Source organism: Oncorhynchus masou, chromosome 31 (assembly GCF_036934945.1).
Source record: "Oncorhynchus masou masou isolate Uvic2021 chromosome 31, UVic_Omas_1.1, whole genome shotgun sequence".
In the NCBI taxonomy this organism is placed as follows: Eukaryota; Metazoa; Chordata; class Actinopteri; order Salmoniformes; family Salmonidae; genus Oncorhynchus; species Oncorhynchus masou.
In genome coordinates this window covers 73962646-74092750 of record NC_088242.1, presented here as the reverse complement: position 1 = coordinate 74092750, position 130105 = coordinate 73962646, and the positions used below count along the sequence as shown (strand labels likewise).

Below are 130105 nucleotides of genomic sequence, written 5' to 3'. Positions count from 1 at the left end.
AATAAGAGAGGGATTTAAAAGTATTTTGGGAGATTCCCGCCTACACACACACCAGTGCACTGTGGAACAACACACACTCTTTTGAAAGTTTAAGTTTTTCTTTATTTGCTCATTAAAATCGCTAAATAGTAGAGGAAGAAAGAAAGAAAAGAGATACATGAGCAGCAGAGATGGGAACCACAATTGAAAACAACATTATCAGTCAGAGGCGGTTTTAATATGTATATGAACAATTGCTATTCCCTGTTTGCGTGTCAATCAATCTATATTCATGAAGGGGACAAAAACATTTCCTGAATAGAGAAAACCAGAGTGATAACCAAAAGAATGGAGGGGTGAAGGAAAAGAACACCAGTGCTATTGTCTTAAGGTCAATGCTTTAAACCTCTATGCATGGTGACAGCTCTCATCTCAGAATGATGATCTATCTGACCCTGTCTTGCCACTAAACGGGAGACTATTCCACGGTGAAAAGACCTGCGGAGGAAATAGACTGAGACATTGTTGCTGAATAAAGACTTTCAATATTTCCAAACCGGTCTGACAGCACTGGATCTGATGGAGGATGGGCCTGTTCAAATGGTACTGGCTGACTGTCTGTTATAGATCATATTAGCTAACCGCTAATTTTAGATTATGTTAGCTGACATTCCATATAAAGTTATGGGTTATTGAGCCTTTGTGACATTTAAATGGTGTCTGTTGCACTAAACATGTTCTCATGAGCCATCCTGGTTGGTGGGTGTTACGCACGAAATAGGATACATTACATTGATGTTTCAGAGGGTTTTTTGTTCTGTATTGAGTGTCATAGTCAGTGTCAGAGCCAGTGTAGTCCCTCTGCTTTATTCTCAATGAGGGTGTACAGTAATAAGCTCCCCAGTGGCCTTGAGAGGAAAACACGCAGTATGTCATGAGGAGATAAGAGGAAGTGTGAGACTGCCAGGTCGTGGATGCATTGATTTACTGGACATATTTCTCAGTAACTGAGGAAATTCACAATTTTCACCACTAGCCAAAGGATCATATTGTGATGCTGTGCCACAAAGCCAGGGCAGCTCAGTCCAGACAGAGTCCTGGACTAAAGCCCACTTATAAGTTGCAGCCAGTAGCCTCTCACTCAATGGAAACTCACATTATTACAGCAAGGTGTGTCCTCATTTCTGAGCTCACTACAGATAAGGCGTTGATCATTGTCATTCTTGGCCTTTGAAACTCGATCTGCATGTCTAAGGATGTTTAAATGTATGTAAATGGTAATGAATGTACGTAAATTGTCAAGTATTTTTGTCTGTAATGTCTTTTTTTAATGTGTCGGACCCCAGGAAGACTGACTAGCTGTCGCCTAAACCAGATCTACCATTACCCTTGACATGACCACTCATAACAACTGTGTTAAGATTTGCATGGTAAATGTGGTTTCATAATTGTAAAGGAATGTTTGTTGGACGCTCTGGTCCTCAAAGAATTTCAGCCTTATCACTGAATCCTCCAGGGCCATATGAAATATGATTAGAGTGTGGATTTCTAATTAATCTGAATTCTTTCACCGAAGCCCTAGTAATTGGCATTAAAGCTGAGTGAGTTGTGCATGCAACAGCTTCATGCAGTGCAGTGGCTGTACAGCAGAAGTAAGACTACCATAATTACTACTATGCTCCTCAGTCCTACTGCACAGACATGGCTCCTCCCTGGGCTCTGGTTCTCCTGACTGAGGATAATACCCAAGCCTTTTGGAAATTCCTTGCTACCAGATTCTCCTACTGTGATTGTAAACACAGATGTGTCAATGAAGCCTATTGAAAACAATTAAACACACAGTAAGGATTAATACCATTTTCAATGCCAATCCATCTTCGACATGCATGCACATTGACAATGAAAATAAAAGAAGGAAATTATACATTGAGGGAATTTGATGCACTTTCTGCACATGGAGCAATACAATTCCTGCACAGACTCTCACTGTGATTTACATAATTTAAACCAAATAGCCTAGAAATCTGGTTCGAGGTGGCAGAGTTCAAATCCCGAACAGCAACAGAAGGTTCAGTCCATTGAAGTTATTTGGATGCATTCGGACTATTAATTAAATATCCCTCTCCGCATGATACCTCGCAGAAGCAGCCGAACACAGACGAATGGATGTATGGGGGCGTTGATCTTGGTGTCACTGCGCCACCAGCATGGCTATATGGGAACTGCAGTCTCTACTTTGGTTTAAAAGCTCCGGCAGCGCGCAGGGTTGTTACAGTGTGGATTGTGGACCTACAGAGAAAAAGTTTGCACGGGATATTCTAGCGCACAGGAGGAAAAGTTGTTGGGAAGATGGCAAACAAACTACAGCAGCCTCCACACCTTCATCTGGCGGAATTGAGCGCCACCCAGTTCATCGACATCTGGAACCATTTCGATACCGACGGTCAGTACCGGAGAGCAAAGTTGTCCAAAATGTTACTTTGAATTTTACGCAGCATTTAAAAAAAAAACTAGGCATTGTTTCAAATGCAGATATAAATGTAAGCTAACATGTCGAATAGAGTAGGTTACATAGGGTATAAATAGTCCATCACATATTTTGGTTTACAAGAAGAAAATATCATAGGCTTATCAAGGATTTTCGTTTTTTTAAAGATGCAGCTTGGATATTGGGATAGCGTTGTCTAAAAAGTGTTGTATATCATAACTTTTGTCCAAGATCGTACGGTCTAATCCGCTGGATGTTTTGAATGTCGATTTTTTTTTTCGTTTTGTGTGGAAAAGAAAATAAGTGCTTGACAGTTAGGAAAGCAGCTAGAAAACTCCTGGTGTTACTGTTGAGATTGTTAAAAAGTATTATTTATAAATAAAGGTAATTAATTGTGGCCACTATATTATATCCTTAGAAAGGTTAGAATAGGTTACTGTTTATGAATTGCTCGTGGAAATGTTTAATTTAAAAAGGTTGATTGTATGGATGCATGGCTTTTATTCTGTTATTACAATGATCTAATCAGATAAATGTAGTACATCAGTATTACAATGTACATCAGTCTGTTTGGTCGATCAATACGCATCTGACGGCTAGTCCATACCTCAGTGCACGGTGCGCTAAAGGATGGATGGTCGTGTGCCACGGTCCGTCGTCCATATAAAACATATGTAGCCTAACCACACAATAAGTTACACTTTTGTATAGGCCTTAGCCTAATCATTTACAACCTAACTGAATACTTAAATAAACTAGCCATATTATCCAACTGTATTGTTTTATAAAGGATTAAACAAAATAAAAAAATGGATGATGGTGTCAGGACCCAGGACAGTTTCCATCGGCATCATCATCATTGGTCATTGATGGTTGGAATCCTGCTTTAGAAAGTTGCGTCGAAAATATAACAAAATGTTTGAAAAGAGGAGGAAGTTGGTCAATCAAATTCCTACTGTATACGTACATTTTCGGCATAAAAAAGTTTGATTCAATAGTATTAAATTAGTGTAATTCACGATACAGATTAAATCCCAACTAAAACGGAGACAGGCTAATGTATACTTCCAGTATTATATGGTATAAAATGAGTTCTCAGCTCATTTCAAGCGCACGAGCCCACGCCCCTCCACACTCATTACCATTCGCATCATCTGGGCATCCTCCCCCATTAATAGTGTTAACAGCCCATTCCGTCCCGACCAGTTGTTGAAGCGGAATGAGAATCCTCAAAACGCGAGGAGTCTCTTGGATCACTATACTTTCCCTCTGGGTGTTTATGTTCTCTGAGCGCAAACAGGGATTGGTGCTGTGGTTCCACCCTATAGGGCATATACTGCACTGTCTCTCTGGCTTGCGCATTTGCTGCAAAGACAACATGACATACGGATAGAGTAGGCCTACGGGGTGCTTTTCGGTGCAAATATGCCTAATGGGCTAGGCCAGATAATTTGGGATACCGATTTCGCCGTTGTCCATGGTGCTGAAATTATTAGGCGCACAAAAATGTTAAATTAATATTTTTGCTATGGAGAACACAGAGTTACTGTATATACCTAACGAATGTGTGTCTGATATTGACATTTCAGGTGTGTATTATGATGCAGTTATAAATGTAAGACTTGACATGATAGTGTAGACCCGTTATAATGTACTCTTTTGTAGATTCTGCATGGCTTCGAAATCAGAATCCACCAGTCTTGTGGGGATTAGGTAATCAGATAGTATTTTTGAACAGTTCATCAAATGTACTGGCACGTGAAACACATAACACCATAATGATTGCCAATGTTTCTCAGCATGTGTTAATGATATTAGCCTAGTAATTGTAAACTAATAGCATATCATTCTATATGTAAAAAAAAGAAGACTCAAAATGGCTGATAGGATAAGATCATAATGAGAGGATAAGACATATGGGTCAAACTACGTCTTATAATGCATACTGATTGCATAACAGTAGAATGCTACTATTAAGTTGTTACATTCTGAGGGATACCTTTACTTTTAAGAATAAATAGGAAGCTAATATCAGGTAATGTTGGACATGTCTGTGGCCACAAAGTGGAACCTAAACCAATACAGTTGGCCACATTCTATTGCCACAATTGTTTAGACAAACATTCAGGATTCATTCATTGTGGATAGAAATTCTCCAATGAAATAGACCCCAAAAGTCAATGAGTAGATAATTGAAAGATCATGGGACATTGCATTACATACTCTGGGCTAGTGTACTGTATATGTCACATTATCATACACAGCATTCTCTGCAATATTTTGTTGAAGTCGGAAGTTTACATACACTTAGGTTGAAGTCATTAAAACTTGTTTGTCAACCACTCCACAAATGTCTTGTTATCAAACTATAGTTTTGGCAAGTCGGTTAGGACATCTACTTGGTGCATGACACAAGTCATTTTTCCAACAATTGTTTACAGACAGATTATTTCACTTATAATTCACTGTATCACAATTTCAGTGAGTCAGGAGTTTACATACAGTAAGTTGACTGTGCCTTTAAACAGCTTGCAAAATTCCAGAAAATTATGTCATGGCTTTAGAAGCTTTTGATAGGCTAATTGACACCATTTTAGTCAATTGGAGGTGTACCTGTGGATGTATTTCAAGGCCTACCTTCAAACTCAGTGCCTCTTTGCCTGACATCCTGGGAAAATCACACGAAATCAGCCAAGACCTCAGATATGTTTTTTAGACCTCCACAAGTATGCTTCATCCTTGGGAGCAATTTCCAAATGCCTGAAGGTACCACGTTCATCTGTACAAACAATAGTACACAAGTATAAACACCATGGGACCACGCAGCCGTCATACCGCTCAGGAAGAAGACGCGTTCTGTGTCCCAGAGATGAACGTACTTTGCTGCGAGAAGTGTAAATCAATCCCAGAACAACAGCAAAGGACCTTGTGAAGAATCTGGAGGAAACAGGTACAAAAGTATCTATATCCACAGTAAAACAAGTCCTATATCGACATAACCTGAAAGGCCGCTCAGCAAGGAAGGAGCCACTGCTCCAAAACCACGATAAAAAAGCCAGACTATGGTTTGCAACTGCACATGGGGACAAAGATTGTACTGTTTGGAGAAATGTCCTGTGGTCTGATGAAACAAAAATAGAACTGTTTGGTCATAATGACCATCGTTATGTTTGGAGGAAAAAGGGGGAATCTTGCAAGCCAAAGAACACCATCCCAAACGTGAAGCACAGGGGTGGCAACATCATGTTGTGAGGGTGCTTTGCTGCAGTAGGGACTGGTGCACTTCACAAAATAGATGGCATCATGAAGGAGGAAATTATGTGGATATATTGAAGCAACATCTCAAGACATCAGTCAGGAAGTTAAAGATTGGTAGCAAATGGGTCTTCCAAATGGACAATGACCCCAAGTATACATCCAAATGTGTGGCAAAAGGGCTTAAGGACAATAGAGTCAAGGTATTGGAGTGGCCATTACAAAGCCCTGACCTCAATCCTATAGAACATTTGTGGGCAGAACTGAAAAAGCATGTGTGAGCAAGGAGGCCTACAACCCTGACTCAGTTACACCAGCTCTGTCAGGAGGAATGGGCCATTGTGGGTAGCTTGTGGGAGGCTACCCGAAACATTTGACGCAAGTTAAACAATTTAAAGGCAATGCTACCAAATAATAATTGAGTGTATGTGAACGTCTGACCCACTGGGAATGTGATGAAAGAAATAAAAGCTGAAATAAATCATTCTCTCTACTATTATTCTGACATTTCACATTTTGATAATAAAGTGGTGATCCTAACTGACCTAAGACAGGGAATTTTCACTAGGATTAAATGTCAGGAATTGTGAAAAACTGAGTTTAAATGTATGTGGCTAAGGTGTATGTAAACTTCCAACTTCAGCTGTACATGCTCAACTCCAGCTTGTTGGTGCTTAAGTGATTTACTAACACATAGCTATACAAAGTTCATATTCATGATGATATTGGTAGGATTAAATCCGCACTATATGGAGTAAATCATGTTTTCTGTGTAATTCCATCGGGAGGAGAAGCACTGAGAAGGTTCAGACAAATTCAGGGCTGTCACAAAATGCAAATGTTCTTTGTTCATAATGACATATACTTGTTCTTCTGGTAAATATCATACTGGCTGCTTCCCCAGAGATGTCGCTACTCAGCCACTTGCAAATGTCACTAGAATCCACAGGCAAATTAATACACAGGCATTTGTAAGACATTTAAATCGTGACACTGATAAGAAATGCATAGTTGGTCTTTGTCAAAAGCCACTATAATAACCATCTCACTAGTGTTGCCTTTTTTAAAGCTATAATTTCCTTAACCATTATTTATAGACATCCAAATAGTCCTGGCAAGGGTGCAACTAGGCACAGATGGGAAATCCTCATTTATTTGAAGTTGAGATTACTGTATTGATTTCTTACACTTTCATGCCAGGCAGAGATTTCCCCATTGTCTTTTCAAATAACTGGACTTAAAAGACTTTGGAAGACGCAATTAGAGGCACAGTGAGAGAGAGAGAGAGAGAGAGACGGAGAGAGACGGAGAGAAAGAGAGAGACGGAGAGAGAGAGAGAGAGAGAGAGAGAGAGAGAGAGAGACGGAGAGAGAGAGAGAGAGAGAAAGAGAGAGAGAGAGACGGAGAGAGACGGAGAGAGAGAGACGGAGAGAGAGAGAGACGGAGAGAGAAAGAGAGAGAGAGAGAGAGAGAGAGAGAGAGAGAGAGTAGTGGTGCATTTCAAGACTGGGAGACCCCTTCAAGGGATTTAATTAAGCAATTTCCATGGTTTGGGTGCAAGCTATCTCGCCAATTACGTCAGCCAGAGCCAACTTCGCAGCATGCTAACCACCTGGACAACAAATTAGCTAGTTATAATGTCAGTCATTGAGCCAGCGATCCAATCAGCCAGTAAGCAAGATAAACTTGAAAAAATTGCTGTAAAATAGGGAAGTATTGGCCTAATTTGCTATAAAATGTAAGAGTATGTACAATCTCACTTCTCACATTTATGCACATTTCACAGTGGTCCTATACTGTATATAGCATGGGGATATTTGATGCTTCACAGTCTACCTATATGTTAGATACAATCTTGGGATGATTGGTCAAATCACAGTTTTTTTCTGTTGCAGGCAATGGCTATATCGAGGGCAAGGAACTGGAGAACTTCTTCAGGGAGTTGGAGATTTCACGGAAAGGGGCCGGAGTGGTAAGGGAATGATCCCTGGACCTTGACTAAAGGCTAAATTCAATCAAACATGTCAATGCAATGTTCATACAGTATTTCTGTTTACATAACTACTGCCATTATGGTATGTCTGAGGCCTATTCTGTCTCTGATGGGTCTATGTGGATTATTTACAGTACTTAATCCAAAACTATTTTTTTTACATAATTTCTCTAGGGCTATTATACAGTATGCTACAGCAGATATACTGTAATGCTGGTTTGATTGAATTGAGTGAAGGAACATGACATGGCTCTGGTCTTTAATTATAACAGAAAGTTAACTATGTTTGGAGTTTTATCAGGTGAAACCAAAGGACCACAACCTCTTGCAAAAACACATTTGACATAGTAATCGGTGTCATGTGAGTTTCCCGTACCAGGATAACAAGCAATAGCACAAAGGAATTCTACCAAAACTTTTACTGACAACAGTGAGGGTAGTGTTTTGATTGTTCTTTAAATCCAACAATCACATGTTGGCATCTCCTCACTAATCAAGGTTGTGGCCTATTCTGGTAGGTGGTTAATTGAGTTCCGTAACAAGCCCTAGAGATATGAACTCATGCCTGCAAGCTGTCCAGTCCGTCTAGGAGAGAGTTTCCCAAACTCGGTCCTCCAGACCCCAAGGGGTGCATGTTTTTGTTTTTGTCCGAGCACCACAAATTATCAAAGCTTGATGATTAGTTGATTATTTGAATCAGCTGTGTAGTGCTAGGGGAAAAACCAAAACGTGCACCCCTTTAGGTCCCGAGGACTGAGTTTGGACCACTAGCAGTAATTAAAATGTGACTGATTTGTCCAATCAAGTGCTAATTAATTATTCAAGCAATATCAAAATAAAGTTCTCCAGAGAGTTCTCACACAGATAGAAAATATAATTTTTCTTGGGTGGAGTCAGCACAATAATGTTTCTGTCACCGCATCTTGTGTGTGTACAACAAAGGAATCAGAGAGCATCAGTAATCATGTTACATAAACTCCATGGAGCTGCATAAAGTCTGTGACTCGAACATGACAAGCCCCTTAGCTGGGGAGGGGAGGGTTGTCTGTTTAAGAGCGACAATCTCTGTCTGCCCAGTGTAACAACCACTAACATCTAAAACTAGCTCTGTCACAACAATGTGAGTGACCACAGCCCTATAACATGAGAGGACAGTTTGCATTAAAAAACAACTGATCTTTACTGATGTTTATGTCATGACAAACTGTATTTGGATGTATTTGTGCATGTTTTACAGGACCCATCAAACTCCAATTTCAAAGAGAAGATGAAGGAGTTCATGCAAAAGTTTGACAAGAATGCAGATGGGAGAATTGAGATGTCTGAGGTGAGCTGACATTTTTCCATTTCCTATTTCAGGTCATTGAGGATTTGAATAAACCAGTGAGGATTATTCCTAATGATCTCAAACAGTTTGCATATCAATGCAGAAACAATCAGACATTATTACGGTAGATGTGTTCTGAAACTGTTGATGACTCGATGCTTTATTCAAGTAATCTTTGTCTATTCTATCTAACACAGTATTTTTCACACTATCAAACACAGAGAAACAAAAGTTTTCAATTTTTTCCCCTTATTAATCTTTCTTTCTTTCTCCAGCTAGCTCAGATTTTGCCCACAGAGGAAAACTTCCTGCTTTGCTTCAGAGAGTTTGTGGGATCCAGTTCTGAATTCATGGCAGTAAGTGGTGAAAATAGATGGTTTGAGTATTAAGAATTTGAAGACGGGTACAGGCTGTTTATGTGTGTTGTTGTGATTGGAAATATAGAGCTACTGTAATAAGGCAGAATGAAAAACAACAATTAGACACAGCAATTAAAACCAATAACAATCCAAATGTAGGATTCCTGGCCTTGCCCAAATCATACATAAATCATATTACTGAATTGCACTGCAATTACATTGCAAAAACAAATCATACTCAAAGATTATTTTTCTCTGTCATACTGTATGTGTCCTCTGCCAAGTGGAAAGCCACAATCACTCACTCATGGAACAGACAATTTCAGAGACACATGACAGCTCTGTCAGATTAGTCCTCATAGTGTGAATGGAGAGAGTTTGATTATCAGTAGTAACAGGAGGGACCACCCAGTCACCCAATGGACACCCATTATGTCAAAGGCAGAAAAATTGAAATGAGAAAGAGAAAATGAATATTTTTTAATCACCAGGTGTGGTAGGGAAGGCTTTTAAAAGGATAGATTGAGGAAGTACAAACTTCTATTTTCAGAGTCATATATTATAGATGTGCTGCTGTAATTCTCCATAGACCTGGAGAGGGGGGGCATCTATCTTTGATAAGAGCACTTTCTGGATTCAGGGACAGCTGCTAGATTAAAACATTAATTAAAATGCATTTCTCTCTCCTTGCCCTCTCACAATGTGTAGGAGAACAGAATTGAAAATCTGAAAATATCATGAGAATCATAGTGTGATTACAGGAAGAAAAAGCTAACAATTACCAGCCACAGAAATTGGATATGGTTTTTTTGTGCTCTTCCTCTTCTTTTAAAAATGTTCTATCCCGCCAGAGTAATTAATGCATGTCCCATGCAATCATATTAATACAATCCAGTTCGATTGCTTTGGTGTCACAGAACATTAGAGTGTGCTTGATTGTGAGTGGAGGAATGAGGTGGCTCATTTAAAAAGTGATTGGTACTACTGTGGGAGAAAGTGATTGGCTATGTCTGTTTTCTTTCTTTCTAATGAGTGTGACTTTGTATTTGCATATATAGGCATGGCGACGATACGATACAGATCGCAGTGGGTACATTGAAGCTAATGAACTGAAGGTATGGTTTCTCACTTGTTAATGTTTCACTGCAGTGGGCTAAATCAGGGTCACACAGAGTGTTTCTTGGTAGTCTTAAACAAATCTAATTTGAAACCAAAGGGGCTTAGAAAAATAAGACACAAGTACCATGTCAGATACAGTTGAAATGTGTTACATTTTGAGTTTGCAACCCAATATTACACTTCATATACATCACAGAAGACAAAACCATTTGACATTGAAAAAACAGATTTTCAGCTGTTCTATTAATTATGAAATTATGAAGAATATGAATAACATTCCACCCATGAGTCATTTGACTGCAGGAAATGACTACCCATCCATAAGAGACATTTACAGTATGTCCTTTTACAAACTATGGTAGAGTTCCAACCATAGTCAATAGTTATCTCTCCTTGTCATTCGATCCAGCTATAAGAGAACAAGGAGATAGATGCATCATTATGCTTTACAATGTAAATTAAGCTTTAGAAACCAACACCCAAATGCTTGCAGGTATAGTTGTTGTGTTGATGCAGTGAGGCAAATGGGGACAATGCATATTCCTCTCTTCTCAGTGGCTGTCAGACGAGGACACTATACAAATCATGACTTGTAATACCACCCATTATGCTATTGTCTGAAACTGTAATTCATTTCTAAAGTATTTTCTGTTGTCTTATCAGCAGGGTCTTACTGTAAAACAAGCTGGTAGTGATCTGAGAAAGTATGTGATACCTCCAACTCTATGTAAGCCAATACTTATATAACTGATGGAAACCAATAACCGGGGCCTCTGGGCTAAAGTATAGACAAGCCAGGCTCGCTAAGGTCATAGGATTGTTTTTGACCTATTAGTCAATTATAGTTTATTCATATTTCTCCACTGCACAGGGATTCCTCTCAGACCTGCTGAAGAAAGCCAACAGACACTATGATGACCAGAAGCTTCACGAGTACACACAGACAATAGTGAGTCTTTTCAGTCTAAATTAAACCCTTCCTGTATTATACCCAAGCCCTTCCTCACAGACTTATTTGAGAAGTAACCAACATCCTGCACCACATGCAACCACAGGATCTACATGCAACCCAAAGGGGTTCTACGTGGAACCAAAAAGAGTTCTGCCTGGAAACAAAAAGGGCTCACCTATGGGGACAGCCGAAGAACCCTTTTGAAACCCTTTTTTCTAAGAGTGTACTGTATGTAACTCTTGTCCCGTCATGCTGGTGGTTGCTATGTGGTTGAGTGGTTGGGAGTGGGACTCACAATGTCCTATGGGTTGTGTGTTCCTACAGCAGATGTGCAAACACCTGTTTCAACCTCAAGGCCTAAAGCTTGACCTGAATTACTCTGTGGAGAGAACCAATCTTTACCAATCTTAGAGTTGACTAGCAACTTGTATGTACAACAGACTGCCAACAGAGGTTAATCAAAATAATAATGTGTGAAGAGCCAAACTTGCCGTCACAACTGCGGAAGGCCCATTGCTTTAATGTCTGCCTCTCTCCCCCTCTCTCTCTCTCTCTCTCTCTCTCTCACTCTCTCTGCAGCTCAAGATGTTTGATCTAAACGGAGATGGGAAGCTGGGCCTGTCTGAAATGGCGAGGTGACTGGCAGCAACTAAGAAGAAATTTTTATATTTCATGTGTGCCTTCAGCATCCAACACTCCTAACAAGTTTTTTCATGGAAATTATTCTCTGTTCTTCTCTTTTAAGGCTTCTCCCAGTTCAGGAAAATTTCTTACTGAAATTCCAGGTGAGGAGTGTGCAAGATGAACTGATAATCCCTTCAAACAAATGTAGTTTTCACAGTAATTTTGGCTAATAAACATACCAGCAACATGATAATTAGATATTTCCTAACACAATCATTAATTTGCTATTTAACTCAGTAAAATGATGGTGCTCTGTTATTTCCGAATGTGTTGTACAGGATATCAAGCTGACCTCTGAGCAGTTCAGTGCTATCTTCACATTCTACGACAAGGTACATTTAGATATGTGATTGGATATTCTAAAAGGATACAGTTTGCTATAGAGGTATTTAAGTTGAACAAATATTTGCGTGCCGATGTCTGGACTAGAGGCTTGCTGAGAGGACTGGGGTAGACACTCAATTAGAAATGAAACACCGCAGTGTATACATGATATGCGTCAAACATTTACGTGCATAATTATTTCAGTGTTTGTTTCAACCTCCCCCTGCAGCTGAATCACTGGCAGCCGCTGTCACTGTTATGGGATTATGGGTAAAAAGACTGGAGATAGTAAGAAGCACACCAGGTCAACTGAAAACTAACATGGCTACAGTGCCAAAATGTAAATGCACAGAGCTTTGAGAAATAAAACTTTTTTGACAGCCCGCAACCAAGACAGCCTGTTTTCCCCGCATTCCCAAAGAAACACAACACCACTGTATCTTCAGTGCCATGGCCCTTCCTCTCCATAATATCTCCTTATGCATTTAAAGTTATTGCTCTTGAGCAGCCATATACAAGACATATTTTGGATTCATGAGTGAAATGTCAAGGGGCGTTGTAAAGGTTTTCGTCCTCCTCTTCTGAGGAGGAGTAGGAAGTATCGGACCAATGCACAGCGTGGTAAGTGTCCATAATATCATTTTAATGAAATATAACTGGCTCCAGGTCATCTATAAGTCTATGCTCGGTAAAGCTCCGCCTTATCTCAGTTCACTGGTCACGATAACAACACCCACCCGTAGCACACGTTCCAGCAGGTATATCTCACTGATCATCCCCAAAGCCAACACCTCATTCGGCCGCCTTTCCTTCCAGTTCTTTGCTGCCAGTGACTGGAACGAATTGCAAAAATCGCTGAAGTTCGATACTTTTATTTCCCTCACTAACTTTAAACATCAACTATCTGAGCAGCTAACCGATCGCTGCAGCTGTACATAGTCCATCTGTAAATAGCCCACCCAATCTACCTACCTCATCCCCATACTGTTTTTATTTTATTTACTTTTCTGCTCTTTTGCACACCAGTATCTCTACTTGCACATCATCATCTGCTCATTTATCACTCCAGTGTTAGTCTTCTAAATTGTCATTATTTGCTCCTATGCCCTATTTATTGAATACCTCCTCATTCCTTTTGCACACACTGTGTATAGACTTTCTTTTTTCTACTGTGTCATTGACTTGTTTGTGTTATTGGCTTGTTTATTGTTTACTCCATGTGTAACTCTGTGTTGTTGTCTGTGTCACACTGCTTTGCTTTATCTTGGCCAGGTCGCAGATGCAAATGAGAACTTGTTCTCAACTAGCTTACCTGGTTAAATAAAGGTGAAATAAATAAATAAAATGAAATGATACGTTTCCCCTCTTCCTTCCAGGATGGAAACGGCTACATTGATGAGCAGGAGCTCGATGCTCTGTTGCGTGACCTCTATGAAAAAAACAAAAAGGTGAGATAATATTGAAGGTTTGGAGTTTAACTCTCAATTCACCCATAATGCTGAATCTCTCATTCTAATGCATCATTACAGAAGCACCTGTATGGATAAGGGTGTCTTGTCTTCTCTCAGGAGGTGGACACCAAAAACCTGACTGGCTACAAGAAGAGCATCATGGCCCTGTCGGACGGGGGCAAGCTGTACCGCTCCGAGCTGGAGATTGTGCTCTGCAGGGAGCCCATGCTGTGAACCCTGACAACCATTGCTGTCTGTTTTTTGACCTTCATGACCCTATCTGCCCATCCCCAGATCACACCCACCTCCAGCTGCCTGACGACTGTAACCAGGTGCATGTGCCGGGCATTACCTTTATGAGTTTTGAATGAATGTGCACTGAGAAGCACAAACCAGCTCTCCCTCATGACCCCTGTTGACACTCTTCCCTACAGACTGACGTTGCCTTCGGCTCAATCCCTAAACTCTACATTTAACAAAATGAATAAAGATAATAAAAGGTACTTCTGCTAATTATGATTGCAATGTGAACAGGAGCGGAATGAAAATGAATATAAGATGATTTATTCTCAATGCTTGGTTTGACTTTCCTCTTCTCTTTTTCTCCCAAATCAACCTTTTTTAATGGGGCTTGCGACAGCAAACGTCCCACTCTAAATCTTTGTCATACTTCTGACTTTTTATTAATGGGACTTGCATAATGGGACTTGCGACAGCAATAATTATTTCTAACTTCTAGTTATTTTTAGAACGCTACACCTCTTACACAGTTTAAGCTAGAAACTTTAAAACGCTTAGACAGGCCTGGAATAGTGTGCTATTATACAACTTTTTGATAACATTTATACTTGTTTAAACTATTAAGCTTTTTGTTTTTCTTATCCTCCTCCATCAACTTTCAAGGGATTTCCTCAACATTCTAAATGGGCCCATTGTAACATAATGACACCAGTAGTCTATAGGTCATTATCAATAAAACGTCACAATACGGCGCAGAGCATTCGATTTGGCTGCTGGGGGCCAGGGAGCCCTCAACTCCGCTAAAACCATTGACAACTGCGTGTCGTTTTCAAGGGGTAAATGCTATAAGTATTTGGTTTTAATATAATATCCTCTTGAAGAGCATAGTCAGAACTACACATTTCCGATTATCCCACGTTAAGCTGTATCATCAGAGTTATATAGAAAGTAACTGCATGTTTTTCATGATCAGTAAACATCAATCGATCATGTATGTTCAGATACATGAGGGTAGCCTATCCATTTGGCAAGTCGCTAGCTGGCTAGCTAGCTAAGAAAACAACGTGTCATTTAGCCTTGCTTCATCAGAAATTAGGCTTTTGGAACGAGCTTTAGATCGGTAAATCCTCGTCGTGGTAAAGTTGTCAGTTGGACTACTGTCATCACCCCTATAGATGGCAAGAAAATCAAACAATATTTGGATATAGCCATCTCGTTTATCCCCTGAAAGTTAGCTCGTTAACTAGCCATATTGACGTGATGTGTTATTAGCTAGCTAACCAATTTGACGTTGTCCACCAGTCAATGTAGCCTATCATGTCTGTCAGCAGCAATCGTGATTTAACATTCTTAAAAACAATGTTGAAAAGGGAATAGCGTTAGCTAACTTCGCTAGGTAGGACTATGTTGGTTGGAGAAAAAAACTTCATTAGGTCCACTTACACACTATCTTTAGACAACTGTACAACATTTATATCAGTACGATAGCTTGCAAATTAAACATCAGCTAACACTGATCATGAAAAGGATGCAGTTACTTGCTGTATAACTCTGATGATAGAGATGTGCGTAATTGTTTTGCATGGAATCATCGGAAATGAGTAGTTCTGACTATGCTCTTCAAGAGGTGATGACATTACAGCCAAATAGTTAACATTTATTTAACAATTCCGGAACCGGGGTCTCCTTGCCCCCCCCAGCAGGAAAATTGAACGCTCTGCACCTTATTGTGACGTTTTATTGATATTCGGCGTAAACAATGTCGCTTTTGACACAATCAGCTACTCAGGCCACTTTCCCAACACATTTAAAAAAAAACATAGCACATGAAATATCTAAGTCTGCTTTTCTGATATTCAAAACTGAAATTAGAACATAATTATATTCTACCAATCAAACGTACATGTGTTTCGGTAACCAAGGTTCCAACAAATTAGACAAAAACGCAGAGTATATGAAAACTTCCTCTAATTCTCTGTTTTTCAAATCTGAAATCAGAAAAGGAATAGCTTCTACCAATCATGAGGTAAAGCTGTTTAAGTAATTGTATCAACTGCTTTCATTAAGGAAAATTCCACTCAAAAACGACTGTATATTTTTGTATCTGTTTATTTAGTCCACTGTTGATACAGTTCCAAAGTGTTTTGCATATCAGCAATCAAGTTTTCAAGATATAGAACTTTTAAAATGCATAAAGTGTCATGTGTTTTATATCATACTGTGACACTTTCTGTATTTTGAAAGTTTTATATCTTGAAAACTTGATTGCTGACATGCAAAACAAATTAGACTATCAACAGTGGACTAATGAAACAAATAACAAAATATATTTTTGAGTTGCATTTTCCTTTCATCTAACTTCCCACTGTCATGTAACTTTGTTATTGAAAGCTCCCTGGTTACCACAGCAACATATGATCTCACTGAGCATTAATACCCCTGCTTACTTAGTCTGTTTGAAGTGCCAAAATTATACTTTTCTACAGGTAAGAAGTAATAAACACATTAAAACCAGTACGCACACACACCTTCCATTGTCATAGTTTAAAGGCACTGAACCGATCATCGTCTGTGGCAACTTCAACAAGGATCTGCTATCCAGGTCAAGCAAGTCCATCTTGACATTGTTTCATGATAGAGGGTACGCACGGTTGATACAAGCTGCTACCAGAGAAAAGAATACCAGGCTGAATCCAGTGTTAATTTCTCATCCACAACATTGCCTCCATTCAGGTGTGCTGCAGACGTACTACAGCTATCACAACCATGTGTACTGCATTTTCACTTCAGACATCTCTCAGGTATGAATCTTGACCAAAACATTGGTATCACATTTCACTGCTTTATTAGTTCTTCCTTCATGTTGGTGTAAAAAAGCAAAAGTCAAAATACGTTGTGAAAGCAAAATACATTTTTAACTGTCGACATGCTCATGGTAAAAATAAAACTAAACTACAATTGCATTTCAAATAATGATTATCAGATGTATGCTATGCTCAGTTAACTTGTGTCCCCCCATGGGAGCAGAGGGGCTCTGAAGGAAGGGGTTCCCCCTTTCTGGCCGGTGGGTCCCTCTTCCCATTTATCCTCCTCCAGCCCAGAGAGGATTTAATGAACATCCTGCTGTCGTCCAAATATGTTGTGAAAAAAATACAGTTATGTTTTATTTAAAACTTCAAGAATGCCTCATTATCTTCTGTAATCTGTTATTACAGTTGTCATATACTGTGATATTCAAGTAGGAGAGTGTATAAAAGTTTAGTCTGGATGTAGTTATTTCTGATGAAATGTGTGATCTAACTGCCCCACAATCCAAGGTAATAAGGTTGATAAAGTAGTATATCAAAGTAAGCAGAACAATTATTTTACTACATTTAGCTTTGACTATATTTAACTGATTAGCTTAATTAAAATGTTTTAAACTTCTTCCACTACCACAAAAATACTTTTAAAGAGTTAAAGCAAGTCCCACAAGTTTTCTTCATGGATAATTACCATCTAGTTCATCTATGCATATATCTGGCATTTCATCCTTATATTATTAACCTGTTACATTTAGATTTTTTATGTTGCGTTTTCTGGCTGATACTGTTATAATGAGGATGTGATAGAAATCATTAAAAAATATATATTACGATTAAGATTATCTCAGTTTTTTTTGGTCTACATCTTACTCTCTCTCTACACCTCCTTGTGCTTGGAATTTAGAAAAAGAATATCTGGCATAGTACTCCGGTTGTTAAAAATGTTGTTGATAATCCGTTAAATTGAATATTGATTTTGAAAACAAGTACATCAATTAGTATTAATAAAGATTAAGTTGGTGTATGAGTAGCAAATAAAGAGAGCCCAGTCATTACCAGATATCAGGGAGGTACTGCAACCACACACAGAAACACTCACACATTTTTTATAATTATAAGAGAATACCTAGCCTGGTTGCAGTCTCTGTTCAGTATTTACGTTCCACCCCTTGCCACTCCGGTTTTTGGCAAATGACAGGAGTGGCATGGAGTGGAATGTTAGCTTAAAAGACGTAACCAGACAAGAGAATACTAGTATAAATTCCTAAATTTCCTCTATCAGTATTTCTGAAGCACGACTTCATATTTCTAGTAAAAATCCCCTCTAATTGTGTGCAGATGCTTTTAAAACAAGTTCAATAATTCAGCAGTAAAACTTCCCTCTCTCACAGCGGAGCTTGTAGAAATTCCTATCAATTAATAATCACTATTTAAATATTTAATTGAAAGCCATGTTTTGCAGGAAAAGACTGGCTTTTTTATCCAATGTGCAATGCACAGATATGAGCATTTGCGTTATGTTGTAGTAATTTCTATGAGATGCTTATTAACAGACCATATTAGTATACTGTATATTTTTTAGTCAGAGTGCTACCTCAATTTACTATCTGCATGGGCACCTCCCATCAAGGTCTCCTTTGGAAAGAGGCATTCCAAATTCATGATGACCATGTTTAACTCCATACAGGTTTCACATGTAAGGATGTCAATGAAAAGAGTGAACAAAAGTAACAATCTATCATTGAGATTCACATAGACGTGTTTTAGCTTTGTTGAATGTGCAATCACCATCCTGATCTTAACTAATAACTGATATTATGACTAGATATCAGACACATGGAGAGGAGAACAGTTTCATACATGACGATACCTTTCATTATTTAAACATATATTGTATGAAAGGAAACTTGGTGTTTTATTGATGTACTGTTTAAATATAGCTCCTGTGAATTAAATAACTAATCGAATGGATGTCTCTGCCTAGATTCCCTACAGTATATCCACTGAGTACCACACACACAAACACCGATACACACTCTGGTGACTAAGACATAAATACTGAACCTGTTTACAAATTAGCCTTTTTACTGTGCAATATACTACAAAATAATTAATATCTGCATAGGAGGCTGCTGAGTGGAGAACAGCTCATAGTAATGGCTGGAATGGAGTTAATGGAATGGTATAAACTTGATGTGTTCGATATCATTCCATTTATGCCATTCCAGCCATTAATATAGGCCCGTCCTCGCCTTAATAAGGTGCCACCGGCCGGCCGCCTGTGATCTACACATGGATGGTCCTGTGAGTAAAACATACAAGTTTGAAAAGCTTAATCTCAAGATGGTTTAAATAATGAAATACGTACATATGTACAGGGAAGGGGCAAGCTGATAGACAGATGCAGGCAATGCCCAATTAAAACAAAACCATATTGGGAACATTTTGAGGCCTGGCCCAATTCCAGTGATAATCACTGAACCGGCACAGGGCAACTAACAAACTGTAAATTAAGTCAATAATGTTATCTAACTCTGACAACATGCCATCAGCACATGACAGAGGCATTTCTAAGCATCCCACTGCATCGTTGGTAATTGCACACAGGCAAACCAGTCTTTATCCTAAGGGACTATCCTCCCACAAACCCATAATGCAATGTAATACATTTGCTATGGACTTAGGCCATCCCAACATATAGCTTCTTGTGTGGTGAGATACAAGATCCAAAATAATAATGGTGCCGTACAAAGGCAACAAGGAAATCCAATAATATAACAGGAGAAGTCTATATTCTCTCAACTTCAATTATGTTTACACATTCATTGATTGTTGTATCAGAGCATTTCACTGCTATACTTACTAAAATCTATTCCATTTTCCACACAGATTGTAGTTGACAATATTAAAATGGCCTTTTCATCAGACTTGCTGTTTCAATCAGAGAGGAAAGGCAGACTAATATAGAAGCAGACAGGAGAGGAAGTCATGTGGGTGATGGTAAGCTAGAAATACAAGATGGGGGAAGAAAGGGAGAGGCTTCTCGGAGATAGAAGTACACTTACTCTTGCTTCACTAACCCTAACTCACACCTCACTTTTGCTATACACAGCGGAATGCACTTAGTCCTTCCTGCATGAAAATGTTGTCTGCAATTTCATCACTCAGTCATAGAAAAAGCCCACCGAACATCTCTCCCTTGAATTGAGAGAATCTCTACATTTATTGCATTTACAAACATTCCCACACATCTATTTCACAGTTATAAACGATGGACTAATATTGTATATAATATTCTATATCATAAGGATACATTTTTTTGTTGTAAAATGGAGTGATAAAGCACTGAAAGACACTGCAATGACTGGACATGGTAAGCTACAGTAACCATTTGCATGCATTGGTAGAAACCTTATTTTTCAATGGTAACACTTTCAGTGAATGCAACCAACAAATAAAGCATTCCAGGTAAGGCTGCATGCTTGATTGCCGTTGGGACTGTGGTCTGTACAACCTAACCAATCTTTGAATGTGACATATTTAATGACAATAAAGAGCTGATTATCAACTTATTTAAGATGTCAACATTTACAGTAAGTACACTGGGTGGGCTAATAAATACAATAGCATTTACAAACCCGTATATGGGCTGTGGAATCTTCTGCATGGAGACCTTGTATTTGATAAACTACTATGGGGCTGTATTGCTACCAAGTGGCCAATAATATGTATCACATGCTACTCCCAAACCTACAGTGCACTCATAAAGACTGAACTCTTCTTCGTGGCGCTGTTGAGCACGTGGGGGTGTGCTGCAATTGACAGCAGAGCTAAGTAGTACAGTGTGTGGGAACTCAGGAGACGGTTTTCCGTGCGTGTTGTGTTGAGTACCAGCAATGGCCCTGTTGAAATCTAGCAAGATCATCTCTACCGTCGGGGTACACCCTCCGTTGGGTGCGCTCTCCATTCGTGCCAGGTAAAATGTGCTCCGAGAGTACTGCTTTATTGAATAGCTACCACGTTAGCTGACAGCCATAGACAACTAGTCAGTGCAGAGCTAGCTAGCAGACGAACGACCCTTTGTCTTTTCCCTCAAAGGGAGCAGGTTGGTTGCTAGCTAGCTATCTCAAGACAAATGGACAACTAGCATGTTAGCTAGTTGGTTTTCGCAGCCATTTTCGGGTAATTAGCAAAGTAGCCAATGATATAACGTTAGGTAACTGATTTCATAGGCTTTGTGTGGCTGGTTGGCTATTTGCAACCTCGCCACCAAGGTTGTTCAGTAGCTAGCTGCCAAGCTAACCTAACGCTACTTAACTAGGATCCAACGATGTGTTTTGGCAGCTAACTGGTAACCAGATAGCCACAGCTATAGTAGCTACATGCAGTTGGAGGAGTTGAAACAGCTTTAGCACTGTTAGAAATATTTGACTTTAATGTGTAGCAAACTAACAAAGGTCACAAAACACTAACGAGCTTAGCTGGGCATGTAGTGCTTTTCCCCTTCCACATGACTGGTCAAGCATGTTTCATTACTGTACTGCTGGTGACTGGCTGACCACTGAAAGAAAGGTAGGCCCATCAAATGAAGCCATTTATGCAATAAATTATGATGTAAGTGTATGACAGAATGTCATCCTTGCAACATTAGTGGTTGGTTGTTGCTGCCACATCCAACATTCCTGTGTGTGAAAGCAGACTAGCCTAATCAACTTCAGACTGTTAGGGGATTATCACCTAATTTGGATCAAATCCTACTTAGTGCAAAGGCATCAGACTACTTAATCGGGTGTAAATTGAGTTGATGCAAGTCTGTAATTTACCCTTTCTATCTTCTACGGGATGGTTCAATCTCCTTCCCCAACTGTCTCAGCTCATGGTGGTCCGAGGTGCAGATGGGTCCCCCTGACCCCATCCTGGGGGTGTCAGAGGCCTACAAGCGTGACACCAACCCTAAGAAGATGAATCTGGGTGTAGGAGCATACCGTGATGACCAGGGCAAACCATATGTCCTCAGCTGTGTTCGCAAGGTGTGTAATCACTGCTTGATGATTATGATGATGACTCATTATAAACCTCATAACATGAGAAACAACCAAATTTTACGAGAGACTTTAAGTTAAAAAGACATCAGCTGCTTACAATCACTTGGACACAGAGAACAACAGACTTTGGCTGGACATTTACCCTCTGTATTCTTAGGCTGAAGCTCAGATTGCTGCAAAGAAGCTGGACAAAGAATACCTGGCTATTGGTGGTCTAGGGGACTTTACCAAGGCATGCGCCAAGCTGGCTTTGGGAGACAACAATGAGGTTATCAAGAGTGGCAGGGTAAGTCGAGCCTTTCCTGGAACCTCAGACATCCTGATTCCACATTCTATAGCACAGCTTTAGAAGCCTTATTTTGACCGTTTGTTGTTTATTCCTTGTTCCCAGAACATCACTGTCCAAACAATTTCTGGAACTGGGTCCTTGAGAATCGGAGCCAACTTCCTGGTAAGAGCCCTGATCCTTTTTTTTTAAATTTTTTTTTAAATTTTATTTTTTACAAATCTAACCTTCATGAATGCTAATGAATGAAAGTCTCTTCTTTTTCCCACTGTCTTTGTTCCTGCTCCCCTCCCTCAGTCCCGTTTCCATACAGAGGCCCGGGATGTGTACCTGCCCAAGCCCTCCTGGGGGAACCATACACCCATCTTCAGAGACGCTGGGATGCAACTGAAGGCCTACACCTACTATGACCCAAAGACCTGTGGCTTTGACTTCCAGGGAGCTCTGAATGACATCTCTGTAAGACATGGCACAGAAGCCTAATCTTCCCCTACCAATGTGTACACATTGTACTCTTCCTATCAATGTGTACTTAAAGTAACTGCTGGATTATAGATTAACGAATGTGTTATTGTTTCCTCTTATTCAGAAAATACCTGAGAAAAGTATCATCATGCTTCATGCCTGTGCCCACAACCCCACAGGAGTGGACCCTCGGCCAGAGCAGTGGAAGGAGATTGCTAACCTGGTGAAGGTAAATGCAACTGAATATAGAGTGATGTAGTAGGGTCGTTCCATGAAATGAGTGCCTTTTGCGTCCCTTTGAAATTTTAGGTAGAAATTGTGCACAAATATTGAATTTGAGAAGCTAGTTATATTAAATGAAGTGCACTTTTTAATTTAGACAACATGAAAACAAACAATCCTGTCCCTGATTTTTAAGGTCAACCCTGTTAAATGAACTGAACTCTCCTTTTAATATGGTAAAACTATTGTTTTAAAAGAAACTTGAACATCTGATAGTCAAATCATAGTGTAAAAGCAGGTGAGCTGATTCTACTCTTTTTGGCCATTTTCAGTATGTGGAGGGAAACTGAATTGGTCGAGAATAACACATCAACCCTGTTACCCATAGATTAACAGGCTAGAAATGTTTTTTAACAATTTTTGGGTGATGACGCTTGCATTCAATTGCCCCTCTCTGTTGCACACAACAAGCTTCTATTCGCCTTGTCACAAGGGGATTTATGGCTGATATTTAAGATTAAACGTCAACCCTGTTACAGTTTTAGGGGTGGGCATGGCAATGGGTGCGGCTGGCCCATTGACGCTGCTGAATTTTAGAACACATTTTAGAGGCCCCTATCTTGGCTGTGTAGAATATTTAGCATTTTAAAATCCATTTCCTGCAATTCGACACATTTCTCCATAGAGCGGCAATACTTCATTTTGCAGTTTTAAAGCTAATTTCCTGCAATTTTATTAATTTTTCCATGGCTATTGCTGTTCTTTTGCTTAAACATAAAACAAAATCAATACGGCTATGGAGAATTTTCCATTCTCCCTGACTGTCTAGATTTTAATTTGGTGATTGTTAGTTCTCAAAGATTATATTATTAAAAAGATTATAGGTCATAATCTTTTCTACATACTTTATATCTGGTTTTAGTCGTTGTAAGTAAGTTTACACTGAAAAACAAATGTTTTCTACACAAAAAAAATGTATTCAATTGGTGGAACGACCCAGTAGCCAGATGAAACCTAATTATCCACCAACCAGGCCAAAATACAGTGCCTTCAGATAGTATTCATACCCCTTGACTGAATCCAAATTTTGTTGTTAAACTGAATTTAAAATGGATTCAATATTTTACAAAATCTCACCCATCTACATTCAATACCCCTTAACGACAAAGTTAAAATATGTTTTTAGACATTTTTACAAATTTATTGAAAATGAAATACAAATATCTAACTTACATAATTATTCACACCTTGAGTCAATATATGTTAGAGTCACCTTTGGCAGTGATCAGTGCTTTTTGAGGTCAGTTCGATTATTTAAAAAAATTATCACAGATTTAGATTATTTAGGTTGAATGCTGTCACAACACAATTAATAAAACTCCCATGATGATACTGCTTAACATATTTCAGTTGTGTGTATTACATTTGGTTATTTATTTCATTCCAAGTCATCATCTCATCTCTAGAGCTGCTGCATATGCTGTCTGACAAAGTCGCTATTTTGTAGTTCTTCAAACTAAATAAAGCATACTTTTATGACTGCTGAATAACAGCTATCAATCACTTCGATCATGTATTTTCAGGTAGAGCAGGGTTCGCGCAAGTTGCTTGAGGTGCTTAAATGCCGGGCAAATGTAGATTCAACCCTGCCTGCAGGATATAGATTTTTATGAATGGTTTTGCCAGACCCATCCAGGGATGTAGTAGAGGATAAATTCTGCTTACGCACCTTTTTATTTGTGAAATAGCATTTACTCGCATTTCTTTATTTAATTTTCATTTACTCCCTTCTTATTGCATTCCCAGCGTTGAGCAACGCTCAGAAGGATTCTTGATCTGAGTTCTAATCGTGCTTACCTTTGTGAACGAGTGGAATCATAAATGATTCATGTATGCTCGTTATGTTTCCTGCTCCCCCGGATTTGCCTTTTCAGCAGTGCATTCACTCACCACTCTGTCCGATGGGAAACTGACCACATCGTTTCACTTCTCGGCCTACCTCCGCTCAGACCTACTATGGCAAGTGGTAGGGAGACGCCACAAACAGTGGTTTTTGTAGTAAAAAAAAAAAAAAAAAACTTCCCTCACCTCCTGCCGTGTCAACAGACATCCCACAAAACAAAAAAACCCTCACTCTCTGAGAATGAGTGTACAACTGGTAAATAGTCGATGATATTTCATTCCGATGTCTAGCTGGCTAGGTAGGTTAAGGGCTCTGGCTGTTAGCAAGTTAGCTAGCTATAACTAGCTGGCTAGAAGGATGAAGTTAGAAGCTAACGTTGAACGGAGCCTGACCTCAGCAGGAGCAGTTGACTGAAATTAAGCTAGCTATAATCAAAAGATTGGCTAGTATAAATTCTCATAACAAAATACCTTTTCTTTACAGTGAGTAGTGAGACAGACAGTGGTGAGTCAGGCTGAAGGAGGCAAAGCAGATACACAGAGAGAGGAAACATTGAAGCAAGCAGGCAGAGAGGTTAGTAGTATGATGGTTCCCCAACTCGGGGTCTGGTCCCCATCTGTTGTCCCCTTAAATTGAAATAGTGTCCCCTGAGAGAATCTTTAATTTTATCAAACACAATAACATTTTTCTCTTCAAATGGGTATTGAATACAACATTCTATAGTTAATTAAAGTTCATTTACACTGTCAGAATTCACTTTCATGTCATGATGGGACAGCCTGGGGGACCTAAAATGTAGTGAAATATTAAGATTATTTAAATATAAAGAAATGTAATATCTACACTGAACAAAAATATAAACACAACAATTTCAAAATCAGTCAACATCATCAGTACTGACTTACCATTCATGTATGTAGTGAAACATATTGAATAGAACTTGTAATGTAGTGATGAATAATAGTAAGTTAGTGGGTTTTTTTCACGGGGTTGTGGCGATATATTAATTACCACGTTTTATACACTAAACCATAGAATAATGCCGTGTTGGAAACAACTCCCTACTGCATCGCACAGTTCAGGCTGGATCTGATATATCTCCGGAGAAACTGCAATGTGTGCATTGAGCTCACAGGAAAAAAAACAGAACGAAATGGAATTCAAATCATTTTACCGACATTTGGTCAATTAGTTGTTTAAAAACTGAAAAAATTACAGAAATTTAAGTTAATTGCTCAGCACTAGCAGTTTACAGCTGTGAGTCTAAGAGCTTTACACACCTGGATTGTACAATATTTGCACATTATTCTTTTAAAATTTCTGTCATGTTGGTGGTTGACCATTGTTAGGCGGCCATTTTCAAGTCTTGTCATAGATTTGCAAGTAGATTTAAGTCAAAACTGTAACTATGGCACTCAGGAACGTTCAATGTCATCTTGACGAGCAACTCTATTGTATATTATGGCCTTTATGTTTTGGGTTATTGTCCTGCTGAAAAGTGAATTTGTCTCCCAGTGTCTGTTGGAAAGCAGACTGAGACAGGTTTCCCTCTAGGATTTTGGCTGTGCTTAGCCCTATTCTGTTTCTTTTTATTTAAAAAAAATCCCTAGTTCTTGACAAGCATATCCATAACACGATGCAGCCACCACCATGCTTGAATATATGAGTGGTAATCAGTGATGTGCTGTGTTTGGATTTGCCCCAAACATAACGCTTTGTATTCAGGACATAAAGTTAATTTGTTTGCCACATTTTTGCAGTTTTATTTTAGTCCCTAATTGCAAACAGTATGCATGTTTTGGAATGTTTTTATTTTGTATAGGCATCCTTCTTTTCACTGTCATTTAGATTAGTATTTAGATTAGTATAATAGTAAAAAAGAAAAATATCTGTTCTGCCCCTGAACAAGGCAGTTAACCCACTGTTCCTAGACCGTCATTGAAAATAAGAATTTGTTCTTAACGGACCTGCCTAGTTAAATAAAGGTAAAATAAAAAAATGTGGAGTAACTACAATGTTGTTGATCCATCCTTAGTTTTCTCCTGTCACAGCCATTAAACTCTAACTGTTCTAATGGCCTCTTGGTGAAATCCCTGAGTGGTGTCCTTCCTCTCCTTAGGAAGGACGCCTCTATCTTTGTAGTGACTGAGTGTATTGATACACCATATAAAGTGTAATTAATAACTGCTCAAAGGGATATTCAAAGTTGTTTGTTTTATTTTTAAAGTCCAGGGTTTGTGAATACTTTCTGAAGGTACTGTACATAACAAGTTATCATGTTTTTCTCTTCCAGAAAAGGAACCTCCTAGTGTTCTTTGACATGGCCTACCAGGGCTTTGCTAGTGGTGATATTGACCGTGATGCCTGGGCTGTCCGTTATTTCATTGAGCAAGGCCACAACATTGTGCTCTCTCAGTCCTTTGCTAAGAACATGGGTCTCTATGGTGAGTTATGATAATTGCATTGGTCAAATTTGAGGATAATGTTTTGGGGGAAACAAAATACCATATTTATTATTTAAGCTAAGCAACATGCCTTGTGTGGTGGTGTGTGATGTCTTCAGGTGAGCGTGTTGGGGGCTTCACTGTCGTGTGTAAGGATGCTGAGGAGGCCAAGCGTGTGGAGTCCCAGCTGAAGATCCTCATTCGGCCCATCTACTCCAACCCTCCCACGAACGGGGCGCGCATCGCTGCCACCATCCTCAATACACCAGACCTGTACAAAGAGTGGTGAGTAAGTCATCCACGAAATGTCGTATTTCAATTTTCAATTGTCGCATAGCCAACATGATACGGGCCCAGTTGAGTGACGGCTCTTCTCTCCCTAGGCTGGGGGAGGTGCATGGCATGGCTAACCGCATCATCACAATGAGGGAGCTGTTAGTGGCCAACCTGAAGAAGGAGGGCTCCACTCAGAACTGGCAGCACGTCATTGATCAGATTGGCATGTTCTGCTTCACAGGGCTGAAGCCTGAGCAGGTAGAGTAACTGTTGCTGAGACTACATTGTCTCATAATATAATATAGTATATGATTTCCATTGGGTTACTTACTGGTAAGGAATCATTGGATGAAACATCGAACGTGGCTATACTTATAAGTATCTGTCTAGATATTAAATAGCTTAATATGCAGTTGATGAGTCGTAATGAGTAACTATTCCAACTTGTGTAGGTGGCGCGCCTCACAAAGGAGTTCTCTGTCTACATGACAAAGGATGGGCGTATCTCCATGGCTGGCGTCACCTCTGGCAATGTGGTTTACCTTGCACAAGGTATCCATGCAGTGACCAAGTGAGATGGCTAACCAAGAGTCACACCGTAGTCACCACCAGAGGAAGGAGGGGCGGTAGCGTCAGACAGGAAAAACAAAACAACTTATGTAAATTAACCCTCTCCTCTGCTTTCCTTTAGGGAAAGAATCAAATGTAATAAGATACCATAGGGTTATTTTATTTTGAATTTTCTGTTGGCATTGTCTATTGTATGTTGGACTATCTGTGACTCGGTTTTTAATGTGCGGTTCCCTGAAAAAATAACCATGGAATTCTTGAATCTTTTTTTTACCCTCCCTCAGACATGCATGCTGTGGTCATGAGCTCAAAATATCTTGTGTAAGTCATACTTGACAATGAAAACTAACAAGCACAATATCACTGTTTGGAATCATGTCTTATATTGCAGCATGTCCTCTCACTTGGCCTGAGCACACCCTGTCTCTAAGAACTGTGCTCAAATATTGGCTGTGATATGGAACACCAAAGTAATAATGGTTAAGACATTTTTCTAGAAAATTCTTTACTAAAAATACTGTCTCTTTAAGGTAATTGTATTGAAATGTGCGTCTAATTTATTAAGGATTAATTTACAAAACCTTTTTCAAAAAATATGTCAGGTGCTGCAAACTTTTGTTTCAACTTTAAAGACAGTGGAACCTTTCTAGGTGATGGTACTGGAGTCATGGCACTTGTTTTATGTGGGATGATATGTGCTGCATGGAGTCCCTGGTTGTGATGATCCGCCAGCCACAATGTGTGTTAAGGATGTTATTTTGCTGTTGTAACGGAAGAGCACTGTCTAACAATCAACAACTGCCACATCTCCCATGGATACTGTACCATTTAATTAATCAGATTATTTATATACACTACCGTTCAAAAGTTTTTTTTGTCCACTAAAATAACATCAAATTGATCAGACATACAATGTAGACATTGTTAGGGTTGTAAATAACTATTGTAGCTGGAAACGGCTGATTTTTAATGGGATATCTACATAGGTGTACAGAGGCCCATTATCAGCAACCATTACTCCTGTGCTCCAATGGCACGTTGTTAGCTAATCCAAGTTTATCATTTTAAAAGGCTAGTTGATCATTAGAAAACCCTTTTGCAATTATGTTAGCACAGCTGAAAACTGTTCTGATTTTAAAGAAGTATTAAAACTGGCCTTTAGACTAGTTGAATATCTGGAGCATCAGCATTTCAAGCTCAAAATGGCCGGAAACAAAGACTTTCTTCTGAAACTCATCAGCCTATTCTTGTTCTGAGAAATGAAGGCTGTTCCATGTGAGAAATTGCCAAGAAACTGAAGATCTGGAACAACGCAGTGTACTACTCCCTTCACAGAACAGCGCAAACTGGCTCAAACCAGAATAGAAACAGGAATGGGAGGCCCCGGTGCACAACTGAGCAAGAGGACAGGTACATTAGTGTCTAGTTTGAGAAACAGATGCCTCACAAGTCCTCAACTGGCAGCTCCATTAAATAGTACCCACAAAACACCAGTCTCAACGTGAAGAGGTGACTCCGGGATGCTGGCCGTCTGTCCAGTTCCTCTGTCCAGTGTCTGTGTTCTTTTGCCCATCTTATACTTTTATTTTTATTGGCCAGTCTGAGATATGGCTTTTTCTTTTCAACTCTGCCTAGAAGGCCAGGATCCCGGAGTCGTCTCAATGTCAACAATGAAGAGGCGTGTTTTGCGGGTATTATTTAATGAAGCTGCCAGTTGAGGACTTGTGAGGCATCTGTTTCTCAAACTAGACGCTAACGTACTTGTCCTCTTGCTCAGTTGTGCACCGGGGCCTCCCATTCCTGTTTCTATTCTGGTTAGAGACTTTTTGTGCTGTTAAGTGAAGGGAGTAGTACACAGCGTTTTACGAGATCTTCAGTTTCTTGGCAATTTCTCGCATGGAATAGCCTTCATTTCTCAGAACAAGAATAGACTGACGAGTTTCAGAAGAAAGTCTTTGTTTCTGGCCATTTTGAGCCTGTAATCAAACCCACAAATGCTGATGCTCCAGATACTCAACTAGTCTAACGAAGGCTAATTTTATTGCTTCTTTAATGAGAACAACAGTTTTCAGCTGTGCGCACATAATTGCAAAAGGTTTTTCTAATGATCAATTAGCTAATCCAAGTTTATAATTTTAAAAGGCTAACACAACATGCCATTGGAACACAGGAGTGATGGTTGCTGATAATGGGCCTCTTTAAGCATATGTAGATATTCCATAAATCTGCCGTTTCCAGCTACAAAAGTCATTTACAACATTAACCATGTCTACACTGTATTTCTGATCATTTTGATGTTATTTTAATGGACAAAAAAAACATGTTATTGAAAGAAAACACAGGGACATTTCTAAATGAGCCCAAACTTTTGAACGGTAGTGTGTCTGTGTAATATATGCTGTATACTGTCTTTTGACTCTCAATTTCAGGAGCATGAAAGGTGTTTTGTTGCTTGCACATTGCCGTTTACTCCCCTGCCCCCTGATTTTCTTGAACATCATTGAAAGTCAAATGTAATCCTTAAGATGCCCTCTGACTTTCAGTGGTGTACTGTACATCACAGGCTGCTGGTGGCACCTTAATTGGTGAGGACGGGCTCATAGTCATCACTAGAACAGAATAAATGAAATGGTATCGAATGCAGCAAACACATGTTTTCTATGTTTGATACCATTTCATTCACTCCATTCCAGCCATTATTATGAGCCGTCCTCCCCTCTGCAGCCTCCTGTGGTGTATGTTTCTGAGGGGCCATGGAAAGCACAGTTCAGGCGCCCTTTAACACACTTTCCCTCAAAGCCAAGCACTGGTTTTTACTTTGTGTTGTGTAAGAACAAGATTAATGGTGGACTCCACCTTGTACATTATGGAATGCAGGGTCACAAATGTTCTAAAGCATGTCAGTAGAAGCTTTGAATGGGTTTTCAATCACCTGCTCTGAGGTTCCAGGACTCTGACACCATGTGGTCTCAGGAGTTACAATTATTTTATTTTGCACATTAGGTGGAAGCATCTGTTTCTGTTCTGAATAGACACAGATTTTTAACTACTGTAACCCTGATCTTTTTCTGGCCAACCTCACTATCCACATCTGTTTCATAGATTCATTAAACCGAAGTTAATTTGAATGGTACAAATCTGATCATCGTGATTGTGCACTGTAATCTTCTGAGTTTCTCAGATTTCGGTAATGTCAGACCAGTGTAAGTTCTCTAAAATAAAAATGGTTGCACAGTTTGTGTAAATGTCAGATTCTTCCTTTTCAGCAATGATTCAAGCACAAAGTGAACTGTATTAGTGAGAAGGTAAACTTGTCTTACCATAGTCGGGTAGGCAAAAGGATAAGGTGCTTTAGGCCTGATACTTTTTTTGAACTAAATGACCACACATTAGGCAACATTTATTTTCCATGATGTGCTATGTAGGCCTACTGTTGATGTGGTTATTGCGCCCTCTGCCTTTAATTAGGTGACTAGGCTAAACCCCTGAAGTAAATCTTTGTGTACTGTAGAGTCAGTAGTCACTACAGAGCATATTAAGAAATAGGCCAAAATATCTAATGGCTTTTCATAATAACCATGAGTTATGCTTAATTTTTGGAGACTAACGTTAAAGGTGACAGGACCCAGGCGAGGCCTCGGGCTGCAAATAGTGGAATTCTGGTGATGTGAGCTCTGCTCCGGGTAAGATTATTGCCAGAAACCTAGCACAAAGGCCGGAAGATGGCGAATGCATGCAGCTGATTATACACATTTCTACACTTCCCGTGGACCAGTTCATACATGACACATTCTCCAATCAGGCTGCAAAGGTGTTGATTTCCTCCTTAACTCGATTTAATGGCAAGAAGGTGGAGAAAAAAACAGGAGAAATATGAGGACGACGAGCACGCAGATGTGCTTCCCTGAGGGGGTTTCTGACAGTTTGTGCAGAAATTCTTTGGTTGTGCAAACCCATCAGCTGTCAGGGTGGCTGATCGCAGATGATCCCACAAGTGAAGAAGCCGGATGTGGAGGTCCTGGACTGGCGTGGTTACACATGTTCTACAGTTCTGTGGCTGGTTGAAGGTACTGCCAAATTCTCTAAAACAACCTTGGAGGCGGCTTATGGTAGAGAAATCAACATTCAGCTCTGGTGGACATGCCTGCATGCCAATTGCACGCTCCCTCAACTTGTGACATCTGTGGCATTGTGTTGTGTGACAAAACTGCACATTTTAGAGTGGCCTTTTATTGTCCCCCGCACAAGGTGCACCTGTGTAATAATCATGATGTTTAATCAGCTTCTTGATATGCCACTGTCAGGTGGATGGATTATCTTGGCAAAGGAGAAATGCTCACTAACAGGAATGAAGACAAATTTGTGCACGAAATAAGCTTTTTTGCATATGGAACATTTCTGGGATATTTTAATTCAGCTCATGAAACATGGGACCAACACTTTACATGCTGTGTTTTGTTCATTATATATGACATAAGCTTAATTTGCTGTAACACTGATACTGTATGCCTAACCTATGTTATTAAAAATAGAAAAGTAAATTGTACTGTAGGCCTATGTGCAACAGGTTGAAGTGGCAAGTAATAAAATAGTTGACATTGTTTTTTTTTGAGAAAGCTGTTCCTATTTGTATTTGTATTTATTACACAGTAAGGCACTTACATATAAAACAAAATATAAAGCTTTGGATAAGTAACTTCCCATGTGACTTATTTGTAAACCACAAATTCTAAGAGGATATTCAATTATAAGATTTTATTTCTGAGCAGTGAATGATCCAGTTCTTTATGTCATTATACGGGGCGGCAGTGTAGCCTAGTGGTTAGAGCGTTGGACTAGTAACCGAGTTCAAACCCCCGAGCTGACAAGGTACAAATCTGTCGTTCTGCCCCTGAACAGGCAGTTAACCCACTGTTCCCAGGCCGTCATTGAAAATAAGAATTTGTTTTTAACTGACTTGCCTGGTTAAATAAAGGTAAAAAAAATATATATATAGAAATATCCCACTGTTATGTCTGAAAGGGTGATGCATTTCATGGCTCTCTTTTCCAATGAAAAGCATTTTGCTGTTATTACATAATATAGTAATGGAGAGTATTTATTTGTACTACGTGTCTTTAGAACATTTTGTAAGAATCCTGCAAAATAACATTTATCCCATGTGTTATCCCCTATGACGAATAGTAGGAATTTTTCTGATGTTAGGTCAATCTGAAATACAAGTTGTGCACAAAAGTGTTTAGAAAATGAGGAACAAGGAAGTGGATATGATTAAAAAAACTTTTTCATCCGTATGTTAAGAATGCTTTAGTTTGCTCTTTAGTTATCCAAACACTGTTAGGTAAATGCTGAAATAATTTAAGCCTGTTTTATTTTATTTGCACTATCTTATCATTCTTCTGGCAGCTATTTGGGTACTGCATGTGATAAACCTTATCTAACAGTGGCTTTGCAAATAGTGCTGGTGGAACAATGAGCCAGAGAGTAATGTGAAACCGTCTATCTACAAATGTCAAGGCTGCTTGTGGAGAAAGTACAATAAGACGAGGCAGTCTGGAAACTTCCTTAGAAACTAATCAGACCTGTTAAACCAGGTGGTGGATAGGCAGGTACTGATAGGATCAGTAAGTCATTTTGCCAGAGGATTAATGTATGGTAATGGAAACACAGGTGACAGTGAATGGAGAGGGACAGACGGATGATGTCATATGGTATTAAGTCTTATTTTCTTACTTCACACATATCACATTGTGTTTAGTCTTTTGCCATAACTGTAGTTCTATCAGATGATGTTTGCCAGTGTGTCACTGTATATTTGTATCTGCCAATTGTAAATGAATGGACAGAATAGAGTGATTAAGGATATAGGGTGACTTTATTGATATGTACAGTGCTTGTACATTGTGTAATACTGTGACATGTTATTGGGGAGCCAGATGACATGATAGATATCTTTAGTTTACTTATCTGATATAATCTCCTTGTTATGACTGTTATGACAGAGTTGTTATACAGCAACACTAACGAAAAAATGTATCTCTAAAATGTAAATGTGCATTAATAATATGAACCTATGATGGGTCGAACATGAAAATGTTCAAGTAACATTCCATAGAGGAGACTGTGGTCTAAAGTTTGTTACTGGATCTCATGAATGTTGTTTAACCATTGAGTATTGCACCAATTTTGCATATACTGTAGGACACCAGGGTCAATATATGATTTGAATAGAACATTACAAGTGCTGAAATTATATGGCATCCTGCTCTGCAGGGTTTTAGATGGCAGAGAGACATGCGTGTCCTTCCCACTGTAGACCTCTCTATCGGGGACCTACGCATGCCCTTCAATGAAGAGGTCAAGTACTGTATTCTGGGAATCTCTGTAACCCTCTTCCTGATTGCTATGGGCATTCTGGTGTGGCAGTTATACCGCTACTGCTCACAGGCTCCAAAGGAACCTGGTAAGTTAACTAAATAAGTTATCAGTTGGTTGTTGGTTAAACCATATATGGGTCAAGCACCAACATACAGTAGAACTGGATGGAATAATAATTAAAGTACTGAACATTCTTTATTGCAAATTCCTATATTTTTTTGGATGCTGCTTTAATTCTCTATTCAATGCAGTGGAAGACTTACTTTCATCTGATGGCAAGCCAGCAAAGACAGAAGACCTCTACATGGAAACCCAGAGGCCTAATTTTAAGGTTAGAGCACTCTATTACTTGTAACTATTAATTCCTTTGGTTACGCACAAGGAACGCTCTCCCATCTTGTCTTATGTCTACACTGAAATATGGAGCAACAAGCTTCTACTATGATGAATTGCTAACATTCTGTGTGTATCTTTGCAGTCGTGCTGTTCTTGAATGGACGTAAATCAAACAGAGGGCTTATCTCAGTGAGTTGTGGTTTAGAGAACGCACTGAAATAGACAGTATGACCATATCTGTTCCCCAGGTGGAGAAGCTCCATGAAGAGGCACAGAGGTTGAGCCGTTGCCTGTACATGGGCAGCCATGTGGAGCTGCCCGGCCTGGGGAACCAGCTGAAGGGCTCCCTGCGCTTCTCCCTCTACTATGACCAGTTGCAGTCCAGACTGGTGGTCACCGTCCTGGAGGCCCGGGGCCTGCCGGTCAGGGACTTCAGCCGCAGTGTGGACCCCTTTGTGAGGGTTCGGCTGCTATGGGCCAAGCATGATAATGAGGAGGAGAAGGAGGAGCAGTCCTCTCCTTCATTGCAGTGTGTGCTCCATGAGTGGCAGTCCCGTATGGTGAAGGACAGCAGCAGCCCTACGTTTGGGGACCAGTTCTCCTGCTCTATGGAGGAGGAGGATGTCCCTCACACCACCGTCAGGTTTGAGGTACATAACGTAGTGTTACATTGATTAGCTAATTAAATCAGATAACCAAAATAGTTTCCTCTTTTCTGCAGGTCAGAGACTTTGATAAGTTCTCCAGGCATGGGTTCTTGGGAGAGGTCAGAGTTTCTCTGTGTGATATGAAAATCTCATACCCTCTTGAAGTACTGGAGGATCTACAGACACCACGAAAGGTGGATGATACACTATCTGGACCTACACTCCGCTACGTATTTATTTGGACAGTGAAGCTGAAACATTGATTTTGTCTTTATACTCCAGCATTTTGGATTTGAGATCAAATGTTTATGAGGCGACAGCTCAGAATGTCATCTTCTATTTGAAGGTATTTTCATACATACGTTTTACCGTTTAGAAATGAAAGCACTTTATGTGTCAAGTCCCCCAACTTGAAGTATTTGGACAAATTCACTTATAGTGTGTTATATATATTTGTTATTTTTTGAACACATCCACTCTTCAGGAGGACACATCTTGTTTGTTGTTGTTTTTTACAGCTTTCCTGCTACATACACAGTACCATTCAAAGGTTTGGATCCACCTACACATTCAAGGGTTTTTCTTAATTTGTTTTACTATTTTCTACATTGTAGAATAATAGTGAAGACATCAAAACTATGAAATAACACATATGGAATCATGTAGTAACTAGAGAAGTGTTAAACAAATCAAAATGTATTTTTGTTTAACACTTTAGGTTACTACATGATTCCATGTGTTATTTCATAGTTTTGATGTCTTCACTATTATTCTATAATGCAGAAAATAGTAAAAATAAAGAAAAACCCTTGAATGAGTAGGTGTGTCCAAACCTTTGACTGGTAAGAGTGTGCAAGCTGTCATCAAGGCAATGGGTGGCTACTTTGAAGAATCTATTTGTTTAACACTTTTTTGGTTACCACATGATTCCATATGTGTTATTTCATAGTTATTCTACAATGTTCTAAAACTTTTGACCGGTGGTGTATTATATTCTTATTTACAATAAATGATTTAGCATTCATTTATATTGGGCAAAACATAATCCGAAACACAAACAACAACAAAAAACTGCAAATGCATCTAACAAGTTTGTAGAGTCACACGTGTGATGTAGTCATTGTGTGCTAGGAATTTGGGACCAAATACTAAACTTTGACTAAATTGAATACACTGCAAGTCAATTGTTCAAAATACTTATGACACCTTCAGATGGGGGGACTAGATACATAAAGTGCTTTCACTTCTAAACAGTAAAACTGATACGTATACAGAAACCCTCAAATTAAAGGTGGCATTCTGTACTGTCATGACTTTCCTAGTTAAATAAAGTTATTTAAATAAAAAATATAAAACGTTTGATCTCAAATCCAAAATGCTTGAGTATAGAGCCAAATTCTAACTTTTAACTTCACTGTCCAAATAAATACACAGGGGAGTGAGTGTTGAAATGATATCAAACCTGTCGGTGTACTGCCATGACTTTAGTAATACAGTATGACCATTTCCAGGACATGGTTGGAGAGGTGCTTCTCTCTCTAAAGTACCTCCACACCCTCCAGAGACTGGAGGTAGGTCTGCTGAAGATCAGGGCACTGTCTCAGCAATGTGAAAAAGACAAAGGTAAATGCCACTTTTCTTGTGTGATAAACTCATTATTGAGCAGACGTTGCATACTGTTGCGTTGTAGATACAGGTAGGATTGATTGGTGATTGTTTAAAAAAAAGTTAGTTTCATTTTTCTAGTTCGGTTGTATGCCCGGATCAGTGTCCTCTGCAACCAGTTCAAGCTGCGGCACCAGAAGTCCACTGCTAAGACCCTGTGTGAAGTGACCGTCTTCAACGAAGTCATGATGTTCACCCTGCCAGACCCACAGATCAGGGCGTGCTGCATTGTGGTCTCTGTGTACGAGATCCATGCAGCCAGGAAGTCATCCAAACGCCTGGTTGGCCAGGTCACCTTTGGAAAGGGAAAGAGGTCAGAGGAGGAACACTGGTGTTTGATGATGCAATCAATTTGTCAGCCAATAGCAAAGTGGCATCCGTTGTTGATCTGAGGTCAGCCAGGCCCCCTACTTTGACTATGTTCTTGTAATGTACAGATGGTTTTCACAAAATCTAAGATGAAACCTCATACTCTTCCATGTATAGTGACTATGCAGGACAAGCAAATAGAAAGTGGCAACTTACAAGAATTTGGTATCTTGATAGATGAGTGTCTCACCTTTAAACCCCAAGTCGAAGGTCTTGTGAAAAAGCTTAGGCTCAAGTTAAGTTTTTATTTTCATAATAAGTCATGTTTTTCTTTTGAAGTGCGATAGAGGCTTGTTTCCGATACTTTTGTCCCTGTAATTGATTATGGTGATATCTTGTACATGTATGCCCCTGTGGAGTCATTATGTATGCTGGACACCGTGTACAATGGAGCGCTGAGGTTTATTACTGACTCTGAAGCGCTCACACATCACTGTATCCTCTATATGAGAGTGGGCTGGCCTTCATTAGCTCTTCGGAGATTACATCATTGGTATTTATAAGGCCATATTGAAACAGCTCCCATTTTTGTCCGACAGACAAATGAAAACAATCGCCTGCGCTCACTTGACTGTGTTTTGGTGATTGTGTCTAAGGCCGTACGGAGAAAGGGAGAAAAACATTCCAGTTCCAAATGAAAGGAGCTTGTCCCTTTATATTAGTTAAAAGCTAGATTAACACTATAAGGGGAAATTATGGAAAGTTATGGAAAATGAAGTGGGGGGGCTGTCAATATTTTGACTCCTAGTTGCAACACACTTTCCCAAATCATCTTGCTGTTAAGTGTGTAATTGGTGTTTTTGAAACTGTAGTTCTTTGTGTTTTACATTGTAAACGTGTCTGCAACTCTGTGTGCTGCTATTTTGGCCATGTCTCTCTTGTAAAAGAGTTTAAATCATCTCAATGAGACCGAACTGGTCAAATAAAGGTCAAATAAAAAATGGAAATGTGTGGAGGACCAGGATTACTAACATTTAGTTTTTCAAGCTATTTCTCAAAATTGATATCACCTCTGTGAAATAGACTATGCTTTACTATTATACTATACTGAAATGTGGATAAATCATAAGTTCCAGCTACTCACCTGATATGAGCAGTGCCTGATCACCTGTGAATATTAAACACTATATGCAGTAGGACACACAAGCTCACAGAACGGGACCACCGAGTGCTGATGCGCTTAGTGAGTAAAAATTGTCTCTCCTCGGTTGCAACACTCACTACCGAGTTCCAAACGGCCTCTGGAAGCAACTTCAGCACAATAACTGTTCGTCGGGAGCTTCATGAAATGGGTTTCCATGCCCGAGCAGCCGCAGACAAGCCTAAGATAACCATGTGCTATGCCAAGAGTCGGCTGGAGGGATGTAAAGCTCGTCGCCTTCAGAGTCAGGAGAATTGGAACCATGTTCTCGAGTGATTAATCACACTTCACCATCTGGCAGTCTGACGGACGTATTTAGGTTTGGCGGTTGCCAGGAGCACGCTACCTACCCCAATGCATAGTGCCAACTGTAAAGTTTGGTGGAGGAGGAATAATGGTCTGGGGCTGTTTTTCATCGTTTGGGCTAGGCCCCTTAGTTCCATTGAAGGGAAACATTAACACTACAGCATGCAATGACATTCTACACGATTCTGTCCTTCCAACTTTGTGGCAACAGTTTGGGGAAGGCCCTTTCTTGTTTCAGCATGACAATGCCCCTGTGCACAAAGCGAGGTCCATACAGAACTTGTTTGTAGAGATCAGTGTGGAAGAACTTGACTGGCCTGCACAGATCCCTGACCTCAACCCCATCAAACACCTTTGGGATGAATTGGAACGCTGACTGCGATCCAGGTCTAATCGCCCAACATCAATGCCCGACCTCACTAATGCTCGTGGCTGAATAGAATTAGCAATGTTCCAGCATCTGGTGGAAAACCTTCCCAGAAGAGTGGAGGCTGTTATTGCAGCAAAGGGGGGACCAACTCCATTTTAATGAAGTGCACAAATATTCTTAATTTATGGTAATTGTTGCATGTCAGCATCACTAGAACCTTGAAGAAATCCATGTTTAGTAAAAACATTCAAATATTTATACAGTCTCAGCTCTGAAGTTAGACTCCCACAAGCAGTTTATGTATGTTCATCCTGGTCTAGCGTGTACCTTTGTTGACCACATGAGGGTGCTCTGCTGTAACTTATTAGTAGTGATGAGCTTCGGCTATTTTCGGTGTGCCAAAAAGTCTCGGAATGCCCGTCGACCAGATTGACGCGCTGTCCCCACTATTTAATCATTTTGTAATTTATCTGCAGAAAAACGTTGTTTTAAGCTCTACATGCAGGGGTAGCAGTATGCCATTTAGGGAGCCAAATGAACAGCTCTTTCACCATTCAAAGAGCCATTTGTTCGACCCATTACTACTTATTGGTAATGCTGCTTTCAAGACAACTTGGAACTCGGGAAAAAACGAAGTCAAATTTTGACATCAGTGATTTTCAGATCAGCAAGTCAGAGCTCTAGAATTAAAAAAAATGTATATTTATTTTTATTTAACTAGGCAAGTCAGTTAAGAACAAATTCGTATTTACAATGACGGCCTACCGAAAGGCAAAAGATCTCCTACGGGGATTAAAAAATAAAATATAGGACAAAACACACATCATGACAAGAGAGACAACACTACATAAAGAGACCGAAGACAACATAGCAAGGCAGCAACACATGATAGCAGCACAAAACATGGTAAAAACATTGGGCACAGACAACAGCACAAAGGGCAAGAAGGTAGAGAATGCATCACGACTTGGAATTCCGAATTGGGTGATTTCCGAGTTCCCAGTTGTTTTGGATGTGGCATAAAGGCCACATATGCGTCATGTGTCACACGACTAAGGGTTGTTCTTTTGCACGACGCAACGCAGAGTGCCTGGATATAGTCATTAGCCGTGGTATATTGGCCATATACCACAAACTCCAGAGGTGCCTTCTTGCTATTATGAACTGGATACCAACGTAATTAAAGCAGTAAAGAGAATGTTTGTCATACATGTAGTATATGGTCTGATATACCACAGCTTTCAGCCAATCGGCATTCAAACCACCCAGTTTATAATCATTCATATATATATACACACACTGTAGCTCAGTGGTTCTATTACTGTACTTTCCCCAGTTTACCAGCTAAATAAATAAATAAATAAAGGTGAAATAAATTATACATTATTTATTATCTAGTCAGTTCTGTCCACACATGTGTCTATAATGCTAAGACATAACTGTCAACAAGACTCCCATGCCAGACTATACAGCTATGACGGTAGTCTGAGGATATGCAATATTCATAGACATGTCTGGCTTGCGAGATCAGTCATCACATATTCTATCATGCAGTGTTTGTCCTTGATGTGGCTGTGCTGCAACAATCATGAGGAAAAACTGAAATGTGGCAGCTGAGTCAAACCCCAACCTTCCTCAAGACTAGAGAATGAAGAGCAAAGAACAATCAGAACAGAAGAGAGTTCTTTGAGTTCAGACTGCAACCCCAATACATGTGCATCCCCAATCACAAAATGAAACACCACAAAACTCCTCTCAACACTGTGAGCTGCTGATGTGAGATTAGTAGCCAGCTTGCATCTCACCCTTTCAAGGCCATTCCCAGGCAGTGCCCACCCCTTCTCCAGGGCAATGTGCTGTTAGCTGGCTGATACCCCCCTGCCCACTATCTCCTCATTTGTCTGTCCGTGAACAGAGGCATGAGAAAATAAACCCAGAGACCTTGCAATGGAAGGGGCTTACTGCCATTGCCTTTAGAGGGGCGGCAGTCTGCCTGCAATTACTGTCCACACTCTTCATGTTGTACAGCTGTTAGAGAGGGGAGATTGTGTCCAGTCTACTGAGGGGTTTACACAGTGGAATGCACAGTATGAACAGACATAATGCTCTTTAAGTGGTCATGCAGCTTTCAATCTCATAGTTCCCTTCTGTTTGAACAATGAAAAGTTGCTCTCGTCACATTTGATTCAGACTGTAGTAAGGCGCAGTTAGAAAAAGTGCAGTTACGTCAGTCATTAGCTGCCCTGCCATTTCTTTTATTGCTCAGTGTGAAATTAGATGTAAACATTTAGCCACTGTTGTTTACCGCTCTACTAAACCTCCTGGGATCTCCCACAGTGAATACAGCTGAGAACTTCACCTGTGGCGTTCTCTCATTTATAGAAACGTAAATTGTGTGTAGAAAAACAAAAACGAGGTGTATTTTACAGCTTGACTTTGAAATGCAAGTATGGGATGTCCTAGTTATAAACAGAACAGTTATTTGCTGCAAGCCACAGCAGAACTTGATACTGTATACAGGACTTTCAGTATATACTGTAGGTCAGGTATCACTAATGGGTGAGCAGTCAGCACACTTTACGCTAGACCATTACGTAAGTGACATGCAGCCAATCATCTGCCTAAGAGAAAAATGTAAATTCCATGTGGTGTACGCTTGCTATACATATTCCGAAGGTGTATCACATCCGGTCGCGATTCGGAGTCCCATAGGGTGGCGCACAACTGGCCGTCATTATAAATACGTTTTTTTCATAATTGACTTGCCTAGTTAAATAGAAAGATATATTCCCACTGTCAAATGGCTCTGATGAAGTCAATAGAGTGGAATGTTGGGTTACATAGGAAAAGGTTGTGTGTAAGTTTATTTTCCTGAGTTTCAGAGCTAAGCTGTTTGAATTTACCATGTAGGATCATCCATTCTTAGTTTTTATTTAATTTCTGAAAACTAACAAACATGACTCCCAACAGGTGGGATATGAGTAATTCTTCTTTGTCAGAAGAAAAGACAATTACTCAAATAGTGACATCGAGTGTGGCACCATCGAAGTTGTGTGAAGTTCGTGTTGCAGCCATCTGACCTCAGCACAGGAAATCCTAACAAAGCAGAGAGGTCTCTTACCCGTCAGCCCCTCCCCCTGACAAATTCCACATTCCATGCGCCATCTCCAGACTTCTAAATTCTAGAAGTTTCCAAGCCCCTGACAGACCTCAGGTTCCTGTGAGGACTACACATCAGTTGTCATTCTCACTGTTGTCCTGTCTGCTCTTATTTTTCCTCCCAGTTGAAATACAATTGACACACATTTGCATCTTTGAGTCAGCGTTAGAGACAAGCCAAAGACCCACCTCCCCCACAATAAAAGCTGTCTTTGGCTCACTACCATGTCTCCCACTCCCCCTGCAGTTGACACAACCTGGCTCTTAGATGGTGACAAGAGAGGGTGTCCACATAGGCTGTTAGGAGTAACAAATATTAAGTAACTAAAGTATAAAACTATAAAGGAAAAATAACTAAAAAGTAAGTGTGAAAGTAGGCATGTGAGGGGTGTGATGGAGATGCATGGATGAAGGTAAAATGTGTGTCAGTGTTAAAGGGTGCATCTAATCAAAAACATACTCAACCAGATCACAAGAAAAGTGCTTGTGGAGAGAGCCAGGACTGGGCACCAGGAACTTGTCTCCTAGTTGATCCCAAACTCAGGTGCAACTTGTCACCCCAACAGCTCCACCTGTCCCCAATCTGCAAATGAAAGCACAAACAGAAGAGGCAGGGAGAGTGAGCGGGCATAACATCCCCCTCCAATAAAAATCAGGGACTATGGACTAGATGACAAAACCCACACAAATACAACTGATCAATAACCATAACTAATAAAAGTTCAGACAAAATTCTATACAAACCATAAAAGGTAAGAGGCCCACCGGATGCCCATGACACCAACCCAACTAGATCGACTGACCCCATCCAACCACGGTACCTGGAAGCAACAATTTAAGAGAAAGAAATGGAGAACGAGAGACAGTAGAGCAGAAGCCAGAGCAACAGGAAGGACAAGACCAAAACCTGTACAGACCACAAACCGAAAACCACATGCACAACAAAGGCATCCGAAGATCTATTAAATCGGTGCATGGGAAAGCACATCCACAACTTTCACACGTCGTACATCCAAATGGAACGCCTGCAGGAACAAACCAGCGCATAATCCTGCGATTTGGGAAAAGCATGGTGTGCAGCAAAAAGGGTGTGGTCAGTGTAAACCACAATAGGGACCACACCTGACCCCACATCACTCCCAAATGTCACTATAAACAACCACATCTAAACAGCACAGCCTTCAAGGCCAGCAATTACCCTATTCATAAGACGCTGAAACATAGCAGGAGCATTGTGTAGGCCAAACCTCATGACAGTATAGGAGAAAAGACATGGAGAAATAAAAGCAAATATTTCACAAGCTCTTGATGACAAAGCTCCTGCCAGTAACCATTCAGTAAATCAAACTTGCTGACAAACCGGGCAGCACCAACCTGATCAACACAATCTTCCAGCCATGGGACTGAGTAGCAGTCAGGTTGTCACACTATTAATCTTCCGGTAGTCAGTGCAAAATCAAAGAGAACCATCTGGCTTGTTCACCAAGAAACACAGGGAGGCCCACCTGGAGAATGGTACAGCGATTTCATTAACAAGCATGTACTTCATCTGAGTCCAGGTGACATAGGGTCTCCAATGATGCACGATAAAAACGTTTAATGGGGAATGCATCCCCAAAATCAATATCATGCACTGCCAAACGTATATGAGAAGGTGTCAGCAAACAGACTGAAAATCAGGTTGGCAGGGTAGCCTAGTGGTTAGAGCTTTGGACTAGTAACCAGAAGGTTGCAAGGTCAAACCCCCTTACGTATTACGTAAGTTCTCCCAAATCCTATTGTTAAACCTAATTGTCGTGGCATTGGTCCGGGTATTGTTGCACTAGCGGGCACAAAGGAGCTCACTGGTAACCCCAAACCACAGATGTGCTCCCGAGACAACTGCTCTGGCCACGATCACCACACAAAAACAACAAATGACGCACAACGTTCTCCCAGTGGGGAAACACCACTATACCTAACCGGGGGAAAGATTAGTTGGCCATGATGGAATGAGGGACAGATTGGGAATTTAACCAGGACACCAGGGTTAACACCATGATAAGTTCCATGGGAAAAGTGCCATAAGTGCCATCGGTAAACCCTAGACACTGTCGTGCATGAAAAGCCCAGGAGGACATCCATTTCTGAGATACTGGAACCGGCGCCCCTGGCACCAATGATCATAGTCGCTTAGGTCACTCGTTTGCCCATTCTTCAATCGTACAGTAACTCGTACAGTAACTGAATGCCTCGATGCCTGTCTGCCTGCTTTATATCGCAAGCCCTTGTGACTCACTAACTGTAGGATCTAACGATTTTCGGGAACAGGGTGGTGTACCTAATAAACTGGCCACTGAGTGCATGTCACCATTTGAACGTGATCCATTAACCTGCCCCCAGAAAGTGTATGGTAACACTTTAATCTGTCCACGGTTCTGTAAATGTCCCGCAAAATCGCTCCCGTGTCACGCATTTGGGCTTTTTAGATGTGGTCACCCTGGTGGAATTTCACCGGTGGAAACATTGCTACTGCGACATCTTTTCACATGTGAGGAGAAAAACATATTTTAACCCCAAATGTGAATCTGCAATTTCACATATGAAAGTGAGATTTTCACATATGGCATTTTCTTCCATGTGAATCTGCAAATTAGATTTTCACGTGATTGATTTTCATGTGAACTTGCAATTCCACATGTACAACATTTGATTTTCACGTGAAACTGCAATTTACATGTTCGGTGAAAACATGTTTTTATCCTCACATGTGAATAGTTGGTGTTAACATGTGAACTCAAAGTAATACATGTGAAAATATAGTTTCAAATGTGAAATTTCACATGAACATGTGAAAACTGCTTGAAAATGTGATTTTCATATGTGAAACGGCAAATTTGATATGTAAGAGCAGTCAAACAGACTAATATTATTTCTCGAATCAGGTGTGTGCACTGAAATAATTTACTGCTTCATGTTTTCAATAATATGTTGTAAAATATTTTCATTGAATCCAGTGAGACACTCACAAATGCAAGACTACACATTTTCTCTTTGCTGTAGTATTTATACAATGCAGTAGAAGGTACAGTAAATGTATGCACTTGCAATAGTGGTACATTTACAAAGCACTTAACCCGTACTATTTTATACAGTACATCGTTTCTTCTTTTATAGTATTTGCATACCTGTATAGCTAAGCAAGGCTAAATGTTTGCACAAAATAGAGTAGTTGGGTTCCTTTCACAGCATAAACAAATGTGGACACTCAATTCAACTATCCATAAGTACACAATATACATTATCAACAATATTCAGTGTAATGTAGAGGAGCTCCTTCTTACCATGTTTGATAATCAATTACATGTACATTTTATTTGATCACTGTATTGGATGGCAAAACATGAAATACACCAAGGATGTACTCAGAAATTTGAATGTGACACTGTCAATTACATTTGAAAACAGTTGGATAAATTTTTATTTTGTCTCAAACTAATAATATAGCATGAAAGAGAGGTGTAAGGTATATACAAATATATACGTATACATGAGAATGGAATGTAGTTGATCACACAATTGTGTAGGAGGTGTGGAGAAAACAGGAGTGAGACATATTTCATAGGAAAGAGACAACTTTCTTATTATGAAAAATACTTATTTCATTTGAGGAAAAAATAGAAAAAGTTTATCTTAAAAAATAAACTGGGTCAGGAAAGTGCCACTAACCTCGTCCCTAGGCTAATTGCATCCAAGCATTGGGAAGAAGTGTCTGATGAACAAAAAGAAGTGACACTGACATTATACATAACGATGACATTCCAAAGTGAAGGCTCATAACGGTCTCAATAACATTGTAACAAGATGAAATACACATTTTTACATAAAACAAATATGATGAAATACAGAATACAAATTCATATATAAAACATCAATAATTCTCACAGTTCGGTTATGAATTGGAAAAAAAGTCAAGTCAATATTTCCAGTTCCCAAACATATTCTAAAGATATCATTATAAACATTCAAAACCTCTACATGAGGATTTTTGTAACACCTTGCTAACAGTTCTTCTCACAACTTCATCTACAACTGCTTAACCCAGCTGAATAGCAAGCTTTGCTGCTTGCTATTTCCTTACCAATGTATTATCCAATGTGTTCTTGATGAATATATCTGTTTAAATATCATTACTGGTTCAATGACATATTCAGAGCTGAAACAATTTCTGGGGACTGTGTAAAGTAAGGGTAAGTACAGAGTAGAGTTGTGAGGTTACCTTCACTAGTGTATTTCAGGTCACATTTTGCACATTATATTCACAGTACTGCAGGTGGAAAAAAATGCTGTTGGCCAGAGATGCTCCCATCTCATTGGCGGTTCTAGATATTTCCATATACAAGTCATTTTAGAGGAATTTCAGTTGATAAAGAATGGAGGAAAACTGAGCATGGATGCAAAGAACCAAACATAATCAATTGAAGTTGAGACACTGAGTCAACATGGCCATTTGGCTTATCACAGTTAGGTCACAGACTACTGGCTTTTCAATTAGCAAGGGTCATTGAGACTTCCTTTCTTTTCCACTATCCCAGTACATTTCCAAACAGTAATAGACTTCCCAGAGATGTAACTCAGACCTCCTTTCAGAATGAAGATTTTTATCCCGTCTTAATCTTTCTGATATTTTGTTGAAAATACAAGCCAAGAACCAACTGTGCCCTGTGAGTATGTGTAATATTAGGAGCTTAATATTGTGTAAATACTGAGCAGCAATGCATAGGGCATAATTTAACACCAAACCAGATATTCATGGTTTCACTTTGGTCCATGCAATAACAACTGTAGTGAGCATTTCATTCCCAAAGCAGGGGGTCCCCATTAAGCATGGTTCTACACCCTGTCTGCATTCATTTCAGGTAAAGCGCTATTAATCCATTTATCTTCCACCTCCTTGTTACTATATGTGGTCCCTCACTTAGACACCCAGGCTCCGCTTCTGCTCAAAGTATGCATCAAACCTGGCCATGGCATACTCCTGTGGACAGACAGAGGAAAGAAAAATATTGGAACATTTGCACAGAATGGATTTCAGACAATAGATAAAGAGAAAGAAAAGGTATGTATACTGTGTATAGTTCGGCATAGAAAGGAACTATAACAGAAATAATCATTCTCAGACACATTCCCAGTGGTTATCAGGTTGCCCTGACCATGGAAAATACTTGTGTATAGTTTCAGAGTAATCTGTGAGACAAAACATGGCAAGGAACACACTGGTCTTAGAATCTTAATTTGACCAGTATTGTCATAGCAAAATAAGCCTGCAGCAACAGGATAAGAAGGTTTAGTCCATAATGTGGCATGATTGGTGGTTAGGCTATTAGCTGGACAATAGTAGGATATATGAAAAGTCAATACTGTTAATATAACCGTATATAAAGCTCATCTAAATATCCTGTCTTAAATATGTAGGATCTTAATTTGAAACAGTTTGCTACAGCAGGAAAATAATTCTGGAGCAAGAGGAAATTATTATGTGGATTCTAATCATTGGACATTTTTTGTAGGGGTTGATACATTTATTATTAGGACAAATCAAGTCAGACATTCCTTTTAAACCTCAAATACACAACACATTTGCATTTCCTGCTGTGCTGGGAAATTGTCAGCAACAAAAGAGTGATCAAATTAAGATTCTACATCTGTATATAACATACACCACTGGGAAAAACTGGTTGAATCGATGTTGTTTCCATGTCAACAAAAAAATTCAATGTGATAATGTTGAATCACCGTGGAAAACTGATTGGGTTTGAAAAAAAGTAATCAACGTAAGGGAACTTAGGGAGAATGGCTGTTTTGTTTATATCACAAATACAAATGCTTAAAACAAAAGCATGACAACCAGATAATGGACACCTACCATGTACCCAAACTCAATGGTGGAGATTCTCGCCTGAATCATTGACCACAGACCCCAGAAGAAGTGCGAAGCCAGAGCAAACCTGTGTAATTACCAACAGGCAAATGTTTCAATAAAACCGTGGACAAGCACATTGACAGTATGGTCCATTAAACATACAGCTGGGTGAACTGAGCAAACCTTTGGTCCACAGCAACAGCCACATGGAAATATGCTATTTCATCACTACTGGACTGATTCCAGGGTTTTATTTCCCAGGGAGCATTTTATAGTAACCAAGAGGCCCAGTCTTAAGGGTTCATTATTGTTATGATTTACTGCTGCTCTCTCAACAGGAGGCCATTATAAGTACTAAACCACAAGTATCCTCAGATTTGAAAAAAAAACAACAACAAAAAAACAGCAAGTCAACTTGTCCTCATATGTCCTGTGTGGTTCAGTTGGTAGAGCACAGTGCTTGTAATGCTTGGGTTGTGGGTTTGATTCCCATGTGAGACCAGTACAAAAAATGTATGCACTCATAAGACACCGTGGATAAGAGCATCCACTAAAATAAAAAATAAAAATAATGACTCATGAGGTGTAAATACTGTGTGTCTGAGACACAGTGCCCCACATTCAAGAGGAATGCCTTGGGGCCCTTACCGGTTGACTTCCACAAACAGCTCCTCTTTGAGTTTAATCTGATCTTCAGTGCTCAGATTCTGAAATCCCTGGTCAGTCTCTGACAGGTAGCTTCCAATGAAATGCAGCTGCAAAGAGAAACATCAAGGTTATTAGATGGCTTTTGCCTAAAAAGCCACTCATTCAGATTCAGAGGACAAAAAGCCTTCATTTTGTCATCCTTACTCACCTGTTGGGCTTTAGTGGGATAATTCTTTGAGTTGACATGGAAAAATGGGAACTTGTCATTTGTGTAGTCATACATCCATTCACAGAAGTGGTTTCCTATGTCGAATCCCCTGAAAGCACAAAATATGGAGAGAAGAAAACAACATTAACAATGACATCACATTGGTCACGTCAGCAGTCCTGTCTGTAACACCAGATATTTTATAAGCTTCTTTTCACAACAAAGGCTGGTGCTGAAAGCCCACAGGGTCGGAGTAACAAATCATGGGCCCAGGGGCTTTGGTTTTTTATTAATCAATTTCACAACCAAGGCAGTGCCCCCCAGTTACCCACGTGGGCCCCCTAAATCCTCTCCTCCACCATCTGATGATTAGTATAGCGGAAGAAGACTATATACACTCATTGATAATGGGTTCCTGTGGTTGGAGGTTGCAGTAAAAAAAAAAAAAAATCTCTGCATCAAGGGCCCCCATAGGTATTGGGCCCCAGCTCCTGTATTATTCAGGCCCTGACAGCCCAGTACATCACTGGTACTCCCTGTATATACAGTGCCTACAGAAAGTATTCAGACCCATTTACTTTTTCCAAATTTTGTTACGTTACAGCGTTATTCTAAAATCGATTCAATAAAACAATTTCCACAATCTACACACAATACCCAATAATGACAAAGCAAAAACTGGTTTAGAAAATGTTTAGTTAAAAACGAAAAACAGTAATACCTTATTTACACAAGTATTCAAACCCTTTGCTATGAGACTCGAAATTGAGCTCAGTTTCCATTGATCATCCTTGAGATGTGTCTACAACTTGGGGTCCACCGGTGGTAAATTCAATTGATTGGACATAATTTGGAAAGGCACATGTCAATATAAGGTCCCAAAGTTGACAGTGCACGTCAGAGCAAAAACCAAGCCATGAGGTTGAAGGAACTGTCCGTAGAGCTCCGAGACAGGACTGTGTCGAGGAACAGATCTGGGGAAAGGTAACAAAACATTTCTGCAGCATTGAAGGTCCCCAAGAACACAGTGGTCTCCATCATTCTAAAATGTAAGAAGTTTCCTAGAGCTGGCTGACCCAGCAAAACTGTGCAATCGTGGAAGAAGGGCCTTGGTCAGAGATTCCGATGGTCACTCTGACAGAGCTCTAGAGTTCCTCTGTGGAGACTGGAGAAGGACAACCATCTCTGCAGCACTTCACCAATTAGGCCATTATGGCAGAGTGGCCAGACAGAAGCCACTCCTCAGTAAAAGGCACATGACAGCCCGCTTAGAGTTTGCCAAAAGACACCTAAAGAATCTCAGACCATGAGAAACAAGATTCTCTTGTCTGATGAAACCAATATTGAACGATTTTGTCTGAATGCCAAGGGTCACGTCTGCAGGAAACCTGGCACCATCCCTACGGTGAAGCATGGTGGTGGCAGCATCATGCTGTGGGATGTTTTTCAGCGGCAGGGACTGGACATCTTGTCAGGATCGAAGAAAAGATGAACGGAGCAAAGTAGAGAGAGAGATCCTTGATGAAAACCTGCTCCAGAGCACTCAGGACTTCAGACTGAGGTGAAGGTTCACCTTCCAACAGGACAACGACCCAAAGCAAACAGCCAAGACAACGCAGGAATGGCTTCGGGACAAGTCACTAAATGTCCTTGAGTGGCCCAGCTAGAGCCCGGGACATGAACTCGATCGAACATGTGAAAATAGCTAAGCAGTGACGCTCCCCATCCAACCTGACAGAGCTTGAGAGGATCTGCAGAAATTGATGGGAGAAACTCTTCCAAATACAGGTGTGCCAAGCTTGTAGCGTCATTCCAAAGATTTGAGGCTGTAATTGCAGCCGAAGGTGCTTCAATAAAGGACTGAGAAAAGGGTCTGAATACTTACGTAAATGTGATACATCAGGTTTTTTTATTTATATAAATTAGCAAAAAAATCTTTAAACTATTTTTTTATGTTATATTATTTTTTATTTAACCTTTATTTAACTAGGGACGGGCTGGGATTATTTTATTTTATTTAAGACAAACCACACATCACAACAAGAGAGACATGAAAACTACAAAAAAAGACACCACAGATTGCAAGATGGCGCCGACAGAGATCGCCTCGCTTCAAGTCCTTAGGAAACTATCCAGGCATTTGTGTTTTCATGTATTATTTCTTACATTGTTAGGCAAGAAAATCTTAAGTGTTATTACACACAGCTGGGAAGAACTATTGGATATACAGTTGAAGAAGGGAAGTTTATATACACCTTTACCAAATACATTTAAACTTAGTTTTTCACAATTCCTGACATTTAATCCTCGTCAAAATTACCTGTCTTAGGTTTGTTAGGATCACCACTTTATTTTAAGAATGTGAAATGTCAGAATAGTAGAGAGAACTATTTATTTCAGTTTTTATTTCTTTCACCACATTCCTAGTGGGTCAGAATTTTACATACACTCAATTCGTATTTGTTTAGCATTGCCATTAAATTGTTTAACTTGGGTCAAACGTTTTGGGTAGCCTTCCACAAGCTTCCCACAATAAGTTGGGTGAAGTTTGTCCCATTCCTCCTGACAGAGCTGGTGTAGCTGAGTCAGGAGGAATGGACCAAAATTCAGAGTCAGGTTTGTTGGCCTCCTTGCTCACACATGCTTTTTCAGTTCTGCCCACAAACGTTATATAGGATTGAGGTCAGGGCTTTGTGATGGCCACTCCAATACCTTGACTTTGTTGTCCTTAAGCCATTTTTCCACAACTTTGGAAGTATGCTTGGGGTCATTGTCCATTTGGAAGACCCATTTACAACCAAGTTTTAAAATCCTGACTGATGTCTTGAGATGTTGCTTCAATATATCCACATAATATTCCACCCTCATGATGACATCTATTTTGTGAAGTACAACAGTCCCTCCTGCAGCAAAGCAACCCACAACATGATGCTGCCCCCCCCCCCCTTCACGGTTGTGATGGTGTTCTTCGACTTGCAAGCCTCCCCGAACATAACGATGGTCATTATGGCCAAACAGTTCTACTCTTTTTTCATTAGACCAGAGGACATTTCTCCAAAAAGTACATTCTTTGTCCCCATCCGCAGTTGCAAACCATAGCCTGGCTTTTTTTATGGCGGTTTTGGAGCAGTGGCTTCTTCCTTTGCTGAGCGGCCTTTCAGGTTGTGTCAATATAGGACTTGTTTTACTGTGGATAAAGATACTTCTGTACTTGTTTCCTCCGGCATCTTCACAAGGTATTTTGCTGTTGATCTGGGATTGATTTGCACCAAAGTACGTTCATCTCTGGGAGACAGAATGCGTCTCTTTCCTGAGTGGTATGACGGCTGCGTGGTCCCATGGTGTTTATACTTGCATAGTATTTTTTGTACTGATGAACGTGGTACCTTCAAGTGTTTGGAAATTGCTCCCAAGGATGAACCAGAGTTGTGGAGGTCTACAATATTTTTCTGAGGTCTTGGCTGATTTCTTTTGATTTTGCCATGATGTCAAGCAAAGAGGCACTGAGTTTGAAGGTAGGCCTTGTAATACATCCACAGGCACAGTCAACGTAGTGTATGTAAACTTCTGACCCACTGGAATTGTGATACAGTGAATTATAAGTGAAATAATCGGTCTGTAAACAATTTTTGTAATGGCTTGTGTCATGCACAAAGTGGATGTCCTAACCGACTTGCCAAAACTATAGTATGTTAACAAGAAATTTGTGGAGTGGTTGAAAAACAAGTTTTAATGAGTCCAACCTAAGTGTATGTAAACTTCCGACTTCAACTGTAAGAGCAACGTCAACTTACCAACATTACGACCAGGAATATGACTTTTCTGAAGCGGCTCCTTTGTTCAGACCGCCACCCTGGACATTGGATCTAATCCCAGAGGCCGACCAAAAACAATGTCGTCGCCGCAGGAGAGGCAGCCTCCTGGTCAGACTTAGAAGGCGAGCACACCACCCTCCGCTTCCAAGCATTTTAGTCACCAATGTCCAGGCTCTAGACAGCTTTGTGGGCGAAATTAGGGCACAAATTGCCTTCCAGAGAGACAGAGATTGTAACATTCTCTGTTTCACGGAAACATGTCTCACTCGGAATATATGTTGTCAGAGTCGGTACAGCCACCGGGTTTCTTCAAGTGTCACACCGACAGAAACAAACATCTCTCTGGTAAGAAGAAGGGCGGGGATGTATGCCTTATGATTAACTACTAATGGTGTAACAATAATAACATACAGGAACTCAAATCCATTTGTTCGTCTGACATAGAATTCCTTACAATCAAATGCATTATCTCCCAAGAGAATTCTCTTCAATTATAGTCACAGCCGTGTATATCCCCCCCAAGCAAATACCTCAATGGCCCTGAAAGAATTTCTCCGGACTCTATGTAAACTAGTAACCATATATCCTGAAGCTGCATTTATTGTAGCTGGGGATTTTAACAAAGCTAATTTGAGAAGAAGGCTACCTAAAATCTACCAGCACATTGACTGGACCACTGCTGCTGTAACTTCCGCGATGCATACAAGGCCCTCCCCTGCCCTCCCTTCGGCAAATCCGACCACAATTCCATCTTGCTCGTACCATCCTATAGGTAGAAAATCAAACAGGATGAACCCGTGACTAGAACCATTCAACGCTGGTCTAACCAAATGGAATCCACACTTCAAGATTGTTTTGATCACGTGGACTGGAAAAAGTTCTGGGAAGCCTCAGACATCATCGATTTATATGCTGACTTGGTGAGTGAGTTTATTAGGAAGTGCATTGGTGCAGTGCACTGCAGTGCACTGTTGTACACAGTGACTATTAAAACCTACCCCAACCAGAAACCGTGGATTTGATGACGGCATTCTGGCAAAACTGAAAGCGCGAACCACCGCATTCAACCATGGAAAGTGGTCGGGAATATATCCAAATATAAACAGTGTAGTTATTCCCTCCGGGAGGCAATCAAACAAGCAAAGTCGCAATTCCACGGCCCAGACACGAGACGTATGTGGCAGGGTCTACAGGCAATTACGGACTAAAACCAACCATGTCATGGACACCGACGTCTTGCTTCCAGACAAGCTAAACACCTTCTTCGCCCGCTTTGAGGATAATACAGTGGCACCAGCGCGTCCCACTACCAAGGACTGGGGCCCCCCCCGCTCCTTCTCATTGGCCGTTGTCAGTACGACATTTAAATGTGTTAACCTTTGCAGGGCTGGTGGCCCAGACGGCATCCCTAGCCGCGTCCTCAGAGCATGCGCAGCTGGCTGGCTGGTGTTTACGGACATTTTCAATCGCTCCCTATCCCAGTCTGCTGTCCCCACATGCTTCAAGATGGCCACCATTGTTCCTGTACCCAAAAAAGCAAAGATAACTGAACTAAATGACTACTGCCAGAGCACTCACTTCTGTCATCATGAAGAGCTTTGAGAGACTAGTCAAGGATCAAATCACCTCCCCCTTACCTGCCACCCTAGACCCACTTCAGTTTGCATACCGCCCCAACAGGTCCACAGACAATGCAATTGCCATCACACTGCCCTATCCCATCTGGACAAGAGGAATACTTATGTAAGAATGCTGTTCATTGACGACAGCTCAGCATTCAACACCATAGTACCCTCCAAGCTTATCATTAAGGCCCTGGGTCTCAACCCCGTCCTGTGCAATTGGGTTCTGGACATTCTGACATTCCCCAGGTGGTGAAGGTAGTAAACAACATCTCCACTTCGCTGATCCTCAACACTGGGGTCCCACAAGGGTGCATGCTCAGTCCCTTCCTGTACTCCCTGTTCACCCATGACTGCGTGGCCATGCATGCCTCCAACACAATCATCGTATTTGCAGACGACACAACAGTAGTGGGCTTGATTACCAACAACGACGAGACAGGCTACAGGGAGGAGGTGAGGGCACTCGGAGTGTGGTGTCAGGAAAATAACCTCTCACTCAACATCAACAAAACATAGGAGATGATCGTGAACTTCAGGAAACAGCAGAGGGAGCACCGCCCTATCCACATCGACGGGACAGTAGTGGAGAAGGTGGAAAGTTTTCAGTTCCTCAGCGTACACATCACAGACAAACTGAAATGGTCCACCCATGCAGACAGTGTGCTGTTGCGCCTCTTCAGGAGGCTGAAGACATTTGGCTTGTCACCTAAAACGCTCAAACTTTCACAGATGCACAATCGAAAGCATCATGTCAGATTGTATCACCGGTACGGCAACTGCACACCCTCAACCGCAAGGCTCTCCAGAGGGTAGTGAGGTCTGCACAACGCATCACCGTGGGAAAACTACCTTCCCTCCAGGACACCGACAGCACCCGATGTCACAGGAAGGCCAAAAAGATCATCAAGGACAACAACCACCCGAGCCACTGCCTGTTCACCCCGCTATCATCCAGAAGGCGAGGTCAGTGCTGGTGCAAAAAAACAGCTTCTGTCTCAATGCCATCAAACTGTGAAACAGCCATCACTAACATAGAGGCTCACTTTAAATAATGCCACTTTAATAATGTTTACATATCCTACATTACTCATCTCATATGTATATACTGTATTTCATACCATCTATTGCATTTTGCCTAGCCCACACGGCCATCGCTCATCCATATATTATATATTTATATGTTATATCTTATTCCATCCCTTTACACTTGTGTGTGTGTAAGGTAGTTGTTGTGAATTTGTTAGATTACTTGTTAGATATTACTGCACTGTCGGAACTAGAACCACAAGCATTTCGCTACACTCGCAATAACATCTGCTAACCATGTGGATGTGACAAATAAAATTTGATTTGACATAGCATGGCAGCAACACAACATGATAACATGATAGCAACACAGATTGATGAGGGAAAAAAACTATTTAATAAACTGTAGATTAAGGCTGAAGCCTAACAAAATGTGGAAAAAGTCAAGGGGTCTGAATACTTTCTGAAGGCACTGTAGCTTCATTCTTATGTTTTATTTCTATTGTGTTTTTATTTTCTTCTTCTGCACTGTCGGGAAAGGCATGTAAAGTAAGCATTTCATTGAATGGTCTACACTTGTTGTATTCAGCCCGTGTGACAAACAAGATTTAATTTGACTGACATTGTATTGCCACATGTATTCAGGATTATGATTCCTTGGGCTCTTTCCTTGCTTGGCCAAATGAAAACTAGACCTACAGTAAAATGTTCCCATAGCAAAGGAAGAGATGTTCTCACAAAGGGAGTGAAAATAGGTAGCTCTTTGCGAAGGGAATCACAGTTGCTGTGGAAACCAGACAAAAGGAACAGCTTGGAGGCTAAACTCCATTCCAACCTTTCTCTACCCGTGGCTGCGGCAATATGGGTCAATGTTGAAAACCTGTACAGTTCAAGCCCTTTCAAGCGAGCCACACTAGCTGCCAATGAACCCGACTTGGAAGAAAAACAGTGGGAAAACAAACAAAATGTGAGTCTAATATGGGCCTCCTTGGACTTTTGTCATAGCGTACAGATGTCCATTAGACTTAATACTGTTTTATTATGAGCACCCAGCTTCCTAAACATGATCTATGTTTTAGCCTCGACCCCCATACAATCAAAGCTTTGGGGAGGACACAGGAGATCCCAGTGAAACCTGATCCGGCTTGAGAATGAGGAGCACGTGTGGTGACGTACAATGACCATGAGAGAGCCTGAGGGTCAGGACGGCAGGGGTGGGCTGTTTTGACGGTACTAACTTAGCTGTGAGCCAAGGCCAACAACAGTGAAAGTCCTTTCCGAGAAATGGGGCACTCATGAATTCCAAACTTTACAAAACAAACTCAATACTAAGTGGTACAGGAAAAACTACAGTAAGAGACTGGATGGATTGTTTGGTCTGGCTGGCTTGTTTACATGATGAAATAAGACCCAGAAACCCAGATGTTTTGGATCACAACTATGTGCGGCTACAACATGACAAATACAAACTACCTGGGTAAATTCCTTCCATCCCTCTCTGTGTTAAATACGATTTACATTCTGCAGAGAAAGTGTCACCTTGGACAGACAGTGTTTACTGCTGGATCTAGCTCCTTTTCTGAGGAATGTGCCTCAGCTCTCAGAAACCCGAGGAAATGCTGTACATTCAATATACATGTTTTGTCTATGACTCGGAAGTAAAGGCGATGATTACAGTAATAAAGGGGATGATTACAGTATGCACTAGGGCCTGAGTTACAGACCTGTAGTTATAACTGCTGTATTCAAAGTCAATCAGCATGAGCTTCTGTCCGTCAGAGCCCTCACGACCACTGAGGAGCAGGACATTTCCTAAAGGATGACAGGAATAATTATTACACCACACAGTACGATACCTTGTATTTAAAATACTATCTTCACTAGCTTTACAGAAAGCAATACTATGCCTAAGATCCTTACCCTCTTGACAGTCATTGTGGCAGAAAACAACAGGGGAGTGAGTGGAGTCCAGCAAAGATCTACAAAGAAAAACAAGCCATACTTCAGCAGGTAAGAAGCAGAAGTTAGAATGCATTCGGAAAGTATTCAGACCCCATGACTTTTTCCACCTTTTGTTACGTTACAGCCTTATTCTAACATGAATTAAATAGTTTTTCCCCTAATCAATTTACACACAATACCCCATAATGTCAAAGAGAAAACTGTTTTTTAGGTATGAAATGTCACCTTTACGTAAGTATTCAGACGCTTTACTAAGTACTTTGTTGAAATATCTTTGGCAGCAATTACAGCCTTGAGTCTTCTTGGGTATGACGCTACAAGCTTGGCACACCTGTATTTGGGGAGTTTCTCCCATTCTTCTCTGCAGATCCTCTCAAGCTCTGTCAGGTTGGATGGGAAGCGTCGCTGCATAGCTATTTTGAGGTGTCTCCAGAGATTGGGTTCAAATCCGAGCTCTGGCTGGGCCAATCAAGGACATTCAGAGACTTGTCCGAAGCCAATCCTGCTGTGTCTTGCCTGTGTGCTTAGGGTTGTTGTCCTGTTGGAAGGTGAACCTTCGCCCCAGTTTGAGATCCTGAGCACTCTGGAGCAGTTTTTTTTTCCAAGGATCTCTCTGTACTTTGCTCCTTTCATCTTTCCCTAGATCCTGACTAGTCTCCCAGTTTATGCCACAGAAAAACCTCCCCACAGCATGATGCTGGCAACACCATGCTTCAACGTAGGGATGGTGGCAGGTTTCCTCTAGATGTGGCGCTTGGCATTCAGGCAAAATAGTTCAATCTTGGCAGTCCAGAAAATCTTGTTTCTCATTGTCTGAGAGTCCTTTAGGTACCTTTTTGGCAAACTCCAAGCGGGCTGTCGTGTGCCTTTTACAAAGGAGTGGCCACTCTACCATAAAGGCCTGATTGGTGGAGTGCTGCAGAGATGGGAGAACTTTCCAGAAGGACAACCATCTCCACAGAGGAACTCTGGAGCTCTGTCAGCGTGACCATCGGATTCTTAGTCACCTCCCTGACCAAGGCCCTTCTCCCCCAATTGCTCAGTTTGGCCGGGCGGCCAGCTCTAGGAAGAGTCTTGGTGGTTCCAAACTTCGTACATTTAATAATGATGGAGGCTACTGTGTTCTTGGGGACCTTCAATGCTGCAGAACATTTTTGGTACCCTTCCCCAGATCTGTGCCTCGAAACAATCCTGTCTCTGAGCTCTACGGACAATTGCTTCGACCTCATGGCTTGGATTTTTGCTCTGACATGTACTGTCAAGGTGTGTGCCTTTCCAAATCATGTCCAATCAATAAAAATTTACTACAGGTGGACTCCAATGAAATCGTAGAAACATCTCAAGGATGATCAATGGAAACAGGATACACCTGAGCTCAATTTCGAGTCTCATAGCAAAGGGTCTGAATACTTATGTAAATAAGGTATTTCTGTTGTTTATATTTTTAATACATTTGCTAACATTTCTAAAAACCTGTTTTCGCTTTGTCATTATGGGGTATTTTGTATAGATTGATGAGGGGGGAAAATTATGTAATCCATTTCCGAATAACGCTGTAACGTAACAAAATGTGGAAAAAGTCAAGGGGTCTGAATACTTTCCGAATGCACTGTATATGTCCACTAATTCACTGTTTACCCCCCAAAAAACAGAATTCCAAATTCCAACACATATTTCAACCACTCAGACAACAGAGTCTTTGTATGGAATTATTGGCTTATTATTGTTGACTGGATTCCACACCAATTTATTGGAAAACACCACGTGACTATTACATATCTGAATTACTGCATATACATGTAATCATGTCTGTTCCTGTGTGCTTAGTATAAAAGGTGTTATGTACGTGATTAAGGAACCAGGGTGGCCTTACTTGAGACTCTCCATCTCCTGGGGCAGATTATAGCTCCTCAGACGGGCAAACCTGCGAATGTGTGACTCCCTGGTGAAGGTTAGTCTCATCACCTGGTTCAGGTACCTGTGGATAGGGGAAACATTAGGACAGCCAGGGTACGTATGGGATACAAGAGGTTGTAGAGTTTAAAGATAAGAGAGATATCACTATTTTATCACAGCGATGATGATAATGCACTTCTTGTCTATACTCGTACAAATGACGCATTATCTGTGAGGACAAGCAACTTTTTCTCTGTGATTTCCTTGAAACTATCCTTAGGCCACGAAGCAGGTCAACAAGTCAATATTTCACTCCGATAAGCTAATCCATTAAACAACTTATATGCCCTGTTTTAACTGTAAGTAAATACTGTAAGTCAATTCACTAAGCCATTCATAAAACACATAATCAAAAGGAAGGCAAAGAACATTCACTAAATCTGTTATTGGCATGTTTTATTCTTCAAATACTTCGGGAAACATACTGTTTCAATTTTAACATGTAATCAAATCAATTTTAACCCACGGAATTTGGTGTACCGTTTGTCACTCCTTTGCATTCCACACGTTAATGCTCTAACCGCTGCTTTCTCCACAAGCTCTATTTGTTTCTACTTGAGGGCTATTGCATGAAATTATATTAGATCATTAGAGAGAGAAAAAAACAATTCAATTACCTCTAGAATAAGGATGCAACGCAACAAAACGTGGAAAAAAACAAATCAATTCTAAAAGCTTTAACAAGAACAAGGTATTGTGTTTCATTTGAAAACAGCATCACATTTTGTAAAAGCAGAATATTTCAGGTCATCCTAACCCTAACCTCTCTGTTATTCTCAAACCAGGTGACTTGAGGATTGACCAACAAAAGCAAACTAGCAACCATTTTGTAAGAGGAAATATGTGTGATAGCTAATGTTTGTTTGGAGCTTTCAGTGAGGTCAGGTTAGGCAAAGAGGGTTTACAGTTTCTATTGGAAATTGCATTATAAGAGACCAACTCACTTGTCGATAGTTCCAAACAGCCATTTGGGCTCCTTGTTGAAAGGCATCCTCATACCATGGAACTTGGCCATCTTCTCAGCTATTTCAGCAGATATGCTTGGCATGCTCAGCTCATCTGTGTCCAATTTGCGACTCTATTAACACAAAGGACATCAGGTCTTCAAGTCTTAGCTGAATACAGCTTGTCTTAAATCCCATCAAGCTGACAACTTTTTATGCAACAATAAACAGAGACAACATTATCAACTGCTGACAGGGTTGTTCAAAAGAATGGAGGATATAACCAGCTTCAATGCATTCTTCCCTCCACTCTGGCCACTGTCAACACTAACAGTTTAAGATCTTATCACAGCAGAAGCTGCTTAAAGGCCATTTGCTTGACCTCTGTGGTTTCTTGGTCTCTGAGGACTATAAGTGGATAACTAAAACATCTTTACTGCTGTTCTATAAAATGTATTAAGATGTACCAGTCAAAAATGTCCCTACCCTACTCATTCAAGAGTTTTTTTTCTTTCTTTTTTACTATTTTCTACATTGCCAGCAGCATACCACCCTGCATACCACTGCTGGCTTTTTTCTGAAGCTTAGCAGGGTTGGTCCCTGGATGGGAGACCAGATGCTGCTGGAAGTGGTGTTGGAGGGCCAGTAGGAGGCACCCTTTCCGCTGGTCTAAAATAAAAAATATCCCAATGCCCCAGGGCAGTGATTTGGGACATTACCCTATATAGGGTGCAGATGGGTTGTTAAATGGGTGTCCTGACTCTCAGTGGTCACTAAAGATCCCATTGCACTTATTGTAAGAGTAAGGGTTTTAACCCTGGTGTCCTTGCTAAATTCCCAATCTGGCCCTCATATGGTCACCTCTTCATCCCCAGCTTACAATTGGCTCATTCTTTCCCCTGTAACTATTCCCCAGGTTGTTGCTGTAAATGAGAATGTGTTCTCAGTCAACTTACCTGGTAAAATAAGGGATAAATAATGAAGACATCATTCTGTCAACCAGCTTCACGAGGTAACCACCTGAGACACTTTTCTTGGTTACAACATGATTCCATATGTGTTATTTAATAGTTTTGATGTCTTCACTGTTATTCTACAATGTAAAATAAAGAAAAACCTTGTAATGAGTAGGTGTTTCTAAACTTTGGATTGGTACTGTACATCATACAAGCAAAACTGGTGATTTAGATAGAACATGACTATACTCTTGGTCTGTACCTATTTCAATTGATTAAATTGTCTAGCCTGAGGTGTGGGTTGAATTTTGCAAGATAACTCTTGTTAGGACAATCCCTGGGCAACATGGGCATGGATTCAATTTACTTATCACTTCAAGCTATTTTTTGCCACTTTACAAAGGGAAGATATTTAGTATGGTTAGGGCAGCAGGTAGCCGAGTAGTTAAGAGCGTTGGTCTAGTAACCGAAAGGTCGCTGGCTCAAATCCGGCTAAGTGAAAAATCTGTCAATTTGCCCTTGAGCAAGGCACTCAAACTTAATTGCCCCTGTAAGTTGCTCTGGATAAGAGTGTCTGCTAAATTACTAAAATGTCAAATGTATTCTCTTTGTACATACTGTAAATTAAACACACATCACTGAACAGAACATGCACAGATCCTACATGTTTCCTATCTTAATTTGAACAATTTCTCACAGCAGGAAAATAATCCTACAGGAATTGTGGATAATAATTCATGTATAAAAAAATCAAGTATAATCAATACACTCTATGGATTATAATTAATGGACCTTTTTGTAGAGGTTGATACATTTTTTTGTTAGGGGAAATCAAGTCTGACATTTAAAGTGGAAATTACAAACTTTAGAAGACTTTTTAAACCTTGAATACACTACAAGTTTGCATTTACTGCGGCGCAGGATCATTTTCTGTGACAGCAGAGTGATTAAATTAAGATAGTACACCTGTACACACATACACGTACTCAGGCACGCACACACAGGCACACAGTCGTGAATATTTGTTTTCTCTATCAATGATTATCACTCCACAGAGTCACTTACAGGGACAAACTGCTCCAGTCTGCCCTGGGGGAAGATGCCATAGAGTTTGGGCCCAAGCTCCCGCTCTGCCAGAATGGCAAACATCACACTCTCCAGCACCATGGCCTCAGCACCCTGCAGACACATAGAACAGAAAGTTGTTAACTTCTATTGAACTTCAGGATTGTCAGTCACTGTTGCCTTGCACAACCAACCTTAGAAATTAGGAGGGGAAATTACTTAGTCATTGGTTGATGTATTCATGGTAACTCGAAGAGAAGACAATTAATAGGATAGGCTAAAAACGACTGCAGCCAACCTGTGGTCCAATGTTAGCTGTGATTTTTCATCAAGTGGGGGTTAGTAGGACAGAAACTCATTCAATTCTATAGGATTAAATGAGAACAGCTTAGACAGCGGAAGCTGATGATGAGGCACATGACCGTACATCACATGAAACAAGCTTAGGCTGTCTGGAAGAGACATGACCATTTTTCCAGGGATCAAGCATTCACAATGTATAAATCAATGATACACAGGTTCAGATATTTGAGTCATGGGAACTGTAAAATGGCTACCTCAAACAAATTATATTCACAACTCTGTCAGTGATTTGGCAGGTATTTCATTCATCATGGTGGTAAGTTTAAAAGCAGATTTGGACCAGAAAGGGAATAAGTGAGTTGCGTTCCACACGAGGAGAATAATAAAACAAGGGGCCAATTGTACTGAGAGAGGCAGAGCCTGCCAACAGCATCAATTAGTAATTGTGGCTGCTTAACCAAAGAAGATACCAGGGCTTTCAACTGTGGAGTAAAATGGTGGCAGGAGCAATTATCTGAGCCCAGAGCTCTAAAATAGCTAGAATTCAAAAGATAGGCCTATACAGTCTGACACAATTTATTAGAAAAGTCTGTTAACTTACAGAATTACACAGACTTAAAAATAAAGGGTTCTTATTATTGCATATTTATGTAGCGAAGTACATTAAAAATAATTGCCATTATTACACTTTATATACAGTACTATACAGTAGTAACCCATATAGCCTTGAGTACAATCCAAGTACGTTGTAGCCGACAGGTGCATGGCCGCGGGAAAACCTTAGTGCTGCTTTGATACCATCGATCGCCACATTCTTTTGGAGAGATTGGAAACACAAATTGGTCTACACGGACAAGTTCTGGCCTGGTTTAGATCTTATCTGTCGGAAAGATATCAGTTTGTCTCTGTGAATGGTTTGTCCTCTGACAATTCAACTGTGAATTCCGGTGTTCCTCAAGGTTCCGTTTTAGGACCACTATTGTTTTCACAATATATTTTACCTCTTGGGGATGTCATTCGAAAACATAATGTTAACTTTCACTGCCATGCGGATGACACACAGCTGTACATTTCAATGAAACATGGTGAAGCCCCAAAATTGCCCTCGCTAGAAGTCTGTGATTCAAACATAAGGAAGTGGATGGCTGCAAACTTTCTACTTTTAAACTCGGACAAAACAGAGATGATTGTTCTAGGTCCCAACAAACAAAGAGATCTTCTGTTGAATCTGACAATTACTCTGAATGGTTGTACAGTCGTCTCAAATACAACTGTGAAGGACCTCGGCGTCTCTCTTTTGACGAACATATCAAGACTGTTTCAAGGACAGCTTTTTTCCATCTTCGTAACATTGCAAAAATCAGAAACTTTCTGTCCAAAAATTATGCAGAAAAATGAATCCATGCTTTTGTTACTTCTAAGTTAGACTATTGCAATGCTCTACTTTCCGGCTACCCGGATAAAGCACTAAATAAACTTCAGTTAGTGCTAAATACGGCTGCTAGAATCCTGACTAGAACCAACAAATTTGATGATATTACTCCAGTGCTAGCCTCCCTACACTGGCTTCCTGTCAAGGCAAGGACTGATTTCAAGGTTTTACTGCTAACCTACAAAGCATTACATGGGCTTGCTCCTACCTATCTCTCTGATTTGGTCCTGCCGTACATACCTACACGTACGCTACGATCACAAGACGCAGGCCTCCTAATTGTCCCTAGAATTTCTAAGCAAACAGCTGGAGGCAGGGCTTTCTCCTATAGAGCTCCATTTTTATGGAATGCTCTGCCTACCCATGTGAGAGACGCAGACTCGGTCTCAACCTTTAAGTCTTTATTGAAGACTCATCTCTTCAGTAGGTCCTATGATTGAGTGTAGTCTGGCCCAGGAGTGTAAAGGTGAACGGAAAGGCACTGGAGCAACAAACCGCCCTTGCTGTCTTTGCCTGGCCGGTTCCCCTCTTTCCACTGGGATTCTCTGCCTCTAACCCTATTACAGGGGCTGAGTCACTGGCTTACTGGTGCTCTTTCATGCCGTCCCTAGGAGGGGTGCGTCACTTGAGTGGGTTGAGTCACTGATGTCACTGATTCCTGTCTGGGTTGCGCCCCCCCTTGGATTGTGCCATGGCGGAGATCTTTGTGGGCTATACTCTGCCTTGTCTGAGGACGGTAAGTTGGTGGTTGAAGATATCCCTCTAGTGGTGTGGGGGCTGTGCTTTGGGAAAGTGGGTGGGGTTATATCCTTCCTGTTAGGCCCTGTCTGGGGGTATCATTGGATGGGGCCACAGTGTCTCTTGACCCCTCCTGTCTCAGCCTCCAGTATTTATGCTGCAGTAGTTTGTGTGTCGGGGGGCTAGGGTCAGTTTGTTAAATCTGGAATACTTCTCCTGTCTTATCCGTTGTCATGTGTGAATTTAAGTATGCTCTCTCTAATTCTTGCTTTCTTTCTCTCTCTCAGAGGACCTGAGCCGTAGACCATGCCTCAGGACTACCTGGCATGATGACTCCGTGCTATCCCCAGTCCATCTGGCCATACTGCTGCTCCAGTTTCAACTGTTCTGCCTGCGGCTATGGAATCCTGACCTGTTCACCGGCGTGCTACCTGTCCCAGACCTATTATTTGACCATGCTGGTCATTTATGAACATTTGAACATCTTGGCCATGTTCTGTTATAATCTCCACCCGGCACAGCCAGAAGAGGACTGGCCACCCCTCATAGCCTGGTTCCTCTCGGTTTCTTCCTAGGTTTTCGCCTTTCTATGGGGTTTTTCCTAACCAACGTGCTTCAACACCTGCATTGCTTGCTGTTTGGGCTTTTAGGCTGGGTTTCTGTACAGCACTTTGAGATATCAGCTGATGTACGAAGGGCTATATAAATAAATTTGATTTGAAAATGTTTTGGGGTGGAGGTGCTGTCAAGGGGTATTTTTCTCTGCTCATACAGGAGTAATAGGCCTAGTGCACTTATTTGGTGGGAAAAAGTTTATTTTATATATATATTATTTTTTCTTTAAATATATTTTGGGGGGATTTTTTTTTCAGCTCCCCTACTTCCTGCAGCTATGAACAGGTGCCCTTATCGACTGTAAAGGCTATGAGCTGGCAGTGAACTGTGGACTCTGACTATTGGGCAAGAAATTTGCTAAGCGTGCACTTCAAAGTGACTCAGCTCTTTCTGTCAGAAGCCAAATAGGAGGAAAATAAACCATAGTAGTGCTTTGCTAATGGCGTGTTGAATGCACATTGGACTGACCTCATATGACTATAGACATAGGAAAAACATTATTAGTAAACAGGGTTGGGTAGGTTACTTTCTAAATGTAAGTTACTCGTTACATGTCCAAAATTGTAATCGGTAACGTAACTTTTGGATTACCCAAACTCAGCAACGTACTCCGATTACATTCAGTTACTTTTATTGCAGGATAAATCAATGTTAAAGTTTACATAGCTGGCCTTTACTTTATGGTTTGGTTATGTAGGCTTCTTCTAATTCATCAATATCTACTACATATAATAATGATTAAATTATATCTTTACATTAACAACCAAAGTCTATCAGAATTCCAGTCATTCTAATAAATGTTGTACCCCTTCCGTCTCAAGGAGAAAAACAAGCTTTTGGGTGTAACAGTTGAACTAAACTCATGAGGCATTTCTAAGTTATATCCTTCAAGAATCAATGTATATATATATATAATTTATGAATCCAAGAATGGATGCATCATCTACAGATTGCACCATTAAGTCTATCAAAAGTGTGCGAGTTTGAGCACATGTCCATTAGGCCTATGGACTTTAAAATAAATCAGCATTGATTAGATTGAGCAAAAAAAAGCCGCACTTTTCTTCTATAGGCTTGGATCCACACTATGCAGTTGTTGCAAGAGCACATTTTTCACTGGCTGTCCACTGGTTTCAAAAACAATTATTGATAGGCAGCTTAAACTTCTTGAATTCAACCATTATTTGGTTCAAATACATATTTGTGAACAGCCATCCACAACAACCACAATCCGTAATACCGTGACTACACAGCTCACGTCGCGTCTGCGAGCGTTGCAAAATAAATTTAGAAATCTATGTTATTCAATTATTGCACCCACACTGCTCGCGTGTCAATGAGCGTCTGCGTTGCCAAGGGCTAAAATAGAAGTCCTTTCTGTTTATGACACAGATCGTGCTGCCAGTCCTGCCTCTCCCATCTCCTCATTGGTTATACACACGTGGGTGATTGAAAGACAAACTGTGTTGCCGGTCGTCGTGGTAATAGTATGAATATTTAGATGCCAATCACCATATAAGTTCAAAGATGAAAAATCCTGGAAGGAGGAGAGATGACTAGAAACGATTCGGTTGACCATTTTATGTGTGGATTAATTGTCGGAGTAGAGGACCTTGTGCATTTCAGGTAAAATAACAACTCAATGTTTATATTCCAGGACAAATTAGCTAGCTACAGCAAGCTAGCTAAAAATGACAAATTAGCTAGCAAGTGCAAGCTAACTAGCTAAATTGCCATAAATGTTTAATGCTTTTCGACCTGTCCCCAAATTAATGTAATTGGTTCAGAGTTTGTTTTGATATTTTAATATCGTGTCGTGATCGCGTTTGGTGTAGGGGGACAAAATAAATGTATGCACGATGGCGCACGCGCGCAGCCGGTTTGAGTTCCGTGTAAGGCGCAAATAGCTAAATGAGAGAGCAGAAGTGGGATTCACATCAATGCGCTATGTATATATCAATAATAAGTATCGCCGTAGACTACACCAGTGCTGTCATCCTTACCTCTAAGCGTTTATTCAAGTTGGATAATCTTTGGATGCTGACCTGGATGCTGACCTCTCACCTTTGGAAGACAGCTTTAACTGTAGCCTACAAAAGCCTATTCCTGATAATTTCCCTTGATCCATCAAACACATCTGGTGTGTCATCATAGTGGTCTCTGACTTGTGGTCAGACTCGCTCAGGTGGAACAAATTTAAATTTGCGCCTTATTTCAATGCTGATTTCAATGTCATTGAGAAAACAGAGAGGTGTCAACGATTTTTTTCCCACAAACATACTTTCTGAATTTAAAAGTAATCCTCAAAGTAATCATCTAGTTTTTCAAAAGTATCTGTAATCTGATTACAATATCTTTGCTGGTAATGTAACGGATTATAGTTACCATTACATGTAATCCATTACATGTAATCTGTTACTCCTCAACACTAAGTAAATAATCACTGACAACATGGGGAACTTCTACAGTACTCATTTTTGAATGGCTTTCCCACGATTCAAAAGAGAGATATCATCTTTAGGTCTATCCACTGTGTGGATTTCATGCCATAAAATGGGTGAGACCATAGATTTGTAAATATGAAGCCATAATGATCCTTAGTGTGGCAGACCTTTTAAAAACAACTAAGCCAATTTTAAACTCAGCAAGTATTCATATTCGACACATTCACAGATGGGTTCTGCTCCGATGATATGGTGGTGCTGTGCTCTGTGGTGCTGATGGATGCCAAATGGAAATCTGCTCAACCTGTTATCATAATCATCCTGACGAACATTGTGGCCTTGCAGCCTGTATGTAGGTCTACATGTACAATGCATTTCCATGTCCATAACATCACTCTAAAAGTGGGTCAGCAGTCCAACAACATTTATTTTACAACCTATCACAACAGGTTGTTGAGCAAGGCTTTTCAAATTCAATTGGCTAAGTAGCCTAATTTTCAGGTTAATAATCAACAATGCTATCTATCATCCACCTCCTGGTCTGTTGATGATCACTTTGTCGTGCAACTGTTAGGCACTCCATTCATCCAACCTTCCTCAGTATTGAAAAAAAGAAAAAGTGTTTTTTTAATGGCTACCATTTCCTCTGTTGAAACTCAATATGCAGTATGATTTGTCAATTTACATACATGATTACAACTAATCTGTGGAACAGAAAGTGATGTCCCTTTTATCAGGATACTGAGGTCCACTGTGGGCTGTCCAGGTGTGAACACTACTATTCTGACTGCTAAATCACAATTCCTCAAAAACACTACTGTGGTCCACATTTCCTAATTAGGTGTGCTTGCTGAAAGTAAAGCACAACTTTAGAAACTGTTCATGCTTATTATAATAATAATAAATAATAATAATTTAGCTGGGACCTCTAGCGCCAAAACCGTAAAAGCTACAAACACCAAAACAGCTTTAAAACGTCCAGACTACCATTGGTTAGTGTGCTTGAAAAAAACATTTTGCTACTACTTATACTTTTCACACTGCAACCACATTTGCATAAATCCCAATGCTTTTCAATGGTCATAGACTTGAATAGGGAAAATGTCCACCGTAACTAGTGCAGACCGGTCTGAAATACTGTCTTTGGAAAATTACTTCCCTGTTGTCACAACTTCTATCGAAGTCGAAGCCTCGCCTTGTTCGGGCGGTGCTCGGCGGTCGACTTCACAGGTCTTCTAGCCATCATTGGTCCATTTTTCATTGGTTTTGTCGTGTCTTCTTACACACCTGGTTTCAATCCCATTCATTACCTGTTGTGTATTTGACCCTCTGTTTCCCCTCATGTCTTTGTCAGAGATTGTTTTTATTTCAGTGTTGTGTTGTTTTTGTATTGGTGCGCGATATGTCCTCGTACCCACTTTGTTTATTGTTACAGTTAGTGTTTGGAGTATGTTTTGTTTATTGTTATTAAATAACTCCATTACACTCCGTTTGATTCTCCTGTGCCTGACTTCCCTGCCAACTATACACACGACTCTGACAGAATCTCTGACCAAAAAATGAAGTCAGCAGGAGAAGGTACCCGGCCATGGAGGTCGAGGAGCGCGTCATGGAACACACGGAGATGATTGACAATCTGAGCGCCGCCATGGATCGCGTTGTCCAGAATATGGACCGCTGGGAGAGTTTTTCCAGTGCCTTCACCAGCACAACCAGGGTCTCCCCTGAGCACCCTTTCCCCGCCTGAACCCAGCAGGATCCATTTGCCCCTGCCTAAGGGGTACGACGGAGATACTGCCGGATGCCAGGGTTTTCTCCTCAAACTAAGCTTGTATCTGGCCATGGTCCACCCAGCTCCATCGGACTGTGAGAAGAGTTACGCCCTCATCTCGTGCCTCACTGGGAAAGCCCTGGAGTGGGTCAGCGCTGTGTGTAGAGGAGGTTGCGGCGTTGGACCATTTTGAGGAGTTCATCCGCCATTTCAGGACAGAATTCGACCACCCACCCAAAGGCAGAGCGTCTGGTGAGCGCCTCTACCATTTGAGGCAGGAGCCGAGGGGCGCACAGGAGTTTGCTCTGTAGTTTAGGACCGACAGGGCCCTGATCGACCATTACCGTTGTAGTCTACGCGAGGACGTCCGTCGGGAGCTGGCCTGTAGAGACACCACCCTCACCTTCGACCAGCTGGTGGACATGTCCATCAGGCTGGACAACATGCTGGCTACTCGTGGACGTCTAGATCGGGGTCTGGTTGTTCCATCCTCCCGCACCCTCTCTCCTGTACCCATGGAGTTGGGAGGGATGGGCGCAGGAAGACCGGAGGGGGTTCCCGCTCGAGCACCATATGTGGTCGCAGAGGTCACACTGCTGGTCAGTGCCGGGTTGGTTCCTCTGGGAATCAAGGCAGCAGGCAGTGCACTCTGACGTCACCCCAGGTGAGTAGGCACCATTCTCATCCAGAGCCCTCTCTTGTAGATATGTTTGTCTCTGTCACTTTTCCTGAATTTTCCCCGCGTTCCCAGTATAAGGCGCTAGTAGATTCATGTGCGGCTGGGAATTTCATTAATAAAAGATTAGCTCATAGTTGAGGGATCCCCATTGTAGCTGTGGATATGCCTTTCCCCGTTCATGCCTTAGATAGTCAACCATTAGGGTCAGGGGTTATCAGGGAGGCCACCGCTCCTTGTGTATGGTAACGCAGGGGGGTCACAAGGAAAAGATTAGTCTTTTCCTTATTGATTCTCCTGCGTATTCTGTGGTGCTAGGCCTACCCTGGTTAGCTTGTCATAACCCCACTGTTTCTTGGCCACTGAGGGCTCTCACGGGGTTTCCGTTGGTGCTACCATGGTGGAAAGTCCAGACCAGGTCTCCACCGTGCGCATTCCCCCAGAATATGACGATTTGGCGACTCAATTACCACCCCATCGACGGGGGGATTGTGCGATAGATCTCCTGGTAGAAGCTGCATTTCCCAGGAGTCACGTATATCCCCTGTCGCATGCAGAGATGGTGGCTATGGAGACATATGTCTCTGAATCCCTGCGTCAGGGGTACATTCAGCCCTCCATTTCACCCGTCTCCTCGAGTTTCTTTCTTTTTTTGTGAAGAAGGATGGCGGTTTGTGCCCATGCATTGATTATCGAGGTCTCAATAAAATCATGGTGAGGTATAGTTACCTGCTACCTTTTAACACCACGGCGATTGAGTCAATGCACGGGGCGCGCTTCTTCACTAAACTGGATCTCAGGATGGTGTACAATCTGGTGCGTATTCGTAAGGGAGACGAGTGGAAGACGGCATTTAGCACCAACTCAGGTCATTATGAGTACCTCGTCATGCCATATGGGTTGACGAATGCCCCATCAGTATTCCAATCATTTGTAGACGAGATTTTCAGAGACCTGCACGGGCAGGGTGTAGTGGTGTATATCAATGTTATCCTAATATACTCCGCTACACGCGCCGAGCATGTCCCTGGTGCGCAAAGTACTTGGTCGCCTGTTGGAGCATGATCTATACGTTAAGGCTGAGAAATGCTTGTTCTTCCAACAATCTGTCTCTTTCCTAGGGCATTGGATTTCCATGTCAGGAGTGGAGATGGAGAGCGACCGCATTGCAGCCGTGCGTAATTGGCCGACTCCCACCACAGTAAAGGAGGTGCAGCGATTCTTAGGGTTTGCCAACTACTACCAGAGGTTTATCCATGGTTTTGATCAGGTTGCTGCTCCCATTACCTCACTGCTAAAGGGGGCCCCAGTGCGCTTTGCAGTGGTCGGCTGAGGCGAACAGGGCTTTTAGGCACCTGAAGGCTCTGTTTACCTCGGTTCCTGTGTTGGCTCATCCGGACTCCTCTTTGCCATTCATAGTGGAGGTGGAAGCATCCGAAGCTGGGATAGGAGCAGTGCTCTCTCAGCGCTCGGGTACGCCCTTCCTGCCGGAAGTCAGCTCCTCTCCTTGTTCGGGTGGAGTTCGGCGGTTGAAGTCACCGGCTTTCTAGCCATAGCCGCTCCATTTTTCATTTATCCATTAGTTTTGTCTTGTTCCCTGCACACCTGGTTTTCATTACCCAATCACACTACATGTATTTATTCCTCTGTTCCCCCTCATGTCTTTGTGTGTGATTGTTTTGTGTTATGTGTCATTTTTGACACGCTATTTCTGGTGTGTGTTTATTCAGTGTTTTATATTCACAAGGTATGTTCATTTGTTTGTACTTTATTGTTGTGACTGTTTGAGCGTTTTTGCACTTTGTCATATTGGATGGAAGTTTCGACGCAGTGGCGTCCGTCTGTTGGTTTCTCCTGCCTAAATAAAGTGTGCACCTGTTCACAACTCTCTGCTCTGCTGCACCTGACTCCGCTCCCAGTACGCACACCATTGACAGCACCTCTATACAATGTATTAACACTGTTCAGTGCCACAGTACCATCCGATGGGTACCACTTGCCATCCCTCTACCCCCTTTGTGCCAGGGCTACGGTCACATGACCATGGCACAGCAGGTGTGGAGATTTTCCACTTGAAGCTACAGTTAAGACGCCATTGCTGTAATTAGTCATGTGAGTCTATATTAAAGTATGCCATGTTGCCACTGTATTTAAATAACCTTACGGGCAATATTGTTGTCCATGTGAACCTAAATCACACTGGAATGAGAAAATGGCTACAAACATGCACACAGTTAAGAAGCAGTGAGGTCTATGAGGGGACAGACTGGCTAGCCAAGGTAGGATTAGCCTCCAGGATAAATCTGTGAATCGCATGCAAAATATACTAATGGCATAGCAATGACAGATGAGTGACATGAACACATTGGTCGGATTACCCTCTCTTTATCTTGCTGTCATCAACTAACACGGGTTACCTCCATCCAAAGTGGTGACTCAACATGGCTATTTCTGAACACCCTTTTATACCATCCCGTTTGGGGAATGGTCTGGCATTTTTCAAAGTGATCACTACGTCCATTGGCAATTACTAAAACCTTTCATGATAAACTATTAAGACTTATTTGATCAGACTCCAGAAAATGAATACAAAAACAGTCTTCAGGACAGAAAAATTAAAGATTGTGGGGATTTTCACAATCAGATGGCAAATCTAACCAATAGTATGGGTAAATGACCTTTGCCATTAGTTACTTACTTGAAAGAGATTTTCTTTGTTTGACTGTCTGGGCTCCCCCTTATTACAGGACATCTATCAATGAAAGAAAAAGCAAGAAACTAACCATGAGTACATGTACATTTTCAAAAGACTCATCATGCTACAGCATCCTCACAAAGAGACAATGACAGAGTACAGTATAGTCCCCAAGTTAACGGCCAAAAAGGCAATAGGAAAGCGCTCAGTGCCTTTTAAAGACCGACTTGAGATATTAAAGTCGTGGAAACAGAGAGATGAGCTCTATGAAAGGGATCTGTTATCTCCTGATCAAGGCAGGTGGCATGAAGGTTAAGGTTTGGCTTCAACACCAGCTAGATCACTTACAGTATGCTCTGGCATAAAAGGCAGATATTGGCATGGTTGCCCTATCTATAAACTAGCACTTTAAATATTTTCTCCTCTTTGGAAACCCAGTTACTCATGAAATGAATTTCAGAGATATTAATCACATTCGGTAGTTGATAAGACATTTCTAATTCCTCTGTAGATATGGTCGAAACATTTGAGAAAAATGTATTGTGTAATTTTCTGTAAAAATGGGCACGTTACTTTGGTGAAGAACATAGTGTTGCTCTAGCAACAGGTGTGCTAATATTGCACTGAGAACACTGGCATTAAAGGGTAGCCACTGCCATTATCAATCAGAAAAAATCTCCTAAACTGCATGAGACCATAATAAATAGATATTAATATTCAATTTTATTCGATTCTTACAATAATCTTTGTTGCTTTACATCTTGTGGCTAATTCTACATGTTTAATTCATGGGTCTTTGTCCTCAGGTTCCAAATTGTGTATGACTTCTTATTAGATATGTGGCATGTCTCATTGTATTTTCTAATCTATAGTGTTACTTCAATTGTTTTACGCTAAAATGGTTTAGATCCGAGTTGTTGCTTTTGTCATTCCCATTCAACAAAAGGAGAATGTCAGCTTGACGGACTTTTGACCTGGATTCTCTGGTCATCTGATTTTAGCCAGGAGGTTATCTTGGAGTTGTCCTAACTAGCCTTCCATCATGTGATCTATGAGCAATGTAATGTGGACCTAATGACACGTCATCAGCAATGATATCCCCCTGTGTCATTTGGCAGTAGCTCATGACGCAAAAACTAAACTAGATTACCAAATTTTGTTATTACTAGTTGTTATAATTACTGCGCAACACCTCACATTTGAATTGCTGTCAGGTGAGCTCCAATTGATTTATTTATTTGCAATGTGAGTTTTCTCATTTGTCTTATTTTGTATTACTATGTTATTTGACAACTTTTTTCCAATATGAAAAGGATAGGAAAGGTTAACACACAACCCCCCACCCTCCATATCTTCACAAGTGCATCAATTCACAAGCTGCCTTCCATAACAATGTGGATGAACTTTGTTGTGGACAATACTGAGACTTCAGGGATCTCATACTCTACCGTGTATGGTATGGTGGAATCACCTGGAAACAAGTGTGCTCAAGGCACGCTCCTTTTGGAAGGCCTACGGCAAAGAACATATGCATGTACAGCCATGGGGGTACATCACACCACAACAGCAGAAACACACACACACACACACACGCACACAAACACACACAAGCAAGCGTACACACACACCAACACACATGTACACACGACTTGAGCCACCCATCATGTGGGTATTTGGCCGAGAGGGCATTTCAACAACAAGATGTTTGAGGAAGAAAATATCTCCTTCCCCTTCTGTCAAACCCCAAATTCCAGCAGCAAAGCCTAGACCACTGCGCAGCTTTCTTAGAACCTATCAGGGAATATATGTAGGCTGTGTTTTTACTAAACTTTTATATTATCACATTCTATTCTATAACATGACCAGAAAATCAGGTTAATTCAAATTGAACTTTTCAAGGGTCCAAGATTGTGCCTTTTGGTAGGCTACGTATTTAGCCTAAAGAACATTGATGGAATTTTTCAGTTAAACTGAATAGAAAATTCAAAGGACACACAACACATACAGTGGGGTCCGAAATGATTGACACCCTTAATAAAGATGATCAAAAATGACCCAATAAAATCTTTATAAAGGGTGTTCTTCAATCTTATAAAGGGAGTCAATAATTTCGAATTCCACTGTATGTGGGTGCATTTCATTGAGACATGATAATGATCACCAGCTTAGTCAATGAAATTCAAACAAATAATATATTAAATGTATGTTTTATACACTGGACATTGTGTGACAAAAACATGTGTTTGGTAAGATATGACTGACTCACTCAACATTTCATTGTCTGTTTATAGATGTTATACACACCTGTAGAATAGCTCCATACAGGCGCAGGAGGACGTTACGGGGTTCATCAACTACACTGGTTTGGGTGTCAGGCAGGGCGCAGAGGAAGAGCTTGTTGCTGAGGCCACCTCTGTCACAACATTACAAAAAAAACAAATCAAGTTCATAGAAGAGTCACATTGCCCCAGGTCAATGAATGTGGTGGGCTAAATAACATTTTTGTTCTAGGATAGAAAGCCCATAAATAATAAGTGATGCTTTAAAGGCCAAATACAGACGTTTTTATATCTATATCAAATAATTTCCGGGTAACAATTAAGTACCGTACTGCAATAGATTTCCATTCAAATGGGCAAATGTAGCTTTATAGCTAAAACTGTTTCTCAAGCAAGATTTCTGCTAGGACTGTCTGGGTGAGGAGGGAAAAACTGAAAATTAGCTGTTATTTGCAGAGAGGTTTGGAACTCTCTTTGTTATTGGTCTATTAACCAATTTACCACATGGTTATGTCACCATGGAAAACCAAAACTCACACCAGCAACTATCAGGAAATAACACTTTTCTCACTCTTTAATAGTGTTAGTTTCAACAGCTGTTGTACAATATGATATAAAACAGGAATAACATAATTTTGACTGCACTGGGCCTTTAAATTCAAAAACACATAATACAATCCCATATAGACAAAGGAATCGTTTTAATTTGAAATTACATTACTTAGGTTTATCACAGTATCATATTCTCTGTTTATTAAACCCTATCATACCACTGGACACCATGATATGGAGGACCAAGCATGCCATAATAATAAATAAATACCTAAATAAATGCACACATAAATAAATAAATGAATAAATAAATGAACACACACATAACTAGATAAATAAATGGATGAATGAATGCACACGTATAGATAAAAAAAATATTTAAATGAGTCACACTTCCATTCATTCATTTTATAAATTTATATTATATTTTCATATATTTATTTCGGTATTTCTTCCTCCAATATGATGATGATGGGGGTCAAGCAAATGCATGAATCTAGCAAACCATTGGTTAATCAATATCACTGTCATGCCCTGACCTTAGAGAGCCTGTTTATTTCTCTATTTGGTTAGGTCAGGGTGTGATTTGGGTGCGCATTCTAGTTTTCTATTTCTTTTTTGGCCGGGTATGGTTCCCAACCAGAGGCAGCTGTCTATCATTGTCTCTGATTGGGAATCATACTTAGGCAGCCTGTTTTCCACCTGAGTTTGTGGGATGTTGTTTTTGCACGTACGTAACAGTCACAGAGCGTTGCTCGATTTCATTTGCCTGGGGTGAATTCAGTACAACAGAACAGTTTTCAACATTTAATTAAACAGAAACGATACTGTACTGAATGACCAGTTGAAAAACGGTGTGATTATGGTGGACCAGAGGGTGATTGTATATGGTGTGTTGCACCAGGACTCTCTGTTATAACCTGAACTCTGGTGAATTTGTCGGGAAACTTCCTCCAAAGAACTAATGGGTCCACCTCTGTGCCCATTGTAACAGCTAGCTGACCCAAGTTTTCGATGCATGCCTCTATAACCAGGGTCAGTGTGCTAGCTTAGCATATAGCGCTGCCTCCTTGAACATTCCACTGACTGGGCTTGAACGAGGGTCCTATACCTCACCAACACATGTGACTGCCAGCTTGACAACGTGTGAACCGAATGAGCTATACAATAGGTACCAATTGGATAGCTCCATCTGTGACATTTCAAGCTAGCTGTGGAGTGAGGTTATGGTACGTTCTTACCTTCATTTAGCCCTTGATCATGACTCTCAGTTCCATTACATTACACATAAGTGTCATTGGACGAAGGCGTCTTCTGTATGGGGGAGCATTGTTAAGATTCGTCTGAACATTAACATGTATTGCTTGCGGTACGGGTTTGGAAGCATAAGGACCTTATCTTTCATTTTACCAAGAAATATTTTTTTAAACACAAAAGATTAAATTGACGGACCTTAATAGGGTTAGTGTTCCCACATGGTTATATCTCCATGTTACAGCACTTGTTTACTGAAAACAGATGGAAGACAAGAGGTTTACCACCTGTGATTATTAGATATCTAGCACTCTCCAAACAACAGCGTGTAAGTGTAACTCGGGAAGTGTAGTTTCCTCAGATGGAGGCACCCATAGCTGTATGGATCTGTGCAAAACTGCTACAGTAAGTGTATCTTTTTTATTTGAATGATTATTTCTCGCTGATGAAAGATAAGGGCCATATGCTTCCAAAGCCGTACTGCAAGCAATGATTATTGATGTTTTTAAATGTTAAAACACAGTGTCCGGATTGTAGTTCACATGAGGCAGATGTGGGCGTAGCTAATGGCTGAGAACTGTAAGGAGTTCACAAGAGCTAACCTCCGTTACACCTCCACACAGAAAAGCAGGTAATCTGGAGAGGTGTTGTTTTCAGCAGCGTTAGCCAGCACTGCCAAGTCTCTGGCTACTGCTCGCCTGATTGCAGCCATCCTACTTGTCAGAAGAAGTGGGCTACTGTAGTTATCTACCGGTTGTAAATCTCTCAAATGCGTGTAGTTTGATTGTTTACATTTCGGACCATCGGCCAGAAAAAAGCAACACACAATGAAATTGATCAACCAATGGTGTGTTAGATACCACCCACAGATGTTTGATTGACACCCCCTCATTATCATATTGGAGGGAGAAATACCTAAATTAATAAATATATAAATTAATACAATGAATGTGTGAATAATTATATAATAGATTAATAAATATTTGAATACATACAGATATGTAGAGAAAAATGAATGCATTTTGGTCAGTATTTATGTATTTCATTGCTCATTTATTTATGTGGAATTATTTATCTATTCATGTGAGCATTTATTTATTTATAATTATGGTAGGTTTGGTCTTCCACACCATCATGACTAGGGAGAGAAAAAGCTATGCTATGCATTTGCAAACGCAGCAAATAACGGTTTCTCTGTGTAATGTATGAAAATTAAATATTGATAAGTAATGGTTGGGCTCAAAGATTATATTTACCTTATTAAGCTGATTTGAAAGTCCTCTTCTGTCACCGTTTTCCACGCACCGTGGAGAAATTCTTTGCACCATAAATATGCCTTGCGCTTCGTGTCCAGGTCGGGCTCATCCGGCCGGATGATGTCCTTGCATTCATCCTCAGTATCTGGCTGCACCTCAAGTGCGTTTTCAGTGATCAACAAACCCAACGACATAGAAGGGGAGGATGACACCCCGTTGATGAATTTCGTCTTCATGTTGTCTTAAAATTAATACTAAATAACCTACAGTTTGAATTAATTAGATAAAAGGAAATGTAGAATCAGGCTTGCTTCGACAAAAATACTCAAATTTGATTTCAAGCAATGTGTTTTTAATCAATCTAGAAAATATGCGTCTCGGGTTTATTCAAACAGCAGAGTAGACAAGACCGTTAAATGTCAAGGAGTGAATCGACTGAAGAAACACTACTGGTTACACCAGTCAATAGGCTGAAATCGACGGGGGTTGCACGGATTGCACGTAGGGTTTGCATCTAGACGTCATACTACCACACCCATTCTCTTACCTCATTGGTTGGCACAGGCACGTCCTTTTAGGAGCAAAATAGAGACAGCCCAGCACCATTTCCCATGCATGGTAAAGGCCTTCTTGTAGCTGATCACAAATATTATTTTGTGGTGCTATGATAAACCTGACCAAAATATTGTTTACATTAGGCTATGCTATGTATTATGCTATTGTTACCCAAGATTGACTAATTATCTTTCTCTAAAACAACTTCTACTTCAATGAGAGATGGGATTTTATATTTTCACAATGCATTTCCTACAAATGTGTTGACTATGCAATGTTTGTGCTGATCAGTGTGCACAAAATGGCAATTTAATATGGGAAAAGCTGAGCTGCTGAGGTGAAGTCTGTGTACCCAAGTAGACTTCAAATGCTATTTTGTCCCATTGTCCCACTCTCAAGTATCGGTAGCGAGTATTCCATCCAATTGGCGACAGATTGGATATGATACATTTGATTTCCTACCAGAGTGGCATTTCCATCAAACTTACTTTTTAGCTGATAAAATGCTGTGTGTGATGACATAGTGCAATAAAATCTCTTTTGCGCTAACTTTTTTATGTACAGAATTGAAAAAAATAAAGTGATAAAGTGGACAGAGTAGGTTAAGCCTTGCCTATATGTCAAAATATGGATAAAAACAAGACAATTGTCCCCCACAATGAAATCGGGGAGGGAACTATGGATCTGTTTTCATCCGTTAGTGTGTTCTTCACACGAAATATCTCAGACAGCACTGGCCCGATTTTGACAAAACTTCGGTGAACGATGCGTCTTGCCAAAGAGATTCGGCATCTACAAAATTACATTGATTGCCCCATGGGGGGCGCTGCATCATTCGTGGGGGACGAAAGGTTTACTGTTGCATTGTTTTCTTTCTATAATTGGCAGCCAAGCACCGATCATCGTGTCACCAGAATCATTCAAATGATCGCCTACCCTCAATATTTATTGGAAATTAGCATGAAGCTCATCACTGTGCACTTAACCACTATAAGTTGAAGTTATTTAATAATTTAAATTCATAATAATTTATTGCACATGCCTATGAACTCTTCATACTTTTCCATGTCGTAGTAGGCTAAAACATCATTGCGTTTACTGCGACATTATGGTTTTTCTATCAATATTTGCAAATAAAAGTGTTTCCACCTAAATGTTCGCATAATTTATTTCCCTGGGAAAAATAGTCGAGCATTTTGTTTTGTCGACGTTGGGAAATTTTACGGACAAATTTGATGTTTCCATAAGGCCTGTTGTACACTTTTTTATGAGTCAGGACATTCATCATCTTTAAAATGGTTGGATGGAAACATGGTTAATGTCTTTAATGTCTAACTAAAAAGGCTACATATTATTTCAAGACACCTCATACAGTTTTCAAAGAATGCAGGCGCAGCCATAAACTAGGTGTTCATCCAATTGGCAACATTTTTCGTGTGAATATTCTAGAATACGCATGAAGAAAATATACACATTTTCCTACCAGTGGTGTTTCCACGAAATTGACTTGTTGCAGATAAAAATCAGTGCGTGATGACGTTTTTCATGATCAATACTTAAAAATATGTATTATGAACCACTAACCTTGTACTTTTTGTCCTCTGTAGTTGTGTGCCTCTGTTTGCTGAAATCCATGCTTTTTCAATGAACATAATCAAATACAAACATCAACTATTTCCTTGTTAAGATTCAATTGGCACATGTGCATTTGCACGGAGTTGCCATCTTAGAACAACTGCAATGAGCAATCTGTGATTGTATTTGATTAACATTTATTGTAAAAGTGTGGATTTCACCAATGGACAAACATAGGTACAAGGTTAGCGTATTGACCTTGGACGAATCAATGTGGTCAGAGCTGAATTCCACAAAGCCTGGCCTCTGCTATGCTCCATTGGTGGAGTTCACCAGAAGCTTCATTCACAATGGAGTGGAGTTTAGTCAGCTCAGCTAGTCATTCATCTGCATAAAATGTTTGGATTGAAACCTATAATAAGTGAATTAATAGGATATTTATGGGGGGCAGCTATTATGAATGTAATATTGTACCATCTAAACAACCATGAAATATATTATGCAGAAATCACTCCGTCATTGTCTGGTTGCAAAAACTCTAATAGTTCGCCTAATTTCAGTTGTGACAAAACAAGCAAGTATAGTGTAGAGAATCAACGTACCATCTAAACCACTGTGTAATATATTTTCCATAACCAAAAAATGTTTGACGCTGGTATACGAAAATGAAAGTAAGACGCAAAAACGAAACTTAAGAACGGGACGCACAGAAATAGAGCACATATTGCAGCTTTAACTCCGCATTGTTAGGATGGGCTAGTAAGCAAGCATTTCACGGTTAAGTCTACACCTGTTGCATTCGGTGCATGCGATTAATACAAGTTGATTTTAGAAAGTTACAGAATGTTCGTCCTTAGTTAAATACCACAAAAGAGAACGTCCCGAATAAACAGCAGCTTAGCACAGCAGGTCATGAAGACAAAACACTTGGAAGAAACTTTTAATTTGAGGACTTAAAACTGTAAAATAAAAACAAGCATTTGTGATTTGCATTATATAAACTACATTCACCAGAAATAAGGACACGTTTAGTACAGTTTTTTTCTGAGGTAGAAAAACAATTAAACATGGAGATAAATGTTAAGAATTACATACATTAAGTTATAGAATGCACAGCCATATATATGAAATTCAACTGTAATTCTCAACATTATACAAGCAACTCAAAAGGGTACACTAAATGACCAAAAGTATGTGGACACCCCTTCAAAATAGCGGATTTGGCTATTTCAGCCACACCCATTGCTGACTGGTGAATAAAATTGAGCATAGCCATGCAATCTCCATAGACAAACATTGACAGTAGAATGGCCTGTACTGAAGAGCTCAGTGACCTTCAACATGGCACCGTCATAGGGTGCCACCTTTTTCAACGAATCATTTAATCAAATTTCTGCCCTGCTAGAGCTTCCCCGGGCAACTGTAAGTGCTGTTATTGTGAAGTGGAAATGTCTAGGAGCAACAATTGCAAAGTGGTAGGCCATACAAGCTCACAGAATGGGACCGCTGAGTGCTGAAGCGCATAAAAATAGTTTTGCAACCGAGGAGATACTGACTACTGAGTTCCAAACTGCCTTTGCAAGCAACGGAAGCACAATAACGGTTTGTCAGGAGCATCATGAAATGGGTTTCCATTGCCGAGCAGCCGCACACATGCTTAAGATCACCAGGTGCAACGCCAAGCGTCGGCTGGAGTGGTGTAAAACTTGCTGCAGTTGGACTCTGGAGCAGCAAAAACATGTTCTCTGGAGTGATAAATCACGCTTTACCAACTGGCAGTCCAACGGACGAACGTGGGTTTGGCGGATGCCAGGAGAACGCTACCTGCCCGAATGCATAGTGCCTACTGTAAAGTTTGGTGGAGGAGAAATAATGATCTGGGGCTGTTTTTCCATGATTCAGGCTAGGCCCCTTAGTTCCAGTGAATGGAAATCTTAACGCTACAGCATACAATGACATTCTTGACGATTCTGTGCTTCCATCTTCGTGGAAACAGTTTGAGGAAGGTATTTTCCTGTTTCAACATGATAATGCCCCCATACACAAAGCAAGGTCCATACAGAAATGGTTTGTCGAGATTGGTGTGTAAAAATTTGACTGGCCTACACAGAGCCCTGACCTCAACCCCTTCGAACACCTTTGGGATGAATTGGAACGCCGAAAGAAAGTCCCCGCAGTAATGTTCCAACATCTAGTGGAAAGCCTTCCCAGAAGAGTGGAGGCTGTTATAGCAGCAAAGGAGGGACCAACTCCATATTAATGCCCATGATTTTGGAATGAGATGTTCGACAAACTTTTCGCCATGTAGTGTAGCTTAATCAAGACCACAGACAGTAGCCTACGAATGACAGCATACAGTGACAGGTCCACCAAAGTTGTACAACCGACTTTAAAATCAACCTAGTATTAAAAAAAAAATAGAGCAATTTATGAAGTTGAGACATGCACATCATTCACGCACAGCAGACAGAAAGTCATTCAGATGAACACATGGTGAACAAAATAGCAAAGAAAAAAATCTGATTTTCAAAGTGTTTATCTACACTACCAATGCCAGTTTGTGATTGTTAAAACGGAGACTGAGAAGTGATACAGTTTGAGAATTGAGTGACTTTGTGAAATGAATAGAATAAAAAGAAAATCTCTCTTCACAAACTGAAAAGTTAACATAAAACATAATCACCAAGACATTTTGATTAATGAAGGAATTATTAAAAATGGGTCAAAAATGTCACAGACCAGCTTCCAGGAATCACTGGAAGTCAAACACATTTTCACAGACTTCCAGCAAGAAACAATTCTGTTCCTTTCAAACTCTCAAAACAATATATAAAACACATTATTTTATATGCATGTATACACTGCCATGCGGACAAATGCACATCAAGTGTGTTCCCAAAAGGTTCCATTCTTGTGAATGTCAGTGAAGCAAAATTTAGCATGTTTACCCCACAAACAACAAAAGGCTTTAAATATAATTAACAATTGTACAAAATAAAGCTGAAGATATAAAAATAAAGGCCTACACATATGCTATGTAAAATATACACATTCTACTATATGAATAACAAATCAAGTTCCATCATGTACAAAAATAGTTAACATTTTACAACAGCATGGGATTTTTTTGTTTTGTTGACTTAAATCAACTAGTCAAATAAAGATCCATAAAGCTCATGCATTGACTGTGCGTGACTGATTTTCACGTCTCCTTGATGCAATATCAATATCTATAGAGTCTTTACCAACAATGAGGCGGAGGCGTTTTGTTGGTGGAAGTGGAATGAAATCGTCAAACTCTTCATGGTCAGAGTCAGAGACGTCGTCTTCATCCTCTTCTTCAGAGGAGGACGAGTCTTCCTCTGTGTCATCATGCATCCCAAATGTTGCTACAGTCGGCCCAAAGACCTCCCCTGCTTCCCTCTCTACTATACCCGTGAAGGGCCCAGTACCATGGTGATACTGGCTGAGCCTCCTGCTGTCCTGCTCACGCTGCAGCTGAATATGCAGTTTGGAGGAGCAGATGTGGTCCACAGGACTGAGGCCATGTTTGGAAGAGCGGATGTGGTCCACAGGACTGAGGCCATGTTTGGAAGAGCGGATGTGGTCCACAGGACTGAGGCCATGTTTGGAGGAGCAAATGTGGTCCACAGGACTGAGGTCATGTTTGGAGGAGCGGATGTGATCCACAGGACTGAAGCCATGTTTGGAGGAGTGGATGTGTTCCACAGGACCGAGGCCATGTTTGGAGGAGCGGATGTGGTCCACAGGGCCGAGGCCATGTTTGGAGGAGCGGATGTGGTCCACAGGGCCGAGGCCATGTTTGGAGGAGCGGATGTGGTCCACAGGGCCGAGGCCATGTTTGGAGGAGCGGATGTGGTCCACAGGGCCGAGGCCATGTTTGGAGGAGCGGATGTGGTCCACAGGGCCGAGGCCATGTTTGGAGGAGCGGATGTGGCCCACAGGGCCGAGGCCATGTTTGGAGGAGCGGATGTGTTCCACAGGACCGAGGCCATGTTTGGAGGAGCGGATGTGGTCCACAGGACCGAGGCCATGTTTGGAGGAGCGGATGTGGTCCACAGGGCCGAGGCCATGTTTGGAAGAGCGGATGTGGTCCACAGGACTGAGGCCATGTTTGGAAGAGCGGATGTGGTCCACAGGACTGAGGCCATGTTTGGAGGAGCGGATGTGGTCCACAGGACTGAAAGTCCCATTACTCAGTCTGGCTGCATAATAACTCCTCTTGGTCTTTGCATGATGGTCCTTAACAAATTTCATGCTGGTCTTTGTGGAGCTGGAGGACTTGACAGGGTCTGCATCACCAGGCTCAATCCTACTGCTGCTGTCCCTTCGTCTCCGCAGGGTCAACTTGGGGACACCTGAGTTGTTGTTGGCTAGGATCAGCTGGGAATCATAGCGCGTAATCTGCTGTTTCTTCTTCCCCTTTCCAAGGTGGAGAAGCTTGTCTCCCTTAGACAGGTTGTAGGGCTCATGACCATCAGGCAGGCCTTGCAGCTCTTTCCTGCCATCAGCTATGTCTGTGGTGCAGGCTGTATGGTGCAGGTCTGAAACCTCCTCCTTGAGAAGGGATGCTGGTCGGAAAGAGTGCTCTTCCTGCTTTATCATTTGCTTATATCTGTGACAGTTCTCAGTCTTTGGACAGCTGATATCCAGGCTTGAGCTGTTCATGCAGTGACTGTCTGTGACACAATCTCCAAGGTCCATAGGCTTGGTCTTACTAACCACACTGCAGTGGATGGGTGGCAAGTTTGGTTCAAGTTTAATGTTGTCAGACTCCTGTGTGCCAACTGATGTTCTGGTTGAACTGCGAGTTCTGTGAGTGCATGCTAAACCATCAGGGCACCTATTAACATCTTTCACTGATTTCTGATGGTTTTCCTTCGCAGTATAGTGCTCAAGACCATCCCTTGTTCCCACCACTTGCACGGGCCCTTTCTTATCCATCTCTCTCTTTTGTGAGACCCTGTTATTGACAGATTCTGTGGGGTCTTTAAGGCACAAACCCATAGCTTCCACCTCAATGGGGCACTTGTGGGCAGTTACCTGACACCTTCTTCCTAACTTGAGCAAAGGCTTTATGGACTTTGATTTTAGCCTCTTTGGCACGGAGTTCTTTGAGTGTCTTTGATTGAACGATGAGGTAGGGATAGGCATTTTGGACAGAGTTTGCCTGCTTAGAGCTTGTGAGTCACTGAGCCTTGTCACACTAGAGCGGGCAGTCCTCCCTACTGCTAAGATGTGAACAGAAAAGAAGAAATAACATCAGAACAGTCATTCAAATGTTTGAGAAACAGGACAACCTACATACAATCATTGTAAAATTTCAATGTATTATAATATTAGTATGTACCATAAAATGTTACAGTTCTTAATACAAGTACAGCATGTCACGTAAGTGTTATAATTGACCAATAGTAGCCCAGGAGTATTTTTTAGTTGCCAGAAGATCTGCATTGACCCTTCTATTTTATTTTTGCACTGACTCTATGCATCCTCAAACTGACACACCAACACACTTCATTTTCTCACACACGCGCACTCAAACACAATCATCATACAGTACATATTGCTACTCTGCTTATCATATATCCTGATGCCTAGTCACCTTACCCCTATACATATCTAACCCTACCACTCCAGTATCCCTACGCATTGTAAATTACCTGACCCTGGAACTAAGACTGTATATAGCTTACTTACTTTCTCAGGTTCTTCTTATTTCTATTTTGTTTTTGTCATACTTGACTTCAATGTTGGGAAAGACTAAGCAAGACAGGTATTTCACTGTACTTATGCACATGACAAAAACTTGATCTCGAAAATGTAATCTTGGCCTCCCAGGTGGCGCAGTGGTTAAGCTGTGCCATCAGAGACTGGGTTCGCGCCCAGGCTCTGTCGTGACCGGGAGGTCCGTGGGGCGACGCACAATTGGCCTAGCTTCGTCCGGGTTAGGGAGGGCTTGGCCGGTAGGGATGTCCTTGTCTCATCGCGCACCAGCGACTCCTGTGACGGGCCGGGTGCAGTGTGCGCTAACCAAGGTAGCCAGGTGCACAGTGTTTCCTCCGACACATTGGTGCGGCTGGCTTCCGGGTTGGATGCGGCTGGCTTCCGGGTTGGATGCGCGCTGTGTTAAGAAGCAGTGCGGCTTGGTTGGGTTGTGTATCGGAGGACGCATGACTTTCAACCTTCCACCTTCGTCTCTCCCGAGCGGGAGTTGTAGCGATGAGACAAGATAGCTACTAAAACAATTGGATACCACGAAATTGGGGAGAAAAGGGGAAAAAATTTCAACAACAAAAAATTAAATAAATAAATGTAATATATCTTTTTACATGCAGAAATGCCTTTCTCCTACACACAGGGGAGGAATCAGAAAAATCACTAATCAAATTATTTGTATGTTGGTTATCACAGAAAATGTACTGAATTTCCTGCCCAGCACAACTTGCCCAGCTGCCATAAATGCCTAAATTGTCTGTCGTTCACTTAAACAATGGGGAGGAACCGATAAGTTTCAGGCTTCTGGAATTCTTTGTTATTTGGTTGTTGCCCAATGGGGCAACCACAGAGCAGGCTCAACTTGTGTGACTGCTCAATTCACTTGGCCTAGTCTAGGAAATAGGGCAACCATTAATGTCAATCCCTGCTCAACCTCAAAGGTGCACTTACATGGATGTGTGTCATGATTTTCCTGAGAGTCTGGATCCATATTAGAGCCTTCCAACTGACTGCCAGAGCATTTGCTGTCTTCTAGTTTCTTCAGCCGATTGAGACGTTTGTCTGTCTCTCTCAGGCCATACATGCTGTTGATAATTGGAGTGGGTGTAGGCTGTCCAGTCTTCGATTTGAAGGCACCAGCACCTCGTCTGAAGGGAGTAAAAATTATAAAGATGTGAAATCTCAAAATCCTAGTCAATGTATGACTCATTATTCTACATATAAAGTAACAACAAGTTTGATATTTAAGCAATAAATTAATGATACCTTTCACATGTGTAACATTCACATAGTTCATTATTTTCCCCAAAGAACCCATCTCCATAATAACAGGAGATCTCTTCTCCGGGTTCAATATCCCCAAGAACCTTGACACAAGCTGTATCTCGCCCAGTGGAAACAAACTGTAACAACATATACAGAAAAAGGTGTTATTTATTTCCACAATTCACTTCCTTTTTACATATTACCTTGGATTTGCAGGCATAATTATTACTTACCTTGCAATTTGGCCTGCAATCTGAAAAACAAGAAAACATTTGTTTAGTCTCTTAATACTGGTATTTTAATTATAGTATACGTGTGTTGAATGAGGCAGATACAGTTGGTGTCAAGTGCATAGGTATGCATACCATGGTTGATGAAGGCTGCAGGTCCCAGCCACAGTTGAGCACAGTTTTTGCGGGTGGAGTACATCACACTGAAGTCATTTTCTCCATGTCGCAGTAACACACTTTCCTCATTCTGCGATAGCTCAGCGATGCAGCCCACCAGGTATTCTATCTTATCATTGGTTTTCCTTGGGATAATGTGAATAAGGAATATTTGAGTTTGTAAAAATGACTCTATACTTAGTGCAACATTTTGTTATAACTAAATGCAGACTACTACAATTTAATTTGGATACTTACCAGTCTTTTGTTGCTACAATTTTGGCTCCATTCTGCTCAGAGGAATAACGATTGCAAGGAAGTATTTCAAACCCACTGTTCGTTGCAAACATTCGTAGGTAAACAAAAACCTGCCAAAACACAAAAAAAAATTGTGTTAACATTTTCGTTTTGATGGTTCATGCTTTTTGCTCAACAATGGATATTTCTAGATAACTTACATGCTCTTTGAAGAGTTTGCCCTGTGCCTTCGTCTTGTGCGGAAAGTGGTGTCTTGACCAGTCCCCTGCAGTCAAGGCATGGAAGGCCTTCTCAAGGTTGTCATGTTTTTTAAAGCACTCTAGCACCTCCTTCAACTGTCTATGTCGGTCCTTGACAGGTCGAAACCTAAAAGTACACCATAGACAGTCAATTTCGTAACTTTGGCTGCTTACTTATGCCCAAGTCATTATATGACAAATGTGTACAATTGTGAGCCAGAAAGAAACAAACCTCCGATTCATCTTATGGGTCTGGAAGCCGAGGTAGGGGTCCAGAATAAGGCTTGTAGTCAAGTCATCATTCTCACAGAGCTCTTTTGCAGTCATACCAGATGATGGGGTATGACGTCTCTCTGCCTCTAGGGCAGAACTGCTGACACCTGAGGTGAGAGAGGGAGGAGATGAGGAGAGACAAAAAACTTGAACAATTAAACCATTTAAAAAACAGGAAAAACTGCAGTGTAATTTATTTATGAAGCTGAAAGGGGTCATTTATGGTTCTGTAATTGTGTGGTGAGCATTGCCAAAGGAAAGCACTTACGTGGACTACATCTCCTGCTTCTAAAGGAGCCCTTGCTCTGTCGCAGCGACCTGGCCGAGGTTATGGATAGATCACTGGAGAATCTGCTGCCATGCCGCCTGCCATTCAACACCATGTTCTTTGATTCCCCCATCTACTTCATTACGCCAGAGTCAGGCGCATATACTCTAATCTGTGCTTGAAGATCTACAGAGTGAAGATGAGGGGAGGCTTGCGTGGTTTAATCTTCTGTTGATATAGACAAGAATTTAGCACTATGCATTCTGGACCTAAACAAAGAAACAAACAGATTTGAGAGTAAAGACTTGTAGGCAATGCACTTGTTGGCACTGTAAGCAAATAAATTAAGCAGAAAGTGGGGCACCACAAAACTAACAGAGATCCTGAACGGATTGTAGCTAGCTAATTCATGGCTTATCAAATGATGCCATCTTGTGGTTGCTTGTCAACTTTGAGTTTCCATAGCATTGCATTTCATCGTGGTTATTAATTTAGTCTTTCTCGAAAGGCAAAACAAGCAATGCACCTGCAGAAATAGGGTCGTGCTAGCCAGTGTAATGTGGCACAATAATCAATTAACTAATGCCTGAAAAATTATAAATGGGTAACTAACGTTAGGCTAGCATGCCAACACCCCCATGACTCATGAGGTCTGATTTAGAGGCTATGCGTTTTCTGGTTACCTAGCAGAGGCTTCACATCTAATTAAATAGCCAGAAGTTAGGACTATACATGCCATTAGTACTAACGTTACTTGCTCTGCTTTTGAAAGTGTGTTTATCTCACTTAGCTAGCTAAATAATAACAAGCGATTGCTACAGCAAAACATCACAACAACAATTGCTAGCTAGCTTGCTAACGTTAGTAAGCTAACATTGTTCCACAAAAAAAGTCCATGAAATATCAGTAAAAGAAAGTGTCGCTGATAAGACAAACTGTCTAAAATACTCACTTTGTTATTCAAGCGTTTGTACTATTACGTGATTCATCCTGCAATCCGAGATCGGAACAAATATAAATACCATTAGTTTAAACGTCAGAGAAAACAAACATTTAAAATTGAAGATGGCGACCAGGCGAAGATGGGGGGGGGCTTGTCTGGACATAAACACATATACATTGTTTGATTTTACGGCAGTTTGTTAGATAAACCAAGGACTGCATGTAGTTTAATAACTGTTGTATTAGCTAACTTCATTGTTGTAGACAAAAAACATCACAGTACCTGGCGCTTTATAAATGCCATATAAATGTAAATAACATTAGCCTGCGCATTGCTTACTCAAACTTGAAACCCATGAACATTTAAGAACCTTGCGCGCGATTTGATGACGACATTTTCAACAACAACTCAGCTGTTAACCTTGTAAGCTAGCTGGCTAGCCAATACTTTCTTTACATAAATTGTTCTTATAGACATTTATTCTCCGTAACCTATGTAATTAAACATAATTATAGACAAGAAAAAACGACCACGGTTGCTAGCAAATAGCTACTTCTCTTCCTTTTGTTGCATACAATCATCACAAGGTACGTGAAATGTATAACTAACTATAACGCTAGCTAGCACAACACACCAGTTGGTATTTAACTTTAGATTTAGAGCAGATTGAAAAACGAAACATATTTGTTCCATTATTTCGTTGCCACATCGATGACAAGCTCAACATTTACGATGTTGGTGTCATTTGTCTGTCTGTCTACAAGCTCTCTTGCTACGGGTTAGCAACCTAGCCAGCAAATATTTAGCAAACGCTCTGTATCGTTACACATTCTGTGGAATATGCGTGTTATGCAATTAACATAATATAACATATGATACCAGTAACCAGACATGTATGCATTGGTTAAATTGTTTGGTTAAGAATATAATTTATATAGTATACTATAACGTTAGATGATTACTGACAAACACTTGATTATCTTTCTCAGACTTGGGAAGAACTGGACCAGAATGTATATGGCATAATTAAATCAGACTTATCCTGGTGGGGATTTTGTCCTCCACCAATGAACACCATGTCCCCAAGGAAGAAGCTTCTTGTCCCTGTCAGTAGAAGAAGAATGGCAAAAGCAGGGGATGACTTATTTCCTTTCAATCTTCTGCCCGTGGAATGCCAGCTCCATGTGCTTTCCTTCCTGAGTGAGGTTGACAAGTGCAATTCTGCACTTGTATGCTCCAGTTGGAGTTGCCTTGTGCGATCAGGGAAGCTTTGGAGAGTGGCAGACTTTTCTCGCCGTGGGGTGATCCACCTTGGACAGGAAGGACTGCTGGTGTCCAACCGAGAGTTTGAGCGTTGGAAAGCATGGGTTCAGCACTACACCCACCACCTTATATCCCGTGGGGCAAGCCTGCTCACCCTAAAAGCCAGCTTTGACCTGGGGGACCAGTGCAACAAATGGGGGGAGCTTCTCTCCGACCTCCTGGAAAATGTCCACTGCAGGGATCTCAGTCATCTGGACCTGAACTGGACATTCACACTACTGGAACCACTGGACCTGCGGGTTGGTTCCAATTCCCACCACGACAGCATTACCAAGATCAAGATGGACCAGGTCACTAACTTTCAGGTGTTACTGGGAAAACTTTCCCACAGCTGCCCTCGGATCACCAAGATGCGCCTGCACTTTGACTGGTCTGAGACATCAGTGTCACTCCTTACTCATTTCCAGCACCTCCGTGTCCTTGAACTCAAGTACTTTTGGGTCTTCAAAGGAGTAAGCCCAAGCACTTTGCAGACCCTGACCAAGTCACTGCCCAACCTTAAGTCCTTGACATTGCATATCCTGGTGCCACTCCGAAACCTTGGTATATCTTACACGCTGGAGTCCATGTCTCTAGAGTTCCTGGATGTGTCGCCTAGTCGTGGTCTGGTCTTCTCCAGTCTTAATCTGCCAGCATTACGGGAGCTAAGGGCCAAAAAGATTGTCCGCGGCATTACTTTAGACCGTCGAACCAGGCTTAGGATACAGAGCAGATGGCCCTGTCTGTACCAGGTTCTAAAAGAGGGGACCCCCAGGCTACAGGCCCTTAACAATGAGCGACTGCTTCCTGGTTGGAGAGAGCAGAGTTACAGAGAGCTGTCATCTATCCTCCAGCAGTCCTGTTATTGTCTCCAACACCTGGACAGTTGGCTCTGGTAAACAAAATGCTATTACAAGACGGAATCATAAGCTGTTGGAATTCAGTACAGCTTATCAGGAATGCAGCGTAGTTAGGCTAATCAGGGTCCATTCCAATGGTGGCTGGAACGTTTTAGCTTATTCCTTCACCATTCAATTGCACAAAAGGATTGTGTATTTGATTTTACCATCCAGTAGACATTTTTAAATGTTTTTCTTAACTTATTTCTTAGTTTACCGAAGAAGCTGAATCAATCATAATGTTTAATTGGTCCAATATTTCTCTAAAAACAATACACATACTGTATATACAGATTTCATATTTCATATGCTGTTCTTGAGTGAAGGAATATAATGAGCCTTTAGATCTTCCACGATAAACATTTGCATTGATTCCTTGTGTGATATTGAACCAATAGTTCTCTGTCAAAATAATTGTAACAAATATACATTGAATGTTCAGAATTTCAACTTATTCCACTCAATGGAAAATTGCCTTTGTGTGAAATAACAGGTTTACTTGACATGTTGTCAAGTATTTTTGGGGGGTCACTTGTTTGTAGGGTAAACAAACGCATATGTATTACTTCAAGAATAGAATTAGTGATGCTGCAGTGCCTCGCTTAACCATGAGGTCCTTATCCTTAATGTTTTTGTTTGACCATGAAGATTTCTCTCAATAGGTGTAATTTGCAACTGAACTGGTAAAACATAATCTGTGCTCTCATTAATTAGTTTGTAACCAGTAATGTAGTTAGGCCTATTTATGGAGGGTATTAGATAATGACATTCCAACAAATCATTGAATTGTATCCTGACATTTCCTTTTTTGTCATTGTTTTGTTGATATAAAACTAATTTGCTGTGATTTTACAATACAACGATCCATTAAAGGACCCATGTAAAGTTTTTGCTGCTCTATTTATGTTAGTTGGTGTTGGGGGGAAAATCACTTGTCGCAGATCCAATATCCTAGAATGTTCCTTTACTTCCATTGTCATTATTTTTCTTTTTGAGGTAAAGAATGTGTGGTGAAGGGGGGCATTCCAAATAATTCTGTCCTAAATTCCCTCCCCTAGAACACACCCTCCTCACACAAACACATGCTCCTAATTTCCCCTGAATGCATAATAATCCAGTGCTGGTGGGACACAGACCTGTCAGTGCACTCAGAGGTTGTATTGGAAACGGGTAAAGAACTCTTGAGGACTCAGAGGGCTGCAGCGCCTGCTGCTGTCCCACACAGCTGGTTCTATCATTACTGAGAACCGCGAGGATCAACATAGACACCAGAGGGCCAACATGCTTTTTCTCTTGCTTTTAAAGGACATTTTTTATTTTGAGAGGAGCTCACGCGATATAAAGTATGTATCACTTTTTGTGCCCTACACTTATTGAGAGGCGTGTGATGTTTGGGTTTCAAAGCATTCCCGTTTGAGGTTCACCTAACCCAGGGTTGATGGTATGAGAGGATAACCAATGCCAGATGTGTGGGAGAACAATCTGACTGATTTAATTTGAATGAATATCGACCTCTGCAAGCAAAGAGTATTACTGAAAAAGGCAAGTTCATGCTAAATCTCTGAGCAATAACTGGTTAGCTAATCCCCATAGCGGTCTGCATGTTTATGGGAGGTCGGATAGAGACATAGAGCCAATTAAAGGCAGCTCAGTTCAGCTTCAAGTTCAGTTCCGAGTTCCAAGCTTTACCAACACAACAGGAGGCTCTTCCAGAAGGACTGGACATGGCCACAGGGGTGTATATCTCAAAGTTCCTGGCCATAGCCATAGTGGTGTTGACTGTCTCATGTATTGGTGGAATAATTACAATGATTATTGTGTATGAGAATGAAAGAATCAAGACACAACCTACAGCACCACCAACACCTAATTCCACTACTTCGTATCCAACTGGACCACCACCCAACATGAGACTCCCTGGAAACCTGATTCCAGAGAGCTATGACATCGTACTACAGCCTCACCTCTACATCGTGATGAACAACACTACCAATCAATCTCTCGTCTTCACTGGAAACTCCACTGTGTATTTTAGGTGTGTGGAGAACACCAAAACTATCGTCCTTCACAGTAAAGAACAGAATGTGACTGCTGTAAAGGTGACAGATCTTGACAAGGGAAAGATCATCAAAGTTGATAACACCATACTGTATAGTAATGAAAGCAACTTCTTAGAGATTGGACTAGACAGTGTTTTAGTCAAAGATGGGAACTACAGTCTCTTTACTGCATTTGAGGGGGAACTCCTTGATGATCTGGCTGGTTTTTACATGAGTTCATACAAAAAAGGGCCAAGCACAGAGGATGACACTGAAAGGTAAGGTTTTCTTTGATAACTGCTGAGACACTAAAAATATCAAAGATTTGTTGTCAAAATTATATGAAAGGAATGCTGTGAGATGGAAATGAGATTTGACTTGTATGAAAACCCATTTGCAGGTGGTTTGGGAATGAAACGATCATCGTCGAACTTGATGAAAAGTAAGACTTGTACAAGTCTGATGTTTGCATCATCAATTGCATTACATAACTGGATTGATCACAAACCACCACCCTAAACAGTGCTCTGGTTGGATAGAGCTTTCTCTGTCTGATAAAGGCCTAATTACGTTGCCAATTTACAAGTGATAGTGTAGTGACCTTTTGATAATAAGGTAAGCACACCCCTTAACCTTAAAGTTGAAACTTCTTGACAGGGAGGATATGTACTTCCCCTGTATCATCATGAGGCACAACACTCTGTATGCCTCAACTAAAACAGAGGCACATCCAACGAAGGCCTGACATACTATGGGATAATTTGCCCCTCTGCCACCAATGTAGTAATTGAGGGGGACAGCCAGAGCAGGGCTTGAACCAGAGACCTTGCAATTACAAGGCAGACACATTGCTCTACCTACTGTGTCATTAGGTCAGACCTCTTGTTAGAGGCTGTTATATGGTTACATTTAGGAGTCTGGCAGGAAAGATAATGACTCTGTTTCATAAGTCCTCACAGGTTAGGTCAGGCAGTATCTTATTCCTTTAATATGCAGTGCTTCCTTGAAATGAATTAGTAGTAGTAGTAGTAGTAGTGAAAACAACCTGAAACCACCTCGTCATTACACCTTGACACATATTAATATGTGATCGTTTCCATGCTATAAATCAGTGGCCTGCTAGTTTACAGACCACTGCTTGAACAGAGATCAAAGTTCCTCATGGTTTGTATTCTATTGCACTCTTTCCCTACAAAAAACATGATTTGCTTACAGATGGAATTCCACTTTCTTAAAAAAAGACCCCAAAGTGGCTTCTTCAGCGGACATGTGTACAGATGTATACAACATGTCCCTACAAATGGGACTATATTTCTTTATTTCTTGTCATATCAAATCACCCAGCAGTTGTTCAGTCCTGGCTCATATTTATATGTTCAACTTTAAAAGTGTTTATTATTTAAAAAAAACCTGGGAGAATGTTGCATATTTTTCCTCTGTTCACTTCAGCAACAGCTTTGCTTCTCATTCCTTGAAAAGATTAGGACACTCATTTGAGACACATTGTTACTTCCTCGGTGGCTTTACAATTACAGTCCTGTATTGCAATACATATCCATCACAGTTCATACTGCAGCTGCATAGACATTGGAAGCATGGATCATTTGAAATACTGAAAGAAGCTAATTGAATCAAAATTAACTAACAAGTAACTATTGTCTGTGTTTTATTGCTGTTGATTCACTGTTATTCAATTCCAGTTGTAATATTTATCCTATTTTTCAACAAATACTTTCCACACAGATTCATCGCTACTAGCCAAATGCAACCAACTGACGCCAGGAAAGTATTTCCTTGTTTCGATGAGCCAGCCATGAAGGCTACATTTAGAGTCTCTCTCATCCATAGGCCTGGCACAACAGCACTAGCAAATGGGAAAATTATAGGTGAGAAGCACATTTCATACTATTGTCATACTAGGGAATGTTAAGCCACCTTCTAAAAGGCGCCTCACATTCTTATGTACCCTTACAAAAAGGTTATAAAGGAATCCTGCAGGGAAAATCCTGCATAATACAGTATATATCCTGCAGGAATAAGAAGTCCTGCAGGATATCCCATAGGATTTTCGGGGCCACTTTACTGTTGGAAAATTCCTGCAGGTACAGTGACCTCCAGAAGTATTGGGACAGTGCCAATTTTGTTATTTTGGCTCTGTAATGATACAATGACATGATAAAATTACTATGAGGTTAAAGTGCAGTTTGTCAGCTTTCATTTGAGGGTATTTTCTGAAATTACAGCACTTTTTATACGTAGTCCCCACATTTTAGGCTACCAAAAGTAATGGGACGAATTCACTTATGTGTATTAAAGTAGTAAAAAGTGAAGTATTTGGTCCCATTTTCATAGCACGCAATTACTGGTAAATAATGTATTGTGTCATTTTGGAGTAACTTTTATTGTAAATAAGAATATAATATCTTTCTAACCACTTTTACATTAATGTGGATGCTACCATTTTTACGGATAATCCTGAGTGAATCGTGAATAATAATGAGTGAGATCGTTACAGACGCACGAATATCATGCCCCCCCAAAAATGCTAGAGGTTATCATGTCTTGGGGGTATGATATTTGTGCATCTAACTTTCTCACTCATCATTATTCACAATTAATTCAGGTAGCATCCACATGAATGTAGAAGTGTTTAGAAATATATTATTTTGTACAATAAAAGTGTAAATGACACTCAAATGTAAATGACACTTCTAAATTACACAATACATTATTTACCATTCATTTCTATTGGGCACGAAGTAATCTGAAACACAACCATAACAAACAGCAAATGTATCCATCACATTTGTAGAGTCTCAAGCTTGGTGTAGTCATTGCGTGCTATGAATATAGGACTAAATACTGAACTTTGACTGCTTTAATACACAAGTGAATTTGTGTACTTTTGGTCCCCTAAAAAGGGGAGGACAATGTACAAAATGTGCTGTAATTTCAAAACGGTTCACCTGATGGAAGAAAATGCTCTCAAATTAAAGCTGACAGTCTGCACTTTAATCTCATAGTCATTGTATCACTTCAAATCCAAAGTGCTGGAGTACAGAGCCAAAACAACAACAAAAAATTCACTTTCCCAATACTTCTGAAATTAGTCCGTCAGGAAAACAATATGCAAAACTGTATATTAAAAAATGTAGACATACGTTTATGACTTCTCATTAAATTCATAATTTTAAATGCATTACTTTTTGTAAACAATAATTCACAGATTATGAGGCTAATGCATGCATATACTGTGCCTTTTCTTTTGCTTATATTGAGTATTTACTGTAGATACTATTGTATGATGAGTGTCAAAAACAAAACTCTTTCCTTTCATACTATCAAAGTCTTCAAGTAATCAGTGAGTTTTTTTTATTCATTTTAGGTACAACCCTTGAGGATATCAATGGAGAGACCTGGGAAGTCACTCGCTTTCAAACGACTAAGAAAATGTCAACTTACCTCTTAGCTTTCACAGTGTCTGATTTCGATTCCATAGGATCTACACATGAAAGAGTTGACATTAAGGTATGTAGCGATAGTTGTTGAATCATAACTGCAGTAGTGCATTATATCAACAAAATTACTTGTGAAAAGGTTTGTATTTCACTAGCAATATCAAAGAAAGTTAATACTGTTGTAAATGACAAATTCTCTCTAGATTCCATCCAAACCGCTATACTATTTAAATATATTCAGTTTAGACTACACTGCTAATTTTCATGGTAGAGATGTTTTTATTCACCAAATCATATTCATATGATAGTAAAACTCACATTTTTATTTTCTGTTCGGTTTGTTGAAGACATATGCTCGACCGGAGGCCATAAAAGCTGGACAGGCAAAGTATGCTGCAAGTATCACTGGAAATATACTGGCGTTCTATGAGAGTCCTGGAGTATTCAAAATGAATTATCCTTTGAGCAAGCTAGGTATGTATGGCATGATTGCATCATAACAATGTAAAATAAGCATGGGTAAATCATAGCATTGCAAGTGTTCAACAAAGCTGAATTGTCATAAAATCCATCTAATCAATTTAATTCTTTACTCCATACATAACCTGTCTAAAACAATGTAAGAAGAATACTGATTATGTTGTGAAATTCAATTAAAATAACCTATTTTCAGTGGTGTAAATTACTTAAGTAAAAATACTTTAAAGTACTACTTTTACATTTTGAGTGCTTAGCCGGACAGGAAAATTGTCCAGTTCACTCACTTATCAAGAGAACGTCCCTGGTCAACCCTATTGCCTCTGATCTGGCACACATGCTTTGTTTGTAAATTATATCTGAGTGTTGAAATGTTCCCTTGTCTATCTGTAAATAAATACAAAAAATCAAATGGTGCTGTCTGATTTGCTTAATAAAAGGGATTTTTTAAACTTTTGATATTAAGTATATTTTTAATGACATTTTTGATATTTAAGTATATTTAAAATCAAATACTTTTAGACATTTAATCAGGTAGAATTTTACTGGGTGACTTTCAACCTCTACTTGAGTCATGTTCTATTAAGTTATCTTAACTTTTATTCAAGTATGACGATAGGGTACTTTTTCCATCGCTGCCTATTTTATGTCTACTTTAGATCAAATTGCTCTACCAGACTTCAGTGCAGGTGCCATGGAGAATTGGGGCTTGGTAACATATCGTGAGACAGCTCTGCTATATGAGGAAGGGGTGTCCTCCACATCAAACAAAGAGTGGATTGCCACAGTTATTGCACATGAGCTTGCCCATCAGGTATGAAAACTCAAAATACTATTTCTAAATGTAATATACGCTACCGGTCAAAAGTTTTAGAACACCTACTCATTCAAGGGTTTTTCTTTATTTTTACTATTTTCGACATTGTGTAATAATAGTGAATACATCAACACTGAAATAACACATGAAATCATGTCGTAACTAAAAAAGTGTTAAACAAATCTAAATATATTTTATATTTGAGATTCTTCAAAGTAGCCACCCTTTGCCTTGACGACAGCTTTGCACACTTTTGGCATTCTTTCAACCAGCTTCATGAGGTAATCACCTGCAATGCATTTCAATTAACAGGTGTGCCTTCTAAAAAGTGAATTTGTGGAATTTCTTTCCTTCTTCATGCGTTTGAGCCAATCAGTTGTGTTGTGACAAGGAAGGGAGGGTATACAGAAGATAGCCCTATTTGGTAAAATACCAAGTCCATATAATGGCAAGAACAGCTCAAATAAGCAAAGAGAAACGACAGTCCATCATTACTTTAAGACATGAAGGTCAGTCAATACGGAAATGTCTTCAAGTGCAGTCTCAAAAACCATCAAGTGCTATAATGAAACTAGCTCTCATGAGGACCGCCACAGGAATGGAAGACCCAGAGTTACCTCTGCTGCACAGGATAAGTTCATTAGAGTTACCAGCCTCAGAAATTGCAGCCTAAATAAATGCTTCAGAGTTCAAGTAAAAGACACATCTCAACATCAACTGTTCAGAGGAGACTGTGAATCAGGCTTTCATAGTCAAATTGCTGCAAAGAAACCACTACTAAAGGACACCACTAAGAAGAAGAAACTTGCTTGGGCCATGAAACACAAGCAATGGACATTAGACCAGTGGAAGTCTGTCATTTGATCTGATGAGTCCAAATTTGAGAATTTTGCTTCCAACCGCCGTGTCATTGTGAGACGTGATGTGGGTGAATGGATGATCTCTGCATGTATATTTCCCACCGTAAAGCATGGAGGAGGAGGTGTTATGGTGTGGGATTGCTTTGCTGGTGATGCTGTCTGAGATTTATTTAGAATTCAAGCCACACTTAACCAGCATGGCTACCACAGAATTCTGCAGCGATACACCATCCCATCTGATTTGGGATTAGTATCATTTGTTTTTCAACAGGACCATGACCCAACACACCTCCAGGCTGTGTAAGTGCTATTTTACCAAGAAGGAGAGTGATGGAGTGCTGCATCAATCAATCAATCAATCAATAGTATTTATAAAGCCCTTTATTAAATCAGCCAATGTCACAAAGTGCTATACAGAAACCCATCCTAAAACCCCACACAGCAAGCAATGCAGGTGTAGAAGCACGATCAGATGACTTGGCCTCCACAATACCTCGACCTCAACCAAATTGAGATGGTTTGGTATGAGTCGGACTGCAGAGTGAAGGAAAAGCTCAGCATATGTGGGTACTCCTTCAAGACTGTTGGAAAAGAATTCCAGGAAAAGCTGGTTGAGAGAATGCCAAGCTTGTGCAAAGCTGTCATCAAGGCAAAGTGTGGCTTCTTTGAAGAATGTAAAATCTAAAATACTACATAATTCCATAGTTTTGATGTCTTCACTATTATTCTACAATGTAGAAAATAGTCAAAATATAGAAAAACACTTGAATGAGTAGATGTTCTAAAACTTTTGACCGGTTAGTGTATGTATTAATGTAAAGTGAACTACAATTAATTAAAAATATGATCTTGCATTGTTGTGGCATTCACTGTAACAGCACCTAAATGTGTTGTTTTCAGTGGTTTGGAAACCTGGTGACAATGAAATGGTGGAATGACCTGTGGCTGAATGAGGGATTTGCAACATATATATCCTATATGGGAGTGGATCATATTGAGCCAACATGGAACATAGTATGTCCCTAATAACTTATTAATAACTGTATTTTTTTTCTGCATCTGTTGCATCAGATCGGAAATTGTAATACTTATAATAGGCTTCTTTTCATTTGGTCTCTGATTGTTTTTTTTTCCAGAAAGATCTGATTGTTCTAAATGACATCCAGACTGTATTTCAAGTGGATTCATTGGCCTCCTCCCATCCTCTAAGCTCTAAAGAGGATGATGTTCAAACATCTAGTGACATCACTCAGCTTTTTGATTCCATCACCTACAGCAAGGTCTGGTTGTCACAGAGCCCCATGGGGGAAGAGAGATGATATCAAAAATGTTTATTTTTAACATTGTACAGGAATTTCCTATATAGTGATAGAATGAGTTGATGTAATGCATGAATATTAACATATCTTCACTCTTCAGGGGGCAGCTGTGCTGAGAATGCTGGCAGATTATCTGGACGAGAGGGTCTTTCTGAATGGCCTGAGAGTACGCACACACACGGCTTTGTCCATTAATGTGTTGGATGGCTTATTGTCAGTGTGTGGAACATCTATGTTGTATATTTGCAATTTTCCACATGGATGTATCAAAACGAATGGGAACTTTTTGTGTAAGTGTGTGTAAATTCTATTATTTCAAAATGTTTCAGAAATATCTTCAGGCTTTCCAGTACAGCAATACTGTACACAAAGACCTGTGGGAGTATTTACAAGAGGTAAAAGCTGAGTTTTGCAAAGGCATATCAACACAAAACTAGTATATGTAATTATGTTCTTTCAAGCATGTAAAACTTATAGAATGCTTTAGGGGCATGAATACACTGTATAAAATGCTAATGACAAAAACGTTTTAGGCGGTGGACGAGGACAGCAGCCACATTAAAGTTGCTGAAGTCATGGACACTTGGACAAAGCAAATGGGTTACCCAGTCATCACCATCAACACCACCAATGGGGCAGTTTCTCAACAACATTTCCTCCAAAATCAAACATCTGACTACGAGTAAGTCCTGCACTTTTGTTTAACATCACAGAGTGAGAAAACAAATATAACCGGTTTCCTGAACCACTGATTGTCCCCTCCATGTTGAATTAGATGCCCATATGGCTGACTTTGGATTGTTGCTATAGTAATGGATTGTTGTTATAGTACTCTGACAGACATTTCCACTCAACAGTTTTAGAGTAACACTTTAATTGAAATATAAACCATAACAGCATCATACTATTATCATGAATATGACATAATGAATGTCATAGGATGTCATTTTTCATACATCAGAAACGGTGATGACATATGTTGACATAACCGCTTATGTTGCTTACTCACCTAAACATTGTTGCTAAAATTGTTAGTTGTAACATATGTCATAACCATTTCCAATACATACAAAACGGCACTGCCTTGACATTCAGTTATGACATGTTTATGACAATAACAGTTATCATTTCAAATTAAGTGTTGCTATACTATATTATTCCAGTTTTAATTGGATTACATTAATGAATTAGGCCAACAATTAAGTATTTTATTAGCATATGTGAATATAGCTGTAGATCATAATATTATGCCCATATATATATCTTTTAAACTTGTTCTCTTTCATTAGTTTTGAATGGCATGTTCCAATCAGAGTGATGAAGGAAGGTGAACCAATAAAAATAGCTACACTGGATAAAAAAGGTCAAGGTAAAGAGTATTTAATTGAATATACATGTACAATTGTTAATATTTGTCTTAGTATCACCTTGAGTAACCTCGTCCCCAGGCTAATTGAGAGAGATGATCTGATGAGCTATATTATGTACAGTAATTCTCCATTATAGATAGACTGAACATGGCAAATATACTGTATAATCTATGACAATAGCAAACCCAACCAATTAAATGGTGCTAGTCATTAGTTCTGTCAATAAAAACCTAATTAAGGCACATTGTAATTCTCATGTTCTGAATTTGCTGAACAGTGCTGATGCCAGATTTCCTGTCTGAAGATGGCAAGTGGGTGCTTGCCAACATAAACTGTATGGGATATTTCAGAGTCAACTATGATCCAGTGAATTGGGATAGACTGCTCTCTCAGCTGGAAATTAATATTCACGTAAGTCTTCCTCATTTGTGTGGAACAGTGTTGTCCGTACAGTCCAAGTCAGACACGAAACAGAGCACATTATATATGGCAAGTGCCTAGAAAACTGTGCCTGTGCTTTATCATAGCAGCCTGTTGATCCAAAATAAACAATCTAGCATATTCTAAGAAGACTAGGTAATGTTTTGTTATGGTAAGAAATATTTGGAGAGAATGTGCTGGTCAAGGTTTTTGTGAGTACATTCTTCAAATCAAATGTACTTGTCATGTTAAGTTTACAGCAGGTTTAAAAGGTGCAGGAAAATGCCTTGTGTGCTAGCTCCCTCAAAATGGCAGTACAGCCCCCCTCAGTTGGGGTATCAATTTACTGTTGAATAGTAGATTGTGCAACAGCAATTTTTCTCTTGCTATGTCGGTTGCTGACAATCACTGAATTAGCCATGTCGGCTAACAATCTTTTAGTTGGTAAATTAGTCTAACCAGCTATCTGAACTAGAAGTAATCATGGCCGAATATTGACCGGTCACGCAGGGCACGTGCCCAGGGGCCCTTACCTCCAGGGGGCCTCCATTGATTTTGTTAGTCACTCTCACTCAGATATCATTAACATGGCATAATCATGGCAAAATGTGTAGAATTGCAGGAAATTAGCTTTAAAGTAGCTGCCCAGTGTTTCCAGATATCTATGAAATATGACCTATAATTAATTACAATATGAGTGAAATTGTTTTCCTTCCAAGAAATCATTATTAACTATGTTAAACTGCAGATTTTCTGTGTTGGAATGGTGTGGGCGTACCCCAACAACAGAATGGTGCGGGCAATATCAGTCATAAAAAATATTAATGCAAGTAGACCACTGATTAGCCAGCTCATCCTCCTCAGGAGGGTGACATCATCCTCTATGAGGAAATGGTAAGCATTTTTTTTAGTTTTCACTGGACAATTACTTAACCCCATGGCTTTAAAACTGCAACATTTTATCTCAGCCTCATGACAAAATGTGTAGAGTAGCATTATAAAACTGCCGATTGTTCTATCTGCCCCATGGCAAAATGTGTTGAAATTCTGGACGCTTTCAAGAAAAAAATCAGTAATCAGTAATTTGAGGTTGTGGGGCCTTCCACTTATATTGTTTTCAAAATACCCCTCCTTATACCCCTCAAAATACCCCTTGAGAGGCACAGTAAGTCATGTCAAACTGTGTAGAATTGCAGGAAATGCATTTTAAAATGTCAACAACAACAACATTCTGGGGAGGACTACCCTTGGAACCCCCTGTTTATTGTTCACCCCCTTCCCCCCCACCCAATATCTACACTGCAATTATATTTACAGATATAAAGTGGGTTGTGTCTTGGTCACGCAGTTGAATAAATAGTATATAATAGAACAGCGGCATTGACTGCATGTTGCTAGTGTTTGTCTGTTTATGGATGGTTGTGTGTGTGTGTGTGTGTGTGTGTGTGTGTGTGTGTGTGTGTGTGTGTGTGTGTGTGTGTGTGTGTGTGTGTGTGTGTGTGTGGAGAGTCTGTGCAAATGGCCACTAAGGCTCAGGTCTGTGCAGGAGACAGCTAGGGTTAGCTGTTCAGCAGTCTGATGGCCTGGTGGTAGAAGCTGTCTCAAAGCCTGTTGGTCCGAGACCCAATGCTCCGATATTGCTTGCCAGATGGTAACAGAGTGAGCAGTCCCTGGCTCGGGTGACTGGAGTCCATGACAATTTCCCGGGCCTTCCTCAAACACAACCTTGTGTAGATGTCCTAGAGGGCAGGGAGTTTGCCCTCAGTGATGTATTGGCCTGTCCGCACCACCCTCTGTAGAGCCTTGTGGTTGAGGGCTGTGCAGTTGCCATACCAGGCGGTGATGCAGTCGGTCAAGATTCTCTTGATGGTGCAGTTGTAGAACTTATTGACGATCTGAGGGCCCATGCTGAATTTCTTCAGTCGCCTGAGGTTGAAGAGGCACTGTTGCGACTTTTTCACCTCTGTGTTGGACCATGTCAGGTCCTCTGTGATGTGCACACCAATGAAATTGAAGCTTTTGACCTTCTACACTGCAGTCCCGTCAATGTCAATAGGGATGTGGTCCCTCTCCTCATTCCTGTAATCCACAATCAGCTCCTTCGATTTGCTGATGTTGAGGGAAAGTCTGTTTTCCTGGCATCACTTTGACAGGGCCCGAACCTTCTCCCTGTAGGCTCATCGCCGCCGGCGATCAGGCCCACCACTGTCGTGTCGTCTGCAAACTTAATGATGGTGTTGGAGTCAAGCGCGGCCACGCAGTCATGGGTATACAGGGAGTACAGGAGAGGGCTGAGCAACCCCCGGGGGACTCTTGTGTTAAGAGTCAGTGTGGCGGAGGTGTTGTTGCCTCCCCTCAACACCTGGCGGCGGCCTGTCAGGAAGTCCAGCATTCAGTTGCAGAGGGAGGTGTTCATACCCGGCGCCTTGAGCTAAGTGACGAGTTTGGAGGGGAATATGTTGTTGAAAGCTGAGCTGTAGTCAATGAACAGCATTCTCACATAGGTAATCCTCTTGTCCTGGTGGGATAGGGCAGTGTGCAGAGCAATGGCGATTGCGTCATCCCTGTATCTGTTGGGTCGGTATGCAAAGTGTTATGGGTCTAGGGTGTCAGGTAAGGTCAAGCTGATGTGGTCCCTGACCAGCCTCTCAAAGCACTTCATGAAGGCAGAAGTGAGTGCTACATGGCGATAGTTATTTACCTCTGTTTGCTTGGGTAGGAGGGACAGTGGTGAGTACAATAAAGAATGCTAGACACCTGTCATGCATCAGATAATTCGAACCCCTCACCACAGATCACAGACCATGGAGAATGACACTTAAAAAGTCAAATAAGACAATATGCTAGCTCACTTGTGCAGTTTGCTTTAAAGACGCTCTCCAGCTTTGAACTTTTCCGGATGAAATACAATATAACAAGTATATATACAGTAATATACAGTACACGCACGACAAAATATATGTTTTGAGTGAAGTAATATTTTTTAAACACAACTGTAAACTTCAAGGAGTAGGACATGATGGTCTGATGTGACGTCATCAGCCTCCCTCTTCCTTACGGGAACAATAGAGGAGTACTAGAGGGGGGGAAAGGAAAGGCCCCTCTTCCTTACGGGAACAATAGAGGAGTACTAGAGGGGGGAAAGGAAAGGACCCTCTTCCTTACGGGAACAATAGAGGAGTACTAGAGGGGGGAAAGGAAAGGCCCCTCTTCCTTACGGGAACAATAGAGGAGTACTAGAGGGGGGAAAGGAAAGGACCCTCTTCTTTACGGGAACAATAGAGGAGTACTAGAGGGGGGAAAGGAAAGGACCCTCTTCTTTACGGGAACAATAGAGGAGTACTAGAGGGGGGAAAGGAAAGGACCGTCTTCCTTACCGGAACAATAGAGGAGTACTAGAGGGGGGAAAGGAAAGGACCCTCTTCCTTACGGGAACAATAGAGGAGTACTAGAGGGGGGAAAGGAAAGGCCCCTCTTCCTTACGGGAACAATAGAGGAGTACTAGAGGGGGGAAAGGAAAGGCCCCTCTTCCTTACAGGAACAATAGAGGAGTACTAGAGGGGGGAAGGGAAGGCCCCTCTTCCTTACGGGAACAATAGAGGAGTACTAGAGGGGGAAAGGAAAGGCCCCTCTTCCTTACGGGAACAATAGAGGAGTACTAGAGGGGGGAAAGGAAAGGCCCCTCTTCCTTACGGGAACAATAGAGGAGTACTAGAGGGGGGAAAGGAAAATAGGGAGTACTCTTCCTTACGGGAACAATAGAGGAGTACTAGAGGGGGAAAGGAAAGGCCCCTCTTCCTTACGGGAACAATAGAGGAGTACTAGAGGGGGGAAAGGAAAGGCCCCTCTTCCTTACGGGCACAATAGAGGAGTACTAGAGGGGGGAAAGGAAAGGCCCCTCTTCCTTACGGGCACAATAGAGGAGTACTAGAGGGGGGAAAGGAAAGGCCCCTCTTCCTTACGGGAACAATAGAGGAGTACTAGAGGGGGGAAAGGAAAGGCCCCTCTTCCTTACGGGAACAATAGAGGAGTACTAGAGGGGGGAAAAGGAAAGGCCTCTCTTCCTTACGGGAACAATAGAGGAGTACTAGAGGGGGGAAAGGAAAGGCCCCTCTTCCTTACGGGAACAATAGAGGAGTACTAGAGGGGGGAAAGGAAAGGCCCCTCTTCCTTACGGGAACAATAGAGGAGTACTAGAGGGGGAAAAGGAAAGGCCCCTCTTCCTTACGGGAACAATAGAGGAGTACTAGAGGGGGGAAAAGGAAAGGCCCCTCTTCCTTACGGGAACAATAGAGGAGTACTAGAGGGGGGAAAAGGAAAGGCCCCTCTTCCTTACGGGAACAATAGAGGAGTATGAGAGGGGGGAAAGGAAAGGCCCCTCTTTTGCCATGTCATACCTGGACCACCTATTGAGATGTGCCTTTTGTTAAGTAAATCAGGTGTTCAATGAGGTGAAAAAGAGACTGGAGTAGGACTTTAATAATTAGAACTCATTTGATTTATTCTCAGGAAATTCCAATCATCAACCGGGGACAGCTTATTGATGATGCATTCAAATTGGCAAGGTAATCTCATCTAAGACTGATACATTCATGGACTTCCTTCAAAATGTATACTCTGATAAAAAAAATTTACACATCACAATGATTGAATTTTCATGGCTTGAGACCTTACGGAAATCATACTTTCTTGGTGTCATTAATATCCTCTTTGGACGGCTACGGTCTTCTTATATTATGTATTTTATTTATTTATCAAGGGCCAAACATATCAATGTGACACTGGCTTTGAGAACTACCAAGTACCTCTGGAATGACACAGAGTACATACCATGGGAATCAGCACTGAGAAACCTGGACTATTTCATTCTCATGTTTGATCGCTCCGAGGTCTATGGTCCAATGCAGGTCAGTCATCAAATCAAGATACCGTACATTAAAGTGCCATTTTATCATAGCAAACTCTATTCCTATAAATGTAAATGACAAATATGAGTGTAATATAGTATTTTTTCCTATGTTATTTCCAGGCATACTTAAGAAAGCAAGTTGGTGGCCTTTATCAACATTTTGAAAATTTCACCATATTTTCTACAGTTCCAGAGAAGCATTCTGCACAGTGAGAAACATTTTCTTTGGATATTGCAACCCTCTGAACACATCCTCACTTTAAGCATATTATTAACATGTCATTATTCGTTCCCAGGTACAACCAGATTAATGCCATTTCAGTCGCATGCAGCAATGACATTCCAGAGTGCCAAGAAATGGCAAAAATGCTCTTTCACAACTGGATGACAAACAAAACCAGCAATCGGTATGGAATTAGGTTTCATCAAGCCAACACGGCCTAGATGCATGCTAGTTCCTGCTGTACTTATTACTGCATTTCACAGTTGAATGGGGTGGTCATATCATTCATAACACATAACCTGAAATATGCATGAGATTAATTCAATAACCTAATACCAAAATGTTAAATGCAATTTTGAATATATTGAGTGTATCGATCCTTTTAACTGTAATGACCAGATTCTGTTTCTCTCTTTGATTGTCCTCACTGCCACAGTATACACCCTAACCTGAAGGCCACCATCTACTGCCAAGCTATAGCTGCTGGGGGAGAGAAGGAATGGGAATTTGCTTGGGGCAAGTTTGAGAATGCCACCACAGCCACAGAGAAAGACGAACTAAGATATGCCCTCTCATGCACAAGGAAGATCTGGCTCCTGAACAGGTTAGATTGATTTCCGTCCATACCACCCTTTTCGGGATATAAAATTGAGTTGCTGTGCAAAGACCATTTATTTGGCATTTCCTTCTCATCTTGCAGATACCTTGAGTACACTTTGAACCCTGACAAGATAAGAAAAATGGATGCCGTTTCTACCATCAGCTACATAGCCAGGAATGTGGCAGGACAAGCAATAGCCTGGAATTTTGTACGCGCAAACTGGAACTACATCAGCTTGGAGTATGTTTTTCTGTTGTTAAGTACTGTATATAGCAAGGCCTAATGTTAAGACAAACAAGCCAGAGGACTAAGTTCCTTTCCAACTGAAATAATGGAACCATAACTTGGTGTTTCATAAAGTGTAAAAATCACCTAAATAAACCTCAAGCAATATACCAATAAGAAAGGTGTAGACCCGTCAAACAAGTCAGGTACAAAGGTCTCCTTGGCCAATCAGAGGAAATCACCTCTAATTTATTTGTTTGGAGTTGCCAGTAAGTGGGCAGGACCCCATTTCCGCTTTCTGTAGTTTGAGGCAGCTTAATGTACACCCCCAGGACAGGATGCTAGTCTATCGTAGAGTGCCAAGCAGAGACGCATCAGGTCCCATTTTTACAGTCTTTGGTATGACTCTGGCAGGGATTGAACTCAACCTTCCAATCTCAGGGCAGACACTAACCACAAGGCCACTGAGTTGCCAGGCAGTCATCTAAATTGACTTCTATCAAACTGCTTGCTGAGCAAACATGCTCATTTCACCCCTCTCCTCCACTCTCCTCCTCAGGTACGAAGAAGGGATCATGTCACTTGGCAACCTGATTGATGGAGTGACGCAGAGATTTTCCACTGACTTTGAGCTTGAAGAGGTGAGCGTCTCCCTATTGGTAACAGGCAAGGCCCACAACGCTATCTGAGTCACAAACCTCTCCTCTGCCTTGAATGCAGTGATTGATTTTTAATGTCTGGGGATGAGAGACTAGGTTCAGCTGGTGGGAGTTGAGTTTTGAGTAATTACTGGTTTCCGCCCTAATTCAAACTTTTCCCTGATTGTTATTGTGCAGCTGTGGCAGTTCCTGACCGACCATGATGTAGAAGAACTGCATTTGGCAATCAGGGCCCTAGAGCAAGCCACTGAGAGAACTGAGGCCAACATTAAATGGGTGAAGGAAAACAAGCAGACTGTTTTGGAGTGGTTTAAAAATGAGTCAAGGCGAGAGCAGCTGAACTGAGCTGATAGGATGAGAAACAGATGGACCAGAGTGCCATGATTTTGAACACACCCTGTATTTGACTTGAGTCTTGGGGTGTATTAATTAGTCAGATTTTCAACGGAAACATTTTACTGTTTACTCTAAGAAGCAAACGTAATCAAACGTGGAGGGACCTACCTGAATTTGTCCTTTAGAAACAGCAATGGTTTCCGTTGCATAATGTTTTGCAACAGAATCCAACTAATAAATACCTCCTTGATTTCATTCCAGTTAGATCTGAAAACAGGTTTTATACAATCAACATGCAATATAATCCTAAAATAAATGTATATTTCAATGTTTTTGTCACTTGTAATTCAATAAGAGGAGAAATTCTAATCAATTTTATTTAAACAAGTAACATTCCACCATTTCTTGTTTGAGACAATTTTGTTTACACTGACAGTCACACCCAAAGAAAGCGCTTTCTCAGGTAGACAACTACAATTATTTCGTTAAACGACTATCAAACTACACAAAACTATAGCAATAAAATGTCTAACTGTATGTATTTGTAAAAATATGTATTGTGTCCAAGCATATTTTTTATTTACATTAGTCATTTAGCAGACACTCTTATCCAGAGCAACTTACAGTAGTAGTGAGTGCATACATTTATTTAAACAAATATATATTTTAAAAAATGTAACTAATTGATTGAAGTTAGTTTGGTAGAAGGACTAGATTGAGAAGGGCTATTGTGTTTTTGATCTATTTTGGAGTATGCATGATTTCAAATCACCTACAATAGTTGACTTATTCTACTGTAGCCTAGATCTACAGTAAGTGGCTACTTCACACATTTACACATGCAGATATTCTGATCAGCAGGCAACCTTTACTACTCTACTAGTCAAAGCTATAACTCCATCCTTGCATGATCACTCTTACCCAAGTGATGGTTTACATTTTGGATGACACATAATTGGAACAACAACACCATCACATAAATTGCCATTAGCTTTATTACAAAGTTATTACAAGGTTAGCTTTATACATGTGATTTGTACCCTTCTACAGACAATTATGCATTTTCAATAGAGTGATTAGTAGAGGGGGTAAAGCATGTATGATGATTACCAAAGAGAGGCTTTACACCCCTATATCAAAGGTACTCTGCAATACCAATATTTGTCAGCGTCTTGTAGAGTCTATATTACATGCAGAATAAAAAACAACATTAAAAATTAAATGCCTCACTTCCTCTTCTGTGTGCATATGCTGCACAAGCAACGTTGGACGCTGTGCAATTCTATTCATCTCCCCAATCATCCTAAGATAGAAATGGCAGTCAAATAGGGGTGATAGGGGCCAAACATTGAAATGGGGTGTCATAAAAGATATACAGTACAGAGAAAAAGCTATAATTTCTGTTCATTGACTAGACTGTAGATCAGGGATGGGCAACTGTGATGGGTGTGGGGACCACAAAAAATCAGAACTCATGAGGGCCCGCAGTTGCTCGCGGGTCTGCGTACCCACATCTTCCCCTTCTTGGCCCTCCTCTTGACAGTGGAGAGAATTGTTTTTAAGTTTTAGAGTACATTTTGTGCAATTCTACACATTTTTGCAATAGGGTGTAGAGAATGTTGCCGTTTCAAAACAAGTTTGATATACACTACTGGTCAAAAGTTAACACCTACTCATTCAAGGGTTTTTCTTTATTTTTACTATTTTATACATAATAGTGTAGACATCAAAACTATAATACCAATAGGGCTATCTTCTGAATACCCCCCTACCTTGTCACAACACAACTGATTGGCTCAAACGCATTAAGAAGGAAAGAAATTCCACAAATTAACTTTTAAGAAGGCACACCTGTTAATTAAAATATATTCCAGGTGATTACCTCATGAACCTGGTTGAGAGAATACCAAGAGTATGCAAAGCTGTCATCAAGGCAAAGGGTGGCTATTTGAAAAATCTCAAATATATTTAGATTTGTTTAACACTTTTTTGGTTACTACATGATTCCATAGGTGTTATTTCATGGTTTTGATGTCTTCACTATTATTATACAATGTAGAAAATAGTCCAAATAAAGAAAAACCCTTGAATGAGTAGGTGTGTCCAAACTTTTGACCAGTAGTGTAATTCTACACATTTTGCCATGGGACAGAGAGGAAAATTATTTGTTTTACATCAAATTTCCTGCAATTCTACACATGTTGCCATAGGGTGGAGAGAAATGTTTGCAGTTTTTAATATGATATCTGAGTGAGACTGACTAACAAATCTATGGGTGACCCCCGGTCCAGTAATTCGACCATGATAGTTTAGTAGCCAGTTATCTAAACTTAACTTACAATCTAAAAAATGTTAGTTAACATGGACAAATTAACTGACTATCAGTGACTGACATAAGATAAACTGCTGATGTACAACCAACTATTCTAACTCACAACAGTAAATTGAAGAAAATAATTTCATCCAAGGGCCCATGGGCCACCAGTTGCCCATCCCTGCTGTAGATCATATCTGTGCTGTAGATAAAATTTGACATGTTTTCCCAAAGATAACAAGGTGAAAAGTTAAATGTACATTGATTACCTAAATTATTCCCTATGTGATTACTGTAAACAAGGCCTAAATATGTGTGGAAAGCAAATAAATTGTGCTTCAGAAATCCCCTGCTCCTCTTACCCATCCCTCCTCATCTGCTCCCACGCCCTGTCCCTCCAACTTCATTGCTGACATCTGATTTGTTGTCCATTATTTTGTCTGTCCTCGATGCTCCCGCCTTTTCGTCGCCTGCAAAATTGCACTTGGTCACTGTGCCTCCATCGACTTTGGCCAAGGAAACTGAAAGGGCAGATGACAACTAAGTACACAATGTTGTTAGTACTAAGAGCTTGGAAATTCCACAGTGACAGAGTGGTGCTGAGACTTAGATTATTCACTTCAGAATGTATGCTCAACAAAAACCAATGACTGCAAAGTTAAACAAACCATACAACTCTGTGCACAAGGACAACTTTTAACATTTTGCACAGAAAATCTTACAAACACATTTACTTGAAGAACAGTGCAGATGCAAAGTAACAGAATGATGTCACAAACAGCACAAACTGTCATTTTGTTCCCAAACGTTGCATCTGTACTGTTCTTGAAGTGAATGTGTTTATGTAAGTTTTCTATGCATTGGAATCATTTAGGTAAGCAATGTACGTTTTATTTTTCAACTGTCATTTTGTTACCAACATTTGCATCTGCATGGAAATAGTTAAAATAAGTCCTTGTGCATATTTGGTTTGTTTAACTTTGAAATCATTGGTTTTTGTTTGACATGTATTTTAACATGAAAATCTGAGTTCTCTACTTTTCAAAGGAACATTGCACTTACAAATTAATGGGCAATAAAAGCTCATCACTAAGCTTAGGATCCTAGGACTAAACACCTCTCTCTGCAACTGGATGCTGGACTTCCTGACGGGCCGCCCCCAGGTGGTAAGGGTAGGTAACAACACATCTGCCACACTGATCCTCAACAAAGCGTATTCCCCCTCAAAAAGTTCTACAGCTGCAACATCGAGAGCATCTGGTTGGATCACTGCCTGGTATAGTAACTGCTCGGCCTCTGACCGCAAGGCACTACAGAGGGTAGTGCGTACGGCCCAGTACATCCCAGGGACCAAGCTTCCTGCCATCCAGAACACCTATACCAGGTGGTGTCCGGAGGAAGGCCCTAAAAATTGTCAGACTCCAGCCACCCTAGTCATAGACTGTTTTCTCTGCCACTGCACGACAAGCGGTACTGGAGCACCAAGTCTAGTTCCAAAAGGCTTCTTAACAGCTTCTACCCCAAAGCCATAAGACTCCTGAAAATCAAATGGCTACCCAGACCCCTCTTTTATGCTGCTGCTGTTTATTGTCTATGCATAGTCCCTTTAACTCTACTGCCATGTTCATTTGAAGTCATGAAGTTTACTTCCACTTAGGTTGGAGTCACCACAAATTTCTTGTTAACAAACTATAGTTTTGGTAAGTCATTTAGGACATCTACTTTGTGCATGACACAAGTAATTTTTCCAACAATTGTTTACAAACAGATTATTTCACTAATGATTCACTGTATCACAATTCCAGTGAGTCAGAAGTTTACATACACTAAGTTGACTGTACCTTTAATCAGCTTGGAAAATTCCAGAAAGTGATGTCATGGCTTTAGAAGCGTCTTGGCTTTAGAGGCGTCATGGCTTTAGAGGCTAATTGACATAATTTGAGTCAGTTGGAGGTGTACCTATGGATGCATTCCAAGGCCTACCTTCAAACGCAGTGCCTCTTTGCCTGACATCATGGGAAAATCAAAAGAAATCAGCCAAGACCTCAGAAAAATAAATTGTAGACCTCCACAATTCTGGTTCATCCTTGGAAGTATTTTCCAAATGCCTGAAGGTATCACGTTCATCTGTATGAACAATAGTACGCAAGTATAAACACCATGGGACCACGCAGCCGTCATACCGCTCAGAAAGGAGACGTGTTCTGACTCCTGGAGATGAACTTACTTTGGTGCGAAAAGTGCAAATCAATCACAGAACAACAGCAAAGGACCTTGTGAAGATGCTGGAGAAAAAGTATAAAAGTATAAAAGTATCTATATCCACAGTAAAATGAGTCCTATATCAACATAACCTGCAAGGCCGCTCAGCAAGAAAGAAGCCACTGCTCCAAAACCGCAATAAAAAAGTCAGACAACGGTTTGCAACTGCACATGGGGACAAAGATCACACTTTTTGGAGAAATGTCCTCTTGTCTGATGAAACAAACAGAACCGTTTGGCCATAATGACCATTTATGTTTGGAGGAAAACGGGGGAGGCTTGCAAGCTGAAGAACACCATCCCAACCGTGAAGCAAGGGGGCCTACAAACCTGACTCGGTTACACCAGCTCTATCAGGAGGAATGGGCCAAAATTCGCTCAACCTATTGTGGGAAGCTTGTGGAAGGCTACACAAAACGTTTGACCCAAGTTCAACAATTTAAAGGCAATGCTACTAAATACTAATTGAATGTATGTGATCTTCTGACCCATTGGGAATGTGATGAAATAAATAAAAGCTGAAATAAATCATTCTCTCTACTAATATTCTGACATTGTTGGTTAAGGACTTGTAAGTAAGAATTTCACTGTATGGTCTACACATGTTGTATTCGGCACAAGTGACAACATTTTTTTGATGTGAATTGACCATTGCCTTTGGTTTTCAGTCGAATGTCCTGGCCTGTTTCTAGTTCGATCTTGTCTCTCTCTCCCTCTGGGTGCCAAAAAGTGTAGGTCCCACTGGGACAGTTTTTCTCTGTCACATTCACCAGATCCTCCTTGGTCACTAGGTTTTCCAGCTGGACCTCAGTGAGGCGGTCAATCTCTCCTCCACTCCTCTCAGTGTAAAGTGTACCAATAAGATATCTTTAAACAAAATAATCTGTGAATCATCCGACTGTAAGATTATTCATATCATTGTATAAAGTGGATAGGAATACTCACTGAATGATGATGAGGTTACCTGTGTTGACCTTTTTGGTATCACTGAAGTTTGGTTCTATTTCCATTCCTTTAGCATCACATTTCCTATGGTGGATTTGACTGCTTTTGATATATGAAACAGAAATGTCCCTGCCAAATCAGCACAATATGTTGTAAACTGACAAATTAGGAGTCCTAGAAATCCAAGTAGGCCTAGGTCCTCATGCAGTCATACTTTCATAGTACAAACAGCCAACAATAACAGAATCATCATATTTAATTGAGGTTATTCCATAATGTCAGTTTACCTTTGTTGATGTCAGTAATAACATGGCGTGAAACATCAACCAACTTTCCCTCTAATATGACAACTAGACCACTACGAGAAAAGTATTGTAGGCTACTGTATACAATTTTGCAGTGCTGTTAATGCACAAGTTATTTTTTCCTCTCTATCTCTCTCAATTGCCTCAAATAATGAGCCAAATCTATCAGAATACATCATTGCAGAATAAACCTGTTCATAATCAGAAGATTGGGTTGTCCCCATCCTCATATCAGAGGTATAACACAATAATTTCTTAATTTCACTTACTTCGCTAACAAATGCAGCTAGCTAGTTTAGTTACTCAAACACCCGGCTCCAACAAAGGGATGCTACGTTAGCTAGCTGGCTATGACTATTCAACACAACACTGGAACTCTTCCAAGTCAAGGTAAGCTTTTGGTTTTATAAATGTATTGCCACGGTGGCCCGTCGATGTAACTGCTTACTGACTATACTCTAACGTTACGTTGCATGATTGTAGTAACGTTACTGCATGATTGTAGCAGGTTTACTAACGCATTAGTTCTATTAGCTATGTTGACTAAGATGTTCCTTTAGCTAATATGGGGACAACAATGTAGGCATGTGTAGAGGTTATAACATGGTTTGGCTTGGGATTTTTTTTGACTGATCAAAAACAGCAGGTGTGTTGTTCATTGAAGTCCACAAATGAAGGGAAAAGGTGAGAGGAGGAGAGTGCATAGAGGCTATAATGAATACAATGTGGCTGCTATGAAAGTGAACTGTGTTTATGTGTGATCAGGGGTGTATTCACTTCGCTGATTCTGTTAAAAAAAAGTTTCTTAAAACAAAAGTAAACCAAACACGGATAAAAATACCTGAATTTGTCCAATTGAAACTCTTGTCTGCAACTGTTAGACTAATGATTACACCCTAGATAAGCTAGATACAGGCAAGAGTGTGAAAGGCGGTATTGCATGTGTCACTGTCATCTCAACTCTTTCTCTCGATCTGTGTGCTCCTAAGTTGTACACTTTCATTCATAGGCTAGGTTGTAGCAACCTCATGATGGGTATAGGGAAAACTTGTGTATCATGTAGTAGCCTAAACCTATCGATGTTACATTGAACTGGGTGAATGGAATATGAATGACAGTCTTCCATCATGCTGTAATAGAAATAAGGCCATGCTCATGAAAAAAAAGTCCTCCCTCCATCATAAACGGCACTGACCGCCACTGGAATTAACGGTCCATGCAGAAGTTTTCATCTCAATATGAAATCATTTCTGGGTAACAATTAAGTACCTTACTGTGACTGTTTTCAATTACAATGGTCAAAAAGAAACAAAAATAGCTTCTTAGCAAAGAGCAATTCTTCTAGCAAGAATTTTGCTCGGACTCTCTAGGAGAGGTCTGAGTGGGGAAGGGCAAACTGAAAACTAGCTGTTGAAAGGTTGGCAGAGAGGTTTGGAACTCTTTTTCTTATTGGTCTATTAACTAATTTACTGCCTGGTGGTTCCATTAGTCAGGCCAAAACTCTATCCCACCAGAACAGGCTGAAGTTTTAGGTGGTCTTTTCAAACAGCTCTTACACTAAAGGGCATTATCATAATTTTCACAATTTCACAGGGTTATTCCAACCTCATACTGTGGAAAAACACTACATGTTCAAAAGTATGAATCTACAAATTAGTGGATTCTGCTATTTCAGCTACACCCATTGCTGACAGGTGTATAAAATCAAGAACACAGCCATGCAATCTCCATAGACAAACATTGGCAGTAGAATGGTCCGTACTGAAGAGCTCAGTGACATTCAACGTGGCACTATCATAGAATGCCACCTTTCCAACAAGTCAGTTTATCACATTTCTGCCCTGTAAGAGCTGCCCCGGTCAACTGTAAGGGCTTTTTCTTGTGAAGTGGAAATGTCTAGGAGCAACAACGGTTCAGCCACGAAATGATGCTGATGTGCGTAGCGCGTAAAAATCATCTGTCCTCGGTTGTAACACGAACGAGTTCCAAACTGCCTCTGGAAGCAACATCATCAGAGGAACTGTTCGTGAAATGGGTTTCCATGTTCGAGCAGCCGCACACAAGCCTAAGATCACCATGTGCAATGCTAAGTGTCAGCTGGAGGGGTGTGGAGCAGTGAAAAAGCGCTCTCTGGACTGATGAATCACGCTTCACCATCTGACAGTCCGAGGGCCGAATCTGGATTTGGCAGATGCCAGGAGCACGCTACCTGACCGAATGCATAGTGCCAACTGTAAAGGTTCGTGGAGGAGGAATAAAATGCCACCCCCCCCTGCAGAAAGCGAGGTCCATCCAGAAATGGTTTGTCGAGGTCGGTGTGGAAAAAATTGACTTGCCTGCACAGAGCCCTGACCTCAACCCCATTGAACATCTTTGGGATGAATTGGAACGCCGACTGCGAGCCAGGCCTAATCGCTCAACATCAGTGCCCGACCTCACTAATGCTCTTATGGCTGAATAGAAGCAAGACCCCACAGCAATGTTCCAACATCTAGTGGAAAGCCTTCCCAGAAGAGTGGAGGCTGTTATAGCAGCAAAGGGGGGACCAACTCTATATTATTGCAGTTGATTTAGGAAATAGATGTTTGACGAGCAGGTGTACACGTACTTTTGGCCATATAGTGTATGTATAAAACACAGAAAAAACACGTTTTGACTACATTGGGCCTTTAAGGTTGTCCTGCAAAGCCACTTACTTTTAACATCCAATTGCAGTCATGAGATGGCAGAACAGAATGAATACCAAGAAGTATACATGTAGAAACAAAAACACTTGTAAGCGCAGTGAGGATCTTATACATTTATTAAGCAGAATATAAAACTGACATATCTGCAATTCAGGTCACAAAATTATAAACTCAGTTTTGAAAATCCATTATTCTAGCCTTAGTCAATACCTTACAGTTGCTCAAAATCACAAATGACACAAATGACCTTGTATGTCCTTCTACAAATGACATACTGTATCAAACTCATGACCCGAAGTCTTCTGAGGACCATGTTCCATCTGCGCTCAGGTTTAATCTAATGTCCCAGTCCGTTTGGAATGATCACTCCTGTCAGTCTTGTCTGCCGGTGGCTTCACTCTTTTACTCCTGTGGTGATCACACGATGCTGCATCACTGGCGGCAGCCATCCCATCAGAAAACCTATAATCAGGTGACTACTTGAAGGAAGTGTTAGGCAAGAGGCAGATAGTACATTCATGAATACACATTACTCAGAAAAGTAGGCTAAATCCGATGGAAAATATTTGATTACACATTACCCATGTATACAAGGTGTTTTTTCCTCCTATGTCTTAGAAATGGTCTTAATTACAAGATCCAGTGGTTGCTAAATTTGTTGTTATGGACCTCAAGTCACTAAAACACATTGTATGTCCAGGCAAAAGTCAATGTTGTTGGTCTTCAATGTTGTTGGACATTGCTTCTCACTTGAACCTACAAAGACAACCCCACTTTACAAAGATACTTCAAACTGAAAATGAATGAAACTAACATGGAAATAAAAAAGCTATAAAATCCTAACATAATATAATCCAACATAATCCTATTCACAAGCGGAATGCTTTCAAGGTGGGCTTTCTTGTCTTACAATTCAGAGACCATGTTATGTTTATAGTGATGTCTGTCTGTCTAACATTAACACACAACGTTTGCCTTGGTGCACCCTGATTCAGACCTAGAAATGACCTCTGTTTGTGTTGCGGTTGAGCTGTATGTTCAGCAATGTGTTCCTTCTCTGGCGTCAGCCCCCAGGAACCACCTCCTCACAGAGCCGATCCCTTTGTTTCTGGCACATTAACAGGTATTTCCTGCACACTGGAGAGGAGTAGGAGACATACAATGGACAGTTTACTGGAATTGAGACTTCCCAATTTGTAAAGAAGTCATTTCAATAATTTCATTGAAATGACTTGGAAACAATGTTGTTTCAACCAGTGTGTGCCCAGTGGGCTAAATACAATATCACTGTGGGTTGAATGGGGTAACTTTGATGTTGTCCTGAATTTGTCCTGAATTTTCCATAAAGCATTTACTGTAAATCAAATCAAATGTTATTTGTCACATACGCCGAATACAACAGGTGTAGTAGACCTTACTGTGGAATGCTTAATTATAAGCCCTTAGCCAACAATGCAGAGTTCAGAAAATAAGAGTTGTAAGACAATATTTGCTAAATAAAATAAAGTAAAACATTTAAAAACACAAGAAAACAACAATAGCAAGGCTGTATACAGGGGGTACCGGTACCGAGTCAATGTGCGGGGGAACAGGTAGGTTGAGGTAATATGTACATGTTCATTGAGAAAACCTCACATTGTTAACATTTTGGAACATGGTGTAACATGGTGTGTAACATGGTTACATTTTATCTGAAAGTGTTACCTCAACATTTTTGAAGATGACAAGCTGGCTAGCATTATTTAAAATGTAGTGTCATCTAAAAGTGTGGGTCTATGTTTAAAGATCCATTAGGTTAGTCCCTTCCTGTAAAATAAAGTACAGCTCATGTGAACTCTACCCATCCTCTCCTGGCTCCAAGATAACTCGGTTTGGGACCAGGTAAACAGTCCTTCACAACACACCATAAATTGTTGTGCATCCAACCTAGTGATAGCGTGTGCCATCTCTAAACTGAAACATGACTGGCAGCACCAAAAACATACCTGATTGCAGTAGTGGTGTGTGGGTAAAATCACTGAGGTAGTCAAGCCAGTAAAAAATACATATTGCAACCTACAGTACCAGTCAAATGTTTAGACACACCTACTCATTCAAGGTTTTTTTTAAATTTATTTTTAAATTTTCTACATTGTAGAATAATAGTGAAGACACCAAAACTATGAAATAACACATATGGAATCATGTAGTAACCCAAAAAGTGCTAAACAAATAAAAATGTATTTTATATTTGAGATTGTTCAAAGTAGCCACACTTTGCCTTGATGACAGCTTAGCACAGTCTTGGCATTCTCTCAACCAGCTTCACCCAGGATACTTTTCCAACAGTCTCGAAGGACATTTTCTTGAAGGACACTTGTTGGCTACTTTTCCTTCACTCTGCAGTCCAACTCATCCCAAAACCATCTCAATGGTTTCAGATACAGCACTCCATAATTCTCTTTCTTGGTCAAATAGTTCTTAGACAGCCTGTAGGTGTGTTGGGTCATTGTCGTGTTGAGTCATTGTCCTGTTGTGTATCGCTGCAGAATGCTGTGGTAGCCATGCTGGTTAAGTGTGCCTTGAATTCTAAATAAATCACAGACAGTGGCACCAGCAAAGCACCCCCACACCATCACACCACCTCCTCTATGCTTCACAGTGGGAACTACACATGCAGAGGTCATCCGTTCACCTACGTTGTGTCCCACAAAGAAACGGTGGTTGGAATCAAAAAAACTCATCAGATCAAATGACAGATTTCCATCAGTCTAATGCCCATTGCTCGTGTTTCATGGCCCAAGCAAGTCTCCTCTTCTTATTGGTGTCCTTTAGTACTGGATGCTTTACAGCAGTTCAACCATGAAGGCTTGATTCACACAGTCTCCTCTGAACAGTTGATGTTGAGATGTGTCTGTTACTCTGTAAAGCATTTATTTAGACTGCAATTTCTGAGGCTGGTAACTCTAATGAACTTATCCTGTGCGGCAGAGGTAACTCCGGGTCTTCATTTCCTGTGGCGGTCCTCATGGAAGCCAGGTCATCATGGCGCTGGATGGTTTTTGCGACTGCAGTTGAAAGAACTTTTAAAGTTCTTGAAATTTTCCCTATTGACTGACCTTCAAGTCTTAAAGTAATGATGGACTGTCATTTCTCTTTGCTTATTTGAGCTGTTCTTGCCATAATATGGACTTGGCCTTTTACCAAGTAGGGCTATCTTCTGTATACCCTCCTACCTTGTCACAACACAACTGATTGGCTCAAACGCATTATGAAGGAAATAAATTCCACAAATTAATTTTTAAGAAGGCACACCTGTTAATTGAAATGCATTCAACATGACTACCTCATGAAGCTGGTTGAGAGAATGCCAAGAGTGTGCAAAACTGTCATCAAGGCAAAGGGTGGCTACTTTGAAGAATCTGAAATGTATTTGGATTTGTTTAACACTTTTTTAGTTACTACATGATTGCATATGGGTTATTTCATAGTATTGATGTCTTCACTGTTATTCTACAATGTAGAAAATGGTCAAAATAAAGAAAAACCCTTGAATGAGTAGGTGTGTCCAAACTTTTCAATGGTACTGTATGTTGTGATAATTGCGTTGTTTGTTCTATAACTGATTCGTTCATACGCCACATGATATACAATGCGGTGACAACAAAAAGACACACAGTGGCGGAATAAATTCAACTACACATTTGTTTCATCACAAAACCGGAAAGCAACATCTGTCCAGTGAAGTCCACAAAGCAAATATTGCATTCAAATAGTTATATAACAGTCAAGCAAGTTAGTGTTTTCAACAGTTTACCAAACAACTACTGATTTAGAACCACAGAATTACCGCAAGTCAGCACAAAGACAACAGGAGCACTGCCTCCGCCATTCCAGCACCACTTCAACTTAAACATAATCAATTCAACAAGGCTATATATTCTTAGTTTAATACACTGAAAACAATCTTAAAGATATCAAAAAACAAGTTAGTCCGATCAATGTTGCTAAATATCACGTGGTTATCCATGGTACTGGTGTGTGTGTGTGTGTGTGTGTGTGTGTGTGTGTGTGTGTGTGTGTGTGTGTGTGTGTGTGTGTGTGTGCGAGTAAAACATGATTTTTTTACTCATGCTACTTGTAGACATGGTACTTGTAGACTAGTTTAAAGCCAATTCCATCCTCCTCTCTTTCATGCTGGCAAAACAGTCTATGGCAATGTCATACAGGACACTCTTAGTTTTTGTTGTCATAAGCTACTTAGCTAAAATGCTTGCTTGCCTGACTTCCTCGCATGGGCAGCAATGAACCAGCTAAGTTAGCTAGCTAACTAGTTAATGTGAGCCTACTAGGCTATATCTAGGCTACATATTTAAGTTTATTGTCTCAGGCCAGTGGCACAACATATTAATGTATGTTACAGAGAATTAAGTCAAAAACACAAGTCCAAATCCCCATCTCCATCCATGGTTTAGGAAAGGGCCAATTTATCAAGCTAGCTACTGCAGGACATTGACACAAGCAGACCAGAAACAGACAAGTTTTTCTGAAAATGACGTTTTGCAAAGGAAGTGATTTGATTGGTCTGAAGCCAAATCCAAACTGGCCTCCTTTGGGGGGTGTTTTGCTGCACGGGGACAACCCACAGTTGAGCTCAGCTCAACACTGATTGGCTAATTATTATTATTTATTTATTTTTTATCAAGGGAGGCTACAATGTCTATATAATGGTGAAAATTAAAAATACTCATAAAAGCTCTGATGAAGGCCTTGAGGTCGATATGAAAAACTTAATAAAGAGAGCTGAGACTAGAAAGAGCAGTGTGCGGGTTTCATCATGTTATCAAGGGAGGTCAAATGCTTGCTGGCATCCCTCAACCAAATGCTACTGTGGCAACAGTTATACATTATATTATTTTGGTCCAGACAGCATCAGAAACATGGGCTACACATACTGAGACAGAGGGGTGCTGTTTCCCTCGCTCAGATGATTTCTCCAGTGCAATTCAGCCACTTGCGAATTGACAAAACCAGAGATATAAAGCTAAAGATAAGATAAATTATTTTGTATTTTTTTTTTTTATTAGTCAAATATTTGGGTAAGCCTGGCTTTCCTTGGAATCCATGAATACACGCCACTGCCTGACTTTGTTCTAATATAAATTCAGTGATCTTTCCATGGTAAATCCAGCATTGACATAATTGACCTTTGAATTTCTAATACTGACCCACCTTTAATCATGCTTGGGGATATGGTACAGCTGATTCCTATCACTTCCTCATTGGGGAAGGATGTTTTAGTCTGTCAGGATCTGCAGTGCCATACCCTTCCTCCTCCACTGAGTCCTCACGCACAGTGCCAAGAACAGGAAGCTGATAGCTTTGATTTGTGCATCCATCACACAGACTTCCTGAAAGAGCCAATTATACATTATGTTGCTTTGACAAAATGATTAAAAACATATGCAACAGAAAAATGTATTCCTCCCTACACTGTTTAGCTTTTTAAATTATTGACTTGAAAACAGGAATGGGATGATTGAATGTGACACTTTCCCCTAATTCTGTCTCACCCAAATTCAACATGTACAATACAGAGCCTTTTGTGTAAACCAAGAGCATAAGGTAATGGTTTTGATTTTCACAACTTCCTGTGCAGCCTTACTATTTTCAATATCAGGTAACCACATAATATGTGTTGACATAGCAACACTCCCTGTTCTAAATAGAAATTGCGATGAGAATCGATGGGCATTTTCCTATGCTTAGAATTTGCTGATGCCTGACAAATCTAGTAACGCCTGGATTGGTATTTTAAGTATCAGCTCACCATATGTAAAAGCAATTTGTCAATCGAGTACACAGTCGATGATGTAACACTCACCCATTAGTTGTTGCGTCACCCTGCATTGGCTGTGAAACGGGCCCCTTGACTGTGTTTACATAGGCAGCCCAATTCAGATTTTTTTTCCCTCATTAATTGTTTTTTGACCAATCACATCAGATATTTCACATCAGATCTTTTTCAGATCTGATCTGATTGATCAAAAGACCTGGCAGAAAATTGGAATCAAACACAATGCCTTACCTTTCTTTTTGATGGTGCAGAATCCAACTGCCTCTCCATTGTGCCATAGAATTTTGCCAAATTCCCTCATAATTAAATCTCTTCGCCAACCTTTCCAAAACTCCCAAAATAATCTAAGCAGGAACAGTATATATTTCTGGAACAGACTTCCCCTGTGAATGACCTACACATCTAAGCAATCCTAAACACATAGATAAAAACCCCATTCAGTGGTTTAAAACCTCATTTGATGTATTTATGGGTATGGAGGGGCCTTTGCATGTTATTACATGCACCCTTTAGATGTAATAACCATGTAAAAACATAGCATTTACGGTATTATATTTAATATATGTGCACCTATCCCTTCTAAACATGAAGGTAATGGGAAGTCCAATATTTAGTGACACCATTGCCAATTACTTACCATAGAGGACATAAGCGCAAATGAAAATAACATACCATCACAAGACCAGATCTGGATTTGCTGGTTGTCTTGAACATAATTTAAAGACCACCACTTTCCATGCAGGTTCAGGGCCACCACTGTGAAAACATGTAACATTTTCTGTAACATTATACTGTAGCCTATATACTAACAACCAAACTAAGCGGATCTGAAAGTTTCTCTGTAGGGTATCAACATTGAGTTTCAGCTGCAGGCATGAGCAGAGCCGTGGGAGTACAAGGTGGATCATGATCACCGAACAGCAGGAGTTTGCCCACATTGTCATGTGTCACCTCCACCTGATGAAGGGAAGCAGGGGTTCTATGTGCAGGGGTTACATTTGGCAGGTGATAGATCTGTCACAAACATTGAATTGTTGTCACTTTAGATAGATGCTCAACTGAAAAAAAGCAGAAAGTACCAGTGATTCACGCAATATGGGGTCAGACGACTCGGATGCTATGCTACATGACTATTTTGCTAGCACAGACTGGAATATGTTCCAGGGTTCATCCACTGGCATTGAGCAGTATACAACCTCAGTCACCGGATTCATCAATAAGTGCATCGACGACGTCATCCCTACAGTGACCATACGTATAATTCCCAACCAGAAGCCATGGATTACAGGCAACATCCGCACCGAGCTAAAGGCTAGAGCTGCTGCTTTCAAGGAGCGGGACACTAATCAGGATGTTTATAAGAAATCCCGCTATGCCCTCAGATGAACCCTCAAACAGGCAAAGCGTCAATACAGGACAAAGGTTAAATCCTACTACACTGGCTCTGATGCTTGTCGGATGTGGCAGGCCTCGAAAAATATTACGGACTACAAAGGGACACGTGAGGGAAAGGGACGTGTGCCTACCAGATGAGCTAAATGCCTTTTATGCTTGCTTCGAGGCAAGCAACACTCAAGCATGCATGAGAGCACCAGCTGTTCCGGACAACTGAGGGATCACTCTCTCTGTAGCCGATGTGAGCAAGACCTTTAAACAGGTACACATTCACAAAGCCGCGGGGTCAGGTGGATTACCAGGATGTGTACTCAAAGCATGCGCATACCAACTGGCAAGTGTCTTCACTGACATTTTCAACCTCTCCCTAACTGAGTCTGTAATCCCTACATGTTTCAAACAGACCACCATAGTCCCTGTGCCCAAGAAAGAGAAGGTAACCTGCCTAAATGATTACCACCCCATAGCACTCACGTGGGTAGCTATGATGTGCTTTGTTAAAGGCTGGTCATGGCTCACATCAACACCATCATGCTGGAAACTCTAGACCCACTCCAATTCGCATAATGCCCTAGCAGATCCACAAATGATGCAATCTCAATCGCACTCCACACTTCCCTTTCCCACCTGGACAAGAGGAATAGCTATGTGAGAATGCTGTTCATTGACTACAGCTTAGTGTTCAACACCATTGTGCCCACAAAACTCATCACTAACCTAAGGACCCTGGGACTAAACACCTCCCTTTGCAACTGGATCCTGGACTTCCTGACTGGCTGAACCCAGGTGGTAAGGGTAGGCAACAACACATCTGCCATGCTGATCCTCAACACTGGGGCCCCTCAGGGGTGCGTGGTTAGTACCCTCCTGTACTCCCTGTTCACCCATGACTGCGTGGCCAAGAACGACTCCAACACATTCATTAAGTTTGCTGATGACACAACAGTGGTAGGCCTGATCACCGACAGCGATGAGACAGCCTATAGGGAGTAGGTCAGAGACCTGGCAGTGTGTTGCCAGGACAACAACATCTCCCTTAATGTGAACAAGACAAAAGAGCTGATTGTGGACTATAGCAAAAGGAGGGCCGAACAGGTCCACATTAACATCAACGGGGCTGAAGTTGAGTGGGTCGAGAGCTTCAAGTTCCTTGGTGTCCACATCACCAACAAACTATCATGGTCCAATCACACTAAGACAGTTGTGAAGAGAGCATGACAACACCTTTTCCCCCTAAGGATACAGAAAATATTTGTCATGGGTTCCCAGATCCTCAAAAAATTCTACAGCTGCACCTTCGAGAGCATCCTGACCGGTTGCATCACCGCCTGGTATGGCAACTGCTTGGCATTTGACCGTAAGGCGCTACAGAGGGTAGTGTGTTTGGCCCAGTACATCACTGGGGCCAAGCTTCCTGCCATCCAAGACCTATATACTAGGCGGTGTCAGAGGAAGGCCCAAAAAATTGTTGAAGACTGCAGTCACCCAAGTCATACTGTTCTCTCTGCTACCACACAGCAAGCAGTACCAGAGCGTCAAGTCTAGGACCAAAAGGCTCCTTAACAGCTTCAACCCCCAAGCCATAAGACTGCTGAACAATTAATCAAATGGCCACCCGGACTTTTACATTGACCCCCCCCCCATTATCTATGCATAGTCACTTTACAAATTACCTCGACTAACCTGTACCCCCGCACATTGACCCTGTATATGTCCTTGCTATTGTTATGTAGTTTTCGTGTTAGTTTTGGATTTTATATTTTTACTTTATTTAGTAAATATTTTCTTAACTATATTTTTTTAACTGCATTGTTGGTTAAGGGTTTGTAAGTAAGCATGTGACAAATACAATTTGATTTGAACTCTGAACTCTGAATTACAACTGTGTAACTTGCTCAACTGTCAGCGATCTCTTAAGAGGATAAAAAATGTATCATATATTGGCTACTGAACATTCTAGCCATTTGTCATGCTAACATGTCACATTATGGGCTCGCATTACTCTCTTTTACCTGTGTTTTGTGTTTGGAATGTCTGGTTGGATTCCATTTTGAAAACTGTCAACTGGATGACAAATGTTATGCAACACTACCACCTTTTGGTGACAGAGAAAACATAAATTGAAACCTTGATTTTTAGAGGCACTTCAGTTGACAGCAATACACAATGCGTGCCTTCCAATCTATCTACTTTGCAGAAGGATTGGGCAAATGATCAGTGCCTTGTCTCCCAAAAGCATCTTAAGGGTATGCTGGACCAAACCTGCCATAGTTAAAAATAAATGAATAAATAAATGGACTCATAGATAAATAAATAATGCACACATAATTAGATAAACAATTATTTAATTAATTAATCAATTTTTTATTTCATCTTATTCATTTATATTATTTCTTTCTCTATTTACAGTACCAGTAAAAAGTTTGGACACCATTCAGGGTTTTTTTCTGTATTTGTTAAATATTTTCTACTTTGTAGAATAACAGTGAAGACATCAAAACTATGAAATAACCCATATGGATTCATGCAGTAACCAAAAAATTGTGAAACAAATCTTAATATATTTTAGATTTGAGATTCTTCAAGTAGCCACCCTTTGCCTTGATGACAGCTTTGCACAGTCTTGGCATTCTCTCAAGCAGCTTCATGTGGTCATCACCTGGAATGCACCTAGTGTGCCTTTTAAAAGTACATTTTTAGAATTGATTTCCTTCTTAATGCGTTTGAGCATTATATAAAGCGTGTTTGATCCAGAAATAAACAGCTTAAAAAAATATTTCAAACTACTTTTGTAATACAACTTTAGGTATTTTTAAATGTTAATAATCGATCAAATTGTAGACGGGGCAATCTGTGTTCAATACAGGAATGAAAACAAACCAGCGCCACTTTTCACGTCTTGCACAACTCACAAAAGTGTTACCCAGTTCCTAGTTGGCCTACTTCTTCATTGCACAAAGGAATAACCTCAACCAAATTCCAAAGACTCGTGACGTCCAGTGGAAGCGGTAGGAACTGAAAACAGGTTCCTAAGAAATATCCCTTGGCAATGACAAGTCAGGGAACAGAGAGAGGCAAAGAAAATTTATTCTGAACAGTTAGTCCTCGGGCTTTTGCCTGCTACATAAGTTTTGTTATACTCACAGACATGATTCAAACAGTTTTAGAAACTTCAGAGTGTCTTCTATCCAAATCTATGAATAATATGCATATCTTATATTCTTGGCATGAGTAGCAGGAAGTTGAAATTGCGCACGCTATTTATCCAAAAGTGATAATGGACATAGTCAATATAACTATTTGTTCAGCACTTTTGAAATGTACAGCGACAGAATTCAGAACATGGCCCATTCTTACAGTATTCTCTGTGTACACCAAGTCAGAACCATAGGATAAATAAAGGGGGCATAGAAGCAGACAATGAAAGCTCTTACAATATTTGAGGCTTACCTTTCTCTAAAATAGGCTATAGGCTACATGTGCACCATCAAGTCAGAACAGTAGGCTAAGTTATGACGGATGAAAGGGACCAAATTATTAGGGTGAGGCACATGGGCTACTAACAGCTTACTATGCAATATACACTTAGTATTACTTTTCTGGCAACAGTATAGATATTTCCCTGGCATATTACATCACTTATACAGCAGCATACAATACATTTTTGGACTCACCTTGTTGTGCTGTGCTCACTTGAACAGGTAGGTGGCGCGGCAGTCCTTCATGTGGGCTCTAGAAAGAGGCCCGAAATCCCGACTTGGAATTTCGAGTTGGATGACCTTTCAAAATTATTTTCCATATTTTCCCAGTCAGAACTAGTTTTATCCAAGTTCCCAGTTGTCTTGAACTCACTGAAGTCTGAGATTTCCCAGTTCTGATTTTCCAGTTGTTTTGAACGCGATTGACAGCATGGCCAGCGTATTCAAACTTTTCTGGTGTTACCCCCTCCTTTTTCTTGATATTATCCAATTGGTAGTGACAGTGGCTTGCGAAGGTATTCACCCCCTTGGCATTTTTCCTATTTTGCTGCCTTACAACCTGGAATTAAAATTGATTTTTGGGGGGTTTGTATCATTTGATTTACACAACATGCCTACCACCTTGTAGATGTAAAATATTTTTTATTGTGAAACAAACAAGAAATAAGACAAAAAAACTGAAAACTTGAGTGTGCATAACTATTCACACCCCCAAAGTCAATACTTTGTAGAGCCACCTTTTGCAGCAATTACAGCTGCAAGTCTCTTGGGGTATGTCTCTATAAGC

At 40.6% G+C, this 130105-nt stretch overlaps 8 protein-coding genes and 1 pseudogene across 17 annotated transcripts; 5 read left to right on the top strand and 4 right to left on the bottom strand.

Moving 5' to 3' along the window:
- Nucleotides 1-2249: 2249 nt before the first annotated feature.
- Nucleotides 2250-17812, top strand: LOC135524413 (calretinin-like). 8 transcript variants are annotated; one of them, XR_010452955.1, is made up of 13 exons: nucleotides 2250-2422; nucleotides 7618-7694; nucleotides 8953-9042; nucleotides 9318-9398; nucleotides 10460-10516; nucleotides 11392-11469; nucleotides 12052-12107; nucleotides 12218-12257; nucleotides 12435-12488; nucleotides 13857-13928; nucleotides 14049-14263; nucleotides 16905-16972; nucleotides 17199-17812. XR_010452955.1 is itself a non-coding variant. In XM_064951919.1 (11 exons), exons 1-11 carry the CDS (start codon nucleotides 2329-2331, stop codon nucleotides 14163-14165), a joined length of 816 nt encoding a protein of 271 aa, XP_064807991.1. In that variant the 5' UTR covers nucleotides 2250-2328; the 3' UTR covers nucleotides 14166-17812. The 8 variants fall into 8 exon arrangements, 1 of the variants encoding a protein (XP_064807991.1); XR_010452953.1 differs by adding an exon at nucleotides 14366-14431 and having other exon boundaries at nucleotides 16905-17812; XR_010452952.1 differs by having other exon boundaries at nucleotides 14049-14431.
- A 2959-nt stretch (nucleotides 17813-20771) lies between these two features.
- Nucleotides 20772-28715, top strand: LOC135524412 (aspartate aminotransferase, mitochondrial-like). The gene is made up of 10 exons (XM_064951918.1): nucleotides 20772-20951; nucleotides 21849-22005; nucleotides 22178-22306; nucleotides 22412-22471; nucleotides 22604-22765; nucleotides 22896-23000; nucleotides 27190-27340; nucleotides 27460-27625; nucleotides 27724-27874; nucleotides 28069-28715. Exons 1-10 carry the CDS (start codon nucleotides 20872-20874, stop codon nucleotides 28189-28191), a joined length of 1284 nt encoding a protein of 427 aa, XP_064807990.1. The 5' UTR covers nucleotides 20772-20871; the 3' UTR covers nucleotides 28192-28715.
- A 4984-nt stretch (nucleotides 28716-33699) lies between these two features.
- On the top strand, nucleotides 33700-38528 carry LOC135524411 (synaptotagmin 1-like). 2 transcript variants are annotated; one of them, XM_064951917.1, is made up of 7 exons: nucleotides 33700-33897; nucleotides 34468-34649; nucleotides 34816-34895; nucleotides 35149-35550; nucleotides 35622-35741; nucleotides 37059-37170; nucleotides 37294-38528. In XM_064951917.1, the coding sequence occupies exons 2-7, from the start codon at nucleotides 34481-34483 to the stop codon at nucleotides 37602-37604; spliced, it is 1194 nt and encodes a 397-aa protein (XP_064807989.1). In that variant the 5' UTR covers nucleotides 33700-33897; nucleotides 34468-34480; the 3' UTR covers nucleotides 37605-38528. The 2 variants fall into 2 exon arrangements, with proteins under 2 accessions (XP_064807989.1, XP_064807988.1); XM_064951916.1 differs by having other exon boundaries at nucleotides 33701-33897; nucleotides 34460-34649.
- Nucleotides 38529-45988: 7460 nt separating this feature from the next.
- LOC135524410 (choline kinase alpha-like) lies at nucleotides 45989-79150 on the bottom strand. The gene is made up of 12 exons (XM_064951915.1): nucleotides 78680-79150; nucleotides 75643-75751; nucleotides 73342-73395; nucleotides 62665-62778; nucleotides 60644-60777; nucleotides 59617-59721; nucleotides 57702-57760; nucleotides 57506-57593; nucleotides 49316-49424; nucleotides 49108-49214; nucleotides 48463-48544; nucleotides 45989-47574 (listed from the first exon to the last, which is right to left on the bottom strand). The coding sequence occupies exons 1-12, from the start codon at nucleotides 78913-78915 to the stop codon at nucleotides 47515-47517; spliced, it is 1257 nt and encodes a 418-aa protein (XP_064807987.1). The 5' UTR covers nucleotides 78916-79150; the 3' UTR covers nucleotides 45989-47514.
- A 2583-nt stretch (nucleotides 79151-81733) lies between these two features.
- LOC135524407 (histone-lysine N-methyltransferase KMT5B-like) lies at nucleotides 81734-90574 on the bottom strand. Of its 2 annotated transcripts, none has more exons than XM_064951910.1 (10): nucleotides 90191-90574; nucleotides 89239-89466; nucleotides 88930-89077; nucleotides 88659-88824; nucleotides 88459-88568; nucleotides 88180-88346; nucleotides 88048-88067; nucleotides 87815-87951; nucleotides 87500-87696; nucleotides 81734-86061 (listed from the first exon to the last, which is right to left on the bottom strand). In XM_064951910.1, the coding sequence occupies exons 2-10, from the start codon at nucleotides 89369-89371 to the stop codon at nucleotides 83984-83986; spliced, it is 3156 nt and encodes a 1051-aa protein (XP_064807982.1). In that variant the 5' UTR covers nucleotides 89372-89466; nucleotides 90191-90574; the 3' UTR covers nucleotides 81734-83983. The 2 variants fall into 2 exon arrangements, with proteins under 2 accessions (XP_064807982.1, XP_064807983.1); XM_064951911.1 differs by having other exon boundaries at nucleotides 89239-89424.
- Nucleotides 90555-93255, top strand: LOC135524409 (uncharacterized). Its single transcript, XM_064951914.1, has 2 exons — nucleotides 90555-90768; nucleotides 91171-93255. Exon 2 carries the CDS (start codon nucleotides 91249-91251, stop codon nucleotides 92380-92382), a length of 1134 nt encoding a protein of 377 aa, XP_064807986.1. The 5' UTR covers nucleotides 90555-90768; nucleotides 91171-91248; the 3' UTR covers nucleotides 92383-93255.
- A 44-nt stretch (nucleotides 93256-93299) lies between these two features.
- LOC135524408 (aminopeptidase N-like) lies at nucleotides 93300-111298 on the top strand. Its single transcript, XM_064951913.1, has 21 exons — nucleotides 93300-94699; nucleotides 94822-94863; nucleotides 96165-96307; nucleotides 97807-97949; nucleotides 98227-98353; nucleotides 99016-99170; nucleotides 100934-101047; nucleotides 101170-101313; nucleotides 101453-101518; nucleotides 101682-101747; nucleotides 101886-102034; nucleotides 102642-102721; nucleotides 103000-103133; nucleotides 107652-107707; nucleotides 107902-108049; nucleotides 108172-108260; nucleotides 108348-108458; nucleotides 108711-108878; nucleotides 108975-109115; nucleotides 109660-109741; nucleotides 109937-111298. The coding sequence occupies exons 1-21, from the start codon at nucleotides 94107-94109 to the stop codon at nucleotides 110102-110104; spliced, it is 2919 nt and encodes a 972-aa protein (XP_064807985.1). The 5' UTR covers nucleotides 93300-94106; the 3' UTR covers nucleotides 110105-111298.
- Nucleotides 111299-112781: 1483 nt separating this feature from the next.
- Nucleotides 112782-118292, bottom strand: LOC135525011 (arpin-like). The gene is made up of 5 exons (XM_064952798.1): nucleotides 118258-118292; nucleotides 115886-115974; nucleotides 115617-115734; nucleotides 115300-115538; nucleotides 112782-112930 (listed from the first exon to the last, which is right to left on the bottom strand). Exons 1-5 carry the CDS (start codon nucleotides 118290-118292, stop codon nucleotides 112782-112784), a joined length of 630 nt encoding a protein of 209 aa, XP_064808870.1.
- Nucleotides 118293-119565: 1273 nt separating this feature from the next.
- LOC135525010 (protein FAM169B-like) lies at nucleotides 119566-126762 on the bottom strand (annotated as a pseudogene).
- Nucleotides 126763-130105: the final 3343 nt, after the last annotated feature.

Coding starts and splice junctions, on each gene's coding strand:
- LOC135524410 (XM_064951915.1), bottom strand. CDS start 78,915: ATGAAGACGAAATTCATCAACGGGGTGTCATCCTCCCCTTCTATGTCG. Junction 60,778..62,664: donor GACTGGAGCAGTTTGTCCCT/GTAAGTGACTCT, acceptor TTGTGTTAATAG/AGTCGCAAATTGGACACAGA. Junction 57,594..57,701: donor CCACAATGACTGTCAAGAGG/GTAAGGATCTTA, acceptor GTCATCCTTTAG/GAAATGTCCTGCTCCTCAGT.
- LOC135524413 (XM_064951919.1), top strand. CDS start 2,329: ATGGCAAACAAACTACAGCAGCCTCCACACCTTCATCTGGCGGAATTG. Junction 2,423..7,617: donor GAACCATTTCGATACCGACG/GTCAGTACCGGA, acceptor TTTCTGTTGCAG/GCAATGGCTATATCGAGGGC. Junction 7,695..8,952: donor CACGGAAAGGGGCCGGAGTG/GTAAGGGAATGA, acceptor CATGTTTTACAG/GACCCATCAAACTCCAATTT.
- LOC135524407 (XM_064951910.1), bottom strand. CDS start 89,371: ATGGGGGAATCAAAGAACATGGTGTTGAATGGCAGGCGGCATGGCAGC. Junction 89,078..89,238: donor AAGCAGGAGATGTAGTCCAC/GTAAGTGCTTTC, acceptor CTCTCACCTCAG/GTGTCAGCAGTTCTGCCCTA. Junction 88,347..88,458: donor ATTGTAGCAACAAAAGACTG/GTAAGTATCCAA, acceptor CATTATCCCAAG/GAAAACCAATGATAAGATAG.
- LOC135524411 (XM_064951916.1), top strand. Junction 35,551..35,621: donor ACACCACCGTCAGGTTTGAG/GTACATAACGTA, acceptor TCTTTTCTGCAG/GTCAGAGACTTTGATAAGTT. Junction 37,171..37,293: donor GCAATGTGAAAAAGACAAAG/GTAAATGCCACT, acceptor TCATTTTTCTAG/TTCGGTTGTATGCCCGGATC.
- LOC135525011 (XM_064952798.1), bottom strand. CDS start 118,292: ATGTTCAATGGGGTTGAGGTCAGGGCTCTGTGCAG. Junction 115,975..118,257: donor GAGGTCAGGGCTCTGTGCAG/GCAAGTCAATTT, acceptor CTTTTCTCGTAG/TGGTCTAGTTGTCATATTAG. Junction 115,539..115,616: donor GGTAACCTCATCATCATTCA/GTGAGTATTCCT, acceptor TTTTGTTTAAAG/ATATCTTATTGGTACACTTT.
- LOC135524408 (XM_064951913.1), top strand. CDS start 94,107: ATGGCCACAGGGGTGTATATCTCAAAGTTCCTGGCCATAGCCATAGTG. Junction 108,459..108,710: donor ACAAACAAAACCAGCAATCG/GTATGGAATTAG, acceptor TCACTGCCACAG/TATACACCCTAACCTGAAGG. Junction 108,879..108,974: donor AAGATCTGGCTCCTGAACAG/GTTAGATTGATT, acceptor CTCATCTTGCAG/ATACCTTGAGTACACTTTGA.
- LOC135524409 (XM_064951914.1), top strand. CDS start 91,249: ATGAACACCATGTCCCCAAGGAAGAAGCTTCTTGTCCCTGTCAGTAGA.
- LOC135524412 (XM_064951918.1), top strand. CDS start 20,872: ATGGCCCTGTTGAAATCTAGCAAGATCATCTCTACCGTCGGGGTACAC. Junction 22,472..22,603: donor GAATCGGAGCCAACTTCCTG/GTAAGAGCCCTG, acceptor CCCCTCCCTCAG/TCCCGTTTCCATACAGAGGC. Junction 27,875..28,068: donor CAGGGCTGAAGCCTGAGCAG/GTAGAGTAACTG, acceptor CAACTTGTGTAG/GTGGCGCGCCTCACAAAGGA.